Source organism: Prionailurus viverrinus, chromosome A1 (genome assembly GCF_022837055.1).
Source record: "Prionailurus viverrinus isolate Anna chromosome A1, UM_Priviv_1.0, whole genome shotgun sequence".
Lineage (NCBI taxonomy): Eukaryota > Metazoa > Chordata > Mammalia > Carnivora > Felidae > Prionailurus > Prionailurus viverrinus.
In genome coordinates, this window is record NC_062561.1 from 203,353,700 (window position 1) to 203,497,878 (window position 144,179).

Here is a 144,179-nt window from a genome sequence, read left to right on the forward strand (position 1 = left end):
TGACTAATACAGTCACATTTGGTATGGTGTAGACTCTTAGGATGCTTCTTGTCAGTATCTCTTTTAAAAAACAATTTACTTTTGGGGCACTGGATGACTCAGTGGGTTAAGCATCCAACTCTTGGTTTCGGCCCAGGTCATGATCTTGCAGTTCGTGGATCTGAGCCCCACATCAGGCTACATGCTGACAGCTCAGAGCCTGCTTGGGATCCTCTCTCTCTCCTTCTTCTGCCCACCCCCCCACTTGCTCTCTCAAAATAAATAAATAAAACTAAAAAAAAAAATCTCTTAAATCTCCACGCAAAAACAAAAAACAAAGAAAAAACAAACCAAAGAATGAGAGAAAAATTTAATGGGTAGAAGCCCTATTATTAAACTGTACTCTAGGGAGGGACATACATGAGAACTTAAAAAAAAAAACAACTTATCAGGATATTCGATATAAGCACAAATCACAAAATTCTATTTCATTTAAATTTGAGAGAAAGAGGGGCGCCTGGGTGGCTCAGTCGGTTAAGTGTCCGACTTCAGCTCAAGTCATGATCTCAACTCCGTGAGTTCAAGCTCTGCGTGGGGCTCTGTGCTGATGGCTCAGAGCCTGGAGCCTGTTTCAGATTCTGTGTCTCCCCCTCTCTCTGCCCCTCCCATGCTCATGCTCTGTCTCTCTCTGTCTCAAAAGTAAAAATAAAAACATTAAAAAAATTTAAAAAAAAAATTGAGAGAAAGAAATATTTTAGGTCTTTCATTCACAAAACCCAATGAATAAACATTTAGTTATGGTGAGTGTATTGAGGTATGAGTATATACTGTATATTATTTACATTTCTTGGAAGGTACTTGGGATTATGTGCATTAAAAAATGAAATATCACTCACTAGAAATCTTAAAATATAATCATTTCTGTCCCACTATTCTGTAAAGCTTAATATAGATTCTCATCTTGATCTCAAGTATTGCCTCTCTAGTGTCATTTTTGTACCTTGATAGTAATAAAGTTTAAAGCAAAGGTGTACTTTTTGAGGGAAACAATAGATTGCAGTATTATTATTATTATCATTTTCCTTCATCTGTCTATGGCACTGAGGCCTTGGTTTATGTAGCTTCCCATGGCCTTTGGTCTTTCATTCTGTAGCTCCTCCTTATGGTACTGGACTGAACACAAACTCGATAAAGTCAGGGTCCTTTCTGGTTGTACTTGCTTTATATCTTCAGCATTTAAAATAGTGTCCAGCCCAAGGTAAAGGATAAACAATTTATGGATGAATAAATGGCAAAATAGTGCACAAAAACAAGAATTCAGTAGGGTCTATTCAAAGGCAGATTTGTATTAGATGATAAGACTTGCATGAAATCTTAATTTGTGAAGTTTTGCTACACTACCTAAACTTTACAGGTAATATTAGGAATAAGGTAAGGATAAAGCATTTCTAAATATACCCCAAACAATATATATCTTAATTAAGAGAAACTTTCTGGGTTTGTTTTTTTTGTTTTTGTTTTTGTTTTTTTGGTAATATAGAATCTCCTTAAGAACAGAACTGTTAACTTTTAAATCTAAAATATGTTAAACTTAACACCAATAACTTAAGAGGATTTTCAAAAATTAGAATGCCGGTGGCTTCTTTTAGAGAACTTACACACTTTCGTGGTAAGAACAACAAAAAAAAGTTTTTGAAATTGTGTGGTTTCAGAGCATAGAGGAAGAAAGCAACAAACTTTAGAAGTTCCTCATTGCCCATCTTTTGTATAAATTTGCAGGTTTCATAGCATGAATTTTTTACCTGGGTGGAAAAAGCAAAGATTTTTCCTACTTCGGAATTATCACCCATGTAAAATATGTTAAAGTGTAAATGACTGAAACATTCAATTAAAGTACAGAAAAGTGCAATATTTTTAAAAGTTTAAAGTAAAACCTGCATGAGTGTGTCCGGTGGTTAGATTTTTGAGGTCTGGTATTTCCTACTGGTTATATTGCTAAATCTTTTTTTTTTTTAACATAGTTCCTAAAGAATAATAAAAAGAAAAATTCTAATGTCCACTTCTTACCTATTTGAACTTTTATTTTTTAACTTCTCAATTACCCAACTTCTGGGATATGTTTTATCTGCTTTCTTCCTTCATAGAGTGAGAGCCTCTTGTATTTGTTTCTTTGTTTTTATTCCTCTTTTCTACAGTCCCTCCCCCCTTTTTGTCACCTACCTCTTGTATAGAGGAAATGCATTTGCAATCATTGTGTTCTGCGTTTTGATTTACACTTTACCTCCTGTCCTCTGGTAAAGTAATTGACTAAAACCTTGTGTGTAGTTAGATCTTAGTGCGGTGCTTTTTTATTCAACTAAAACAAAGATGACAGTTTCCTCACTTGCACGTTAAGGTGGAGTGTATCTTTAGTCATGGAATACAGCTGCCCCATTATTCTCACAAAACAGCTTTCCTTCCAGTATTTCTTATTTTATTTTATTTACTTTTCTAAGTGATCTGTACGCCCAACGTGGGGCTTGAACTCAAAATTCTGAGATGAAGTGTTGCATCCTCTACTGCCTGAGCCAGCCAGGGGCCCCTTTGTATTTCTTATTTTAGAAACACAACGCAGCACCACTCACTGAACTGCCCAGCCCCAAGTGGGAATTTCAACTTCGGCTTCTTCCCTTCTGTCCCTTCTACCCCACGGCTAAGTACCCCTGAGTTCCTGTATATGGCCTCCTAAATAACTCATGAATAAATCCACTTCTTTCCATCTCTTCTCTTGTTTATTCCAATCCATTTTCCACAAAAAAGCCACATTAGCCCCTATTGGAAGCTCAGACCTCTCTTCCTCCCTATGTGAGGAGTACAAACCAACCCCAGAGGACCTTTTAGACTCTGACTCCAGCTTTCCTCCCTCACCCTGAGTTTTTCCACCATTCTCTTCCCTGGCCTGATAACTACTCTCCAGCCATGATGTGGTTCTTTCAGCTCCTGGAACCTGCTCTTTGTCTTGTGCTTATACATTTGTTTTCTTACTTCCTGGCATTTGCGCATGCTCTCTGCTCTGTCTGAAACACTCTTTTCTCAGCTCTTCCTCTGCCTAACTCCCTCTTATTCTTCAGAATTCATCTGAAATGTTATTTCCACTTGTAAATCTTAATGGACTCTGAAGAACCTTATTTTCGATCCCTTCATAGTACTTACACGTCATTTTCTTTCTAAGTGGGTGGCCCATCACATTGCTGTTTCTTCCTAGGTGAAACCTTTTGTTCACTGTTTTGTCTCCAATACCTAACATTATACCTTACTACGATAAGCACTAATAAACCATGTTTGAATTGGTGAGTTCACATATTTCATTTTAGGTTTATTATTTTGACTAGATTGGGTGCTTTCTGCCTTCTTATTTTTCTGTCTCTTCCACTTCCTTCTGTCAAAGACAAACTGGGCACTCGACAAAGTGGTAAGGACAAATTCTAATCAGTAATACGTTATCACATAAAGAAGAGAGTCCAGTGTGAACTGAACTCAACTTCAATTTGTACAGAAGTGACTGGCTGCTTTAAAAGGAGAATGAGTGAATTGGGGAGGGAGTGATCATGGGCACAGTAGAGTCAGGGAAGTAGAAAATTACAAAATGCAGTGAACGGGTTCTTCCCACATGAAACCCATCTGGGTTTGCTAACTGGCGCACTTATGGAGGTGAAGCTCCTATCCTCCAACAGAGGCTGGGAGACAAGGCCCCATCTTCAGGTATTGGCTGAAACAAACAGTGAATTCTTTTGGCAGCTTTGAGTTTTCTTAGGTGGACTTTAACGGGGCGCTAGAGTCATCCTAGGGATGTGGCCTTGTGTTGTTAGAAACTATACTGATATTTAAGTCTTTGTTATCAGAGAGGAGGGTGTGGGGGGATGGGTTAGACAGGTGTTGAGGTTAAGAAGTGCACTTGGGAAGAGCACACGGTGATATATGTAACTGTTAAATTACTATATTGTACACCCCAAACCAATATAACCCTGTATGTTAACCAATTGGAATTAAAATAAAAACGTAAGGTAAAACAAAAAAAAAAGTCTTTATAGGCCAAGATTGAGGCTTGTCAAGAAGAAGGCTCAGAGGAGCCTGGCTAAAGTTTGGTCAAGGAGGGAACCAATGGCACTTCTTTGAGTACTTCTAAAATCTCCTCTTTTTAATTTTTATTTTGCCTTTCCTTTGCTAATGTTTCTATCCAACAGAATTAAAGCAAATTAAATGTATTAAATAATCCTTGATGCATAATATCAAGGCACCTGGCTGGCTCAGTCTGTAGAGCCTTTGACTCTTGATCTTGGGGTCGTGAGTTCCACCTTGGGTAGAAAGATTACTTAAAAATAAATAAACCGTGATATATGATATAAATTTAACAGAGCTATATCGACTCATACTGATTATGCATGTAGCATTTGAAACTGAGAGCAAATTGATATGAATTGGCACCAAGATACTAATTTCTAACACTGATGCTATTGCCCAATAATAGCTGTTTATATATCAGGTTTATGAATATTCCTGAAAAGTCATTGTTGGCCACTTCTAGAGGGACTCTCCTATCTTCCTTCTGAAGTGAGTAGTCAGGGTCTCCCTTTATTCTGAGTGTATCCTTCTTGGTCTATGGTAATGATTACGACCTTACATCTTATGTTTCTGACATCAGAAGGAGATGTCTTCAACATTTCACTAACTTAGAAAAGGAAGGTAATAAAACGTTCTTTATGGTAAGCATTTTTCCACTCCAAGCTCAAAGAAGGAAGTTTTAGGGAGCATGAAATAAATATTTCCAGTCAAACTGAACAGACTTGTTAAGCCAGGAGTTTCTTTCTTTCTCTTATATTTATGGTCCTATCCTGATCAAGGACAAAATAATGTACAGATAAAATTAAATAGTTCAAGTGCGTTTTTTGAATATTTGATCTACCCACTAAATCATGTGGTTTATAACTCAGTACAGTTCTTCAATTATCCTTCCTAACTTCATTTCCTGGTTTATAAATAAAAATACAAGGTCTTTCAGATAACTCAATTAATTTCTTAGAGTTTAATATATCCCTCTTTGTGATATGTCTATATGCTAAAACTGTTTGGTCCAAGGTGATATTTCTGAGCTCAATATAAAGAGCTATGTTGTAAAAACACCAAAGATCTGTTCTTAAGAATGACAGTTAGGGGGGAAGCCATGCATAGGTGGGGGCAAAGGATATATGAGAAATCTCTTTACCTCCCTCTCAATCTTTCTGTGAACCCCAAACTTCCCTAAAAGTCTTTAAAAGAAGAAAAAGAAGAAAGCCAGTTAGTTGTTGCTCTTATTTATACTATGATACTGAGGAAAAGGGGAAATGGGGAGATGTTGGTCAAAGGGTACAAACTTCCTGTTACAAGATGAATAAGTTCTAGAGATCTAATATACAGCATGACTATAATCAACAGTACTGTATGATATACTTGAAAGTTACTAAGGGAGATCTTAAATGTTCTCACCACAAGTACAAAAATGGTAATTATGTGAGTTGATGGAGATGTTAACTAACTCCTTTGTGGTAATCATTTCACAATATATGTGTGTATACATCTTAAACTTACACATAGTTATATGCCAAGTATATCTCAGTAAAGCTGAGGAAGAAGGAATAATCTGTTTTATCTCTAAATCCAGACTTAGAGTAAGTATATTGGAAAGGAGTTTGTGTTCAAAGGAAGAGAAGAAGGTGACAGAGTTTTCAAGGCAACAAATAGCTTCAAGTAAGTCTTTTTATCATTCTTTGATTAAATATTCCAATAGCTTATGGATGTTACCATTCTATTTTTGGAGCATTGTTATTTTTGGAGTTAAATACTTACTTCTCAGGGAGCAGGGAAGTACTGTAATACCTTTAATATAAAATTGCTCTGTTGCTTTTATAGCGCTCAAAATGGGTGGGATCTCACTGGTAAGGTCAGGTAAAGGAAGAGTTCTTGTTTCTAGAAAAAGGGATTGCTTTTGGACAGAGTTCTCTCAGAGAAATGAATGTAAATAAGCATTGAAGAGAAAATTCTTTTTGTAAAACAATCCCCAAGTTATTTCTTACCAAATTTATTAAAAAAAAAAAGTGGTTGCAAATTGCATGCAATTGTACATATATAAGATTGCACTTAAAATGATTTGAGCCTAATAAGACTAGGGAAACAAAGTGGGTATATATGTATGTATGTGTATATATATATATATATTTTTTTTTTTTTCCAAGAACAAGAATTTCATTTAAAATAAAACACAGAAGTCATATTTGAAATTGCCACTAGAGGGCAGAAAATGGGGGAAAGGATATATAATAATAGTGGATTTCTAGAATCAGAACTTAAAACCTCTTGGAAACTCTGAAAACAACCATCATAATAACAAGAATTAGTATTTATAAAGTGGCTACTATGTACTACTAAATTTTAAAGATTTCCTTTTTTTTGATGTTTATTTTTGAGAGACAGACAGACAGAGTGTGACTGCGGAAGGGTTAGAGTGAGAGGGAGACACAGAAAGTGAAGCAAGCTCCAGGTTCCAAGCTGTCAGCACAGAGCCTGATGCAGGGTTCAAGCCCACAAACTGTGAGATCACGGCTTGAGCTGAAGTTGGACACTTAACCAACTGAGCCACCCAGGTGTCCCTTAAGATTTCCATTTTGTAAATGGGGAAACAGGTTAAATGATAAGTGCAAGGTCATGTAGTAAGCAAAAGGTAGCACTGGATTCAAATCCTACAATTTGACCTCAGTGTCTTTACATAGGATCACAACCTCTCTCCATGGACAACAGTTTCTTTTCTTTGAGTGTACTTTATTGAGAAGAAAAGAGTGTACAAACATCCTCTGAACTGTGAGTAGGAGCAAGAGGTTTTCCCAGCATGATGCATTTTCTAACTTGCTTCTACTGTGTTACCTGACAAACTAGGAATTTTGTGGGTGGTCTCATATACACACCTCGGAAAACCTAAGTCTAAAAATGTGATCCATTATTGCTGCAAAATGCCAACATTATTAAGTTTTCTGAGTAATTTAAACTAATAAGCAGGACCTGTGAAGATATCATTATTAACAGTATGAGGGGGAGGCTGAGCCCAGAATGAAAGAGTCACTGCATTAACGAAACAGAAGACCAGAGAGCACAGCGTGTTCTTCAGCCACATTTGTGAAAGGTGCAAATTAAAATAGAATGGTTGGAGGAGCCAAGATGGCAGAACAGCATGGAAGCTTTTTGTGTGTCTCGCGTCCATGAAATACAGCCAGACCAACACTAAACCATCCTACACACCTAGAAAATCGATCGGAAGATTAACACAACAATCTGCACAACCTAAACCACAGAATTCAGCAGGTACGCAACACGAAGCGCTGAACTTGGGGAGCAAGAAGCCCCAAAAGGTAGAGACCTCCTTTTGTAGGCAGAGAGAGGACGGAGACTTGGGGGGGGGGGGCATACGGGAAAAGCATCCCTCCCCAAAAGCAGCTGGAGAGAAAGTGGAAAGTTTGAAACAGTGCAGGGACTCAACTGAAAAGGGAGAAAGGAGAAAGGAGAGGGTTTAAATTCCATTGAGACTGTAAACAGGGAGAGCGCAGAGTCTGAAACTCCGCAGCTCCATACCTGGTGGTGCTCTGGTGGGAAAGGTGAATCCCCAGGAACAGAGTGGTGTCCGGGAGGTTCTCGGGCCACACGGGGAAAAGCGGTTCCACTGCTGGAAGGACATTTGGTAGAGACTGTTGAAGCCACCTGGTCCCAGCAGACCCCGGAAGGCAGCCACATTCACTGGTGCTGGGGCAAGGTTGTTGAGGGTGAAGCCTGGTGCCAGAAGTGTGTTGCGATTTTCCATGGTCCCTGAAACGCTGAGGCCACACTGTCTCGTGATTTTTGGGGGGGCGGGCTGAAACCTGGCCGCAGTCTCGGGGCACCGGCAACAGCAGGGTCCAGCAGGCGTTCCTGGGTGCAGCCAACATTCGGCCACTCCTCATTCGGCCATTGCTCAGTGAGACCCTCCCGCAGAGGGGCGGAGCGGGTCAAAGCCGCAGTCCTTTGGAAGTAAGGGGCTGGGGAAAACAGCCGCATCTGAGACAAAGCTCGGGAGAGAGGTACTGCCTGGGGCCCGTTCACGGAGAGTGGAAAAGCAGAGAGTGGAAGAGAGCTGAAGACGGAGGACCAGTGCGCGATTGCTGATCCGGGAGAACAGACTGGGTGGCTGGATGGCGCCATTTTTCACCGCTCCCGCGCATACGCATGCTCGCCCACGAGCACCGCAACAATCCACCCCAGTAGGCTAGCAGCGCCATCTAGGGGACAGCAGAGCTATTACACTGAGCCCCGCCCAACTGGGCCAACTTCACTCTTCAAGAACACAAACCTCACCTCCGGCTTAATCTATGGACTATAAAGAGCTACATGGACTGAACTCTAGGGGAAAACGAAGCAATTTCAGTCTGACTTCAATCTGTTAGCAGGTTCATCTATTCCATTTTTTTTCTCCCCCTTTTTCCTTTTTCTCTTTTATAATTCTTTTCTTTTTCTTGAATACAGAAAGAGAAAAACCTCATCTTTATTTTCAATTATTATTAAAAATATCTGTCTTTAATTTTTATTACTATATTTTTTACTTTTTTCAAATTTTTTTGAAAATTTCAATTTTTTTCAAATTCTATTTTACTTCCATCATTTTATTTTAGTCTACTTCAGTGTACTCACCTTTTCAAATTTTCAAAAAATTTCCTTTTTTTCTTTCTTTTTCTTTTATCTCTTTTTCATTTCTTTTTCTTTAATGCAGAAAGAGAAAAACCGTTTTTTCTTTCATTTTCTTTTAAAAATATTTTTATTTAATTTTTATTACTATATTTTTTGCTTTTATGTAAATTTTTTCAAATTCTATCTTACTCCCATCATTTTATTTCAGTCTACTATAGTGTATTCACTTTTTCAAATTTTCAAACGATTTCTTTTTTTGTATTTTCTTTTTTCTTTTTTTTATCTTTTTTCTATTTTTCGTGTTTCTTTTTCTTAAATACAGAAAACGAAAAAATTCATATTTCTTTTTAACTTTTATTAAAAATATTTTTCTATAATTTTTCTGCTATATTCTCTACTTTTGTGTATTTTAGTCTACTTTAGTGTATTCATTTTTTCAAATTCTCAAACGATTTCCTTTTTTTTCTCTCCCCCCACTTTTGTTTGTAGGTTTGTTTGTTTCTCTAATTTGTCAAATCACTTTCTACACCCAGACCAAAACACACCTAGAATCTAGCATCATCTATTCGATTTTTGTGTGGATGTGTTTTTTAATTTTTAATTTTAATATTTTTTTAATTTTAATTTTTTTAATTTCAATTTTTCTACCTGATTAATTTCTTTTCTCCCTTCAAAATGACAAAATGAAGGAATTCACCCCAAAAGAAAGAGCACGAAGAAATGACAGCCAGGGATTTAACCAACACAGACACAAGCAAGATGTCTGAACCAGAATTTAGAATCACGATAATAAGAATACTAGCTGGAGTCAAAAATAGATTAGAATCCCTTCCTGCAGAGATAAAAGAAGTAAAAAATAGCCAGAATGAAATTAAAAATGTTATAACTGAGCTGCAATCATGGATGCAGAGGCGGCAAGGATGGACGAGGCAGAACAGAGAATCAGCGATATAGAGGACACACTTATAGAGAATAATGAAGCAGAAAAAAAAGGGAGATGAGGCAAAAAAGCACGATTTAAGAATTAGAGAAATCAGTGACTCATTAAAAAGGAACAACATCAGAATCATAGGGGTCCCAGAAGAGGAAGAGAGAGAAATAGGGGTAGAAGGGTTATGTGAGCAGATCATAGCAGAAAACTTTCCTAACCTGGGGAAAGACACAGACATCAAAATCCAGGAAGCACAAAGGACTCCCATTAGATTCAACAAAAACCGACCATCAACAAGGCATATCATAGTCAAATTCACAAAGTACTCAGGCAAGGAGAGAATCATGAAAACAGCAAGGGAAAAAAAAGTCCCTAACCTACAAGGAAAGACAGATCAGGTGTGCAGCAGACCTATCCACAGAAACTTGGCAGGCAGAAAGGAGTGGCTGGATATATTTAGTGTGTTGAATGAGAAAAATATGCAGCCAAGAATTCTTTATCCAGCAAGGCTGTCATTCAAAATAGAAGGAGAGATAAAAAGTTTCTCAGACAAACAAAAATTAAAGGAGTTTGTGACCACTAAACCAGCTCTGCAAGAAATTTTAAGGGGGACTCTCTGAGGGGAGAAAAGAATGAATATATATATATATTTTTTTTAATTTGGTATATTTGGTATATTTTTAATTTGGCATATTTTAATTTGGTGTATATATATATATATATATATATATATATATATATATACCAAAAGCAACAAAAGATTAGAAAGGACCAGAGAACACCACCAGAAACTCCAACTCTACAAGCATCATAATGGCAATAAATTCATATCTTTCAGTACTCACTCTAAACGTCAATGGACTCAATGCTCCAATCAAAAGACATAGGGTAACAGAATGGGTAAGAAAACAAGACCCATCTATATACTGTTTACAAGAGACCCACTTTAGACCTAAAGACACCTACAGATTGAAAATAAGGGGATGGAGAACCAGCTATCATGCTAATGGTCAACAAAAGAAAGCTGGAGTTGCCATACTTATATCAGACAATATAGACTTTAAAATAAAGACTGTATCAAGAGATGCAGAAGGGCATTATATCATAATCAAGTGGTCTACAGACCAAGAAGACCTAACAATTGTAAACATTTATGCGCCAAATGTGGCAGCACCCAAATATATAAATCAATTAATCACAAACATAAAGAAACTCATTGATAGTAATACCATAATAGTAGGAGACTTCAACACCCCACTCACAGCAATGGACAGATCATCTAATCAAAAAATCAACAAGAAACAATGGCTTTGAATGACACTTAACAGATGGACTTAACAGATATATTCAGAACATTTCATCCTAAAGCAGCAGAATATACATTCTTCTCCAGTGCACATGGAACGTTCTCCAGAATAGACCATTTGTACTGGGATACAAATCTGCCCTAAGTAAGTACAAAAAAATCGAGATCATACCGTGCATATTTTCAGACCACAATGCTATGAAGCTCGAAATCAATCACAAGAAAAAATTTGGAAAGGTAACAAATACGTGGAGACTGAAGAACATCCTACTAAAGAATGAGTGGGCTAACCAAGCAGTTAAAGAAGAAATTAAAAAGTATATGGAAGTCAATGAAAATGATAGCACCACAACCCAAAACCTCTGGGACGTGGCAAAGGCAGTCATAAGAAGAACGTATATAGAAATCCAGGCCTTCCTAAAGAAGGAAGAAAGATCTCAGATACACAACCTAACATTATGCCTTAAGGAGCTGGAAAAAGAACAGCAAATAAAACCCAAAACCAGCAGAAGACAGGAAATAATAAAGATTAGAGCAGAAATTAATGCTATCAAAACCAAAAAACGGTAGAACAGATCAATGAAACCAGAAGCTGGTTTTTTGAAAGAATTAACAAAATTGATAAACCACTAGCCAGTTTGATCAAGAAGAAAAAGGAAAGGACCCAAATAAGTAAAATCAAGAAGAGGAGAAATCACAACCAACACAACACAAATAAAAACAATGATAAGAGAATATTATGAGCAATTATATGTCAATAAAATGGGCAATCTGGAAGAAATGGACAAATTCCTAGAAACATATACACTACCAAAACTGAAACATGAAGAAATAGAAAATTAAAAAGACCTATAACCAGTAAGGAAATCAAATTAGTAATAAAAAATCTGCCAAAAAACAAGAGTCCAGGACAAGATGGCTTTCCAGGGGAATTCTACCTAACATTTAAGGAAGCATTAACACCTATTCTCTTGAAAATGTTCCAAAAAATAGAAACGGAAGGAAAACTTCCAAACTCTTTCAATGAAGCCAGCATTACCCTGATTCCAAAACCAGACAGAGACCCCACTAAAAAGGAGAACTATAGACCAATTTCCCTGAGGAACATGGATGCAGAAATCCTCAACAAGATATTAGCCAACCAGATCCAACAATACATTAAAAAATTATTCACCACGACCAAGTGGGATTTATACCTGGGATGCAGGGCTGGTTCAATATCTGCAAAACAATTAATGTGATTCATCACATCAATGAAAGAAAGGACAAGAACCATATGATCCTCTCAATAGATGGAGAGAAAGCATTTGACAAAATACAGAATCCTTTCTTGATAAAAACCCTCAAGAAAGTAGGGATAGAAGGATCATACCTCGAGATGATAAAAGCCATATACAAGTGACCCAATGCTAATATCATCCTCAATGGGAAAAAACTGACAGCTTTCCCCCTAAGGTCAGAAACAAGACAGGGATGTCCACTCTCGCCACTGTTAGTCAACATAGTATTGGGAAGTCTTAGCCTCTGCAACCAGAGAACACAAAGAAATAAAAGGCATCCAAATCGGCCAGGAGGAGGTCAAACTTTCACTCTTCGCAGATGACATGATACTCTATATGGAAAACCCAAAAGATTCCACCAAAAAATTGCTAGAACTGTTCCATGAATTCAGCAAAGTTGCAGGATATAAAATCAATGCACAGAAATTAGTTGCATTCCTATACACCAACAATGAAGCGACAGAAAGAGAAATCAAGGAATCAATCCCATTTACAGTTGCACAAAAAACCATAAAATACCTAGAAATAAATCTAACCAAAGAGGTGAAAAATCTATACACTGAAAACTATAGAAAGTTTATGAAAGAAATTGAAGGAGACACAAACAAATGGAAAAAGATTCCATGTTCCTGGATAGGAAGAACAAATATTGTTAAAATGTCAATACTACCCAAAGTAATCTACATATTCAATGCAATCCCTATCAAAATAACACCAGCATTCTTCACAGAGCTAAAACAAACAACCCTAAAGTTTGTATGGAACCAGAAAAGATCCCGAATAGCCAAAGCAATCTTGAAAAAGAAAACCAAAGCAGGAGGGATCACAATCCCAGACTTCAAGCTATACTACAAAGTTGTAATCATCAAGAGAGTATGGTACTGGCACAAGAACAGACCCTCAGATCAATGGAATTGAATAGAGAACCCAGAAATGGACCCACAAATGTATGGGCAACTAATCTTTGACAAAGCAGGAAAGAATATCCGATGGAATAAAACAGTCTCTTCAGCAAGTGGTGCTGGGAAAACTGGACAACAACATGCAGAAGAATGAACCTGGACCACTTTCTTATACCATACACAAAAAATAAACTCAAAGTGGATGAAAGACCTCAATGTAAGACAGGAAGCCATTAAAATCCTTGAGGAGAAAGCAGGCAAAAACCTCTTTGATCTTGCCCTCAGCAATTTCTTATTCAACATTGTCTCCAAAGGCAAGGGAAACAAAAGCAAAAATGAACTACTGGGACCTCATCAAAATAAAAAGCTTCTGCACAGCGAAGGAAACTATCAGCGAAACTAAAAGGCAAGCGACAGAAGGGGAGAAGATATTTGCAAACAACATATCAGATAAAGGGTTAGTATCCAAAATGTATAAACAACTTACCAAACTCAACACCCAAAAAACAAATAATCCAGTGAAAAAATGGGCAAAAGACATGAATAGACACTTCTCCAAAGAAGACATCAAGATGGCCAACCAACATGAAAAAATGCTCAACATCACTCATCATCAGGGAAATACAAATCAAAACCACAATGAGATACTACCTCACACCTGTCAGAATGGCTAACATTAGCAACCCAGGCAACAATGTTGACGAGGATGTTGGCGAGGATGCGGAGAAAGAGGATCTCTTTTGCACCACTGGTGGGGATGCAAACTGGTACAGCCACTCTGGAAAACAGTATGGAGGTTTCTCAAGAAACTAAAAATAGAACTACCCTACGACCCAGCAATTGCACTACTAGGTATTTATCCATGGGACACAGGTGTGCTGTTTCGAAGGGACACATGCACCCCCATGTTTATGGCAGCACTATCAACAATAGCCAAAGTATGGAAAGAGTCCAAATGTCCATTGATGGATGAATGGATAAAGAAGATGTGGTATATTTGTACAATGGAGTATTACTCGGCAATCAAAAAGAAAGAAATCTTGCCATTTGCAACTATGTGGATGGAACTGGAGGGTATTATGCTGAGTGAAATTAGACAGTCAGAGAAAGACAAAAATCATATGACTTCACTCATATGAGGACTTTAAGAGAAAAACAGATGAATATAAGGGAAGGGAAACAAAAATAATATAAAAACAGGGAGGGGGACAAAACAAAAGAAATTGATAAATATAGAGAACAATCTGAGAGTTGCTGGAGGGGTTGTGGGAGGGGGGATGGGCTAAATGGGTAAAGGGCATTGAAGAATCTACTGATATCATTGCTTCACTATATACTAACTAATTTGGATGTAAATTCTAAAAAATAAAAAAATAAAGTTAAATTACAAAGTTTAAACAAAATAGAATAGAATGGTTGAGTCATGGGTTTCCTGGGTGGCTCCATTGATCAATGGAATTGAGTATTGATTTCAACTCAGGTCATGATCTCATGGTTTGTGGGATCAAGCCCTGCATCGGGCTCTGTGCTGACAGTGCAGAGCTTGCTTGGGATTCTCTGTCTCCCCCTCTATCTGTCCCTCCTTGGCTCCTGCTCTCTCTCGCTCGCTCTCTCTCTCTCTCTCTCTCTCTGTCTTTGAAAATAAATAAACTTAAAAAAAATGAAAAAATAAATTACAAAACTTAAAAGATAAAACTCCAGGAACCCAAGGCAGGCTGCCCCAATAGTGTATTAATTATTTTGAGCTGAAGCTACTTGGGAAAGAGCCAGTACAAGGACGTTCAGACCCTCCTCTGTCTCCCTGGAGACAGGAAATAATTTTCTCATGTGAAAGGTACGCTCCATGTACTAAGCAGTAAAATGACATCCTTATCACTGAAGATAGGGAGTTTAAAGCAGAGAAAGCTGTAGAAACAACTTTGTTACTTTTTGCTAATCCACTACCCCAACCCCAATTCCACTTAGAATTTCTTACTAATTAAAACTCCCACACTGTTTTCTTTGTCCTGTCAATTCCTCCCAAATTTATTGTCTCTATGTCTAAAATGTATAAAAACTACCTGACTTGGCCATTTCTTTGGGTCTCATTATTGGACCTCTGTGTACACATAGTAAAACTTTTTCTCCTGCTAATCTGTCTCAGGTCAGTTTAATTACTAAACCAACTGAAAGAATGTTAGAGAGTAAAGGAATTTTCCCCCTCCCGTACAAAGTCAAAAGTAGAAAAAAAGGAAAGGGACTACTCCATAAAACAATGCAAACATTTCAAAATCCTTGGGTTTTATTTTGTTTTTATTTTTTTTATTTTTAAAAAAAAATTTTTTTTCAACGTTTATTTATTTTTGGGACAGAGAGAGACAGAGCATGAACGGGGGAGGGGCAGAGAGAGAGGGAGACACAGAATCGGAAACAGGCTCCAGGCTCTGAGCCATCAGCCCAGAGCCCGACGCGGGGCTCGAACTCCCGGACCGCGAGATCGTGACCTGGCTGAAGTCGGACGCTAAACCGACTGCGCCACCCAGGTGCCCCTAAAATCCTTGGGTTTTAAAGAGAATTGATTGGTATTCTTATTGCACCCGTAGGTCACTGGGAGAGACACAGGCTCCCTGTGATGCAAATATTAGTGAATATATATTCATATATATATTGCTCAAAGGATGCCAGGTATCTATATGCAAAACCATAAACATTCCCAAGTGATCACTATTTTGTCTCCTTGGTGTTTTTATCTGTGAAGTAGAACTAGTCACATTCAAATGATTGGTGACTTCTAAGCCCCTGAAAGTAAATGAAAAATGAAATTGTATTTTTGTCTATTATCGCATATGGAACTAACAGACGTTATTACCAGAGAGAATGGAAACCTTTATTTACCCTCCACCTAGTTTTATAATCCAGTAGACACATTCAAGCTGCCCAAGGAAGTATAAAATATTTTTAGTCATTGTGCTATTTTTATGATTTTACTAAACTGTAATTTCTCAAAGATCTGAGATTTTATGACTCTTTTATGGAGATTGCTTATGTTTCTAAACTTTCCTGTTATTTGATTTTTACAACCTTGAAAGAACATATGCTTATGAAGAGATGGTGTGTTTACTCTGCTGTGGTCAAGTGGGAATTATGTAATATGTACATAGTCCATTTCACAGTTAGCTAGTTCAATTTTATTTGTTAGAAAATTGTCTCCATTGTCCATTAATTAATTGACTAATCCAACAAACATTTTTTTATCACTTTACACATATGCAAATACATACTGAACATTGGAAGTTAAAAGCATATGCGCGCAAACACACAATTTCCTGCTTTCGTAGAATTTGCAGTCTAAAGAGATTTTTAGCCTTGGAGAGTCTGGGTGGCACATTCGGTTATGTGTCCGACTCTTGATCTCGGCTCAGGTCACGATCTCACAGTTTATGAGTTTGAACCCTGCATCGGGCTCTGCACTGATGTCATGGAGCCTGCTTGGGCTCCTGTCTCTCCTTCTCTCTGCCCCTCCCCTACTTGTGTACGTGCGCGTACACTCTGGGTCTGTTAAAATAAATAAATAAACTTAAAATTCGTTTCATTCTTTTAAAAACATATAAATAAATAAATAAATAAATAAATAAATAAATAAATAAATAAATACAGGGATTTTTAGCCTTTAAATTGAACTAAAAGTCTACCTTCCTGTAACATTTTAATTGCTGATTCTCTACATCAAACCAAACAAACTTATTGTCTCTTCCACATGAGCGTTCTTTAAAAGTCTGAAGAATCATCAGAACCTTCCTTCTTTAGATGTTATGAATAAATCTCCAGATTCCATATCATTTTCTATAAGACCCTCTTAAAATGCAATACTCAGAACTGAATTAGATACCGTCTGCCAAATGCAGTTAACAAATGAGATGCCTTCTTTTAAAACAGCCTGGTATGTCAACCTTTCGTCACTATTGTGTAAACCATGCTGAACTACGTTTTCCATTCCCTTTGTCGTATGGTAGGGCGGACCACAGGGGAGGTACTTGGGAGAGTTGGAAGCAGAGGGGAAGCAACAGCTGTTTCCAAGCTCACACATGTCGTTTCCAATCTGCTGAATCACCTCCTTGGGGCGAAGTAGCAGCTGGGTCCGCCAAGCGCCCTAGTTTGCCCTGGATCCAAGTTTGGTTTCTCTTATTCCTCAGTCAGGTATATTTGTTAGCTCTGTGAACAGAGGACCCTGGAAATCTTGCAGAATACCTTTGCCACAAGGTCCAAGGCAAAGAAACTAACATGGTTTCAGTCTGTCCTCTTGGGGTTCCGTCTTGTGACTCTGGCTTCCAATTTCCCCTTGGTCTCCTCCAGTTTCCAGCTATCTTCCCTTCCTGACTGCCTTCCTAGCAGACTTTATGCATCAGCATGAAGAGCAGCAACAACCACATCACCAGGGGTGCTTAACCAGCTCCCACAGTTGCCCAATTCTCTGGAGCAAATTACATATATTTTTCTCCTAGTGATTCTGATTTCCTAGTTGAATGGATACAATTAGAGTAAGTTTTTGTTATTTTCAAATTTAATTTTGAAATAATCCACACACACGCACACACTGATGTACCCCATTTGTGAAGCAAGACACTTCTGATACACCTGATGCTGGTTGCCCTTTGCCAACGCCAGTTGCTGGTGCAACTGCCATCACTGTTGCATTTGTATTTCTCCACCTGTCCCCTCTTTCTTAGGTAACCACTATTCTGGATTTTATGCTTACTGTTCCTTTGCTTTTCTTAAGGTTCTAATGTATACATTATTTAATTTTAAGCATTTTTGAATTTTAAAGAAATATTAGACAGCTGTAGGACAGTGAGGACTTGTAAAAATTATCTTCTTAAATCTGTATATGTTCTGTTAAAAATATCATCCAGATAAGTGCCTCCCATCCCATACTATGTTTTTCCCTTGTTCAGTGCGATTACCTTGATTTTGGACCATCAACCTAGACTGTTGACATTAGTTTGGATCTTGCTTCAACTCTCTAGTATATTAAATCTCCATTCTGCTGTGTTGCTTTCCCTCAAGCCTTGCTGAGAATATTTTCTACGTTTCCATTCAAATGATAAAAATATTAAGAGGAGAGGTTCGAGAACAGGGCACAGACACATGGTACTTTTGCTTCACCTTGGTATGGCCTTCAGTTCAGTTTATATGTTGCTTTGCTGCATTAGCAAAGTGTTCTTAGCATCATTCTTATCATACCTGCTGTAACTGTTTATTTACTTATCACTCTCAATAGCTAGACAGTAATATCCTTGGTGAAGGGACAAAGCCTAATTCCATTTTGTATTTTCTGTGCAATCACAACTCTTAGTACTAAATAGGCACTCAGTCATTAAATTATCTACTGAATGTACCAGTTTCATCTAGAAGGATAAATAAGAATTCAAGAGCTGAATAAGGTGGGAAAGGGTGTTTTAGACAGTGGGAGCAATTAAGGGGCAGGGTAAATTGAACAAAATTAGGGACAAGCTTGGTACTATTGAATTTCCTTTAGGGAACTCATATTATAGGAACCTAAGTAGGCAAATAAGTCAATAGTCAGACTAGGCTTTCAGCTAAACCATCTTAATAACATACTACAGGAAAATGATAGTGGGGACCACTATTGGTATAATTTTTAAATGAACTGGATAAACCATCATGTTTTTCACTTGAAAAAGAATCTCAGAGCTATTTGAATATTTGCTTTTGTAAGGATTTTTTGACACTAATTTATCTTTCTTTATTATTTCTTTCCTTTTCTATATTGCACCTCTGGTTTTTGTTTTTGTAATATGCTTGAAGGGAAGAAGAAGGAGAGAGGGAGGAAGGAAGGATGGGAAAGGAGGAGAGGGATGGACAGAAGGAAAAGATTTATAGGTGTTGCTTCCAAAGATTCTGATTCAGTAGACTGAATTGGATGCTACTATAAAACTGCATTTTGAGACATTTCCAGAATTGATGGTGATGTGCACCTAGGTTTGAGAGCCATCATCTGAGGGATGTGGTCATGTGTTGATAAACAAATGAACACACAACTACAAAAAAATCATCTATGAGTCCAGTGTAAGCTACTGATCTACTAATAGAACATGAGTGACACCTCCAGTTGGAATTGCATCAGCAAATGTCTCTTCTGGTTCTGGATCTGGATCACATTTTACTGCTGTCTCCTTCGATCACCTGTAAATAACACACCAGCAAATTTTCTGAGTTGACCTTTGTTCAGGAAACTGACCATTTCCTTGAAAAGATGTTGACATCTCCATTTTAGAGTTCCTCAACAGTTTTACTAAAAATTAGAAAAATTTTGAGGCATTAAGAGTTTTAAAATTATATTTCTATTGATTAATTTCTCTTCTGTACTAATTAGATTATAAATTCAATGGTACACATGAAAGAACTGTACTAACATGTTGCCTATAAGAAAAAGCAGATTGTGGAGGCTGAATAAATATGGGTGATAGTGGCAGAAAGAATGTTTCCAATGAGGGGAAAAAAAACCCTCATTAGAAGCTCATCTCCATTAAACTTATTCTCACAACAAGAATCACCTGGAATGTCATTCTAAATTATCCCATAACAAAATCTTAAAAATAGAAAAGCCTAAGAAAAATAACTACACAAAATCTGAAGTCATAAAAAAATTTCAAAGTCAATGCTGACATGAATACAATACAGGAATGTTAAAGGAGAACATTGTACATCCAGAGTCCTGGCTTTTAAACCAAATTAACCACAACTGATTACAGTGTTAAAATTGTACTTTCTTGCATTTGCTATACTTTTAGATGTCTTTAAATTCAGTGGTTTGAAATTGTTTTCTAGTAAAATACTTTTAAAAATCAACCAATATTACTGCTTCATTAACATACACTTTTCAAACTGCAGTGCATTTTTGTTTTGCCTTTTTTTTACTGTATAGTTTGATTTGAGAATGAGAGAGATTGAAATAAACTTAGGTTTGATCCTAGACTGGGAAAATTAGACTTAAATGGAGCAGCCACTGCTATTTGACAGGATTATTATGTTGCTATTTTAACAACAGTATTCAGTTCACATTCCAAAATGCTCTGGTAATGTATAAGTTGTATATATGGTTTCATATTTTATATTTTAAATATACATTAAATTTTTCTTTTTTATAAAGAATTTATACTTTCAGTCAGATATTTCTGACTTTTCCAATCACACTTTTGGGGATATAGACTTTAACTGAAAATTTGGTCATATATATGAGTTTGAAATAATATATATGAATATATATATATATGTATATATATATATATATGAACCTATATAGGTTTGTATAACTAGATATCTTATCTAGATATATAGATGTGTGTGCATACATGTGTGTGAGAGCGATTAAGAATGAATTTGTGTATTTTAAGGGCATCTCATATACTTCCATTCCAAGAGAGCACTAGTGTTTTGTTAACTGAGAATTTCTGAATATTCTTTTCTGCAGACATAACAAGCAAAATATTTTTAAAGTGTTTTATATAATTAATTATAATTCAAGCCAATGAAAGGTATTAGAGAACAAGAAATAATACTAAAAGCTGTGTCCCCAAAGCATGAAATTATTATAATATAATGTTGATGAAATTCCCTATTAGTTCGGAATACAGAGAAAAATACCATTTTATATTTCTAGTCCATTTATGTATAACACAGAATGTAGCAGTACAGCTATCTGATAAATATATAAATATATAAATCTGATAAATATATCTGATAAATATATATATACATATTTAAAGTTAAATCATTTAGGTTTGATAAAATTGTTTTGTGTTTACTCTCCTTGAAATTGGTATTAGATATATAAAGTATAGATCCTACCTAATAGAGAATGATCAGGATTCATATGTCACACACACACATACACACACACACACACACACACACACACACACACACACCTGTACATATTTAGGACCAGATTCTATTTGGAACTTTGAGAAGTTCAAATTTTAGAGAAACATTTGTCTATTGCCGTCAAGTAAATAATAACACTGAGAGCAGAGATGCTAACCCAGTCAAGTCCTAATTCTACTGGAAATGTATATAAAGTCACTGGAACAGCTCAACTCATGGAAGAAAGCAAATTCCACCGAGGAGGTTCTGGAGTAAGAAATTGGCAAGAGTTTATCTTCTCTTCTGCCTTTCTCTTCCTCTGTGTATATAAGATGTTACCCTTTCTTCCTGTTTATAAACCTGAGTTGATCAGAAAGGTGAAACTGAACACTGAGTGTCTAAAATTTCACTTCCCTGGGGAACAACAATATCTGATCTCACACTACTCCACTTCAAAGATAAAGGCTTTGTTGAAATAGGAAACATAGGTTGTGTGGGGTCACAGGTGGGCATAACCAGTTATTTGAAAGTACTCCAGAAAGTGCCAAATACTATTGCTTTTAAAGTCAAAATGGGACTGAGGCACCTGGCAGGCTCAGTCAGTGGAACGTGTGACCCTTGATCTTAGGGTTGTGAGTTCGATCCCCACGTTGGGTGGACAAATTACTTAAAAAAATAAAATCTTTAAGTGGGCAAAAGACATGATAGACACTTCTCCAAAGAAGACATCCAGATGGCCAACTGACACATGAAAAAATGCTCAATATCACTCATCGTCAGGGAAATACAAATCAAAACCACAATGAGATACCACCTCACACCTTTCAGAATGGCTAACATTAACAACTCAGGCAACAACAGATGTTGGCGAGGATGCAGAGAAAGAGGATCTCTTTTGCATTATTGGTGGCAATGCAAGCTGGTGCAGCCACTCTGGAAAAGAGTATGGAGGTTTCTCAAGAAACTAAAATAGAACTACCCTACGACCCAGCAATTGCACTACTAGGCATTTATCCATGGGATACAGGTGTGCTGTTTTGGAAGGGACACATGCCCCCCATGTTTATAGCAGCACTATCAACAAGAGCCAAAGTATGCAAAGAGCCCAAATGTCCATCGATGGATGAATGGATAAAGAAGATGTGGTATGTTTGTACAATGGAGTATTAATCGGCAATCAAAAAGAAAGAAATCTTGCCATTTGCAGCTACCTGGATGGAACTGGAGGGTATTATGCTAAGTGAAATTAGTCAGTCAGAGAAAGACAAAAATCATATGACCTCACTCATATGAGGACTTTAAGATACAAAACAGATGAACATAAGGGAAGGGAAGCAAAAATAATATAAAAACTGGGAGGGGGGCAAAATGTAAGAGACCCTTAAATATGGAGAACAAACAGATGGCTACTAGAGGGGTTGTGGGAGGAGGGATGGGCTAAATGGATAAGGGGCATTAGGGGGCATTAAGGCTAAGGGGTATCTACTCCTGAAATCATTGTTGCACTAAATGCTAACTAATTTGGATGTAAATTTTAAAAATTAAAATTAAAAAAATTAAAATAAACAGATAAATAATAAATAATAAATATGTTTAGCCCTAGAAATATATAAATAAATAAATAAAATTTTTAGAGAGAGAAAGAGAAAGAAAGAAAGAAAGGGAAAATGAGATGTGGCTAATTAAAAAGGTTTTTGCTATATATTCATTGAGCTATTTCTGATAATATTCTAAAGTAAAATGCTTGCTTAACTTTAAATATAAGACATTATCTTAACAGTTTCTAAAGTTTGATTGTTATATAATCTTTATTGCAAACAAAATATTTTGTAAACAGATGACAGTATTTTATAGGTAGTAATTATATTCTGTCATTTCAGTGAGTCTGCATCTGAGTTAAATGCTCTTACATTTGCATCTAATCTGGTATTGAACAATATAAATGGCGTTAATTCTTTCGAATAATTACAACTTTTTTCTTCTACTTAGAACAACATTCGATACCAAGTAGAAAAGACAGAAGTCAAGAGAGAGACCGCAGAAGAAAGGTAACAACTTTATGGTTTGGTGTTTGTAACGGGACTTCCTTTTTGAACAGAGGCCCCACGTTTACATTCTGCACTGGGTCCTGCAAAATGCGGAGGTATCTCCGCACAGCTTATTGAGGCCCAGGAGAGGATACCACCAGGGGACAGAGGTCAGTGACGCTCTTCCAGGTGCTGCGGCAGGTGGACTTCCTACCTGACTCCACCATTGTGGCAAACCTCTCCAGACTCTCTTTGCCAGCTTGTGGGGACCAACGGGCTCAGACTCCCACCATTGCTCTACCCTGCCCTGCTTCTTTGCTTGTCTGGCTGTCCGGAGACAGGTCTGGGGCTCGGACTACCCACCCACAGGGCAAGCCTCCCGTCACCCGAAGGCTTACATGTGCTAGGGAGGGCCAGGGCCCCGGGGGTGGGCAAGCAGCTTCTTCCCTGAGTCACTAGGGCCTCAGTGCCACCTTTCCCCGCCCCCGCCCACGAGGAGTGACATGGCGCCCTCCACGTGGCCTGTGGCTGCCATTGCCGCTGCTGCCTGCCGCTGGGGAAGCCCGTGTGCTCCAGCTGCTGTGTCTGCAGAGCGGGGATGGAGGACTTGGGCAGCCATAGGGGGCTTTCGGCACCCTGGGCTGTCCCCCCTCCCGCCCAAGGAGTGAGGGCTGGATCCCCACCTGCAGCATTTGCTCCTCCGGGTCTGCCCATAGTGGGTCCCAGGCCGGGCCCACCTCAGAAGAGCCCTCCCAGGTCTGCTGCACTGTCTCCAGGCCTGGCGGGGGCTGGGCTGAGCCTTCACCGTGGGGCCTGAGGCTAGGGGAGGCCATGTAAGGAGGTCCAGGGGCTGGAGGCCTCCCTCCACCGGGGTGGGTGACGGGCAGCGCCGCCAGGCCACCCGAGGTAAGAAGGAGTCTAAGGGCACCCTGCCCGGGCCCTGCACAAGATGCTCTCTGCAGTGCTTGCAGCCACAGCTCAGAGAGCTTCAGCCACAGGAAAGCGCTGTCTGCATGGACCAGGCCAACAAGGAAGCCACAGAAGAGCTGCAGGAAGGGGGGCTTGTTGTTGAGCATGTAGCCATGGCAGCAGCCACTGTGGCTGTCTAGAATAGTTACCCTGCCCCGCCCAGCTTGACCAGGTGGACAGGCATATGGCCATGGCCACCAGCTGCACTGGGTACCCTGAGGCCTGCCTGCAGCACACCCATTAGGCTAGCAGCCAGAGGCAGCAGGGAAGAGGCGTGCAGGGACCGCAGCCGCCCAGGGAGCGCTCCCTCCACCAGCTCAGAGTGGGTGGGACAGCAGGCTCAGGAGCAGGCCAGATAGGGCTGTGTAGCCCAGGTCAGTAGCGGGAGCTCCTGCGGCAGCTTCGGGGCCAGGGTGAGGATGGAGCCAGTCCCACCGGCCACAGGCTGCTCAGCAACGCCACAGACAGTAGAGGGGTGGGTAAGTGGGGTGCTCTGGAATCCACAGCATGGCTCAAGGTGTCAAGGATGGTTTGGGGGCTGTGTGCTTACTGGGAAGCTGGGAGGACAGAATGAGGACACAAGGACCAGAAAGATTCTTCTAGTGATAGAGAGTCCCAGTGTGGTTTGGACTCAGCTTTGCGACTTTAGGAAAGATACCCAAATTCCTTGGGCCTCAGTTTCCTCCTTTGCAAAGCATAACCCCTGCCCCTGGAATGTTGGGTAGGGCCCCTGGCAGGAAGTCCAGACCCCAGCTTCTTCATGAGCTCAAAGCCCATTCTGCTTGTACTCAGGTGCTATGACCCCAGCCGGCACCTGTGCACCACCCCCTCCTAGGCCACCCTCCATTAGTCAGCCATTTTTCTAGGCTTGGGTCTCTTCCCCCAGCCCTCCCACCAGTCTCTGTGTCCAACCCACTTTTTAAAATTTATAGAAATAACAAAATACAAACATTTGTTTTAAAATACCTTTAAGGGCACCTGGGGGCTCAGTCAGTTGGGCATCTGACTCTTGATCCAGCTCAGGTCTTGATCTCAGGATGGTGAGTTCAAACCCTGCGTTGGGCTCCATGCTGGGCATGAAGCCTACTTAAAAAAAAAACAAACAAAAAAAACCCCAAACCTTAACAATGACAAAAACAAAACAATGCTATGAATTATATACTTAAGAAATATTTAACTAAGATCGTGTAAAATTCACATGAAGGAAAAGTAAACATTTCCTCAGACTACATAAAATGGAGACAACCAAATAAAGAGGAATCAACATTACAAAGTTGTCAACCTTCCCTAAATCAATCAGTAAATTCAGTGCGATTTCTTTTTAAATTCTACTTTTGGGGAGCCGGGGTGGCTCAATTGGTTAAGCATCAGACTCTTAATTTTGGCTCAGGTCATGATCCCAGGTTCAAGGGATTGAGCCTGGCATCAGGCTCTATGCTGAACATGGAGCCTGCTGAGGATTCTCTCTCTTTCTCTCTCTCTCTCTCTCTCTCTCTCTCTCTCTCTCTCTCTCTTATTTTCTCTCTCTGCCCCTCTCCAGCTCATGCATGTATGCATAATAAATAAATAAATAAATAAATAAATAAATAAATAAATTCTCCTTTTAAAAGTAACTGATCATGAGAGATTGATTCAAAAGTATTCATTAAGTACAAAAAACCTTTAGTAATTTAGGAATAAAAGAAAACTTCCTTTGTATAATTATGGGTATTTATCAAAAACCGTATTTTCGGGTATGTACAACCAGCCCAAGATTCCTCAAAAACATTTAAGATAATCTTCAAGTGGGGATGCCTGGCTGGCTCAGTCTATACAGCATGTGATTCTTGATCTTGGGGTTGTGAGTTTGAGCCCCATTTTGGGTGTAAAGATTGCTTAAAAATAAAACCTTTAAAAAAAAAAAAAGAAAAAGAACCTTCAAGTGAAGCTCAAAGTCAGAAAAGTCCCATATATGTGCTCAGAGTGATTAAAATAAACTTTTAATTCCCACAATCTTAAACAAGATTAAACAATTCAACATCACCCAACACGCAAGGAGAAGATTTAATATGAAAAGAGAAACAAAAATTAGCAACAAAAATTCCATTCAACAACAGATTACTATAGGATTCCTAATTAAAGTAAGAAAATAAATCGCACTTTCATTGCTACTATTCAGTATGCTTTGATGAGTATATTTTTTGCAATATTTTCTCATCTTAAGAGCTCCCTTCCTGTTCCCATGTTTTCCCCTTTAATTTGATTGACTCTCTTACTTTTGAGAACTTTCTTCAGTAGCTTGCTGAGAAAAAGTATGCACGGGGGATAATTTTTTTGAGATAGTTCATACTTTAACATACATTTCTTTTGTCCTCATATTTAATTGACATTAATTGACAGGGCCTACAACTGTAGCTTGACAACATTTCCCTGCAGAATTTTGGAGGTGTTTCTGTTCTGTTAAGAATGTTAAAGCCATTCTATTTTTTGACCAGTTCCATATCCCCTTCTATGGAACCTATAGGATTTTCTTCTTACCCACAGTGTTCTGAAATTTCACAGTGATGTGCCTTGGTATTTTCCAGCTATACAGGAGGGGTGTATTTTCATTCAACCAGGAACTTAGTGGAAACCTTCAGCTTGCATTTCCTTCAGTTTTACCCAATTTTTGAATTATTTTGTTGTCGATTGTCTCCATTTTCTCTATTATTTAGCTATTGGACCTCCTGGACTAATTATATAATACTATCTTTTTTCTCTTCTTACAGCCATCTCTTTGTCTTTCTGCTCTACTTTCTGTGAGATTTTCTTCAACTTTGTTTTCCCAAACTCCTTTTGTTTCTTTTATCATGTTTTAAAATCTGATCTTTTTTCCCCTTAAATGTTCTTTTTCATAACAGCTTGTTCTTTTTTCATAGATACAATATCATCTTTTAATCTGAGGATTTTTATTATGATATTTATGAGAATAAAAGGTAGGGCATAAGGAATATAGTCAATGATATTATGATAGCATCCTATGATGACAGATGGTGGCTACACTTGTGACCATACCATATAGTTATAAAATCACTGTTGTATACTTGAAACTAATGTAACATTATGTGTCAACTTTAGTTAAATTAAACAATGTAAATTTTTTTCATGTTTATTTTTGACAGAGAGAGAGGGAGACAAAGCATGAGTGGAGAGGGGCATAGAGAGAGAGGGAGACACAGAATCTGAAGCAGGCTCCAGGCTCTGGGCTGTCAGCAAAGAGCCTGGTGCGTGGCTCAAACAACCGTGAGATCATGACCTGAGCCGAAGTTGGACGCTTGACCGACTGAGCCAGCCAGGTGCCCCAAAATATTTTTTAAAAAGAAAATAAAAGAGGTCTTAGCATCCAGCATTCAGTGTGTGTGTGGACACCGATCTTACTATTTTCAGTAAAGTACCCACGCAGCCAGCTATATAGGAGGCAGAACTAACTTGTAAAGTTACACTGAGTCCTAATAACAGCCCTACACGTGGTTTAATTCTCTATGGTAGTCCTCTCAAAATTAGCGATTTTTGAACATCGGGCCTGCATTTGAGTTTTGCTCTGGGCCCCCAAAATTATGTGTCCAGTCCTGAGTACCCACACCCTCAAGTCTGCAGATCAAGACTAAAGACCAGTTTTACTCTTTTCCGTTTTCTCTGAGGCTGGGAGAGGAGCATTTGCCCAACAACGTACAATTCGGGTGGGGACCTGGAGATCTGCTTCTAAATTCAACGTTACACAATTCTCTTTACTCCAGGGCCGCTTTTCTTCCTTCGGTCCCTCACAAAGCTGCTGTGTCTAAATCTCGCTTTGCATGGGTACCAAGGTCACAGCATGCTGGCAGCTGATATTTCTCTACCGTGCCTGTATGTGTTGGCCACAAACTCCATCAAAAAGGCTGCTCTCTATCAACAGTGAGGTACGGTTCTTCCCCTGAATGCCAAACCTACGTTGTGTGTCTGGTGGAGGACTCTGGCACGAGCGGGCCTCCTCAGCGGTGTTGTGCTAATTAAGAGGAGGTATTGGATGGCTTGTGTCTTTCTTTCTGGTGATCACATCCATTGTAAGGTTTGCCAATAAATTCTTTTTTTTAACGTTTTTATTTATTTTTGAGAGAGAGAGAGAGACACAGCATGAGCAGGGGAGAGTCAGAGAGAGAGAGAGAGAGAGAGAGAGAGAGAGAGAGAGATCTGAAGCAGGCTCCAGGTTCCCAACTATCAGCACAGAGCCCAATGCCCGGCTTGAACTCACAAACCTTGAGATCATGACCTGAGCTGAAGTCAGACGCTCAACCGACCGAGCCACCCAGGCGCCCCTGTCAATAAATTCTGTTCCTTAATCCACTAGAGTGACTTGGTAACATTTATTCTCAGCTACAGTGCACAACAAAACACAGCTCCAAATTGGATGCATTTTTGCACAAAAGATCCTCAAGACAAAAAAATACCATAATTGTGCAATCTATAACAATAATAGTAGTAACAACAAAAATCACTACAACAAATATCCAAATATTCTATTTTATAGTTTGCAATACTTCCAAAACTTTTATCTCAACAACATTTGACAGATGTGTACTATCCCCCTGTTTTAAAGCAAGGGAAACTGAGGGGTAGTTGGAGGGGTAGTTACTTTTAAAAAATTTGGAGGGGTAGTTACTTTTAAATTCACCAAAAGATTAAGTGGTACTGCTGTGACTCAAAACTACTGCCTTCTGGGGCGCCTGGGTGGCGCAGTCCGTTAAGCATCCGACATCAGCCAGGTCACGATCTCGCGATCCGTGAGTTCGAGCCCCGCGTCGGGCTCTGGGCTGATGGCTCAGAGCCTGGAGCCTGTTTCCGATTCTGTGTCTCCCTCTCTCTCTGCCCCTCGCCCGTTCATGCTCTGTCTCTCTCTGTCCCAAAAAATAAATAAACGTTAAAAAAAAAAACAAAACAAAAACTACTGCCTTCAAATATCCTTTTAACCAGTGTGAATATGCAAGGCTGTCTCATCCACACACAGACCTTTCTTTTTTCACATGCTCTCTCCATTTTTGCTGATTCTCTACACTGAGAAAAACTAAACCTTCTTCAAAAGTTCCTTACCAAACAAAACCTACATTTATCAGATAAACACTCTCCTTAGCAACCATTAATCTTCCAGGGTGAATACAAAGCTGCTTTGCATCAGAACACAAACCAGAGTTACTATTTATTGATTATGCCACATCTTCAAAAAGACCTTTATAGAGCACCTCACAGTTTGTTAAAACTAAAATAGAGCACGCTTTCTCTGTAACGGTTTAATGAAAAAGAAACAAGGACATCACTACAAACGGGCAACTATCTAGCTGTAGAGATGAATTCATTTTATCTAACTTTTAATTCTTATTTAAAAAAACTAACAAAACAGTTAAAATGTCATGGGAAGTAATATATATTGGTTCTATTCTGAGATAAGACTCTTTGCATAAAGTCAAACATTTGGATAAAAACTGAAATTGTAGGGGTGCCTGGGGCAGCTCAGTCAATTAAGCTTCCGGCTCTTGATTTTCACTCAGGTCATGATCTCATGGTCATGAGATCAAGCCCCATGTCAGGCTCTGTGCTGAGTACTGAGCATGGACCTTGCTTGGGATTCTCTCTCTCCCTCTCTCTCTCTGCCCCTCCCTCAAGTGCACGCATGTGCGCGCGCACACACACACACTCTCTCTCTCTCCAAATAAATTTTAAAAAATTAAAAATAATTGAAACTGTGAAATCATTTATAGTGAACAATATTCTCCCTCTCCATCTCCCCCCAACATTGTAAAGGTTGAGATAAAAGTTTAGGGATAAAGGCTTTGAGATCTTCGATTTTGCCTTTTATAAATTGCTTTGTCTCTAAAATGTGAACATAAGCTAGATCTCTTGAGACTCAGTCCAGTTACAGAATCTTTTCTACTTTCAGGTATATATTCAGGTGCATATTCAGATATTCAGATTATTTAATTCTCCTTCTTATTCATGTATTTGGTTAGCCTTTCCCCTCACCCATCCTCTTAACTAGACATTGCCACTTCCTTACGGTAACTTGAAATATGAGAAAGAATCAGGAATAGTAAACAAATAACAAACAATTCATTTAAGTGATTGGTTAGTTTATTGCCCAAATGCAGAGATGACATAAAATTCTAAAGTACAAGATTCTGAAAATGACAGGAAGGTAAGTCATAATTATTACCATAAATTTTTATAATAATTTTACATTTATAGAGATTAACATTTACATTAACTTAAATTTCAAACATAAAAAAGAGAAAGCAAAAAATACTAGAAGAAAACATAGGATGTCTTTATTTTTTCCTTAAAGCAATGAAGGCCTTTCTAGGTATGACAGAAACAAAAGCCCTTTTTTATTTTATTTTATTTTTTATTTATTTTTTTTACTTTTATTTTATTTTATTTTTTTCCCAATATATGAAGTTTATTGTCAAATTGGTTTCCATACAACACCCAGTGCTCATCCCTAAAGATGCCCTCTTCAATACCCATCACCCACCCTCCCCTCCCTCCCACCCCCCATCAACCCTCAGTTTGTTCTCAGTTTTTAACAGTCTCTTGCTTTGGCTCTCTCCCACTCTAACCTCTTTTTTTTTTCTTCCCCTCCCCCATGGGTTTCTGTTAAGTTTCTCAGGATCCACATAAGAGTGAAACCATATGGTATCTTTCTCTGTATCAAAAGCCCTTTTTTAAAAAGACTGGTTAATTTGGCTACATAACAAATAATTCGTGGTGGTAATGTCACAAGACAGAAGGCACACTGGGAAAAGTTATTACCAAAAACTAAATAGACAGTGACAAATGATGGAAGCAAACTTGGATTCTCCAGGCCTCTCTCCTTGTCCTGTAGATGACTGCCTTCTCTTTGTGTTCTCACATGGCCTTTTATGAGTGTGTGTGTGTGTGTGTGTGTGTGTGTGTGTGTGTGTGTGCGTGCATGCGTGCTTCCTTTGGTATCTCTTCCTCTTCTTATAAGGATTCAATATTGGATTAGGTCCAAGATTAGTCATATTAGATTCTAGGCCAACCCATATGACCTCATGTAACCTAATTACCTCTTTAAAGGCTTATCTCCAAATACAGTCACATTCTAAGGTACTGAGGATTAGAGCTTCACCATATGAATTTGGTGTGTGGGGGGTTGGGGGGGATACAATTCAGTCCAATACACTTTTGGTTTGGCTATGGCATCCTTTTTCCTCCCTATCAACTTATTTCTGGTGCCAAGTGACAATATGATATCAGGATCTGGTCTTTGATTCTTCACGTTTATGTCAAGATGCCCAGAGAGTTGACTCAGTCACAGTGCTAGTTGGGTCACACAGCAAGAAGTCTGTATACCTTTAAGCCATTTCTAAACTGGGTGGCTAGCAATAACTTGTCTTTATACCAAAGGGACCGCAAAACAGAAAACTATATTATAATAAAGCCCTATGAAATGTATCCTTAACTCAACTTGCTCTTAGGGGGATCCCAGAAACGCGCCCAGCATGCCATCTGACTTGTGGGAAAGTTGGATACAAGAGCAGTTGGAGTAGAAATAAGTGGTCATCTTAAATAATTCCAGTTACAGTGTTTACTTTAGCAAATTTTACAAAAGCATATGTCAAATGCACACACTACAAGCTCCTGTCCCGGGGCCTGAGAATGTGCATCTGTACAAGGCAGGGATCCAGCTTCCTCTTCTAGTGGGGCAGGTTCTCTTTGTGGGTTGGATGGCGTGTCTGCATTTAAGTGGGTACAAGGCATATCAAGTTGGGGAGCATCTGCTGTTGTTTTAAAGAATCAGGATGAAGAAAGTTTGCCTGTCACAGTGAGGAGGACTGGAGTGGATATTTGACATATTCAGGGCCCCTGGTTGTATTTGGGAAATGCTTCTGTATTTAGGGAGAGTTCCACATTAGGAATCCTGCCTTCTCTCAAACACTCAGCGTCTCTGGAAGCTAGCAGTCAGGCTCGTGCTCTGGCCTTACACTCCCAGGTGAGCGACCGATTCGGAGGGGAGCAGAACAGCTCTCCCACTTGGCTGGTGAAGGGGCTGCAGGGATTGCCAAGGACACGCAAGAGGCCTCAGGGATGGAGGCAGAAGTGGACGCAGGGTACCGAGTCCCTGGCCTTCGTGTTTGATGGGGCAGGCATCAGTGCTCTCCACCAATTCTGGTGTTCCTCAAAGTTTACCTTGAGTCTATTTTTTCAACAATCCCAAGAAGTACCTGACAAGTTTAAATGCTTGTTTTTCTGCTTCAATGACTGAGACAGAATTTTGTTGTTTGCAACAATTCTTGTACATTACATTTTCACATATTAAAAATGCTCACCCCAACTTACAATAAAACAAATATAAACTGTAAATGCATGCTGTTTTCAACTGTCAGATTGACAAAGACAGAAATTGTGGTTTGTTGAGTGATACAGGTAAACATATTACATCCTTCCCTCTCGTGTATTACTGTTTGATATAATGTTTTTCTTCAATAAAAATTTTTAAAAATTAAATAGTGCCTTCCAAAAGAGGTAACCCACATTCCCATTCTCACTTCATGTGTTTCTGTATTTATGTATTTATTTATTTTGAAAGGGAGAGAGGGAGAGAGTGTGGGCAAGTGGGGGTGGGGCAGAGAGAGAGAGGGAGGGATAGAATACCAAGCGGGCTCTACACTGTCAGCACAGAGCACAACGCAGGCCTCTAACTCATAAACTGTGAGATCATTACCTGAGCCGAAACCAAGAGTCGGACGCCCAACTGACTGAGCCACCCAGGCCCCTCCCCCTGCCATTCTCATTTTCATACCTTTCTAGGATCCTGTCATATACTTTTCACTCAACAACAGCTTATATCCTAAAAGAAAAAAAAAATAAAGATTTTATAGCATTATTCTACAAACACAAGTTTTAGCAAAAAAAGGAAAAAAGTGTATTTCCTGATTCTCTAAGAAGTAAAAAACAGAGCACACTAGCAGTAACTATTTTTTTTAAGATACTGCAGGAAACACAAAGATGTATAGAACTATTTTGAGGTACTGAGAAGAGTTGTAATATAGTTGGGAAAGAAGACATAATCACATAACCAGTTGAATACTAATAAAATATTTAAATGTAACTTGAAGCCAACAATGAAGGTCAAGTCACAAAGCTATAAATTATTAATTGTCAAATTAATCCTAGGGACAGTATGAGTTCAGAGGAGACTGTTGGATAATTTACTGTGGTGACACAAGCTACCCTAAAATTTAGTGGATTAAAGTGACAGCGCTATCTCCCAATCCTGTGGGCCAAGAGTTCGGGCGGGGCTCAGCTGGCCAATTCTTCTCCACGAAATATCAGCTGGGGTCACTGCATGGTACTCAGCTGGGGACTGACCTTGCCTAAGGCTCCAAGAAGAGACTGTCACAAATGTAGCACCTTCCTGCTCTTTGGCCTCTCTCCACCCGGCATCTCATTGTTCCTGTCCCTCTATGCAGTTTGGGCTTCTCACAGCATGTTGATCTCAAAGTAGTCACACGTCTTTCCTGGCGTCTGTCTTGCAAGAACCAGGAGGAAGGAAGAAGATGCTCTTGTGGTTTGGATTTGGAAACTCACACAATGTTACTTTTGCCATGTTCAATAGACCAGAGAAGTCACAGAGACCAACCGGCCAGCTTGAAGAAGGGAAACACGGGACTCTCCTTTCCCCTCAGTACTCCACATGGTGAGGACTAGTCAAAGTATTTGTGGCCATGTTTAATTCATCATGAAAGAAAAGGTCAATTTGGACTAGAAAGGTCAGAAAAAGCTATACAGGAAAAGTATTACAGACCCTGGTTTAAAAGACTATAGAACGTTTGAAAAAATGAAGTTGAGCTAAGGTCAAAAATATCAACTATCTAAATATAAAGCAGGTAACAATGGGAAAAAGACTGTCAAAAGACTTAGCAAAACAAGGGGTGCCTGGGTGGCTCAGTCGGTTAAGCAGCCAACTTCAGCTCAGGTCATGATCTTGCAGTCCGTGAGTTCAAACCCTGCATCAGGCTCTGTGCTGACAGCTCAGAGCCTAGAGCCTGTTTCAGATTCTGTGTCTCCCTCTCTCTGACCCTCCCCTGTTCATTTTCTGTCTCAAAAATAAATAGAGGCTAAAAAAAATTTAAAAAACGCTTAGCAAAACAAGAATTATATTTCTTTCTCAATTTATCTTGCTGTAACAACAAAAGCAATTGCCTCAGCTTGGGCAAGTCCCTTTTTCCTGTTCACCAACACATTGATTCAACCGAGAAGATAATTTTTCCTTAAACAAGGTCAGCTCATCTGAAATAAAGTGAATTTGGGCCTATTTCCCAGGAACACCTGGGGAAGGTCAGTCAATGTTCAGCTTGTTTGGTAAAGTGCTTGCTGTTCAAACTCTGAAGGTATAGACAAATGATTGTAGTTAATCCTGAGACAGGATTCAGGGCAGCAAGACAGGGGTGTGATTTAGCGACCATTGATCAGGCAATTTGGGTTTAGCAAGTCTGGTCAAGTTCCCAAGAGAGTCCATGATGTAAAATCTTAATCCTACAGGGTCTCTTATAAGGCTTTGTTTAGAAAGGGTTAATCATTATAACCATAATTTTCTCACTGAGAAGAATTTTTCCTGAGATTTGTAGTTCATAAATAAGTAGTTCTCTAGTGTGTGTGTGTGTGTGTGTGTGTGTGTGTGTGCTTTTTTTTTTAATGTTTATTTTTGAGAGAGTGCCAGCGGGGGAGGGACAGAGGGAGGGGGACAGAGGATCTGAAGTGGGCTCTTTGCTGACAGCAGCCAGCAGAAAGTGGGGCTTGAACTCATCATGACCTGAGGGAAGTCTGACCTTCAACTGACTGACCCATCCAGGTGCCCCCCATGCAGCCTATTCTGAACCCAGTGCCTGGCGCTTGGCAGATTTTTTAATATTAATTCGATATTAATATGCTTAATGAATTGTATTACTCATATTCTCTTAACACCAATTTAAATAATCTACACTTCTCTGAAATTTTGCCTATATAATACTGAACCGGAAACAGGCATACTTTATAAGTACACCAATTAAAACGTAACCATTCCTCAGTAAAGTGAGCATCGCTCTCTCTTGTTTAGCGCTTCAGTTTTCAAAATTTGTGTCTCGCATCTTCTTTAACTTTTTTTGACACTGATATAAAATGAACTTATGAGTATCAAATCTGGCATTCCCAAAACAAAGGAAAAGGGAACAAGATTCATGAGAAATACTTAAACTCTTTTCATGTGTTCTAACACCCTGGAGAATCATAAGGTCTTACTGCCTCTTATGTTATAACATAGATTTCTCCTCCCCTCTCTGATAGCTTTCAGTTTGACTTTATTTGGTGGGGAGCACTGAAAATCCCAAGCTACAGTCTTGCCGGGTTATAAGTAGTATTACCTTAAAACTGTGTTCGAGTTTGACGAAGGTCAACAGGCTTGTGCCATTTACCCAGTATCTGCTTTCGGTAGTTTCTGTTTCTTGACCTCTAGGTGGCTCCTTAAAAGCTGTTAGGCAAAGCAAACAAAAGGAAAAGAGAAGCAGACTCAGTGGGGCCTGGAGACTCGGAAACCTTAATCTAGAGAGAACCGGTTAAGCCTTCAGAGACCGGAGGGGAGGGTGTGTGCGATTGGAGAGCAGAGAGTCGTCCGGGATGCAGGGCAGCTGGAGAGCGCCTACCACCTGCGCAAACATAAATCTCCTTAATAACCCAGGGATGTCCCGGGGGGAGCGGGAAAGTGTTCTCCATCCTCTCATGTGTGTCATCAAATAAGTGACCGCTGCTTCAGACGAACTGCACAGAATAGTCTGTAGATGTATATATATGTGTGCACACATTAGGAGTTTCAAGCTCTCCTCCCGGACACGGGCTAGACATCACCTGCCGCGTCTGTAGCAGGCTCCCTCCGACCCCTGCCAGAGCCGGGAGGGCGGAGGCAGGAGAGGCTGCGGCGCGGAGGTGGCTACTGCACAGCCGGACGCGCCTGCCGCGGCCAGCGTGCTGCATAATTGATGGAGGACCGCGCGCAGCCCTGGGTCGGAGGCGGGCGCGGTGAGAGCGTCTCAGGGGAGGAGGGCAGGGCGCCTGGGCCCCTCCCACTCTGCTTTTAGTCGCGCGCCCCGCCCCGGGGACTAGCTGCTGGCGCTGGGGTACGGGCGACTGTGCGCAGGCCCTTCGGCCACCGACGGCGGTGCGCGAGGACCGCGGCTGACCCGCCGGAGCCATGCGCGCCCCGTCCGGCCTGCTGGGGCCCCGGGGGCCGCTGCCGCTGGCCCTCTTGTGTCTCCTTGCCGCGGCGCGCGGGAGCTTGGCGGACGGCCAGCCCTCAGGTGCGATGGCTGCAGGGCCGAGTTGGGAGGAGGGTGCGCTGCAAGGGACGCGCGAGCCTCGGTGCCCGTGGGGAGAGGCGCGGGGATGCTGGAGACCGCGCGCGGGTGCGGAGCGGCGGCCGCCTCCGTCCTTTGGCCAGCTTGGGCTGTCCAAGCTGGACGGGAGGATTGGGGCGGCTCGGGCTCCTCCGCTCCGGGGAGGGAATCTTGGAACCGAGAGCGCCCCGCGAGTCGGGGGCGTTGGTAGCAGGACGGGTCTGGGTGTTCCTGGGACGAGGGCGGCACGGTGTGGGGTTGCGAGCGGGAGCAAAGAACTCGCTCCGCTAAAGTGCCAGGATTTCTGAAAGCCACATTCCCCGAGGCCAACTCCCTTCGCTGGAATCGATAGTAGGTTTAAATATCACCTCCCTGCCTGGCAGGTGGGCTGGACTTGAGGATGTTTTTTAGAGCTGAGTTGAAATAACAACGTAACCACAACCGGTCAACCAAAGCCCCCCGCTCATTGGGTAGTGTGTGTATCTTCTTTTAAACACCCCGGTCTCTGAAAACGAAGGTTTTGCGGGTTTTGTTTTAATTGTTTCAGACACTTTGAAACAGGGATCTGTGTGCAAAACATTACCGAAACCAACACCAGATTTGGCATTGTAGTTTCACCTGTTTATAATCACTTGCCATGTTGAAAGTATTTCATCCAACCTACTTTCTAATGCAGGTTTCTGTGTTACAAATTTCAAAGTGTTAGCAGCTAATTAGGAGAATAGACTGCCTTTTCAGGTTGACAGATACTGCCTATCACCAACTAAAATTAAGATAGTATACACAAGGTTTTCCACCTTTATGAGCTTATAGCATGTAGATTTTTTTTTTGTAACATAAAGATGGAAAGATAATCAAAGGATAAGATTTTTCAGTTTTTTACATGTCCTTTAAAGGGTCTAGTTGTTAACTTGGACAAAGCATTATGGATTGCTTCAGTTCCTAAATTTCCTTGCTCCACTTCCTAGCCACGTACCTCTTTTTCATTCCTACCACTTATAAAGAGTGGTCAAGGACTTTTTACCCCACCCCCCACCCCCGAGCCATTCCTGATTCACCCCTGGTTCACCTGAGACTGTTGCAGCTCTGAGGCCCATTGCATTCTGGGTAAGTCCTATGGTTCTCCACATGGTTGTATGTTAAAATTATCTGGGAGCTTTACAAATACTGGATCCTGCCCTCAAAACTTTTGATTCAGTTGGCCTGGGATTTGGGCTGGACATCAGGTATTTTGAAAGCTCCCGTGTGATTTAATCAAGAGATCCTAAGCTGGTTTTCAACCCACTGCTTTAAAATTGCGGTGGCCTAGAGAGTGCACCATTGGGTGAATATTTATATGCTGTTGGTAGCAGGGAGTCAGGTTTAAGTTGACATTCAGAGCAGCCTTCTAAAGAGAAAAAAGCAGGGAACAAATGAACGTGGGCTAAATTAACAAAGTTGTAAATAATTGGGATGGTGTATGTAGGTATGGCAATTGTCTGTGCATGTATATAGTGTCAGTCCTGGCCTTTCACCTCCGCTAGGCGAAAACTGTGGAATGATGTGCTGTATAAAAGGCATGAAGTTAGCATCTCATTTTAAGGCAGGATTAAAAATCGTGAAGCAACCTCATTTTATTCTATAGAATCTCTTTTGATCTCTGGGAGATTCAGTTTTCTGTTTGCTAAAGGCTATTGTGAAGTTTACTGACTATTTTTTATGTAGGTACTTTGAATTACTTGGAAATAGGTATTCTATAAGCCTAAGAGTTTGGGCAAAATTTTAATAACAAACATGGTTATAATTTATCATATTTACTATATAACAAGTGGGCCAGGCATTACACTGTGCAGTATATAACCCTATGGGTTAGCTTTTATTGTCCCTGACTTTCAGATGAGGACATTGGAATTTAGGGAGATTAAACAACTGCCTAAGTATATATAATTATTTAAGCAGTAGGAGATTAAGCATTGTTCAGTCTGACTCCAATGCCTGTTTTCTTTATTTTTTAATTTTTTAAAGTAAGCTCTAAGCCCAATGTGGGGCATGAATTGTGACCCTGAGATGAAGGGTCGCATGCTCTACCAACTGAGCCAGCCAGGAGCCCCCTCCAATATCTGTTTTCTTAAACACAATATTCACTCATCTCTCTGAGATAACTGGGTATGTCTATGAAAGTTTGGAACCACTGACAGAACACGGTGTATGGATTTAAATGCTTGATTTCAGCTGAAGAGCATGCTAACACACTTTAAGTTCTAGAATAAAGTTAGACAAAGGACTCACTTTAATTCTTTTAAGCTGTTTCAATTAAGAAATGTAAAATCACTTTATTAAAGCAAATATTAGATAAATGGGAATATTTAAACATCATTAATATTACTCTTATGTGAAACAAATTGAGGGGATGGGTCATGTGTATTTTTTTTTAATTTTTTTTTTACATTTATTTATTTTTGATAGAGACAGAACACAAGTGAGGGAGGGGCAGAGAGAGAAGGAGATACAGAATCCAAAGCAGGCTCCAGGCTCTGAGCTGTCAGCACAGAGCCCCACACGGGGCTTGAACCCACAAACTGTGAGATCGTGACCTGAGGTAAAGTCGGACGCTTAACTGACTGAGCCACCCAGGTGCCCCGGGTTGTGTTTATCTTTTGAAAAATATGTTTGCAAGGGAAGCATTTGAAGTGATCATTTTTAACTTCTGGGGGACATTGCTTATATACTTTCTTGATTAACCACCTTCCTAGAGATAGGAAGGGATCAAGATATCTCTTGATAGGAAGAGGTAGGAAGAGATAGGAATAGCTCAACTACCTTTCTAGAGATACTCCCCATCCCACATATACAGCAACCACCTAGTAATAAATATTTTTGAGAACGGGTATTATTGAAGCACCTACATGTGCCTGACATTGTGTTAGTCTAGATCTAAGTAGAAAACTTCAGCAATATTTTTTAGCAGTTTTGAGTCATTTCTTTAAACTGTTTAAAGGAACAGATTAACTATAAGCTTATGTTTAATAGTTATATCTGATGCATCAAACTTTTGAGCCTAAATTATCATCACATTTAAAATTATATAAGCATTTGTTAAGAATTAGTTCTTGGCTCTTCCTCTTCCTGTTCTTTGGTCCCCACCTCTTGCTCCCATCTCCTCCTCTTCCTTCTAGGAATGGGTTCTATAGTCATTAGGTTGGGGAATGCAGGGAGGCAAGCTCCCTTATTAGAGGAAGCCAGAGGGTCCCAGGTCAGGGAATTAGAAATTGGGCCAGGTCAGGATGGCATCCAGGTAGGGGAGTGGCCTCGTGTGGAGTGTTAGAGCCCGAGTACGTTGAGATGTGTCCTCCTGCAAAGGGGTGGCCTAGAGCCAGGTCTCAGAGCTGAACAGCGTGACAGGGGCTTCAAAGCAGGGGCAGCCGGACATTGTGCTGTCTGATCTTGATCAGGGGGGTGTAGGGAAAGCACACAGAAGAGCCAACAGTGCAAGATGTTGGAGCCCAAATGGGTGAGGAAGACATTTCTTTGGGGCCAGGAGTGGCTGTGGCAGTGGGAGATTAGTTACATACAAGAGGATTGAGCAAATAAGTAGAATGAGTAAGAATAATAGGATGTAGGTTTTTCTCTTACAGCAGAAGGAAATAAAGAGGGGAAACTAGAATGAACCTTGCAGCGTTGGGTTGCAATTGACAGCATTAGCGTGAATTCATGACTTTAAATCTATTTGTCTTTTATGTGTGTGTCTATATAAACAGATGCATAGATATAGATGTGTGTATGTAAGTATACATATAACGCATATACATCACATATATTTATATATGTGTGTATGTTATACCTTTCACATATATTTATTTACGGTGTGTGTGTGTGTGTGTGTGTGTGTGTGTGAATATACACATGCATTAGCTCTGCTCACAGAGGTGGGGACCACTGATTTCTCAATTGTGACGACCATACTTAGCAGCCAAATCTTGACTCTATATACGATTCTTTACTAATGGGTAACTAGGACTTCCTGGAAAAATGACTTATTTTACAAAAAGGGAAGAGAAAGTGTAAGATAAACCGTGAACTTCTTGTGCCAGAAAGCAATGAAGTGCTCAAAGAATGATGGGCCGTGTCAAAAAGATACAAGAGCCAGAGAGTTCCCAGTGGACAAACCTGGGACAAATTGAGCATCAAAATAAATGATAATAATAATGGACTAGTATCCATTAGTATCCACTGGAGAATGCCCACTGAATAATATAGGTATTCATGAGTACATACTGATATAAATTAATTAAATGAATCAATTGGAAGTTTGATGAGGCACAAAATATTACATAATTTTAAAGTAACTTCCCACAAAATTGGTGAAGTTGTATTAATGAAAAGGTAAAGAGAACAACTTTACAGTGGAGAAGGCTTTAACCAAATGATCAAAGTGAAAACCATCAGCAAAGAGAGGATTAAAAATTGTGAGCCATGTGATAGGATGCAATGAGAGCACAACATCACCTCTGTGATATATTTGCCAAAGAGGTCTACTCCAAATCTAATCATATTCAACATACCTATCCTGGAGCCATACTGGTCATAGAAGTCAAGAATGACTAACGCTGTTCCAGAGTGAAGGGGAACAGAGGGACATGGCAGCTGAGAGCAACATGTAATTCCGAACTGCAACATTTGGCTAAAAAACACATTTTAAGGACTTTTGTTGAAACTTCAATGAGATGTGGGATGAGATGGTAATAGCATAAATGTTAATTTCCCAATTTTAATGGCATCGTGGGATGGTGTGAGGGTTATGTCCTTTGTAAGGAATGTATAGTAACGTTTCAGAGGGGAATAGGTCATCAGGTCATCAGCTTGTTCTCAGATGGTTCAGGGGAAAAATGTTCTGTGCTTGAAACTATTCTCTTTGAGATCGTTTGAAAAGAAGGAAAAAGAATTTCAACTCTTGAGGCCTGGGTGACTCAGTTAGTTAAGCATCTGACTCTTGATTTCAGCTCAGGTCATGATCTCACAATTTGAGTTTGAGCCCTGAATTGGGCTGTCAGCGCAGAACCTCCCAGGGATTCTCTCTCTCTCCCTCTCGCTATCTCTGCCCCTTCCCCATTCTCTCTCTCTCTCTCTCTCTCTCTCAAAACCAACAAAGAAACAAACTTAAAGAAAAAAGAATTTCAACTCTTTCTGGGAAAGCTTTAGTTAACATAGACATTAAACCACAATGAGAGTTGAGAAACTGTCATTAGTTTATGTAATTAAGTATCATTTTTCAAAGGAGTTTTTGTCCTTAAACAGATTGTAAGTGTGGAGGCTGTTCATCCTACAGTGTATTCTTTTGAAATTACTTTTGTATCACTGGCCTCCATATTTCACAATATAATGTGAACCATAGAAATTAAAAAAAGACACAGTGACATAGAAGGAAAAAAAACCTCAGAGCACCTGGCTGGCTCAGTCGGTAGAGCACGTGACTCCTGAACTCAGAGTTGTAAGTTTGAGTCCTATGCTGGGTGTAGATTACTTGAAATAAAATCTTTAAAAGAAAAGAAAAAAACCTCACAATATTCTATGAAAATAATAAACCCCCTACTCCTGATAAGACACAGTCACTGTTCACATATAATATCTCAAATAATATATTGTTAGAAATAATAGATGTTACCTTTGAAAATAGTGTTTTTCCTTTAATCGGAAATAATGTTTTTCTGCAACTTTTAAAGCTGTGATTATATTGGGGCACCTAGGTGGCTTGGTCAGTTAGCATCTGACTTTGACTCAGGTCATGACCTCACGGTTCGTGGGTTTGAGCCCTGCATCAGGCTCTGTGCTGACAGCTCAGAGCCTGGAGCCTGCTTTGGATTCTGTGTCTCCCTCTCTCTCTGCCCCTCCCCCACTCACACTCTGTCTTTCTCTGTCTCAAAAATAAATAAACATTAAAAAAATTATTTTTAAAAAGTTGTGATTATATTATTACTAATGTATCTTCACTCCAAAGATAGAATCTTTTTTTTTTCAATAGCCTTATAATTACATAGTTCTGACATCCTGAAAGGGAATTTAGATACATCATTCGATTGATCTTGAAGCCCAAGTGCTTTCCTCATGTAGCCAAGAGGCTGGAGCTAGCTAATAGCTATAATAGATTTCCTGGTTTGTGTTTCAAAACTCTTTCCAGCCCTTAGTGCCTGTCTGTGAAAGGTCCTCAAAAGGCCCCTGGCAGGAGGGTGTGGCTGGCAAAAAAGGTGGCAAGAGATGTTCTTGCTTTAAAATATCTGCACCTAAAGTGTATAGAACAGGACCTGAGGGCCATAGGGCCATTTGAAGATTACTAAAAATAATCACATTGAAGAATCAGAAGTAAGGAGGTACCTGTTTTGAAATCAAGGTACTTGATTTGGGGCTTGATAATTCTCTATTGTGGGGGGCTGTCATTTTAGAATGCCCAGCAGCATCGCTGGCCTCTCCTATATCATGAGTTGTGTCTCCAAAAAAGATACGTTCAAGTCCTGGCTGTTGGTACCCATGAATGTGACCGCATTTGAGAGTAGGGTCTTTGTAGATGTAATCGAGTTAAAAGGAGGTCATAGGAGATTAAGATAGACCCTTAACCCAATGACTGTGGTCTTTGTGAAAGAAACGAGAGAGATTTGGATACAGAGATAGACACACACAGAAGAAAGATGGCCCTGTGAAGACAGAGCCAGAGATTGGGCTGATGCAGCTATCAGCCAACAAATGCCAAGGATTACCGGCAACCGCCAACAGCCAGGAAGAGGCAAGGATTCTTCTCTAAAGCCTGCAGAAGGGGCAAAACCCTGCAACTTGATTTCAGCCTTCTAGCCTCTAGAACTGTGAGAGGATAAACTTCTGTTGTGGTAATTTGCTACATTGTGGTAATTTGTGTGGCATTACTAGAAAACTACTGTAACCTATTACATACAAGTGGTACGGCCTCCATTTTGTGACCTCTGGAATGTCGGATGGCCTGTGGAGGCAAAGGTCAGCCCAAGCTGAGAACCACTGAACAGAATGTAAGTCTCATTAAAGAATAATCTAGTGGGTGACACATTCAACAAACCCACAGTCAAACCTTGGGGGTTTTATTTTTTAAGAGTTTTTTTAGGGGGCGCCTGGGTGGCGCAATCGGTTAAGCGACCGACTTCAGCCAGGTCACGATCTCGCGGTCTGTGAGTTCGAGCCCCGCGTCGGGCTCTGGGCTGATGGCTCAGAGCCTGGAGCCTGTTTCCGATTCTGTGTCTCCCTCTCTCTCTGCCCCTCCCCCATTCATGCTCTGTCTCTCTCTGTCCCAAAAATAAATAAACGTTGAAAAAAGAGGTTTTTTGGCCTAAGTTTCACTGTTAAAATATCTTAATGGCCATTTAGAGGTAGTTTGAAACAAGAGTTTTCACACTGCCCTTCAAAATATATTTTATTGTGAAAATCATATTTAAAAGAAATGAAAGGATCAATTTGTTTATATTTCAATGTGGCCACGTTTTAAAAACAGTTTTACAAGTCTCTGTAAAAGAGCACACTGTTCTTGCCATTAGGCTTTTTAATTGTTCTTCAGCTTTTTGTTTGTTTGTTTGTTTTTGCTGGTCTAAAAATGGCCTTTTTGTCCAATGGTTCTCATTCTATGTAGAAAAAATATGAGTTCCCTGTTTGTTTTTTTATCTGTCCCTGACTTAGAAAGTCTGACTTGTAAATGTCCCCATCAGGAATTTATTTTTTGTCAAACCTTCTTTTCTCTTTTGACAAACTCTCTCTGGATTATGTGTCTGGGATCAATATAGTCTTATTCTCCTCTTCTTTCTACTGTTCCTGTTACAGGGGATAGGAATACCATATTCCTTGAATCCAGAAGTAAAATTCTAAAAGCACTGTTTATTAGAAATATTGGTAATTCGATATTTTAATGCTATAGTTTAGTCATATCATGGCTTAAAAGGCTTTTGCAATTTGGCATGGGATCTCATGGTTATATATAGCATTGCTTCCATGAGGAAATATATTCTGAGTTCCAAACCTCTGTTGTATAAATAGTATATATTATCCATTCCTAGGTTATAGTCTTTTTGTAATTGGGCTGCACGTTTATAATGCTGTGTATCAGACAATGCTAAAATTAAGATTTATTAAAAACGTTAGTTATACATATTGATAGCAATCAACACATTATTTGGAGGAGAGAGAAAAAGAGAGAGAATGATATTTATCCTAATAATGGCTTTTACTTACACCTTTCTCTAAATGAAGTCCTTCCAAGATTGTAAAATATAATAAAGAGATGGGGGGGGGGGATTTAGAGAAAATGCTTATTCTTAAACAGAGGTATGGTTGAACTTATTTTCTGATACAGGTGAAAGCAAATCTTAAGACCCAATGCAGTGCTCTAGTGTTACTTACCCTCTTCTTTATCTTCCCAATTTACTTCAATTAAAATGGAGCTCCAGAATTAAATATGTGAAAATGTTACCTTAATATTTTAAGTAGAAATTAGAACATGTTTATTTCATTTAAAAATGTTAATAGTATAAATTATAAACCCATCTAGCAATGTCTATTTTAAAATATAATATGTGAAAGATATTTAAGTAGAGACCATTTTGCTATCTTACATGAACCTAACAATAGTTGAAAATTAGGATGTTATTCAGTTCTTTGATGCAACACCCTCATGTCCCATTGCCCCTGTAGAGGGAGAAAAATCTTTAATCCTTAGAAAAACTATTAGATGTGGGGTGCCTAGGTGGCTCGGTCGGTTGAGCATCTGACTTTGGCTCAGGTCATGATCTCGCGGTCCGTGAGTTCAAGCCCCGCGTCGGGCTCTGTGCTGACAGCTCAGAGCCTGGAGCCTGTTTCAGATTCTGTGTCTCCCTCTCTCTCTCTCTCTCTGCCCACCCCTACTTGTGCTCTGTTTCTGTCTTGCAAAAATGAATAAACATTAAAAAATTAAAAAAAAAGAAAAAACTGTTAGATGTTACTATTTCATGTGGCATTTTGGCCATTACCTATAAAAGAATGTCAAGTGGAAAATCTCCAGCAACGGTTAAGAAAGGGGTGAGCAGGATACATTGAGGAATGTATGCTATGATCTTGGTACCATCACTCAATATTATACAACTTTTCTGATCCCTCCTGTTTCCTCCATGAAATGAAACCCCAGGTAACAAGTCAGAGGCAGCACTTGGATTAGGATACAAAATTCCTGCCTCTCCATTTTGAATTTCTTTCTGCGACTCAGCCTAATCCTTTTGGAAAAGTATTCAAACCAATCTGCCTGACTCTCCTGCCAACTTCCTTTAAACATCAACCTCAGCTGAATCAGCCTCCTGCCAGTGTCCTCCTACTGAAAGCAGTAAGGTTTACATTCCCACTTTTTTGATTAAAAACAAAGGACTTCTCACTGTTACTATTCTCACTCCTTCCGGAGACTTGCCCTGCTTTTTCCACTCAAGAGGTTTGTGTACCTTGCCTCTTAAAGGGACTGTTCCCAAGGCAAAACATCACAAGAGTTACACATTTCCTTTTGCACTTGGGCTTGTTCAGTGGAACCTGGAGCCTGATCAAGATAAATGAATGCTTTAGAAGGGATATAAAGTTAGGATACAGGTGGCAGCTGGTTTACGGATGTCTGTATTTTTAATATATGGACTGGCCATATATTTATATTTTTATATAAATTTCTATCTATCTATCTATATATCTATATCTATATCTATCTATCTATCTATCTATCTATATATATATATATCTCTATATATATATTTCTATTTTTATATATGGACTGGCCGTGGAAAGTGGTCACAACAGTTAGCACATTCTGGAGCTACCCAAACTTCCCTGCTCTTGAAGCTTGGTTTTTCTTTTTCCTCCTATTCCTTCAGCTTCTGTCAGCTTGGATTTTGCCCATGCCACACCTAGACCTCTTTTCTCTTCTTGTTCGAATACTGGTGGGCTCTTCCATCCAGGTCCTGATATCGAGAAATGCAAAATGACCCCAGCCTCCAAGCCCGTCTCCTTGGCGTTATCTCCACCTCTGTTCCATCACCAGAGTCCCTCAGAGATGGAAACCTGGCTTCGTACTCTGCAGCTCATACGCCAATTTGGGAAATACACAAGCTAGTTATAGTCAATACAGCCAGTGGGTGGCATTCTGAAATTTTAATGACTCTCAATCACATTGTGGGCTTAATCGATATTAATATGACCCATGTCACCCTGGAGGGACCAAGTTTACTCAGCCTCATTGTCCTTACCAGCATCAAGCATGTATCAGGGGCTCTACATATTTACTTATTTAAGTGAAATAAGAATTAGAAATAAAACACTTTTTTCAGCTTATGTCACTTTCTTATTGCTGTTGGTGGTACGAATACTACTACTACTAATAAATGATATGGTCTAATAAATATCAGATATTAGACCATCTCATATCATTTATTAGTATTATTAGCGATATTATTTTCAAAGGATTATAGGCTTTTTTAGGGGTAAAGAATGCGGTGGGAACCCTCACAATTGTATTCAGCTCTGCAGCAGACTAGGCCAAGAAAAGAGAACTCCCAGGCAAGGAAGCAAAGATATCCAAGTTGATGTTTTGCAAGTTTCACAGAACAGATGATCTAGAACAGCTCATTCCTTCCCATCCGCACCCTCCTGGCTTCCTATCCACAAGTCAATCACATCCGCCTTCATCTTCCTGAGATATTTCCTCTTAAATACAACCTCTAAGTGAGCTATGCTCAAGAATGGAAAAAACAATACTTTTTTTTTATCAGGAGAAGAATGATGATAAGAGCCTTTTGGCCGTGTGTGTGTGTGTGTGTGTGTGTGTGTGTGTGTGTGTGTGAGGGAGGGAGAGAGAGAGAGAGAGAGAGAGAGAGAGAGAGAGAGAGAGAGACAGGGAAAGAGAGGAGGGGAGACACACACACAGAGAGAAAATGAGAGAGATGAGAGAGAGAGAGAATATAAATGAATGAATATTAGATGTGGGTGGAAGAAATGTTTTGTATTCCTGATAGCCCAGTGAGAAACTCAGGGCGTATTTTCTTTTATAATCATTGTCAGCATGGTATGATTTACATATTAATCTCATTAAAGGATTAAGGAGGAAGTGCATTCTACCTTCCAAAGCTGCGTTGAAGTGATCAAGCCTTTGGAATACAGCTTATTGGAGAGCTAGGTTCTGCTAGGTAGATTTTTTATTAGGCAGTATTGTAAAAGCTATGTATAAGCTGAACCAACAAAGGTGATCACTAATTTTGATAATATTTTTCAGGCACATGAGAAAAGAACTGGAAATCTAATCTTGCACTAGGAGTAAGTTTCTGAGCAGAGTATTAAGAAAGTGAAATAAAAAAAGGCTCAGGTTTAATTTAAATTGAATGAGATGTTGAAAGAATGCAGCCAAGACTACACTCATAAATAAGCTTTTTTCCCTTTTTTGACTTACTTGATAGAGTTGGGGTGGTTTTCATGGGAGGTAAGTTCAGGTGCCTTTAAGTCAAAGAAACTGTAACCAGAATACACTCTCCAGACGAGTGGACCAGGTGGAAATGGAAATTTTCTTCTTCAATAAAGGTTTTCAAAAGATGAAAGAAGTGACAGAGGAAAACCAAAAGTCACTTTGGTAGAGGGTGGCTGGGTCTGTCACTGGAAGACAAACAGAAACCTTCACTGTGTGTTCATTGTATCTTCTCTGTCCTCTTTTAATGCCCCTTTATTATGGTCTCTCTGTCTTTGTTTACTCATTTTCTTTCTGCCTCTTCATGTCTGTCTTTTCTACCACTCTTATCTAATTCCTCAATGTCTTCATTTATGTTTTATAAAGAAACTACAAGTGGTAGGATAAGACAATGAATTTTTTTAAAGCTACTTGGTGTAAATCAGTAGGTCTTTTTCAGTTAAAAAAAAGAATATAGAAAAAGTTGGAAATTTGGTCACATTTGATAGCTCCATATATTTCTGAATCTCTGGGAGCATATGAGACCTAGTTCATTGGAGCTTCCTGAAACATTTTTCATTCAATAGTATACAATATAACATTTTAGCTGTTACATACTAGCTTGTATGTATGATAATACATAGCTTGATAATACTATGTAACCACCTGTTCTTTTTCTTACAGTTTCACCTTTGACAAGTCTACCCATTGAAGAAGAAAGGATAACAAAGTATTCTAACCTTTCCTTGGAGAGTCATAACATACCACCCACAGGTAAATGTATCTCATTTCAAATAATACAGTGCCCCCCAAAGTTTTTGTGTTTGATTAAGTGACTGCATTTTGCTTCATGAACTGTTAATCCCTGCTCATAGTCTGATGGTAGAAACACACCAGTACCTCATCCAATTAGAAGGGAGCATGTAGGAGTCTAAGGCAAAGAGGGCAATGTGCTTGGTGTGCAGGGAGGGGGCAGCTGGTCAGATGTGGGAAGGTTAAGGAAGCCTCTCTAGAAGAGGGACGCCAGAGAAGAAGGGAAGGTTCATTTTGATTGGCAGATGCTCGTACGTTTTCATCAATTCTTGCTGGTACGTCCATTCAAGTGTCTCTGCATTGAGGAGGTCCTGGGAGGCCTTTAGGCAGGGAAATGAAAGATGCTGTCAAATGAGTCAATGACAGTGCTGTGGAAAAATAAGTATTGTTTCATCTTGATAATACTATGTAACCACCTGTTGTTTTTCTTACAGTTTCACCTTTGACAAGTCTACCCATTGAAGAAGAAAGGATAACAAAGTATTCTAACCTTTCCTTGGAGAGTCATAACGTACCAGCCACAGGTAAATGTATCTCATTTTAAATAATACAGTGCCCCCCAAAGTTTTTGTTTTTGATTAAGTGACTGCATTTTGCTTCATGAGGTATTAATCCCTGCTCATGGTCTGATGGGAGAAACATACCAGTACCTCATCCAATTAGAAGGGAGCATGTAGGAGTCTAAGGCAAAGAGGGCAGTGTGCTTGGTGTGCAGGGAGGGGGCAGCTGGTCAGACGTGGGAAGGTTAAGGAAGCCTCTCTAGAAGAGGGACGCCAGAGAAGAAGGGAAGGTTCATTTTGATTGGCAGATGCTTGTACGTTTTCATCAATTCTTGCTGGTACGTCCATTCAAGTGTCTCTGCATTGAGGAGGTCCTGGGAGGCCTTTAGGCAGGGAAATGAAAGATGCTACTAAATGAGTCAATGACAGTCCTGTGGAAAAATAAGTAAAGTATTGCTTCATCTTGGTAATAATATGTAGTCACCTGATCTTTTTCTTACAGCTTCACCTTTGACAAGTCTACCCATCCAAGAAGAAATGTTGACAAAGTATTCTAACCTTTCCTTGGAGAGTCATAACATATCATTGACTGGTAAATGTACCACATTTCAAATAATACAGTGCCCCCCCCCCCAAGTTTTTGTGTTTGATTAAGTGACTGCATTTTGCTTCATGAACTGTTAATCCCTGCTCATGGTCTAATGGGAGAAACACACCAGTACCTCATCCAATTAGAAGGGAGCATGTAGGAGTCTAAGGCAAAGAGGGCAGTGTGCTTGGTGTGCAGGGAGGGGGCAGCTGGTCAGACGTGGGAAGGTTAAGGAAGCCTCTCTAGAAGAGGGACGCCAGAGAAGAAGGGAAGGTTCATTTTGATTGGCAGATGCTCGTACGTTTTCATCAATTCTTGCTGGTACGTCCATTCAAGTGTCTCTGCATTGAGGAGGTCCTGGGAGGCCTTTAGGCAGGGAAATGAAAGATGCTCCTAAATGAGTCAATGACAGTCCTGTGGAAAAATAAGTAAAATATTGTTTCATCTTGATAATAATATGTAGTCACCTGATCTTTTTCTTACAGCTTCACCTTTGACAAGTCTACCCATCCGAGGTGAAATGATGACAAAGTATTCTAACCTTTCCTTGGAGAGTCATAACATATCACTGACCGGTAAATGTACCACATTTCAAATAATACAGTGCCCCCCCCCCCAAAGTTTTTGTGTTTGATTAAGTGACTGCATTTTGCTTCATGAACTGTTAATCCCTGCTCATAGTCTGATGGTAGAAACACACCAGTACCTCATCCAATTAGAAGGGAGCATGTAGGAGTCTAAGGCAAAGAGGGCAGTGTGCTTGGTGTGCAGGGAGGGGGCAGCTGGTCAGACGTGGGAAGGTTAAGGAAGCCTCTCTAGAAGAGGGACGCCAGAGAAGAAGGGAAGGTTCATTTTGATTGGCAGATGCTTGTACGTTTTCATCAATTCTTGCTGGTACGTCCATTCAAATCTCTCTGCATTGAGGAGGTCCTGGGAGGCCTTTAGGCAGGGAAATGAAAGATGCTCCTAAATGAGTCAATGACAGTCCTGTGGAAAAATAAGTAAAGTATTCTGTGCTGAAACTCAGCTCTGCTTTCGTTTTCACAGTTTTGGATTCCAGTATTTCAAAAGTAATCTCAGATTTTTTTAAATGAGTAAGAGTAGTTGTCTGTTTTAGTAACAATGTTAAAAGTATAACTAGAATTTAAAATATTGTAAACCCATTTATTGGGTCAATAGCATGTTTTATCCAATACCTGTCTAGTCTTTAACTGTCCTTTTGTCTTAAGAACTATTTCTCTTTTTCTCATACAAACAGTATGCTTCCCACATCCCTCCTCTGATACTGACCTTTTTGCAGTATGTTTGCACTGACCTTTTTTTGGAGACCATTTCTTATGACTTTGTACGACTGTTTGTTCTCAGTCTCTATTCCAGTATTTGGAATTATCCTTCATTGTAAAACGTAATTGTGTCTTGTGTTGTTACCTAATTTTTTACTTTTTGCATGTTCTACTTGTTGATTTTCTTCGTCAGATGAAATGTTTCTTCAAGACAGACCCATATGAGAACCTAAGCTTGCAAATCCTTTGACAAGCCAGGTGATGTTGGCAACATCATGCCCCTCACTTACCCAGTAAGGACCCTGAGAAAAAAAGGGTCGGTGTCCGGGAAGAGAGAAAAAAGTGGACTTTTCAGTTGGTATTGGGCTGGTTATTTACTTACTTAACCCGTTTGGAGGGTTTAACTCCTAACTACTCTTTTATTCTAATTCTTCTATTAAAACCAGTATTCCTGCCATTCGGAAGAGACCTAGCACTCACAGTGGTCTATTAGTTATCATCTGCCTTGGCTTGATCAAGCTTTAGTCAGGCTTTTTCTTCCTCCCAGGCCCCTGAACTTTGGTTTGCCCCAAGTCTGAGCAAGCATGAGGCCTGAGCACAGCCTGATCATGCTGCCTCCATCTACCAGTTTGTTCTGTTTCCCCTCAAAAGTGCCCACTGACCTGTCCCCCACTCCTCCCCCCACCCCCCCCTGCCCCACACCCCTGCTTCCTATAAAAGGAAAGTGTTTTCTGTTTGGTTCTGAGATACTTGCAGACAGATCCAAAGTCTGGAGCATCTTCCTTACCGCAATAGACTCTTTGAATAAAATCTCTCCTTAGGTAAATCTGGATTCATTTTTATTCGACAAAAGAAAAGATTTGACGTTGATTTTGAAACAGTGGACTTTTGAGCTGGTTGCGTCTTCATGTAGGGTTGTTCTCATGGTTCCTGCCCATCGAAATGCTTGGTGTTAGGGACCGCCTTTACTGAAATACAGAAGTTAAGTCTGAGGATGTGTTCAGGCTCATTAGGAACCATGGGCTTTCTTCTTATTGCTGTCACTAGGATTTTTAATCCACTTTATGAGTGGAATGTTTTCATACTGTGATATTATCGTGTACTTGAACTGCACTTACATTTCTAGGTTGTCCTTATTATTTTCTCTTTCCCTCAGGCCCTTTTAGAAATGGATCTCTCTGTTAGGAGATAAAATGTTTCGTGTAGAGAGATTCAAATATAATACATTAGTTGCACATTTTGGACCATCGTGTCGACACTGGCCCAGCTCCTAGCATGCTTACTTACCAAAGATGCTATAGACTAGGGAAACACAGGATCCTGTGCCTGGAAGAATGGAAAACATGACCTTTGATTCATGGATGCCTGACCATTTACTTATTTTATGTTTTTAAAATGTTGCTAATTATTTACTTAACAGACACATGGGATTGATTGACTACAGACAATGTATATATTTCTAAATATAATGTAGTTCAGTCCTCATAACAACTCTGTGCAGTGGGTACTATTACTATCTGCAATTTGCAGATGAGGAAAAGGAGGCACAACGAAATCAAGTGAATTGACTGAGGTCCCAGATGAGAAGTTGAAGCGTGGTTTTGAATCCAGGAAGTGTGCTGCCAGGGGCCATGCTATTAATCAGTATATATGCTGTCTTTCTTAATGCCCAATTATCCATTTCCCTCAACAGTATTATTAAAACAGTTATACCTATTTTAAGGAAACTTACATTATTTTTGAAAATATATAAAGTTTCAAAAACAATGAAAACAAATATTTTAATTACCTTATTCTTAAATACATTTGTTATAGAAATTACATTTGTGGAGATAATGAGTATATTTGTGAAAGTATAACTGATTAAGAATAAGAGGTTTTCTTTTTTTCCCCTTTTTTTCCCCTTTTCTGATATCATTGGGCTTTTAAAACTGCTCTTTTGATAATGGACTTTTTTTTTTTTTTTTACATCGCTGATTTTTCCATTGTCAGTGTTTGAAATTCATTGTTTGTGTTACAGCAGTTAGAGTGTTTTCTTTATTGTTACTTTATTCTTTTTTCTTTCCCTCTGTATATTATAGTGTTTGGTATCTCAGTCAATGTGTTATAGTTTAACTAAAGAGGTTAAAATCAAAACATCAGCGGGCAGTTTTCTTGACCACCCTGGTAATGTTGGGGTAGGCTCTCCCTGATGACAAATTTTATTTGCCATGTTGAAATGTTAGCAGCTGGCCTGGCAAGGTCCTGGTGAAACGGGGAGTCAGACAAAGCAGTCACTAATGGAATAGATATTTAAATTAAGGTATGGAGTGAAATTTGAGAAGAGTCGTTAAGGTCGGGGAAAGGAGGAAGGTAGGCGTGTTGCCTAGAGCTAGAGGCAAGAAGTCAGGGTTAGGACCTCTCAGACTCTAACCTGGTCCATGAGATTGAGAAAAAGGATTCAGGAAGAGAGAAAAAGAGATGGACTTTTTAGTCGAAAAGGAAAAAGAATAATGAGTCCCTTATATTTGGCTGCTCAGACCCCTTGTGGCAGAGAAGACCTTAGAATGATTCCCAGGAGGTTCAAATGGGTGTGATGTTTCTCAGGGCCGGACTCTCAGTCATCACACCTTCTGCAGACGCTGCTGATGTACAGAGAAAAACGAAGTGAATATTAGCATTCAGAGTGACAGAAAGATATGGAAGAGGGAGCCACCGTAGTGATATAAGTGGCAGTAGCTGCACGCATTCACCATGGTTTCTCATTAGCAGAAATACTCACCTTTTAAACGGGATCATTCTTTGCTGTAGGGGCAGTGGGCCAACCGGGGGGCACTGGAGGATGTTTGGTAGCATCCCTGGCCTCTACCTACTAGATTTGTGTAGCACTCACCAAGTCGTGGCAACCGAAAAGGTCTCCACACGGTGCCACCCACATGTCCCCTGGGGAGGCAAAATCTGCCCAGTTGAGAACCACTGCTCTGGTTCTCAGAGAACAGCTGTGTAACTGTGCCCCATCCCGCCAACATGAGAAGACAAATGATTTAATAATCACGTGCTTGTTAACATTGGGTGAAGAATCTAATGAAAAAGTTAGATGATGCTGGTAAGGAGCAGGGACGGGACATCCTAGCATAAGTGGGACAGGGAACCTGATAGGATATAGTCCCATCTCTTCTCTTGTCTGCTGCTTACATTCAAATCTTCCCAGTCTTTCAGAATTAAGTCAAAAGCTACATCTTCAATAAAGCACATATAGAGAAGTAGTTTCTGTTACTCTGATATGTATTTAGCATTTTAGGTTTTTTTTTTTTTATGTTTATTTATTTTTGACAGAAAGAGACAGAGTGTGAGCGGGAGAGGGGCAGAGAAAGAGGAAGACACAGAATCAGAAGCAGGCTCCTGATAGCACAGAGCCTGACGTGGGACTCACACTCATGAAACGAGAGATCGTGACCTGAGCTGAAGTCGAATGCTTAACTGACTAAGCCACCCAGGCACCCTTGTATTTAGCACTTTAAATTAATTTTTAATTACATAAGTAAAAGTGAGTTGATTTTCAAAAATATTGAAATGTTTTGGGGCACCTGGGTGGCTCAGTTGGTTGAGTGTCCGACTTTGGCTTAGGTCATGATCTCCCGGTTTGTGGGTTCAGGCCCTGCGTCAGGCTCTGTGTTGACAGCTCAGAGCCTGGAGCCTGGTTTGGCTTCTGTGCCTCCTTCAGTTCCTGCCCCTCCCATACTCATGCTCTGTCTCTCTCTGCCTCTCAATAATAAATAAACATTAAAAAAAATATATTGTAACCTTTTATTTCCAGCAATATAGTAAATTAGGGAATCTGAAAATCCTCCTACCATATCTAGAAAATTTAAAATATCTCAAACATTCTTTTAAGTATTTAGTTAAGTACACAAAAAGTAAAAACAATATCTGCCAGCCAAAACTGATGACCAGGCACCAAGGTTGTGAACTGATGTGTTGCTTTTCTTTGTGTTTGTCAACAAGGTATTTGAGTTCCAAGAGCCACAGATCTGAGAATAAGGCCTTGAATCTAAGCAAGGAGGGGAACTCGAACTGAAAATCCCCAGAAAGCCGATCCTTCCAGAAAGGTGGAACTGAAAACCGCCAGAAGGCTATAAATACAGTGAAAAGAGGTTTGGCCTAGGAAGTGAGAAGGGGTGGGGAACAGTGGGTTAGCACCAGGCCATGATTTTAGCCTTGGTTTAGCCTTGTTCTGCATCAAAAACAAAGACCCTGAGTACTCAAAGTCAAGGGCCTGCCCTCAATGAGATTTAGAGTGCACATTTACATTACTTGGATTATACAGGAGCCTGCAAGCTGAAAAATAACACAAACATGACCCTGGCAGGTATTAATTCTGCAGAGAAGCAAATGAAAAAACTTTATGGAAGGACACATCACCTGCTCTGGCTGTGGAATCTCTACTGAGGACTTACAAGTCAGAAATACAAAATACAGTGGAGTAGTCCCCAAGACTGAGAGTCAACTGAGGAACAGCAGGATTAGATTGTCTAGAATTTTTATATCATAGAAATAGTAGGTAGAGGTATAGAAGAAGAAATATTAAAACATGAGAAAATATTACGCTATCAAAAAAAAAAAAAGACAAAGCATGTTTGAAAAATAACCAAATAGAATTTCTGGTGTTGAAAACAACTTGTCAGAGGAAGTCAAAGCCCTTTTGCACAACTCCTGCTTCTGTCTCAAGTCTCTCCTCTCCAGGAGTAACCTCTGTTCAGTGTGTGTGTGTGTGTGTGTGTGTGTGTGTGTGTGTGTGTGTGTTTGTATTCATAGAAACTATAGAGTACTGTGTGCATTGTTTTGTATTCTTTAAAATTAGTGTTTTAAACCCAAATGTATTGTTCTGCATATTGCTTTCTGTTATCATTCAGTATTAATTCTTGGAGATCTAGCCATATTACATGGGCATAGCTTGTTTCTTTTACTTGTGCACACAGTATAAATATACCAGCCTTCTTATACATTTTCCTCTCAATGTACCCCAGTTTGTTGAACTTTTATTCTATTGTAAACCGTTCAATAATGAACACTTCTTTCTACATCTCTCTCTCTGGGCATGACTTCATGTGCTCCTCTAGGGATAATACCACATAGTAGAATTGCTGAATCAGAAATTATGTGCATTTTAATTTTAATACAGACTTGCAATTTGCCCTCTAAAGTGACAGTTTACCTCTCCCTTAGTCCCATATTTGACTATAATTCTCCCTCGATCCTAACCAGCACTTGATATTATTAAACTCTTTGGTTTTTGGCAGCATGAGCGCTAAAAGCTGTATCACTTTTGTTTTAATTTGCATTTTGGAGTTGGACATACTTATATATATGTATATGTGTATTCGTTAACATCCTGTATCCATTTATCTATTGGGCTTATATATTTTTAAATTGATGTCTGGAAGACCGCTATAAATTTTAAGTACTGATTTGTACTTTTTACTGAAATTACAAATACTGTCTCCCAGTTGTCTTTAAACATTTGCATGGTGTTTTTTATTGTGAGGAAGTTTCACTGTTTTTGTTTTCTCCTGTCATTTTTATAGAAGTATTTTCATAGGAGTTTTTCACCTTTCAGTTTTCAATCCATTTGAAATGTACTTTTATTTACTGTGTGTGATAGGGCACTAACTTTATTAAATTATTTTTATGTAGATAGCCATTGTCTCAACCCTCAGTATTGAATAGTTCTCCTTCTTCCTTTAGCTTTGAAACATCACCCTAATCATATTCCAAATTCCCATGTGCTATTCTGTTCCTTTATTGTTTCAATATGTTTTGGACATTTTATAGAGTTGGGCACAGTAAGAAATGAATTTACCTTATAACCTGATTCACCACCCATGCACACGCAGCACACACACATGCACACACACACTAAACAAAATGTTCATTAAGCTATGCCCACACCTAATAGTTGTGTTACACTGATAATTTCTCTTCTCTTCTAATTCATTAAAAAACAAATCTCGTGGTAACTGTTATCTTGACTTCTTGACCACTAATAGTTTCCAAGTTGCAATCCAGAAATTTTATTCCATTAATTTCTTGGTGTTTTCTAGCATCATGAATACATTAATATTAATTTTGTGAAACATTATGATACATCTTTATATCTTTGTTCTTTTCTTTTTAATAGGTTTTCCAATGTCCTGCATTTTTACTCTTTCATGTAGATTTTTTTGGAATCAAATTCCACAACAAATACTGCTTGGTTTTTGACTGATTTTTCACTGAATCTGTAGAATAATTTGGAGGGGAATGAATGATTTTCTGATATTATATTATCACCTGTGATTTAAATCTCATTTGACATAGAATATCTATTACAATTAATTCTTTTCCTTTTTAAAATATATTAAAGAAATATACCCTATGACCCACCAATTGCACTACTACATATTTATCCAAGGGATACAGGTGTGCTGTTTCGAAGGGACACATGCACCCCCCCCCATGTTTATAGCAGCACTATCGACAATAGCCAAACTATGGAAAGAGCCCAAATGTCCATTGGATGGATGAATGGATAAAGAAGATGTGGTATATATACACAATGGATTATTACTTGGCAATCAAAAACAATGAAATCTTGCCATTTGCAACTATGTGGATGGAACTGGAGGGTATTATGCTAAGTGAAATTAGTCAGAGAAAGACAAAAATCATATGACTTCACTCATACGAGGACTTTAAGAGACAAAACAGATGAACATAAGGGAAGGGAAACAAAAATAATATAAAAGCAGGGAGTGGGACAAAACATAAGAGACTCATAAATATGGAAAACAAACAGGGTTATTGTAGGGGGTGTGGGAGGGGGGATGGGCTAAATGGGTAAGGGGCACTAAGGAATCTACTGCTGAAATCCTTGTTGCACTATATGCTGACTAATTTGGATGCAAATTTAAAAAAAAAGAAAAAGAAAAATAAGAAAATAAAAATTGTATGTATTTAGGGTGTGCGGAATACTGATTTGTTATACATATATAGTGCAATGTTGCTATAGTCAATGAATTAACATAGCATCTCACAAAGTTGGTTTTTTTGCATGATGGGCACACCTGAAATTTACTGTCTTAGCATATTTGCAGTGTTCAGTACGGTGTTACTAAGTGTAGTCTTTATGCTGTACATTAGCTCTCTAGTCTTACCCTGCAGAATTGCAGCTTTGTACCTTTTGACCAGCATCTCCTCATTTCCCCCACTCCTCCAATCCCTGGTAACCATCCTTCTACTCTCTCTGCTTCTACAAGTTCAACTTTTTTCTTTCTATTTTTAGGTTCCACATAAAAGTGAAACTATACAGTATTTGTCTCTTCCTGTCTGGCTTATTTCACTTAGCATAATGTCCTCCAGGTTCATCCCTGTTATCGTCAAAGGCAGAGTTTCCTTCTTTCTCACAGCTGAATAATGTTCCATCCTTTTTATCCATCCTTCTTTCTGTGGGCACTTGGGTTGTTTCCACGTCTTAGCTCTCGTGAACAATGCTGCAGTGAGCATGGCAGTGCTGATATCTCTTTGAAATCCTGATTTCATTTCCTTTAGGTATTTACCCAGAAATGGGATTGCTGGATCATATGGCAGTTCTGTTTTTAATTTTTTGAGGAATCTCCATACTGTTTTCCATACTGGCTAAACCAATTTACATTCCCACTCACAGTGTACAGGAGTTCCCTTTTCTTAAGTATCTGTTGGCCGTTTGTATCTCTTCTTTCGAGAAATGTTTATTCAGCTCCTTTGCCTGTTTTTATTTTATTTTATTTTATTTCATTTCATTTCATTTCATTTATTTATTTATTTATTTATTTATTTATTTATTTATTTATTTATTTATTTATTTATTTATTTTAGAGAGAGAGATTGAGAGTGAGCAGTGGAGAGGGGCAGGGGGGAGAGAGAGTCTTGAGCAGGCTCCACACTCAGTGTGGAACCCAACACGGGGCTCTATCTCATGACCTTGAGATCATTACCTAAGCCTAAATAAATCAAGAGTCAGATGCTTAACCAACTGAGCCACCTGCGTAGCCCTACTATACAGAAACCTATTAGTTTGCTATAGTTCCACATGTTTATATTTGTTTTTGTTGCTCATATCCATGAAATCATTGCCCACACTAATGTCAAAAAGCTTGTCCCCCAGGCCTTCTATTTCTCCAGGTTTATGATTCAGATGGAAACCAAAGTCTAGAATATGCCAAAGACCTAAGGAGGGCAGACAGCAAGAAACCCTGAAATCATCTGGTTAAGATATTGTTGCTAGTACTGTACTCTTGATATCAATGCTCAGAGTAAAGGCACCTAGTAGATTTTTAGTACAATTGTGAATGAATGGATGAATGAAAGGCACGTAGTAGGTGTTCAGTAAATAAGTTTTGAATGAATGACTATATGAACACATACCCTATCATTGCTAGACGTTTGCCATTGCTGTGTGATTAATTTCTCAATTCTGTGTAGGGCCTTTAGTCATTCTCTCTAATTTTAAAGTCCTGGATGGGAGAATATGATTTGTCAAGTGGCCATGCCCTTACCCTCAGAGAGGTAGAAGAAATATCTGGTTTTTTGGCTTACATAGTGACTGAGGGGGCTTTGCCTCTCATTAAAACTTACACGTATGGGAATGGTATTCAGATTCTGGTTATCAAAAATATGATAATCTACTACTACAGTGTTGGATTAATTTTGTGTTAGTTATCTGGAAATAATAGTAACCTGTTTTATTACTAAAACAGTTTAACTATTGTATTTTCTCTCTAACTGATATGAACAGTTATTACAGTACCTCCTATTCCTTATGTTGTATAAAAAGGTATTTAGTTGATGGATTATTACTCAATGCTATACCCTCAAATTAAAGGCTACATTGTTGAAAACAAGAAGAAATGTGCCTTTCTAAAATTCAAATGGAACCATGTCCCTTTTAAATGGTTATTTGAAATGATTTCAAGTCCGTTTAGAAAGTAGAGAAATAACCATTATACCTGGTACTAAGTGACCAGCAGGAACTTCGTTTAATTAAGTTTAACTAACATCTTTTCTTGGCTAATTTTATAACATTTTCCATCATATTGCTGAATCTTTGAATTATGGTTGGTAAACCCGGCTTCATTTGTGTAGAAGCCATCTACATTTTCTAGTATTTCCCTGACTTTTGATGCTGCCTGCATAAAATTCCAAAAATTTTGAGACTAAGCTGTGCTTATATAACACCAGTCACATAGTTCCTAGAGCTTGAGGGATTCCAAAGGGAAGACTTGGAGACTTTGTGTGTGTGTGTGTGTGTGTGTGTGTGTGTGTGTGTGTGTGTGTGTATACAGACACACGTATACATACACATACATACTTTTCTTACACACATTAAAAAAAATTTTTTTAACATTTATTTATTTTTTGAGAGGCCGAGAGAGACAGAGCATGAGCAGGGGAGGGGCAGAGGGAGAGGGAGGCACAGAATCTGAAGCAGGCTCCAGGCTCTGAGCTGTCAGCACAAAGCCCGACATGGGGCTCAAACCCACAAGCTGTGAGATTATGACCTGAGCCAAAGTCACATACCCAACCGACTAAGCCACCCAGGTGCCCCTTATTATATACTTTTTAAATATACATTTTATACTCAGGTTAGGCTTATACCCATTTAGGTTTCTTGTGCATGTTGGTGAGTTTCTGTTCTAAGGTTATGGAACTCAGGAGCCACATGTATTTTACTATTTATTTATTTATTTAATTTTATTTTTTAATTTACATCCAAGTTAGCATATAGTGCAATAATGTTTTCAGGAGTAGATTCCAGTGATTCATCCCCAATCTATAACACCCAATGCTCATCCCAAGTGTCTTCCTTAATGCCCCTTACCATTTAGCCCATCCCCCCACCCACAGCCCCTCCAGCAACCCTCAGTTTGTCCTCTGTATTTAAGATTCTCTTATATTTTGTCCCCCTCCCTGTTTTTATATTATTTTTGCTTTCCTTCCTTTATGTTCATCTGTTTTGTATCTTAAATTCCACATATGAATGAAGTCATATGATATTTGTCTTTCTCTGACTAATTTCACTTACCATAATATCCTCTAGTTCCATCCACGTAGTTACAAATGGCAAGATTTCATTCTTTTTGATTGCCAAGTAATACTCCATTGTGTGTGTGTGTGTGTGTGTATATATATATGCCACATCTTCTTTATCCTTTCATCCATCGATGGACATTTGGGGTCTGTCCATACTTTGGCTATTGTTGATAGTGCTGCTATAAACATGGGGTGCATGTGTCCCTTCGAAACAGCACACCTGTATCCCTTGGATAAATGCCTAGTAGTGTAGTTGCTGGGTCATAGGGTAGTTCTGTTTTTAACTTTTGAGGAACCTCCATACTGTTTTCCAGAGTGGCTGCACCAGCTTGCTTTCCCACCAGCAGTGCAAAAGAGATCCTCTTCCTCCGCATCCTTGCCGACATCTGTAGTTGCCAGAGTTGCTAATGTTAGCCACTCTGACTAGTGTGAGGTAGTATCTTACTGACAAACCATGTGTATTTTAGACTCTATCACATCAGTATTGTGCTGATCAGATGGCATCTAAATAACAGATGCAGAGAAAAAAAAATGATCATGATTCTTTACTTCAATATGAAATTTAATTTGGGAGGAGCTGAAAATTACAAGAAGCAAGGAGCAATTTTCTTGTGTTATTGTACAAATTTTGAATATGAAGTTTAAGATACCATATTTTATTCTTATTCAGAGGAATTGTTTCATAAAGTCAGTTAAACTCCGTACAGTAAGAAGCATCGTATAAATGGAGCTACAAAATGTTAAAAATAGGAATCCGTTTTGTGTACAGATGTTGGCCTCATGTTAGAGTGGCCTTCTGACAATTTCTGTCAGGATTCTAAATGTTCCATCTATATTTTAGGATGTAACATGGGACCTCATTGACATCTACGGTAAAATAAAGAAGAGCCCTATATTTCCTATCTCTGCCCCAGTCAGAATTGTCCCATTTTACCAGTTTTTTTATGTTGTGGTACATTTAACTCTTGCAAATAAAAGTTACTGCTTTTCAAGCATGTTTGGAAACACTGTCTTATGCAAGAAATTTCAATTTGCCTTTTCCACTTTTTTTTCTATAGAAGAACAAAGTAGACTTTTATTTTGAGTGATATGATTCCTAAATAGACCCATTAAGGTCCTACTGTTGTCATTTCTCTGAAGATTTCAAATTGCTTAAATGTCCATATACTTAAAAACTTTTAATTATGAAAATAAAAGAGAATTAGGAAAATAAGAGACAGATGTAAATTACCATTTGACTTTAAGAACAGCCTTTTAAAAATATAGTTCAGAAATTGAGCAATTGGGTATAGTCTTAGAAATGCTGATTTCATGGATGTTTTTGCAACACTCCAAAATAGCAGAAATACATTGCAGTTGTGGTTTTGGGGAAGTTGAAACATTGTCCATTGAGTTCAATGGACATATTAGTTTGTTGGCTAACTACAAAATAGAGGCAAAACTTTTTACATATTTTTGATCTTCTGATAGGAAAGCAAGGTGCAGAAGCTTCTGCGAAGTATTACAAGAAGCAGGGAGGTGACAAGGAAGGCTGAGAAACTGGCCTGACACAAAGAAAGGCTACACGCATTCAGTTGAAAGTGTGAATGTTTAAAGTATGTTGATCACACCATCTGTCATCACATTGCTATGTTGCTGCATTATAAGTTTATTTCAACTTTTATTCATATTTTCTTTCATTTAAGATCGCAGTTTAATAGTTTGAAAGTGATGAGGAAGCGCATTCCATTATCATAAGAATTTCGTATCTTTGAGAGTCAGTACACATCATTGGTTGTAAGAATCCGAACCTGGCCACACCTAATTTTGTATTAACATCTGTCATTGTCTTGATATGTGATCTAGGGAAAGATGGGTAACCTTCCTTTGCCTCAGCTTCCTCATCTATGAAGTAGGAATGATAAAAATGGTACTTATGTCATAGAACTGCTATAAAGATGGAATGATGTGAAAAATACATAACTTTAGGTAACACATAGCTTTTGTTATATTCCCCAGTGAGATAAATGGTGAGAGGAAGTTAAGTGGGGGAATTATTCAGCAATTAATATATTACTAACATTTACCCCATGATAGCTCATTTAATTCTTTCTGCAGTCTCAGGAAATATGAATTGTGCCATTTTACAGATGCGGAAACTGAGGTGTCCAACATGAAGATACTTTGTATTGCCCTGTCAGCAACGTCAGGCAAGGAACCTGACACTGGGCTGCTGCCTTGTGAAATGGGGGTGAAAATTCATATTCTAACTTCCTAATGTTGGAAGGCTCCAATGAGCCACATCACTGAAAAGAGCGTGGTGTCCCGGAGTCACCTTCTGGAATGTAAAGGCCTCCTGCTAGGAGTGATAGTGCTGCCATGTCTTCTCACTAGTCCTCCCGCAAGATAGTCTGTCGTCAGCCCCACGAGGTGCCAGGGAAATAATGCAAGGGTCAAAATAGCCTTCTCTGGGTGCTCCGGCCTCTCGGGCCTCTGACAGCTCAATGGCCTGCAGCTCCAAGGCCTGGGACTCCTCATTCTGAGCAAGGGTGCCTTGCCAGCATAAACTCTGCTGAGCAGAGGCCAGCAGTAATGACTGACACTCAGCTTAGCCCTGGGGAAAAGACTCACAGAAATCTCCAAAGACTTTGTCCCTGAAGCAACAAGTGAGCAGTTTTGCAGGATGTGAAAGAATTTTCAGTAGACATGCCTTGGACATTTTGACCTCCTGTGGCCCCTTCCTTCTCTGTAAGTTAAGATTTCCTGTCACTCAGCAGCAAGGAGATAAAGCAAACTGGCTCAGCTTTCTAAGGATCCCTGAAGGACCAGCAAAGACCATAACTGCTATGAGCAAATGCTGAAGAAATGCAGACCCCTCCAGATGGTAGCAGTCATTCAGTATTTGTCCTTCCATGGCTAGCTTAGTTCACTTGTGGTTGGTGTCCTTGGGGTCCATCCATGTTGTTGCATGTTGCCAATTTCCATCTCTTTGGGTGGAAATTGATTCCATCCATGACATATTTTGAGGGGAGTGTGTCCTGAATCACCTCAAAGGCATAAATTAAAAGTGGCTGGAGACAACTGGGCAACTATGATTTGCATTTCAGAGGTGGAATCAACTGAACTCTCCCATATGTGATTCAGTGTTGTGGGTCAGGGGAAGAGAAGGCTAATGCATCTCCCTTGGATATATTGAGTTTGAAGCACCTGCGGGATATCTAGGTTTAGATGCTCAGTAGACACCCAGAGCTATGGACATGGGGATCCAGAAGCAAGTCTGGAATGGAGCTAAGAGTTTTGTGAATAAAGGATATTAGAGATAATAGTTGAATCCAACATGGGAGTGTCAAATTGAAAAGGAAAGGGGCCAGAGAGCAAAGTCCCAAGGGATACCACATTTATGGGTAGTTGGAGGAGTTTGTGTGGCCAGCAAAGTATTAAAATCCTGAAATAGAAGCAAGGGAAAGAGAATTTCAAGGCGTATGTAGTCCCTGGCAATGGCTGATACTTGGGAGACATTAAATAAAACATGAGCTGTGAAAAGAGGTAGTCAGGTTAAACAACACCATTTTTAACCTATGGTAAAGCACTTTTTGTAATGTGGTAATAAGATACCAGAATATGCTATATTGGGTGAAGGCAGAGACTGTGTAGAGAACTCTTTTATGAAATTGACCAGTGAAGTAAATTTCTTCATTTGACAGAGACGGGACTAACTTTTAAGGGTACCCCAGAGCTAAAGGCGAATGAGGGACAGAAGACAGAAGCTTAGGACCGAATATAAAAAATCTTAAAACATTGTCTCATGCTTACTAGTACCTAGTCTTATTTTTGGTGTACTCAGAAAATGAGCCAAAACGTGTAAATTCCTTCAGTTTGTCTGACTCAGTTTTTTTCCCTGTATAACTGAATGTTGTTAAGATCTGTTTATACCTAGGTATTTTTGTTTTTGTTTTTGTTTTTTACTCAGCACTCTTGTAATTCCGAGAGCAGTTATTTCAAGCTTGTGCTCACCAAGCACCTCACACTACCTGTGCTAACTTTGCACCTGGTCATTGCTTAAGGAAGCATTTCTGTAAAGTTTTAAGTGGAATTAAAAGTTATGTTACGCTACTTAGGTTCTCTTTTTTCCTTTCCACATTTTTGGCTCTGCGTTCTGCTTTTAGTGATACCACGCTACTGAGCATGAGATTGAGAAACATGTTTATATAAGGCAGTGCCCTCCCACAAACACAACACTTTACTTCCCTTTAAGAGTAACCAGCACTACTCTGATTTTTATACAGTCACAGCCTTGGTTTTTAAAATTGTTTTATTACGCAGGTGTACATCCCTAAATATTATAGGTTGGTTTTAGTTCCTTTTCTAAAGGCGTGTTTTTAAAGTATCTTTTTATTTTTAGGTTCGTTTCTTTCCCTTTTCTAATTTATCAGTTGACAAAACCAGATCATTCGTCATGTAGAGCTTTCTCACACTCCAGATTTTGTTGATCATTTTCACGGGGTGCAGTGTAACATGTTTTTCCCATCCTCTATATTTCCTGTAAACTGGTAGATGGATCTAGAGACTTCGTTTCAGGACCCTCTCCCCCTTTATTTTATTTTATATTTTGGGACAAAAGTAGGTAGTGGGGTGTTTCTCCCCAAGGGACACACAATTGTGTGTTGGGGAGGGTTGCAGCAATTCATGCAAAATGCCCAGATCTGCGACATCATTGTGTCAGATTTCTAGAGTTTCTTCATTCATTTGCTGGATACCGATACATTCTTGTCAGAACTACAAAGAACATGATTCCTGAAAGGAGTCTCAACAGTTACTTCATTCTCTCCCTTAGGTTTCCTTTGTTTTTGCAGTTGGACTGTTTCTGTGCTATCAGCATAAAACACTCCTTTATACAGTGCTCATTCCCTATATCCTTGTCAGCTAGAGATTTTAAAATTAACATCATAGCCTTAGGCTTTTGCTATTCTGTCAATGTAACAAACCCTTTCTTCATCTGTGACAATGAAAAAGATTAATATAGGGAACCTAATCTATGTTGACAGAGGAATAATTCTTCAAAGGAATGTTACATTAAGAAACTATTGAGGCACCCGGGTGGCTCAGTCGGTCTGCGTCTGACTTTGGCTCATTTCATGGTCTCACAGTTCATGGGTTTGAGCCCCACATTGGGCTCTGTGCTGACAGTTCAGAACCTGGAGCCTGCTTCAGATTCTGTGTCTCCCTCTTTTTCTGCTCCTCCCCCACTCATTCTCTCTCTCTCTCTCTCTCTCTCTCTCTCTCTCTCTTTCTCTCTCTCTCTCAAAACTAAGTAAACATTAAAAAAAAAGGTTGATAGAGCATTGTTATTGATTACTTAAAACTGCTATATATATATATACATATACATATATATGTATATGTATATATATATATTGGGTCTATATGTATACATATATATGTATATATATGTATATGTATATATATATATTGGGTCTCCCCTAAGTGTAACTTTACAACTCTTTTTTCTTGGTTTTCTTTTGTGGCTAATAGAACATTCCAATGTACCGGTGGAAAAAAATATCACTTTAGAAAGACCTTCTAATATAGAACTCACATGCCAAATCACAATATCTAGGGGTGTGAATTCAGTAAATGTGACTTGGAAAAAAGGTGATGAACTACTTGAGAATTATCTCACCAATGCAACAGGATGCATCCTGTATGCCCAGTACATGTAAGTATATAAAATTTTAACCTGCATGGCTAGATGAAATTTGTTAACTTCTTAACATTTTTGCTGACTGGGCATTCTTTCCTTTGCTGTCTCTTGAAAGTTATGCTAATGTTCTATTTTGCATATTTACGGGACTGTTTCTATTTTAGAATTTTGACTGAATGCTAAGTCTTTTTCAGTTTGATCAAGAAGTGTTTTGAGAACTAAGTCTATATTAATAAATTCTCTTTAGGTTTACCATCATTAATAGCAAACAAATGGGAAGCTATTCTTGTTTCTTTGGAGGAGAAAAGGAACAAAGAGGTACATTTAACTTCAAAGGTCAGTACTAATAATTTATAGAGTGCTAATTTCAGCATTACATTTTTAAAATTCTAAATATCCAAATATTTAACTTATCATTAAAGCACTAAACATAATGAGCTGAGAGAAAATCATATGCTTTTCACTGAATCCTAAGTTGTGACCTTAAAAATGGAGCTTCCCAGTCTTCCCAGTGGTAGACTTTGTGTTTCCCAATCGACTTGCCATCCAGCCTCCCTCCCCTAGATTAAAGCACAAATTTTAGTTTGAAAGATTGGGGTGCCAGGTTATTTGCAAGTCATAACAGTCTCTTGAGTTCATTTATTTTTTCATTTGCTTAGCCCACTAAACTCAGAGCTTTTATACTATCCCTCTAGGTATCTGTTATTGCACCCCTGGACTGTGAGAATGCGATCTGGTGTTACGTATCTATCAGTGGCTCCAGGACTTAGGGGTTTCAGGGATCCATAACATTTAAAAATAATATGGAGATGCACAAAGGGTTGCCTGTTTTTGCTCTCCTCAAATAAGGACACACTCCAGAATACAATCCATAGTACTCTCCTGTGGTACAAACAAAGGAAAATCAGAGTATTGTACTTTTACTGTCATTAAACCAAAACCTTAAAGGTCTCAATCTCATAATAAAGACTGATCTTTGAGTTGGGTAATTATCTTCATGAAAAACCCCTATTTTGTGATGGATTCGTGAACCACAATGTCCATGCTGGTATTTGGGAAATGTGGTCTGTTGCCATATTCACTATTTTGGGCTTTGCTTTACATTAATTTCCCAGGGTACATGGGAAATTGTTCTCTACTTTTCCTGAAAATTTTGAAGTCTGGCTAGCTGCTCTGACAAAATATGGATAACATCTCCAAAGCCCCATCAATAGCAGAATGGCCTTCTTCAGTTATTGTCCTGATTTAAGATGGTTTGCTCCTACAGCCCTCCCTATATTCCCTCTATACTCACAGATTCGTTTCCTTCATGTGGTTTTGTAAATGTTCCTACTCGGTAAATGTAATAAATCCTTGTGTTCGTGCAATTTGGTCTCTGCAAAGGCAGAAACTATTACCATCCTTTGATTATTTGATCATGGACATTCTCTCTTAACCTCTTTTCCTCTGTTTGCTTAATTTAATTTAGTAAAGGATAGATACACTGTACATTTCCTTCTCTTATTCCCTTCCTTCCCTTGTCTTTGTCTTTCCTTCCTCTTCCCCCTACCCAGTCCCCTCTTCCCTTCCTTCCTTCCTTCCTAATGAGCTAAAAGAATATTAAACACATACGCATACACACAATCCTAGTAAACATTTTATTGAGTCTCCCTTCAAGGTGTAAAGAAATCCTATAGTTTTGAGGAAATACTCATCAAATCTTCAGGCTTAAAATGATTCCAGGAGATTCAGTTTTAAAAATTGCTTTTCCCCCCCTCCTAAATAGTACTGTTTTCTAAAAATATATACTAGTGGGGCGCCTGGGTGGCTCAGTTGGTTAAGCGTTGGACTTCAGCTCAGGTAGTGATCTCATGGTTTGTGAGTTTGAGCCCCGCATCAGGCTTTGTGCTCAGAGCCTGGAACCTGCTTCAGATTCTGTGTCTCCCTCTCTCTCTGTCTCTCCCCCACTCTCACTCTGTCTCTTTCTTTCTCTCTCAAAAATAAATAAACATTAAAAAAATAAAATAAAATAAATAAAAATATGTACTAGTAATGCCTGTTCAGAATTTAAATATTGAATATATTATACTTTTTCCTATCAGCTCTCTTATAATAAATTACTTAAATTATTATTTAGTAGTGATTTCTCCTGCCTCTAATGTGAAGATGAACAGAAGCATTTTACTTTTCAATGTGCCAATACACTTAATGCTGGGTATTCTTGGAGAAGGCCTCTGGATTCCATATCTGTTTTGTGATATCTAGGCTAATTCTGGCTGGTCTCCGGAGCACCAACACAAGGCCTAGGTTTGAAATCAAATGCTTGAGGAATGCATAAAGCCACTGAATATTTACTGTTTTTTTTCTTTTTATAGTATTCTTAAAGTAGTTTAGTTCAGTTTATTAGTCTTTAATGCCCACTTATCATTAATGTAACTTTTAAGTATCTACTGTATCCTGAAGTTATTTAGAAAATTAATAAGTTCGGGCTTTCCAGATCTTCTTTGGTAAAATAATAATTTCCTTTAATTCATCTAGATTGAATATTGCTTGGAGGAGAAATTGCATTTGATTACAATTTCAAGGCATCTGCAGAATAATTCATTCATATTAGTTATTATGTAGTTAGATCTGTAAGATACATATTTTTATAAATATCCTACTATATTATGTCTCCACATGGCTTGTTTGTGGTTCTTCCTAAGAAGAAGGGTTATTTTTCCTTAGCAATGCTACAGCTGAGTGTGGTTGAAAAGACTTTTTTATCCTCTATTTTAAATCCAGCCAAAAACGCATTCTGCTATTGACTATATGAGTCAACTATAGGGTATGTGCCTGAGTCCTCAGAACAGTTCATCCGCAAAATCCCTGCTTTGGCCTTTATGGGAGCAGGTTGGTTTATTACCACAAGACTGTAAAAAGGCTTCAACATCACTGATTAGTATAAAGCAAACTTTGTGTGTTTGGCTGTTGATGCCGGTACAGGCGAGAGAGCAAAGTCATCCTGGAAGCTTGCAAGTGCTAATATGTCAGTGATTACTTTTCCCTCAAGAAAGATGAATGAATGCTGGGCTATGGTGTTCCTCGGCAGTGGGTCAAGTATTCCGACATAGTTGCTGAAAACTTCTACGATATTCATTAATGTTAAAATCTCGTGGTAGAAAGATGCAGAAATTTGGTTGGTGAAGGACAAGTAATAGCACATAGAACTTTTTAGAAGTCATGGTGAGATTTTAATGGTACCAAATACTGCAAAACCTGTCTTGGAGTGGCCATCTGCCTTTGCTAGGAAGTTTCCAAGGAGTCAAAGTATGGAAGAGTAGCATAATAGAGTCAGTTGGAACTTCAGCTTCAAACCCTGGTGTTGAAGTCTAGTTAGCTATCTTCAACTATGGGAAAGGATCTTTTTCCTAGTTTGATAATATCTTAATGTCTTTGAGCCCAAAATGACACAAGCTGATTTTTTTCTAGTCCATGAATATGCAAATATAAATCTCTCACCTTACAACTCCATTGGGCTTTTACTGTCACCAGGTACATCCCAGACTGCATCTTATTAGACATGAGTTTGAATTAGCAATTTTGCCATCTTCAAACTTGGGATTCTTCCATTCCCAAGACTCTCACCTGTCCTGCTTTATCCAAAGTTTCAGAAGGTCAACAGAACACATTCGACTACTGTATCACTGTCCTTTGCATAAATATTTCCAAACATAAGTAGCAGCCCACAACCAACTGTGACCTCTGGAGAAGTTCAAACAAATTCATGTTTCCTGACCATAGTGCATTTTATTATTTAGATCCATACTGCTGTTATCAGCCATATAAAGCATAGCAGAGCAGTGGTTCATGTCCTCTTGGTCATGAGTCTAGGGGATAGTCAAGAAAACGAGGAGATGAAAAGAAAATAGAATTTTGCTTTTGTTTCCCTGTAGCATCACTAAGTCACTGCACAGTTAGTTGTCTGCTGTCTGTACCCTGATCTTAGCATTTCATTGGAATGATTTAGCAGCAGAGCTGTATGTTCCTCACCCAAACCTCATAAAATATCCCAGATTTTCTTGAAAATCCCCTTTGAGCTACCAGTCATGCTTTCCAACCCTGTGCCTCTTAGAGGCCTACTGAAAAACAGTGTTTTTCTGCCATGTTTCTTCCCCCAAATGTTGCCTTTCTTCTACTTTTGATTCTTAGCTTACAGGTAGATTTCAATATTTTGATATTATTTCAACACGGATTTTCCCAATAAAGCATGCCCTAATGAATTTCCAGAAAGAATCATGCTGAGGTTGAGAACCAGGAAAGGTATCTGGGATAGGAGATCAACAAACAAGGAAAGCAGAAACTGCCCTTGACTAGTGGCCAACACAACTGGTTTCAAAGTCTGCCTTCAAAGCAGTGTTTGTTTTGAGGCGAGCCTAGCCTAGCTCTAGAAGTAACTATAACAGAGCTGCACTACTGAAAAACAGTGCCAGATATATACATGTTGTACCTTTTCATGTGGAACTCAAGAAGTGTGGCTCTGCTTCATCTGAGATTTGGAAGGAGCCTCGTGGCTTCCGAAAAGAATCCTTATTTTAGCCAAGCTCAAATCTCTGCTTCATTTATAAGTCTTTAGTTGAGGCCTCACCTGAAGTAGGGTTGATCTTTCCAAGAGCTTCTGTGTTCTCATACTTCATTTAAGAATAAAGCCACACCAGGTGTTGGACATACTGGGATGAAGTATGATTAGGAAGTGATCTTGAATTGATAGATCGTGTTTTGTCAGAAGGCCCACAAATAACTTCATTCTCACTTGGTCCAGTCATTCCTTCTCACAGCAAAATCTCAAATAAGAAAATATACACAAAAAAGGGATGGTCAAGCAAAGTAACAGTTTGTTATTGGCCAGTCTTGGCCACAAATCTTGCTGAAATTCTTGGAAGCCTATGCCACATGGAAGGCTTCTCTTTTCTCAATTAGATTGTACTGACCTTGAACTAAAGCAGAGCCATATATTCCTTCTCAGCCCAAGGTCCATTTGGTCTTTACTACCAAGACAAGAGTATATAGCCTCCTGAGCCGGAAAAAAACATGCTGAGCATGAGGCTATGGTATTTATACCTCCAAATTTCTATCCCTGAAGAACAGGGCCTGATCAGTGCCCTGGACCATGACCAATACAGGATAATCCTCCTCTTTAGGACTGGGAAGCTGGAGGGCTGGATGGGAGAAGGGAACTTCTATTGAGGTCACCAGGGGCTTCAGTCCAGGCTTCTATAGCCACCAACTCCAGTGTCTAGTGAGGAAGCTGGATCTACCATAAGAAAAACAAAACAGAACAAAATGTCCTATGGTTCAGCATAATGTAGTCCTGTAACATCTTGACACTGAAAAGTATGGTCTTCTCAAGAATTAAAATATAGGTATATTACTATCAGGACAGATGGTCAATCTATTCTCTTAGATCCTAGAGTTGATTCAGTTTTCTTATATTGGTTATTTTCCTGCATTAGAGTGGGCTCTCCAGGTCTACGAATGAGCCTGGGGGGGTAGCCACAGACTTAGGACACTGAACAAAAGTGGTTTGACTTAATAGGACAGAACACTTATGCAAGGGACACACTCTACTTTTGTTTTTAAAAAGGCACATGGACAGCAATTATTCTGTGATTTAAAAATTTAGGTCATAGATTATGTTAAAGTATTTGTTGCTTTATTCTGCTTTTTCTTGTGAAAACTAGTGTGTGGTAGATGGGCCCTTTTCTTTTTGTTCTTAGATTATATGTAGTATGCAAAATTATTCCATATATTCTTCCTGCTCCGTATACTACATAGGTTTGGAAACAAATTTTCTTTCTTTCTTTTTCTTTTTTTAATGTTTATTTATTTTTGAGAGAGAGAGAGAGAGACAGAGTGTGGGGGGAGGGGGAGTGGAGAGAGAGGGAGACACAGAATCCGAAGCAGGCTTCAGGCTCTGAGCTGTCAGCACAGAGCCCGATGTGGGACTCGAACCCATGAACCGTGAGATCATGACCTGAGCTGAAGTCAGACGCTTAACTGACTGAGCCACCCAGGCACCCTGACAAGATTTTCTTTTTAACTTTTTAACCTTTGAACTAATTTCATTCAAAGGAACAGTAATGAGGCACTCTGATTTAATTGTTTTAATTTATACTGAAATTGTAATCTTTATACAAACAAAATCTTATTTAATTGCTTTCACCAAGTACTTGAATGTGTGTGTCAAGCAGTAGAATTTGTTTTACAGCTTCACTCAGTTGTTTAATGTATGTTATTAAAGGATGGATTGGTGCCATCACCCACATCTCAAAGCTACTGTTTCTACATTCTTTTGGGTCTTGTTTCCTGTGAATTCATCCCTTGAATTTTTCATTATTTTACTTTGCTAATCTCCTTTCTCACATGGGCTGGGTGGTCCATCAAGGACTCAGCTTGGAGGCTTTCCCCCATTTTGGAGTGTTTTTACAGGTCCCTACAGTTCTGAGATATATTCAGATGAATTTCCAGTTTTCTTTTTTTATTCTAAGTCTTATTCCTTCTCTGTCCAAAATGACTACATGACCTAGAAATCATCCTCGTACATAATGATAATCTATCCTAGTAAGCTGGCTAATGACCACTATGTAGTAAGGCCATGGGCATTACAACTTGTATGAAGGATCGGTTAAGAAAAGCAGAACTAGTCCACGATCAAAAGTTTGTGGTGTTTACTCTGTACCAAGGACTTTATGTGTTATGATCCCATACTTAATCCTTTACAACAACACTGCAGGATAGGTATGTCCTACCTATGTCCGCAACAGGAGTAACACTGAAACTGTAATTTTAATGTATGTATTTCCTGCACCCAAATCAATTCTTTGTCACATCATTGTCACATTGGGCTGACTTCCTTCAAACACTTAATGACTTGACCTTTGAAATGCACACATACTAACCACATATTAACTAAATATCCCTCAGCCTAATGGTGACCAATAAGGAGTGTGGGACACTAGTGGTCTCAGTCAAAGGAATGCACAGAGTATCTTCTCTGGCTAGGATGTCTTCAATCAAGATAGTCATATATACTCACCTCTCTCCTCTCTCAGGAGCACCCTAGTGGAACCTTACTAGGTTTTCATATACTATTAGTGGGTGATTATAAATTCAGATAGGCAGTTCACATCTTTGTTTAATGTAAAATTGTAGACCATTCAGTTTCATAAAAACATGTTTCCTTAGTTATGAGGAGCATGAGAACCATTGACTTATAGATTGCTCAGTTATCTTTCTTATGATTACTTAAAGCATTTATACTGTCATGGGTGACATATGTTCCTCTTATTTGCATCTCTTTTTTATTAGCAGTGCCTCATTCAACACTCTGCTGGTCAGCAGTCTTGATGAAGGAGAGGGTGATATGCACAATTGTATTTAGGCACAATTTAAACAATGAGGAATAAAGTAGACTCCCCACACCCATCATTGTAACATTAATCACCTAAGGACAGATTCTATAAAGAAAACCTATTCTCCAACCTATTTTTACCATTTCCCTGGCGATTATACAAGTTAGAATTTCTTTCCTAGTCATTACTAATTATTTTCCCCTTCCTCATCTTTACAATTCATACATCCAGCAAGTGCCCAGTTATCTTTTATACTTCCTGTTGCCAAACAAAAAAGGGAAGAACAACACAAAACCAAAAATCTGCTCAAATGAGTAAAAGAAAAAATAAATAAATAAAATTAATCTTTGTTGATCAGTCTACATCTCTAGTGTAAGTATATTCCATAATATATCCTTTGAGGTCAATAAGAAGAAACTGATTCCACCATGGAGCTGGTGGCTGTCTTTTTATTGCTTTGCTTATGTTCTTTTGTTTTAATTTTCTTTACCAAGTCATTCACGTCCTTAAAACTTAACATTTCTAAATTCAGTGTTCACTTTGATTCTGTTACCGGTGAGTAGTAAATTTCTTAGGAAATTTGTCCTACAAAACAGACAAAAACAGAAAAAGAGTCATAAATAGGGACATCAAACTGGTGGTTGCCAGAGGGGTGGGGCGTGGTGGGGAAAATGGGCAAAATGGGTAAAGGGAAGTAGGAGGTACAGGATTCCAGTTTCGGCGTGGAATGAAAGGTCCAGCATAGGGAATATAGTCTATGATACTGTAATAGTGTCGCATGGTGTTAGATGGTAACTACACATGTGGTAAGCATAACATATAGACTTATCTGATTGCTGTGTGATGTACACCTGAAGCTAATGTAATATTGTGTGTCATCTGTGCTCCAATTAAAAAATAAATGGTTTCACGTTGTATGAAGCTAAAATTACATAAAGCAAATTATATTAATGAGAAAATGAAAGAAAGGAGAATTTGTCCTCAACTTGAATGAGTTTTCTTATTCAAACTCTTTCAGTAACATGTTTTTCTAAATATTTCTTAGTCCCTGAGATTCATGGAAAAAACAAACCATTGATCACTTATGTGGGGGATTCAACTGTCTTGATGTGTAAATGTCAACATTGCTCTCCTTTACATTGGACCTGGTACCATAGTAATGGGAGTGTGCAGGTAAGATCGTATTTCTTTGATCTGAAGAAAACAAAATGGAAACTTTTATTTCATAAATAATAAGATTACCAGCAGAATCAGAATTTCCAGGACCATTTGTACTTCTATTATCTTACTATTCAATATGTATTCATGAAGAAGAACAGTGATAAATGCCGTTGTCATTGAATGTTTTTAGCATATTACGTTTTACATCTGAAGATACTCTTAATGTTTCATTAACTGGTACTTTGTTTCTTAGATTTAGCGACTTAATTTAAATTTTTTGAAAGGAAGTTATAATTCGCTTTTAGTTGATGAGTTTAGAAATGACCCTAACAAAAAGATTCTCTTCTCTTATCATCCCATGAAAGTATGCAGAAAAAGTAGACAGTTTTCTTTTTCAGCTTCTGTCTCTGGAAACATTTGTGATAGAATACAACACAGTGGCACCATTTGAGAAAAGAATAAAAATTTGGAAACTTAAACTTAGGTCTTGGGAGTGTCATTGGCCTTTCTTGGCCTTCTGGAATCCTAAGGGAAGCCAAAGACTTTACATTCCTGTTAAAGAATTAATGGCTGTTCAAAGAGCTGATAATAAGGAAAACATGAGCATTCAAAAAATCATTTCTCACTCTTTTTCTTCCTCCCAAATAGCCTCTAAGAGCAAGGAAATTTAGCACATTGTCCTCCAGGGGAACACCGTCTATTACTCTGCTACTAGTGAACAGTGAAATTAAAACAAGCTGTAATTCTAGGAGGGACAGCATGAGACAGTGTAGACCTTACAATGAAATACTAAATTCCTTCTTAGACAAAATTAATACTGCCATAGACTGTTGAAGAGAACCAGAGGAAGGACTTAAAAGGGAGAGTGTCTGATTCTGTGGTGGGTTTGATTTTTCAGAGAAAGCTCCAAGTCATTTAGGAGTAAATTTAAACCAGTCACATTTCTGCTTATCTTCTCAGTGGTGATTAGGAAAGGCAATCATTTTTTGTGTGTAAATATTTTTTTAAGTATGTAAATTTATAAAGATAAGTATCAATTGTAGTACTTGAAATATATAGCCTGATTTATTTATGTATATGGGATACTAGGCAAAAACTAACCTAAATCTGATGATATTAAACTCTCAGGATGTAGTCTGTGTCTCTCTTCATTTGCTATCGTAATTTTCTCTCAATTTGTCCTCAGCTAGGGTCATATTAGGATGTGAGGAAAGTGTAAGGAAGAGGGTGCAGGTCAAAACTTTAAGTCAAGTGTTCTTTTTCAAAGTGTAGACAAACCATCTGCATCAGGGTCATCCGGGGTGCCTGTTAAACATGGATTACTGTGATTCATCAGTCCTGAGTTAGAGAGGGTTTTGTTTGAACGTCACAGGCAGCTCTGTGCACAGGGAGCCAGGTTGCTAAAATTTTGGTGGGGTGGGGGGTGCGAATAATAAACTCACAGACGATTCTTTATCAGATAACCTCTAAGAATATTTGTATGCAGATTAGCACTTATCAAGCAGGGCAGTTGAGTGATAGTGCAGTGAAGGCATCAAAGGGCCTGAGAATAGATTTTAATTTAAACGGATTAAATAAATCAGCTCCACAGCAGTTTCGTATGGCTCTTTAGAGGCTGGGGAAAATCCAGTGAATCCCAGAAGCCGCCTTGCCTGATAAAGAAAGAAATTCAGATATGAGAAGACAGAACGTGTGCAGACAAGCACATTTACCAGACTCACAGAGGATTTCTACCCTTCCCTCTGTGTCAGCTTCAAAGGCCTGAAGATTTCACCCTCAGTTCCAGTCTGAGGACCTCCCGGTGCCAGGGGCCAGTAATCTTCCTTTATACAAATGATCAGATTTAATAGCTTCATTAATTCATTAAGTTCAATAGTTGATTTGATGTATGCCTGCTCTTGGGAGGGAGGAAGTACTTTAAACAGCTAGTTAGGGCTTAGAACATGTAACCCAGGTGGCTGGAATTTTTGTGTAATTTTAATTCTGATATTTACCCACGAGCACCTATACACTAGCTTCAAAGACTGAGTGCTTAGCACTTAAAATATCCCTTTCCTTTGCTACCTTTGGGAGAGAAAAATCTTGGACTCTGTTACTATGCCTTATACCTTTTGCTCAAACTAGATAATTGAGGATGTGTATCTTTTATGCAATATGATAGGAATGGCTTTTAATGTCTTCTCATGTTAGGTTCCTATTGATGTTCAAATGAGCGAGAAGTATGCGATCAATAGAACAAATGCTAATGAAACAAGGCTGAAGATAATGCAACTTACAGAGGACAATCAGGGATCTTACTGGTGCCATGCAGTATTCCAATTAGGCGAGAGTGAAGAGCGCATTCAACTTGTGGTGCTGAGTTACTTGGTGCCGCTCAAACCATTTCTTGGAATAGTTGTTGAGGTTGCTATTTTAGTGGCTGTTATTCTGCTTTGTGAAACATACACCCAAAAGAAAAAGAAGCACATAGGTAAGATTTCTTTTTTTTAGGTAATGTTCTCGCGTTATGACTTAATACATTATAGTGGCTTTAGAGTTTGGGGGAAATGTCTAACTTTTGTTATTTGGAGTGGTATTTATGCTAATATTAATGGTGAAAGTACTATGAATTTATACTGATAGACTTTCTGTTTCAACTTCCTAAAATATTTTAGTATGAAAATATACTTTTTTCCCCCTTTTTCTTTGGTGTTACTGGTACCTAAACACCAATTAGGTGATATGTGGTTTGGTACTAGAATATTAGAAAGTCCCATTGTAGCTTAACATAGAAGATCTCAAAGACTGTCTTTCAGTTAGATGACACATTTCAAAAATATTTTATCAAACATTCTGGAGTTCTTATAAAAGAGACATTTTCTGGTCAGTTTTCTATTTTTGCAGCATGTATCTTACAGATTACAGGTTGAGAAGCCAATGGTCCCCTAAGAAAATGTATCTTACATTCTATATACTTTTCTGATTTTGTACTAAATTTTTATTAACTTAAATAATTACAAATTAGTCAGCCTATTTTGAAAATCCCAGACACTAGACTATGCCTGATCAGAGATTGGAGGAGGAGCGCCTGGATGGCTCAGTCAGTTGAGCATCTGACTTCGGCTCATGTCATGATCTCACGGCTCGTGAGTTCGAGCCCCACATCCAGCTCTGTGTTGACAGCTCAGAGCCTGGAGTCTGCTTCAGATTCTGTGTCCCTCTCTCTCTCTGCCCCTCCCTCACTCATGCTCTGTCTCTCTCTGTCTCTCTCTCAAGAATAAATAAAACATTAAAAAAAATAAATTAAAAATTTTTTAAAATTGCAGTTGAGGTCTAGAGAGCAGGGAAAGGGGAGAACATGATCGATGTGCAAGTGTTTTGTGTGGTATATCTCTTTCATTCCAAAGAGAGAAAACTGCACAAATGTATTTTTAACTTGGGGAAAGTTGAATTCAACATACGTGATCCGTAAGAATAACAAACCAATCTTAATAAATTCTTCTTTTGCTACACAGATGATGGGAAAGAATTTGAACAAGTTGAACAGCTGTAAGTATTATTTTTTACAGATTAATTTTCACTTGAGTAAAATACAGACAAGTATGAAATTGAATATAAAAGTTTGCAGGTGAAAACAAAACCCACAAGTGTAACATTATGCAGGTGTTATTTTCTGTACACATCTGTGTTGTGGGGAGGCTTGCCTGCAAGGGAGCCTCCCCTCCTCCCTCCACCACTCACTTTTACCTCTCTGTGCTTCGGTTTTCTCCTCAACAAAATGGCTTTAATGATAGCATTTGTCATACAAGGCTTTTGGACCAAATGCTTAGCCTGGGCTTTGATGCACAGGGGTGTTCAATAACCATAAGGAAAGTAGTATTTCTCAAACTTGGCTATATCTTTGGTTACTTAGGATGCTCCTTAAAAATACAGTTGCTCAGGGGGCGCCTGGGTGGCTCAGTCAGTTAAGCGTCCGACTTCAGCTTGGGTCATGATCTCACAGTTTGTGAGTTGGAGCCCCGCATCGGGCTGTGTGCTGACAGCTCAGAGCCTGGAGCCTGCTTCCGATTCTGTGTCTCCCTCTCTCTCTGCCTCCCCCACTCACACCTGTCTCTCTCTCTGTCTCAAAAATAAACAAACATTAAAAAATTTTTTTAAAAATACCGTTGCTCAGACTTGAGCAGTTTGCTCCTAGATCAAAACCTCTGGGATTGGTGCCTGGGCATCTCCATTTGTCTAAAATGTCGATCACTGATTCTGATTCTCTGTCATGTTGAAAATCACTGGCCTAGAATTTTATTAGTCACTACTTTTTGAGAGAACACCTATTGTGCCACAGGTTCTCTTACAGCCCCTTTGTTGAGAGTCAAGCCTGAAGAGGGCAGAGAAGATTATCAGGAAAGTAGCTTAGTATGGCGAAGATGGGAGTTACTAGGTCCTCTAAACTGGAGGAGTGAACATGGAGTCCAGTGATAGATAGAGGTGCCCAAGTCTGGGATTCAAGATCTGAGTAACATAGCCAAGGGCTGGACCAGGAAAACGAGACCAGGTTAAAGCAGCTGATAGAAACCTAGGAAATGGAAGGCCTGAGCAAATGTGACCAATACAGAATGGCACTGAAGTTTATCTTTGTCAGCCGACACAAGTTCTGAGGTGTGGTCTATAGCCATGGTTAGAGATTGGGAGCGAGGTAGACCGCTGTCATTTAGATATTCGCAGACGTTATTCAGATAGTTCTTTTTACTCTGTTCACATATGGTCAGTAAAATAAATATGAACTTCTAAAGGATATGAAATAATTATATCAGGAGCTCTGTGCTCTATAACCACAGATAGGAAGAAAACAAAACAAAATAGTGTTGTCTTAGCATAAACACTTACAGTTGGAAGGAAGTTGCACCTCTTTCTGGAGAACTTGGATACCTTGTTTATACGGCTTTGAATGTTTTATCTTTTTGGTTCCCGTGTATTGATTCCCATTGTTATACTTGCAGTCATATAAAAACAAGACCATCATTCAGATACTTGAAACAGTTATAGACTTGCCTGAATTAAGTTCTTCCAGCTCAGCTGCCCCAGTGTTTCTAGCCATTCCCTTGTACTCACATTTGGAGGCTTTGTGGTTTGTGTAACACACACTCTGAAAGGATGACATCAGAAAAGCATGGAATAGACATCAATTCTCAATTTACTTTTCATTTATCTAGCTTACCCTGTTTAAAAAATATTCTTACAGTATTTTTGTCTAGAATACCCTAAGAATAATGTCAAACTGACTCAATCTATAGTATAATGATTAACTTTCTTTTCTTTTATGGATAATTGGGATAGTGTACATAATTTTCTCTACCCTGTCCTGCTCATCTCCAGTTTATTTCAGTATCTTTAATTTTAATACAAGGGTCAAGGGCACTTGAATTCATTTGCAGTAACTTTTACCAATGTTCTTTTAGAATTTTTAGTTTAGAATTATCATTACATTTTATATATAATGTTTATATGTTTAGATGCCAGGGAGAGTCATAGAGTTCCTTGATGAAAATAAATCTTAAAAACAGTACTAAGTGCGTAACATCAAAACAAGCTAATCACTTCATGTATTTCAATGAGGAGCTCATTCATTTATCTGATCCACTCATATGTTTAATGCATACACTCTCATCTACTCACCCCTCCCCCAAATTTTGCTTAGGTGGTTGAATTTATTGTCTGGTGGTAACAGCTTAATGAGCTCAGGCCTGCCCAAAAGACCTAGAAGGGTATTCTTATGCACTCTTGTTACCTTGTTTAGTCATTCTTGCCTTTAAGAATCTAAGCCTATATTTGTGGTCTTGCCCTGATGCACATCGGGTAGACAGAGAACCGTGTGTGACGTCTAATTGTAATAAACATGTTAGATTACAGCACCTGTCTCTTATGTGTTGGCTGAATTTCTGATTGGCTGTTATCTTGCAGGCCTCAAAACAGCACACAAGTTATAGTCATATACCCAAGTCCTCACTCATGTTGGGCGAGAAGCAGTTCTCCCTCTACATAAAATAAACGGGACTTGGTTACGGTCATCTATGGCAATAGTTCTTCTCTAAGCAATGGTATAAAAACAAAATCAACATTATGAGTAAAATGTTTTTAGGAAAAATGAATTGTCTGTATTGACCTTTTACATTTTAACCTGATGGCCACGGTATAGATGATGTACTGACTTGATTTTATGTAATGTAAATATCTAGTGGTTTTCTTTTTTGTTTTCTATACAGGAAATCAGACGATACCAATGGTGTAGAAAATAATGCCCCCAGGCACAGAAAAAATGTAAGTTACTTCCAAAGGATATTCCAAATAAAAGGAAAAACTCATATACACAGACTCTTATTCCAGCTACACTTTTTAGTTTCATACAAGACCTAATCATTTACTATGTGCTTGAATATGCTTGTTTACAATATTTTAGAAGAAAATTTATAGTTCTGCAAGAATAAATGACATCTTTTTTCTACCATAGAACATGCAGCAACAAACCTAAAAGTAAATCTGTTGCACTGTGTGTATATATATATATCACCACGGGCTAGCTAGTTCCTTTTACTACTTTTCATATAGTCTTATTTTTTTTTTTCTATCATAGTTTTCTGGATCTTCCTCTTTTATTCTCATATACTGCCATATATTTGGTGCTATGAACAAATCCATATTAGCTTATTTTCTTTACTGATTAGAATCCAAATTTTCATAGTTCATCAACATTTTTTCCACAGTATTTAGGATGGACACTGTTGGTTTTGGCAGTGGTTTGGATCACTCCTTGCTAGCACTTTTTGCTTTGCTAGAGTGATAAGTAGTTCTAGAATGATTAGGACATGCTAATTATGTTTCATTATGCTTTCTTTAACTCAGGAATCCGTGAGCCAATGAGAGCGAAATATCGTGTCAAGAGTCATGGGAACATGTGCAGTTTGTATTTCAGCTTTATTTATGCTTCCTATTAAGAACATCTGAATTTTTATTTTTGAAAGGCTGAAAAGTTTATGCAATATATTGCTCAGCAGTAGCTTTGTAATAATATATGTATGTGGGATCTAAAGATATATTTTCAGTCTGCAGTTATTTTTACATTAAAGCAAGGTAAATTATATTAAATATGTTCTATGAGCTATAACCTAGGATAATTAATTTCATCCTGGTCATCAAGGGATGCACAGAACAGATACCAGCAAAACCAGTTAATACTACACAGAACTAATGTCATTCAAGACCTGTTTATAACCAAAGAATTCATTAAAGAGAAAATCTTTGCCATTTGCCTTAAAAAGTTGTTTTTTTCGGGGCGCCTGGGTGGCGCAGTCGGTTAAGCGTCCGACTTCAGCCAGGTCACGATCTCGCGGTCCGTGAGTTCGAGCCCCGCGTCGGGCTCTGGGCTGATGGCTCAGAGCCTGGAGCCTGTTTCCGATTCTGTGTCTCCCTCTCTCTCTGCCCCTCCCCCGTTCATGCTCTGTCTCTCTCTGTCCCAAAAATAAATAAACGTTGAAAAAAAAATTTAAAAAAAAAAAAAAAAAAAAAAAAAAAAAAAAAAAAAAAAGTTGTTTTTTTCTAATCATGCTTACTACGTATAGAAATATTTGTAATAATTTTCATGTAAGGTTCATCCTCTGTCACACTGGAAAAAAACCATCTTCACTAGGAAATGAATACTTTCTGCCTTCGCTAACAATTCACAATCGCCACAAGAAAAACATACTTTTCCTCCACAAATAGCAGTTTAAGGCAAGGAAATATAACCATATACTTGCCCCAAATCTCCCTTCACCACAAAAAAAGCCCATTTCCCAACCTTTGTTTCACTCCTCTCCACTGCTTTCAGACACCAGGCAAAAGTGACTCTTAGTCTTTATGTGGAGCATTTTTTAAATGCCATGGGTTTGGGATTTCGTAAGTTACACCTGGGCTGATGCTGTAGGATATAGGTCCATATAGTCATAATATAGCACTGCTACAGGGTTCTGTAGAAGCACTGCTTCTGTGGTTCATGGTTTCCTGGTATCTTTGACTTGGTACCTGGTGCCCTGATACTCATGGGTAGCTAAATATCTAAAAAGGCTTTGCTAGTGCTTTCTAGTCATGATTCCTTTGTTTGAAACCCAGAGGTACTAAAGTATCTCTTCTCTGTTGTTGTAAATGCCGTAGACTTTTCTTCAAAATTAGAATGGTTCCGATGGTGTGTATAACTGAAATATTTCATAAAATCACTTTAACTAAATCAAATGAAATAGATCATGAAAAATTGTCAGTGGCTTTGAGTGGACTATTAAAATCATACTGCAGAATACTAGACTGTGTTGAAGACGATGGTGTGAAGCCTCAGTGTCCCTAGTGCTGGTGGGTCCAGTATAGCAGCCATCAGAACAAGCAGAAGCCAAGAGGGAAGAGTTGGGATGGTGACAAGAAACCCATGATTTTTGGTGACTAGGAGACTCACATTTGGAGAAGAGGAGTACAGTGATTTGTAATAATAATAATAATAATAATAATAATAATAATAACAACTTCTAGAAATTTACATTGTGTCCTGGCTGAGAAAATAATAAAATTGTGTTAATGAAAATTGGAGTTTATATGGCATCTTAACTAATGTTAAAAGTATGACTAATAGGAGTAATACACATAAAGTCGTGACTTAGAAGCTGCTCATTGTTTTGTTGCAGAGTATTTTGTGTAAAGAATGTTAACTACACATACACATTTTATTGAACTAGATATCCCTTAAGTAATGGCAGATTTTATTTCGTTCTTAGTCTCAGAGCCATAAGCCTTGCATTGTTTTGGTTTAATTCAGTATTTGATAAAATTCTCTTGGATGGTATCTATATGATGGCAGACAACCAATCAGGTCACTTAATTAATATAAACAATTTGAATTCAGTGAAAAATGAGACCTATTATTTGACTAAGTACAATTCAAAATGGTGTATTTATGATTGGCATATACAAAACATTTTGTAGCTCGTAGGCAGTACGCATCCTTACATTTTGCAACACTATTTAGGCTAAGATATTTTTCATGCGAGAAAAATTGCTGCCCCTTGGTAATCTGAAATATTTAAATAGTAAGTTGAATTTTTAAGGGTCAATGCTTGCTATTTTTCCTAGCAAAGGCAATTCATTTCAGTGACTTTAAGCAGAAAAAGTACTCAGAAAATTAAAGTTGAGTTTTGGCTTTTTAGATCCTCTCTGGAAGAACTTCTGGAAAATTACCTCAGACTCTTAGATTAAAAATGGAATGCTTCCATTAACTAACCTCATGTGGAAGATAGATGGATTAACTCATAATAACCAATTGTAAATTGGCTGAAAATTCTAAGTAAGCAGAAAAGCTGAAGTAGGAAAACTGCTCTATGTTTATATATTAGACATGTTGGGAAGTTCTATTAATCTTTCCAGCTAACAGGGTTTTGCAGAATAAGATTTAATGATGTCTTAAAATTCCCAGATACTTTCATATTCAGTTTATGCTCTAATGTAAATCTTCTCCCCCATTGTATCTGTCTCTTTTTTCTCAGCCTTTAGGTACTCAGGCCAAAACCCAGAGCTCATTATGACATTTTCTTCTCCTCTATTAACTAATACTCATTATTAATGAATCTGTTTCTTTACCCTTCTCAGTAGTTCACTCATCCACCCATTGCCTTCCCCACCCCACTCTCACCACTGCAGTAGCAAGGGCTTGGCTTTCCTTCTTCTGTCTCATCTTCTGTTAGTCCATTTTTTGTACTGCTGCCCGACTCATCTTTCTAAAACACAGATCTCGCTGTGCTAACTTAATATGGCAGCTTCCATTCGGCAGACTCACCTTTGATATTCCTTTTATTTTTTTTTTAAGTTTATTTGGAGAGAAACAGAGCATGTGCTCACGCACCTGTGTGTGCGGGGGAGTGGCAGAGAGGAAGGGAGAGAGAGAATCCCAGCGCAGAGCCCTACACAGGGCTTGAACTCACAAACTGTGGGATCATGACCTGAGCCGAAATCCAGAGCCGGAGATTCCACCGACTGAGCACCCAGGTGCCCATTTCTTAATACTGCCGTTTTCCAAGTTGCTAATCTCTCCCCAGTGTCTTGATTTAGCCTTTATATACAGAGATCCGGTGCAGAATGCTGTCCCCCACCCTGTGCTCCTTCCATGGACTGGCTCGAGTTTAGCTTTCAAAATTTTAATCTGATGTTATTTCCTGGTAGATCTTTCACACCCAGTGGAATATATACCATGTTATTTCATCAAATAACTCCACATTTCTTTGTGTTTATTACCCTGTAACATCTGTCTTCTTCCTGTGTCCTGTACCTAACCTACCACAGAGAGGGTGCATTAGAGATGTCACAAAATGTGTGTTGAATAGGTAAATGTATCAGTAAAAATCAATCAAATTTCATAAATTTGTAGTTATTTTTAGAACAGTCTAAATTGTAACATCAGAATTAAAACACATTATTTTGACAGAGATAAACAATGTTTTGAGTCAATGTTTGCTTCTATTACTTTGAAAACTACACAGTAATAGAGTCAAAAGCATCATCAGATTTTCATAATGTATTAATATCTAGTGAGTGAAGAGAGCTCTGATTCCTAAACTGCTATACAAGGTATGCCCCCTTCAATTTATTTAAAATTCCTATTGTCCTCTATTTTTCATGGACAGTTGGAATATTAACCCTATTTTTATCTTTTATTTTAATGAGATAATGTATTGAATTTAAATATAAACAACTTTAGCAATTATAGCCTTTGCATGGTGCTGTAGTGTCCCCTGCCCCCCCCCCCAACTCATTTCTCATTTCTCATTTCTCTTCCCCACCAATACCTTATAGTACTTTAGAGTATCTCGGAATCCCATTCAAAATTTTATCTTAAATAAAAATTTTTAAAGAAAGGTTTCGTTGTTTAGTTTTGATCACTGAAGATTTGTCTTTAATCAAATTCATGAAAGAAAAAAATGTCAGTTCCGCTCACTTATTCCCTAGGTCTTCATCTTTGAGGCATTTAAATAGATTTATACAAGATGGTTACTGAATATTTACTATACTTCCTTACAGAAAATGCACTTTTCTAATTGAAAAAGGCTATGCAGTCAGTGAATTAGGGGACTTATCCCTATTACCCTTGTTCATCTTCAGGTGGGAGTGAGTTCAAGTATGTGTTGCAGTATTAGTTAAAAGGCACAGGAGTGCCTGGGTGGCTCAATTGGTTAAGTGTCCAACTTCGGCTCAGGTCATGATCTCACAGTTCTGCATCAGGCTCTGTGCTGACAGCTCAGAGCCTGGAGCCTGCTTCGGATTCTGTGTCTCCCTCTCTCTCTGCCCCTCCCCCACTCAGGTTCGCTCTCTCTCTCTCTCAAAAATAAATAATAAACATTTAAAAAAAAGGCACAGTGACCTACTTAAAGCATGCTCTGAGTTAATATTTATTGGATGAATGAAAAATAGATGAATGACTCAATTATGTTGGAATCTTAAATTATACATATTTACATAATATCTACTTTGATTCTGATTAATTAACTTTGACTTTATCCTATCCAGAGAAAAAGAAAACTGAAACTGCCTATGTTCAATTCTGTGGTCCTTAGGAATGTATTTGCACTGAATCTAGATGGTCAATTACATGCCAAATTGAGTTCCTCATTAAGAATACATAAATTTCATTAAATAATAAAACCTGACATTTGTCGAGTGCTTAGCATGTGACAGGCACTGTGCTGAATGCTTTGACATGTGTTGCCTCCTTGAATCCCTACATCACATCCTTATGCTACAGGAAATATTACCATTTGCTGTATTAGAGATGAGAAACCCAAAACCTGGGGAGACGGTGTTTGGAGCTGGGATGGAAATTCAAGGAGTCCTTCTCAGGAGTCTTCGTTTAACAACCATGTTGAACATCTTTAGCCCCTACTTACATGCATCTTAGAAAATGAGGCTTTTATCTATATCAAGTATCTTTTAAAAAAATTTTTATTTTCTCAGATGGTCAGTTAAAGAAGTTCCACAATCTTATCCTCAAGGCTTATAGGATCTGTACTTGTGTCCCTGTGAGTAGTGCTGGGGGATCATGACCCTTCTGTTCCTTTGGAGAGTCCTTCTTCCCACCTCCCCCTATTTTTACTCCTCAGTAGTTAGTGTGAACATTAGCTTTATCATCCAAACACTGAGAATGAAAGAAAGCATATGTATCATTTCACCAGGACAACAGACAGAAAATGGACCTGTATGGTCACATTTTTCGTCTGCAGGGAAGAACTAAGTACTTTATGGATATTCTAGCCTAGGCATAGCAGTAACACATATAGCGAGTTTGAGTGATAAATTCAAGGTCAGGGAAAGAACTATCTTTAGAAAATGCCAGGTGAGAGTCACTATAGACAAATACCTATTATGAGACAATTTAGTAAGTTTAAAGATTTATTACTTTCCAAAAGTAATGTGATTAAAATTTATTATAATTCAAAAGTATGATTCACAGTTGTGAGAGATGTTGGAAAAGAAAGTCATGTTTTTGATAACCTGTGAAATGAATTGGGCAATTCTTTGGATCTGCTTATCTTCGTGATTAATGTATCATAATAGTATCTGTGATTGTCAGTGAATCAGGAATGCCTCATTATGCTTTTATAATAAAATTTACTTACAAAATTGGTGAAGATTACTCATGAATAGCATTGTCAAAATTACTTTTAATCACGTGATTAACTTGGAACATCTATGTTTCTTACTCTCTCATTTTCCAAATAAGAAAATGCTAGGGAAACTTGTTTACAGGATATTGGTTAAAATCTTATATTATTTTGGTGTGTTATCTATTATGGTTCAGAACTTTTGCTCACAAAAATTGATTTTGCTATTTAACTTGTATTGTACTTCAGGGAAAGCACAAATTCTCATTTTTCTATGTTTTATTTGATAAATGGAAATATTAGACATATTACATATGTAATTAACTATAATGTTATTTAATGGCACAAAAATATCACAAAATATGATTATATTAACAGCTTTTGTATCTCTTAAGATAAAAATTTGACCATAAACTTTACTTTTTTTTTTAAATCAAGGACCATGGATTTATGATGGCATATTTCCTAATAATTTTAATATTTTCTCCTTTTTTAGCATACGTGTCTAAATTTCCATTAATGCCTTTCTGACTTATGTAAATAGCACAGAAAATGTCTGTATTGGAATGTTTAAAGAAAGCTTTTTGTTGCACATAACTCAAAGAGTGTACTTAATATGCAATTAAATTCAATAAAATTTCCTCCGAATTAAGGATTTAAGTGAGTATTAGAAAATATATTTTTGGGCGCCTGGGTGGCTCAGTTGGTTAAGTTCCACAACCAACTGGTCATGATCTCACAGTTTCTGTGATGGAGCTCCTCATTGGCATGGAGCCTTCTTGGAATTCTCTCCACCTCTGTCTCTCTCTCTCTCTCTGTCTTTCTCTCTCTCTCCTCCCTCTCTCTCTGCCCCGCTCCTGCTCTCTCTCTCTCTCTCTCTCTCTCTCAAAGTAAATAAACATTTTTAAAAAAGAAAATATATTTTCAAATTTCAATAGAAAAACTGATTTTTTTCCCTTTCATTATACTCATGGGAAGTTTGGTAAAACAATTCATCCTTCTCAAGAGAGCCCAACAAAAAAGTGTGCCTTGAGCTGGTTAGCTCCTGCTGGGAGAGGGAAAGGGGGAGCTGTTTAGTGGGTATAGAGTTTCAGTCCTACAAGATGAAAACTTCTGGAGATCTGTTTTACAACAATGTTAATATACTTAATGCTACTGAACTGTACATTTAAACATGGTTAAGATGGCAAATATTCTTTATGGTAATTTTATTACAATTTTTTAAGAGTTTTATTTATTTTGGAAAAGAGTGCACACATGAGTGGGGGAGGGCAGATAGGGAGTGAGAGAGAGAGAGAATCCCAAGCAAGGCTCTGCACTGTCAGCACAGAGCCTGACATGAGGCTTGAACTCATGAATTGCGAGATCATGTCCTGAGCTGAAACCAAGACTCAGACACTTAACGGCTGAGCCACCTAGGCGCCCCTTATTACAATTTAAAACAACAACAAAAAAGAGTGATAGAATGAAAAAAAATAACCTATAAATCCTTTAGCAGAAAAAGTAAAATAATATCTTTGAACCTAGGGCTTGGTATAAGCGAGTAGAGGCATGACATCAAAAAAACAATCCATGAAAGAAAAAAATTATACTTCATCAAAATTTAAAAGTTTTGCTCTGCAAAATATCCCCTTAGGATAAAAAGACAAATGTATCCAGGGGCACCTGGGTGGCTCAGTCGGTTGGACGTCCGACTTAGGCTCAGGTCATGATCTCGCGGTCCGTGAGTTCGAGCCCCGCATCGGGCTCTGGGCTGACAGCTCAGAGCCTGGAGCCTGTTTCGGATTCTGTGTCTCCCTCTCTCTCTGACCCTCCCCTGCTCATGCTCTCTCTCTGTCTCAAAAATAAGTAAATGTTAAAAAAAATTTTTAAAAAAAGACATGTATCCTGACAAAGGATTCATATTTGGAATATATAAAGAACTCATAAAACTCAGTAGTAGAAACAAAAAGAAACAATCCAATCAGAAAATGAGCAAAAACCACAAAGATATTTCAGCAAAGAGGATATATAGAGGGCAAATAAGCACATACAAACATGCTCGACATCACTAGTCATTAAGGAAATGCAAATGAAGAGCTATTGCTATATACATATGAGAATAGTGGAAATAAAGAATTTTGACAATACCAAATGCTGGCAAGGATGCACAGAAATGAGATCTCACCTACATTGCTTGTGGAGATGTATAGACATTTTGGTGTAGCAGATTCTTAACGATAGTAAACACTCCTTATCTGAACAATCACATTCGTAGGCACTTATGTCCGATAAATGAAAACGTATGTTGACACAAAATACTGTACATGACTGTACATAGCAGCTTTAATTATAATAGCCTCAAATTTCGAGCAACCAAAATGACTAAACAAATTGTATTACATTCAAACCACGGAATATTACTCAGCAATAAAAAGAAACAAACTAGTAATACATGTAAACCAGTTGGATTTCAAGACTTTATGCTAAGTGAAAAAAAGGCCATCTCAAAAAGTATGATTCCATTTACATGACATTCTCAAAATAGCAAGATTATAGAGATGGAGAATGAACTCATGTTTCTTAAGGGTTAGCCATGCTGGAAGAGGGCACAGATGTAATTACAAAGAGATAGCATTCGGGAGACCTTTGTGATGATCCGTTAGTTGTGTATGTTGGTGGTTGTGTGAATCTACATATGTAAAAAAGGCATTGAACTTTACATACATGTTATACCAATGCCATTTTTTTTCTTTTGATATTATACTACAATTACCTAAGGTATTACCTTTGGGGGAAATAGGATTAAGGGTAAATGGGACCTCTCTGAACTATCTTTGCAATTTCCTATGAATCTATAATTTTTTCAAACTAAAATGTTTAAGAAAATGTTTGAAATGGTTGAGTAGGCTAGGCATTAAATGATTAGATTCTGAAAAGAATATGGTAGAAATTTTTACTTTTTAATTATAGGTTCAGGTAGAAAATCAATCTAAAAGGTCAGCTCAAAGCTGGTAAAAAAGTAAAGAGTAGGGATGGTTACAAACTGATGAGCTAAGATTGCAATTTCTTATCTGATGGTCCTGGCCAGGAAAAAAGAAATCCATTTCTTATTCTTGTTTAAATGTCAATACATGTTTATAAGTTTCTTCCCATCATTGATTGGTTGACAATATTTATGTACAAACTTGAGAAAGATCATCTGAGCATAAGAACCTTTATTCTGAGCTATTGTATCTATGTAAGAAATGGAAATTATATTAAATCTCTCGTTGTACCTAACCATATGTGAGCAATTTAGCTTTATGCTGACTAACAACAACAACAAAAAAGTTGCATTATTTTGGAAATAAATCCATAATCAAGGAGGTTGAATCGAAACCTTTTACATTTATAAAATATATCTGCACATGCAAAATAATAGTAAATATTCATATTCACGTCCCCTCCCTATCATAACTATATTAACTCATATTTGTTTCTTTAAATGGGGGTGTGGAGCCATTATTGTTGCTGCCATGGGGAGCAGGAGATAAGGGTGATCAGTCAGGGTTCCCAGTGATTTGTAGTGGCAGGGGACAGTTTGTGCATAGAGATCGCATTTGGCAGTATGTGTTTACAAGGGAGGCAGACATCTGCCTCTCATGACACCTTGAGCCAGCCTATTTACTCTTCTAGATTAGGTAGCTCAGGAAGCATTAAAACTCTATGCTTTTGGAAACATTCTATGTTTTCAAAACTTCTCCTGAAATTCTGAAACTCATAATCAAATTACATTTTAATTTTGCTCCTAGTAAAGCCCTGAAGTTTCCTGAGTTGGGGCAAAGAAAACCTTTAGTTAAATACAAAATAAGTCAGTGTAATGCATTATAACAAATAAGTATATTTCATCTAAACAGAAGCCAAGGGTGCTTTTTATTTTTATTTAATTTATTTTTTTAATATACATCCAAGTTAGCATATAGTGCAACAATGATTTCAGGAGTAGATTCCTTAATGCCCCTTACCCATTTAGCTCATACCCCCTCCCACAACCCCTCCAGTAACCCACTGTTTGTTCTCAATATTTAAGAGTCTCTTATGTTTTTGTTCCCCTCCCTGTTTTTATATTATTTTTGCTTCCCTTCCCTTCTGTTTTTCCTTTCTGTTTTGTATCTTAAAGTCCTCATATGAGTGAAGTCGTATGATATTTGTCTTTGACTGACTAATTTCGCTTAGCATAATACCTTCTAGTTCCATCCACATGGTTGCAAATGGCAAGATTTCATTCTTTTTGGTTGCTGAGTAATACTCCATTGTATGTATATACCACATCTTATCCATTCACCCATCAATGGACATTTGGGCTCTTTCTATACTTTGCCTATTGTTGATAGTGCTGCTATAAACACTGGGGTGCATGTGTCCCTTTGAAACAGCACACCTGTATCCCTCGGATAAATACCTTGTGGTGCAATTGCTGAGTCATAGGGTAGTTCTATGTTTAATTTTTTGAGGAACTTCCATACTATTTTCCAGAGTGGCAGCACCAGTTTGTATTCCCAGGTTTTGTTTTGTTTTTAAATGTTATAAAAGTACATGAAGAGATGATAGAAATGATGTAAATCTATTTATATAGGGGAAACCCACAATTAAGAAAATGAATCCTTAGCCATGAAAATTAGTCTTCTGATCTCACAACTATTAAGTAGTGTCTTGCTATTTTCTATCATATCATTTAGAGCTTAACAATTCATCATGAAAGTACACTTTGAGTTCATGACCCAAAAACGCGTCCATTAAAGTCAGTTGTAGAAAGAAATGGTAATGTTCTCTTGTGAAATAGCAGGAGACATCATCTCATTTTGGGCTCTTGGTCTGACTTTCCACCATGTGAAATTTATCTGTCATTCTTACTTTTCTGTTTTAATCATAGGGATTTGCCAAAAGTACTAATTCCTTTGTATCTGTGTCCCTGCCATTGTGCACGCAGACTAAATGGGCTCTGATTACTTGTGATAATATGTTTCACAAAAGCAATCAGTGTCCATAGGATTGAGCTTAGACTGGAAGCTTCTCAGCCCAAAAGAGAGCTATTAGAAGACAGTAGCTGAAAGGTCTTGTGTTGGGCTGACTTAAGAAAGAATGTGGCCAAAGGAATGAACTAGGACAGTTGAATTTTTGCAAAATCCCGGGAGCCATGGCAAAATGTTTTACTTTCAGGAGCTTTGAGCCATTGAGATCATTAATAGGAACTTACATGTTCATCTTCTATCAATTTCCCCTTCATACCACACATAATAGAATGCAGTGGAGTTTACTAAGTGTTATCTGGCAAAACCGTTGCCTACCCATATCTAGTGAGGAACAAAGTTAGGTTATTAGCCAGCACTTTCCTTTGCCTTAGCCTCAGAAATCCAAGAAGTTGCATTTTGGGGAAAGAAGTGAAGGTATTTAGAGAGATCATAATTTGAAGCTAGTTTATTTTCTCAGAATTAGGTCACAGTTGGGCTGAGAGGAAAGGGCACGAATTATCCCCAAGTCTCTTTCCAGGTTCTTTACCCTCAATCCTAGTTTTATGTGTCTTGAAAGATGGAATAGGAATTGCAAAAATGTGGGAAAGAACTTCAATGGAAGTTGTACAGAACATTCTTGTCACTTCCTTTCATCTCCTAGTTTGCAATACAGGCCTACTGAAATTCTTCTTGCTCATTTTTTTAGCCTTCACTTGTCAAAGGCCCATAGCACCACATAAGATTCAATTAAATTTGTTATGACAGAAATTGTATGTATGTTATTTCATTCAAGTCATAGGAATGGCTGTAAATGCTGTTAGAAAGACTTGTTTATGCCTACCACAAGCCATTACTGAGGGCTTACTTTGCTCAGTAGTGTGCTTGCCACTGGGAATTCATGGGTGAAAGGAGCAGTTCCTAAAGAATTTATAGACTAGTGCTGGGTCAAAAAATAAGAGCCAATTTTCGATACAATGTGAAAAATGCTTTCTTCTCTGCTAAATAATTTCTAGGATATCAATAGAAAAGAGCACATAAAGGAGATTTTTATCTAGGTGGCCTTTGTTAAAGTGGGATGATGGCTTTAGTGCAGTAGTAAATAAATTCCTCACGACATAGAGAACATTTACCAAGATGTTACTATAAGCTTCACTACACTATAAGGAAATGTAGCATAGAAAATATAATTCTTTCTCTTCAGTAATTTTTAAAGTTTAGTTATTTTGAGAGAGAGAGAGAGCATGAGCAGGGGAGGGGCAGAGAGAGAGGGAGGGAGAGAAAATCCCAAGCAGGCTCCACACTGTCAGCACAGAGCCCAATGCAGGGCTTGAACTCCTGAACCATGAGGTCATGTGAGCCGACACCAAGAGTCGGATGCTCAACCGACAGAGACACCCAGGCGTCCTGAAAATAATTTATAATTCTTACAGGGTTGCAGCCCTGTACTGCAGAATGGTTACCAGACTCCTTTCCTGTGTGAATCCAGGCTGCCTCCACCAGTGGGAGAATTTCCACTGTCTCACCTTCTCAGAGTCCTGGCCACATGTCTAAAAAACGCTTAGAGAAAATGAAAGCTTTTGCACTTCTCAGCCTCCAGTGTACCTCTGGAGGCTCATTTTCTTCCTCAAGATTGACATCTTTCCAGTATGACTGATGATAGAAATATCCACTGAGGGAAAATCCTACTCTTGTCCATAAAACAATCCCATAATAGTGTGAGAAGGGTATATTTGCTGAATTTTGAATTGTATAATAGTAGATAATACTTGTGTTGAAACCAGTTCAGTTAACAACAGGGCACACCAAATTCATTGCATTTCCTTTTTGGTTTCTTCCCATCAAATAAAAAAAAATTACAACTAATCTTATGGCCTAATCTCACCAAACTTCTTATTTCTTGTGTGTCAAATGAAACCAACAACATAGTAATTCACCACGTAAGATTTTGAAGGCTCTTCAGGAAAACTTTAACAAACTCACCATCAAACAAAAAGTGCCCAGTGTCATATCAGCTTATGAGCCTAACTCTCTGGGTATAATAGATAGGATATATACTTCATGACAATATAAGAATAGCAGATGGATGCCTAGACGTATAGCCCGTCACTCATGCATTCATGTACATATTATACAACTGTGCCTGTAAGGGTTCTTGGTCTGGGAGATGGAGTGGCAAACAGAGTGAGGTGCTTACCTCATGGAACTTACCTTCTAATGGAGAAGACAGATAAATGAAAAGGCAAATAAAATATATATTAACTGGGATTAATAAATGCTATAAAAAAATAAAGCAAAGAAAGACTAATTTGTGCTTTTGTTTAAGGACAGTAGTTGGGAGGCTTTTCTGGAGGAGGTCTAAGCAGAGACCAGACTAAAGTTACATATATATCTGGGGAGAGCATGACAGGCTGAGGGACGGAAAGTACGCAGACCGAAAGATAATAATGTGCTTGATGTGTCAAAGGATCAGCAGGAAGTCCAGTATAGCTGAATGAGGATGAAGGGTAGGAAATGAGGGATAAAATTAGCCAAGCAATATGGAGGCCACAGAAAGGATTTTAATTTTAATCTCAGTCATATGAAACGTTAGAATTAGGTACAGCTGCAAGTGATGAAAAATTTATATTTAGAATAGCTTAAGAAAGACAGATGATTACTTCTCTTTCATATAAAGACATTAAGATATAGGCATCCCAATTCAGCTTCAAAAAATTGTCAGGGGCATAGCTCCTTCTATCCTTAGGGGTCAGTCCTTCTCAGAATGTGGCTTTAGCCTGGGACCCAGATGGCTGAATGAGCCCCAGCCATCAACTCTGCATTTCAATGATCAGAAAGTACAAAGGAGCAAAGCAAATGCTTCTATTTATAAACTTATTTACTGAAAAGTGTATCTTAAGGCCACACCTAGCTCTGAGAGAAAGTAGGAAGTGTAGTTTTCATTCTAGACATTTGTGAATATATTGGGGGTTAAATTCTCAAAGAAGAATGGTAAACAGGTATTGGGGAAAATGAGTTGGTTCTGACACCAGGAGCCATTGGGTGGTGTTGAGCAGAAGCATGATACAATCTGATTTTCATTATTAAAAAATCACCTTGCCATGTAGAGAATGGAGGACGTAAGAAATGAAGCACAGAGACCAGCTAAAAGTCTACAGTAGTAAACTAAAAATTATTAAGGTCACCTTAGTAATGGCTTTTAGATTTGTAGAGGTAGGGTTTACTTTGGAACAAGCCAAATACTAGTTGTTGGTGTTACTTCCCCAAGTTTCTCTTTGCTTGATTATTCACTTAATATTTGTTTCAAAATAATAGAAAGGTCAAGTGACAATATAGAAGCCTTCTTCTGTAACCTCAAATCTCCATGACAGGAAATGCTATCTGTATATTAAATATATAAACTTGTGCAAAACTTATGACAAGACAAATTAATATATGTTTAGTGAAACATAAGTTTAGAGAAATAATTGAAATCAACGTTATTCACTGCCGAGCATAATCTCAGGACAAAGCATTTTGCCATCATTTTCTTGCCATGGTTTAGATGGACCAGATTTTGCAATATAATTTCTTCTTAGTATAAATCTCCTTCCAATGAGAAGCCAAACTCTAGCTGAAAGATTGAAAGAAAGACGAGAGAAAGAAAAAAAAAAGTAACAGCCATCTTAATGGGAGGTCCTGGCCTGAAACCCAGCAAAGAAAGATAATCTGGTAAAGTTACTTACAGTTTTTACTGTTTTCCTGTAATTTTTCACATTAACCCTTCCTACCAAATATTTTTTTTTTAACAATGTATGATTTTCTCCAAGGAGAGAAAAAGCATGCTTTGTTTCTGAACAAACACATCTTCCAACTTGGCTGTGGAAATGCAGTTTGTGTTGTGCATGCTTGAAGCAAGGTGGAGAGAGAGAAAAATATGAAAAGGAAAAGAAGCCAGGAAAGAAGTGATTATTTTTTTCATCAGCTAAAGAGCATTAAATTGCATTTCCTAAATGACTTGATGTGTTTGGTATCTTGCTGTCAAGGGCAGGTTTCTCTGTTGTGGTCTGATATGAGCAGTGGTAAAAAATTCCACCAATTACAGATATTTACTACACCCCTTCAGTGCAATCGTTGATTTGGGAAAGCACTACTTGGAAAAGCAGGCACACATAAAGAGGACACCAAAAGTCAGTTTTCCGGGGGGCAGCATGATGGATGGTACAGTGTCTTCCTATATAGAATAGGAATAAGAATGTTTCAGTATTTTCATGCTTCATTTTAGTATGCTTGGGAGCTTAACAGAATTATTTCAAGAAGTTATTCCATAAATAAATGTGCCAAATCAGCAACAAACTTACACTATCAAGTTGGATTTATAAGGGCCATGGCCATATAAATCTACTTTAACTGGACTAGAACAATCCCCACATCTAAAAAGGGTTAGGAACTAAAACGCAGAAGTTTTCAAATAGAGTCATCATAGATTGTTAGTGAATTAGACTTCCCCAGAATTTTATTTACTTCTTATTCTGCTGTAGATGTTTGGATATCGCTGAGAGATCACCTTGGTTCATGAGTCCAAATGAAGGTGGAGGTCAATCTCCACAGTTATGACCTGGAAATTATCCAAGTGTCTTATTAAAAAAAAAAAAACTTTTTTTTTTTTGGAAAAAGAGAGTGTGAGTGAGGGAGAGGTACAGAGGGAGAGAGAGAGAGAGAGAGGGAGAATATTAAGCAGACCCCACACTTAGTACCAAACACAATGTGGGGCTTGATCCCACAACCCTGGATCATGACTTGAGCCAAAATCAAGAGTTGGATGCTCAACAAACTGAGCCACCTTAGAAAAACGCATGACTTTGAAAAAAAATTTGAAATGGGTATCCAAGGTCCTGATTTATGCCTCATGTAATAGTTAATCAAGATTAGAAAATACTAAATCTGTGAAAAAAAGAAAATCAGGACTTAACTAATGTAAAACTTCCTGTACCTTTAAAATATCTCTTTGGAAGAATATGAAACGTTGCAGAAACCGGAACTTGATCATCAATGTTTATCAAGGGAAAGGTCACCATATGTTATTAAAACACTAAGTGGGAGTTCAATCTTAATGAATCATAGGTGATTGATTTAGTTGAATTTATTCCTTCCATAATAATTATCTTTTGAAAAAAGAGAAAAATATTCTCTTGCTTATATGTTGCTTGTAGTCATTCCACTAAGAGGGTTCGAGTCTCAAGACTGGGAAAGTTCTCCTGATTTGGTATCTTTCCATATAACCATAGAGTGAGTATTTATTGAAGAGAAAGGTAAAAATTCAATGGACAAATAATATTCTCAACTACTGAATAATTAATGGAGAGGGCTTTTCAGGTTAGGGAGAGCACAGGCAAAGGCATAAAGATGGGAATAAGAAAGCAAAATCAATGAATGCTAAAAATTGTGGCACCAGTTATTATAACAGAGGATAGATGTGGGAAGTTGGGAGTTAAGTGGGTTGATGAATCTGCAAAAGTAAATTGGATTTATATGGTGAAAATTTTTGAATTAAATTTTGAAAAGTTTAGGGGCTCCTGGGTGACTCAGTTGGTTAGGCTTCTGACTCTTGATTTCTGCTCAGGTAAGGATCTCAGTGTGGTGAGATTGAGTCCTGAGTTGGGCTCTGTGCTGGGATTCTCTCTCTCCTTCTCCCTCTGCTCCTCCCCAGCTTGCATGCCCTGTGCGTGCCCTGTGCTCTTTCTCTCTCTCTCAAAAAAAAATAAAATAAAAATAAAAATAAAACTCAAAAAGTTTATATTTTCTTCTATACATAATGAAGACTTTATAGATGAAACACAACAATCATTCTCTAAATGCCATACATTGATTCTGGATAGCCAAGGTAGCAGTGGCCATCTAAATTTAAATCTCACAACATGTCCTTCAAACCTACACAGATCAGGAAGAACAACAAAGAAAACCACACAAATCTCAAGCCTTTACTATAAGTAGAAAACAGAGAACAGTACAACTTCAAATGACTTGTTAGGTAGAAAAACAAACATCATGTTTTTGTGGAGCTATTTCTTGCGTTCTGACCAAACCATTGCAGAAAATAGAAGGTAGACATTTTGAAAAACTCTCCAGAAGACAGGAGGAGATGGAGGGCCTAAGATTGAACTAAATCATGACCAGAAAGAAGAAAGTCTACCCTAGGTGCTAAAATACTGAAAAAAGAGGTCTTGTATAGCAGAGCACTGGTCACAGATAAGGGACTTAAAAGTATGCAGTTTGGAAGGTTATTGCTTCTGGAGGCAACAGGGTAAAAAGGAAGAGAGAAGTGTTCTCTGGAAATTATGCAATGAAGAGTACAAGAGCAAGTAAGGAGAAATTTTGAAAGAAAAAGAAAACAAATTATAGAACTAAAAACACAAAAACTGTCCTCCAAGTGCCACTGATTTAAAAACTGCATTTTCCTACACTGACTAAGGGAAAGGAGTCATTCATTCTTCAACTAAGAATATTCTGAGCCACCCTACACCAGAAGCCTTGTTCATGAAATGCAAGGCAACAGGTGTTTTGATGTCCAGAAAGCTGTTAGAAGAACACCATAAATAAGAATAAAACTATTTTAGCTAACCGCAAGCTCCCAACACACACACATTTATGCATATGCACACATGTGTGCATACGTGCACAGCAGAAGGAATCCAATATTCTGAAATAAATTCTCAAACATTTGGTGATATAAAAATATCACAATAACCTTGAATTAGAAATTTAAAAAAGGAAAGAAACTACCAAAGCCATAAAAAAAAATAATAAAAGGGTAGTTGACTTACTTCAGGAAAGAAATAGAAGAAAAAAAAAGAAAATCATATAATAAATGAAGACTAAATTAAAAGATGCCTGAGAAACAAAAGTAGGAAAACATCAAAGAGAATCAAAGTTGAGATAATGAAGTAAAATTGGTCAGAGAGGCAGCAATTGAAAAAGACAAACAAACAAGGCCCACATAAATATAAATGAAGTTACTGGAGAAGAAACAACACTGGAATAATGTTAATATTGGTATTTATTAGACAGAACACTTTTCAGAAATAAAATACAGATCTATAGGACTTCCTAGTTATCTATGAAAAGTGATCCAGAATAATCAAGCCACAGACATATTTTAGTAAAACTATTCAAATTTAAATGTAAAGAAAAAAGTTATCAGGACCTCCAGCCGTAAATGATGAGGGAGTGTGGGGCAGGCTGAGACAAAGTGCAAGTTGGCAGCACGCCTCCCCATCCTCCACAACCCCCCTAGCCCCCCACGGCCAGCTCTGCACCCCCACCATTCCAAAACCCCATCAAGGGTGTAAAAGATCAATATCTAACGGTAACTATATTCCTAGTTGATTTTGTTTTTCAGATCTTCTATATTGGACTGTATAAAAGTCTCTTCGTTTTTTAAATTTTTTTAATGTTTTATTTATTTTTGAGAGAGAGGGAGAGAGAGACAGAATACGAGTAGGGGAGGGGCAGAGAGCGAGGGAGACAGAATCTGAGACAAGCTCCAGGCTCTGAACTGTCAGCACAGAGCCTGACGCAGGGCTCGGAACTCAGGAACTGTGAGATCATGTCCTGAGCCGAAGTCGGACTCAACCAGCTGAGCCACCCAGGCGCCCCAAGTTTTTTTCTATCAGTGTTTTCTTACATTACCTATGGTGTCTGCTGTATAGTTATTTGGTGCATAGACATTCATAAGTATTATATTTTCATTTTCAATTGTAGCTTTGAGATAAAATGTGCCTTTCTTTGTCATGTTTAATACATATGATGTAAACTTGACTTGTCTGATATCAGAATTACAACCTATGCTTTCTTATTATTTCCCTTTGCCTGGTATACCTTTGTCCATCTCTTTGTTTTTAACCTTTCTAGATCCCTTTGTTTGGGTGTGCTCTCATATAGTGTTGCTTTGTGAGCTAAATTGAGAATCTTAAGCCTATGCATATTTATTGAAAAGACTGATATTGTTTAGTCTCCACTCTGCCCAAGTGATGAGGTTTTGGGATGATGGGGGCGGGGGGTGGTCCGGAGCTGATGGCCAAGAAAGAATTCTTGAGAAGTCTCTGGTGCAACGAGGTGATTTTTTTAAACACAGGGACAGGACCCATGAGCAGAAAGAGCTGCACTGGGGTTGTGAAGAATGAGGGTTGTATACTATGGAATGGGAGAGGTAAAGTTAAAAGGGAGGCCTCCAGAAGGACTTTGATATGCTAAAGAGGACTCCTAAGATACCTGAGGCCTTGCTATTGTACAGCTAAGGTTGTTTTTCCCTCTAGCAAAGCAGCAGGGGCAGTAGGGGGTTCCTGGAGAAATGTCATATTCCTTATTTGCGTCAAGTATTTGTCAATGGGCTGCAGGTTATAAGGAAATTTAATTTTACCTGCCATTTATTTCTTGTCTTTGTTCCCCACATCACTATGGAGGGGTGATGTTGGAGCTCCAGGAAGCTGAGTCTAAAGGTGTCTGGAGATTAAGGCTATTAATAAGATTGCCTTTTTCTTGTAATTTACTAAGATATTTGTAAACTGATGGAGACCCATGTCCTATATGACTGTGATCTCTATCAGTCAGCCATTTGTTTTCTTTCCTTTCCTTTGTTCTTGGGCAGCCAGGAGTGCCTGAAGAATGTCACACATAGCCCACCTTGGTTGGGGGTGGAAGGATATGCTAGCTTGTACTTTGCCCTCAAGGTTGCCTTATGCTCCCACATCACCCTGATAAAAAGAGGGTGCTGATAACATTTTGTAACAACACAATAAAACTAGAAATTAGTTATAAGATATAAAACAAAGGGTCTTTCTACCAGGAATAAAAACCTTTTGTTAGCAGCTCTTTATTTTAAAATATAGGTTTTATCATTAGTTAGGTATGGCAAGGCCAAAAGATCAGAAGACAACTGCCATTGAAATGATACTCTGTTATGCTCACAGATCCCAAGAGGAACGGTCATGCCTTACTATGGGGACTACACAGTGAACCACACTCGTTGGCTTGCACTGCTTTCTTAGAGGGTTGGTGGAGTCATTGCAGTTTCTACTTTTGTAGGAAAAAAGAATAAAGTTTTACACCAAAGGGCCAAAGGGACTAAAACAAGCTCTGATCTCTAGCTTACAGACCCCTTTTCCGGGTTCCTCTTGCCCTGTTTGCCAAGTGCGCAAAAACCCACCACAGATAAGGAAGCTGACAACTATAAATTACCCTCCCCCCCCCCCCCCCCCCGCCTTTATTCAGAGCTCAGATCTTTGGAGAAAGAGTCTCCTCTGAGCCTGCTGGTGTTAAATCAATCTCTGATCCACCAAGATCTCCGAGTGCCGCTTGGTTTTTCTGCCAGCGTTCCAGCCTGGTGTCGAAACACTTTTACAGTTACTTACTCAGTCACCATTGGTTAATACACAGGCTTCACCTTTCTGCTATGTGCTGTGCTATTACTAATTCCAGCAATCAGTCTGTGTATTGTTAAATGCATCAGCTGGAATCATGGACGATATCTACTTATACAAGAAAAATCTAGTGAAGACACTTTAGACAGATGATTTAGACTGAAAACAAAAACTGAATGCACGTGTCATATACTCAAACTTAGGAAAATATGAACTACTCCATTAAAAAAAAAAGCACAATAGTGCTTCTGTGTATGGAAGAAAGCATAAGAGGCGAATAGTGGCCAAGAATGTGAGAGCCTGATAAAGGAGGTGTTTGGGAGTCTGGGCTCTGGGTTGGTTGGTTTGCATACAAAAGACATACCCTAGGTGAGTTGTTTGCTATCTCTAGGAATTAGCTAGCCTTGGGGAGGGCACTCTTTCCAGCGGGACCCCAAAATGTGAAAGCATCAAAAATACAGAATAAAAATAAATGATTTGTATATTGGTAATCTTACAGTAAATACTCGGTGCCCAGGAAGAGACAAGCCACAAACAGGGAATCAGTAAAAGACTGTTTATTGCGCACTGGTGCCAGCCCAGCAGAGTCACCTCCAAAGGCTGAGCCCCAAACCTTGGCATCTGCCTCCTTTCATGGCTGGGATGGTAGAGGGTTGAGAGACAAAAGAAAAAGGGGAGGGGGCACTTATCAGTGATGCTATCCGGGCAGTTGGTGGACAGTGGAGGCCAGAAGATTACAGAAGCCAGAAGTATGCAAGGGGAGTATTCAGCCTCAGACACCTGGCTGGCCCCTTTTATCTTGCTTTTACTAGCTTTTCTCCTCAGGAAAAGGATAAATACAAACTAAAACAAAAAATTTTTAAAATAATGGCAAAAACACTACAGCCAGTGCAAAAGGTAAGATGAAGAATATAAATGCTTACAGGTAGAAAGGAAGAAATAAAATCATTTCTATTTATAGATTATATTATCATATTATTGTTTATGTTATTGCAAGAATCTATCAAAAGAAATTCCTAGAACTAACAAGTCGTCTCAGGTTACAAGATATGAGGCTAACAGACAGATATTAATTCACATGCTAAGAATGAATTTTGACTTAAAAACACAGTATCACAATTGCTCCAAAGAAAGTACAATTCTTAGATATACATTAAAAAATGGACAATATATGTAAGGTTAAAATTATAAAATGCTGACAAAAGAAATAGAAAAGATCTAAATAAATGAAGAGGCATACTGTGTTCATTGATTAGAGCCTTAATATAGTAAAAAAAATCGATTCTCCTCAAATCGACCTATGGGTATAATGCAATTCTTATAAAAATAAAATCTCAGCAAGGTTTTTTGTAAACATAGATAAGCATATTCTAAAATTTACATGGAAAGTCACTGGACCTGGAATAGTCAAAATAATTTTGAAAAAAAAAACAAGGAATAAAGTGGGAGGAATTATTGTGGCTGATATTAAGGCTTTCCAAATAGCTAAAGTAATCAAGACTGTGGTATTATTGGAGGAATACACTTTTATTTTTGAAAATTTTGACAAAGACATAAAAGCAATTCATAAGAGAAAATATTCCGGATGTAGGGCTAAGTGAAAAGTTCTTGAACTTGACACCAAAAGGCCAATCCATAGAAGTAAAAATTGATAAAATGGACCTCATCAGAGTTAGAAATCTTTGCCCTATAAAAAAGTTTTGCTTTACAAAGCCATTGTTCTATCCTGTGAAGAGGAGAAAACAACAAGCTACAGGTTGGGAGAAAATATTTGCAAACCACATATTTGGAAAAGGACTTGTATTTAGAATATATAAAACTCTCAAACCAAACTCTAAAAAAATGAAAAATCCTGTTAGAAAATTGGCAAAAGACATGAACACACATTTCACCAAAGAGGACATATAGATGGCAAATAAGCAGTGAAAAGATGTTCAACATCATTTGCCAGTAGGGAAATGCAAATTAAAACCATACTGAGATAGAGGTGCCTGGGTGGCTCAGTCGATTAAGCAACTAACTCTTAGAGTCCTGAGTTCAAGCTCTATGTTGGGCTTCACGCCCAAAAACAAAAACAAAAAAACCCCCACCATATTGAGATAGCCCTGTACATGTATCAAAATAGTTAAAATAAAAAAAATTATAACACTAAATGCTGATGAGGATGTAGAGAAACTGCACTACTCATCTATTGCTGGTGGGAATGTAAAATGGTACAATCATTCTGGGTAAGAGTATAGAAGCTTAATACAAAGCTCAATTTGTAATGACTGTACAATCGGGCAATTGAACTCTCAGATATGTATCCAAGGGAAATGAAAAGTTATGTTCATGCAAAATCTTGCACATGAATATTCATAGGTAGGATGCCTCATTCATAACAGCCGAAACCTAGACCCTATCCAGATGTCCTCCAACAAGCCCGTAGTTAAACACAGTGTGGTATATCTGTACCATGGATACTAATCTGCAATGGAAAGGAATGAGCTCTGGATACATACAACGACTAAGATAGGTCTCAAAGTATCAGGCTGAGGAAAAAAAGCCAATCTCAAAAGGCTACATATTGTATGATTCCATTTATATAGCATTCTTGCAATTACAACATTATAGAGATGGGGAACAGATCTATTTGTTACCAGGAGTTAGGGATAGGGAAGACAGCTAGTTTGTTGTGCTATAAAAGGACAGCATGAGGGATCTTTTTATTTATTTATTTATTTATTTATTTATTTATTTATTTATATTTTTAATGTTTATTTCTTTTTGAGAGAGAAAGACAGAGAATGGGTGGAGGAAGGACAGAGAGGGAGACACAGAATCCAAAGCAAGCTCCAGGCTCTGAGCCATCAGCCCAGGCCCCGATGTGGGTCTCAAACTCATGAACGTTGAGATCATGACCTGAGCTGAAGTCAGATGCTTAACCAACTGAGCCACCCAGGCACCCACTTTGGGATCTTTTGTGAAGGAACTGTTCTGTATATGGATTGTGGTGAGGGTTACACAAATCTATATATGTGATAAAATTGTTAAGAAGTAAATAAACACATACAAATACAGGAAAACTGGTGAAATCTGAAGAAGGCTCACAGATCTGAAAATTATTACCATTGTGGAAGCTAAACGAAGGATATACTGGATCTCCACGTTATTTCTTAACATTCTGCTCTCTTAGTGCAGAGCCTGATGCAGAGCTCCAACTCATGAATTGCGGGATCACATGAGCTGAAGTCGGATGCTTAACTGACTGAGCCACCCGGGTGCCCCTGAAATGCATTTAAAGCACATTAGTGGGAAATCTATAACCTTAAACATTTGCATTAATAAAAATGAAAGAATGAAAAATAATGTAATCCCCAACTCAAAACCTGGAAAAAGAAGAACAAATAAAGCAATATACATACACACATACACAGAAATGATGAATATAAAAATAGAAATTAAATGAAGTAGGAAATTGAAAACATTATATTTAATTAATAACTCAAAATCATATCTTAAAAAATAAAATAAACCACTAACAGACTTCTTTAGAAAAATTAAGGAAAACACCAATATTCATGTAATAGTTGACAAGGGATAAAATAAACATTTAAAGAGAATAACTTTAAAACATATGAAACTGCTGACATTTCCAACAAATAAATATGAAAACCTATTTTAAATGTATATTGTTTCTAGAAGATACAGAAAGTTTTGTAGAAGAAATAGAGAAAATTATCTAGGAAATACTGACAAAAAAGCACTAATATCAGATATTTTCACAGAAACTTCTACAAAACCTTCAAAAACAAGACGGTCCCAAATCTACATGAATTATTTCCAAGATATGGCACAAAAACAGACACATAGACCAATGGAATAGAATAGAAACCCCAGAACTAGACCCACAAACGTATGGCCAACTCATCTTTGACAAAGCAGGAAAGAACATCCAATGGAAAAAAGACAGCCTCTTTAACAAATGGTGCTGGGAGAACTGGACAGCAACATGCAGAAGGTTGAAACTAGACCACTTTCTCACACCATTCACAAAAATAAACTCAAAATGGATAAAGGACCTAAATGTGAGACAGGAAACCATCAAAACCTTAGAGGAGAAAGCAGGAAAAGACCTCTCTGACCTCAGCCGTAGCAATCTCTTACTCAACACATCCCCAAAGGCAAGGGAATTAAAAGCAAAAGTGAATTACTGGGACCTTATGAAGATAAAAAGCTTCTGCACAGCCAAGGAAACAACCAACAAAACTAAAAGGCAACCAACGGAATGGGAAAAGATATTCGCAAATGACATATCAGACAAAGGGCTAGTATCCAAAATCTATAAAGAGCTCACCAAACTCCACACCCGAAAAACAAATAACCCAGTGAAGAAATGGGCAGAAAACATGAATAGACACTTCTCTAAAGAAGACATCCGGATGGCCAACAGGCACATGAAAAGATGTTCAGCGTCGCTCCTTATCAGGGAAATACAAATCAAAACCACACTCAGGTATCACCTCACGCCAGTCAGAGTGGCCAAAATGAACAAATCAGGAGACTATAGATGCTGGAGAGGATGTGGAGAAACGGGAACCCTCTTGCACTGTTGGTGGGAATGCAAATTGGTGCAGCCACTCTGGAAAGCAGTGTGGAGGTTCCTCAGAAAATTAAAAATAGACCTACCCTATGACCCAGCAATAGCACTGCTAGGAATTTATCCAAGGGATACAGGAGTACTGATGCATAGGGCCACTTGTACCCCAATGTTCATAGCAGCACTCTCAACAATAGCCAAATTATGGAAAGAGCCTAAATGTCCATCAACTGATGAATGGATAAAGAAATTGTGGTTTATATACACAATGGAATATTACGTGGCAATGAGAAAAAATGAAATATGGCCTTTTGTAGCAACATGGATGGAACTGGAGAGTGTGATGCTAAGTGAAATAAGCCATACAGAGAAAGACAGATACCATATGGTTTCACTCTTATGTGGATCCTGAGAAACTTAACAGGAACCCATGGGGGAGGGGAAGGAAAAAAAAAAAGAGGTTAGAATGGGAGAGAGCCAAAGCATAAGAGACTGTTAAAAACTGAGAACAAACTGAGGGTTGATGGGGGGTGGGAGGGAGGAGAGGGTGGGTGATGGGTATTGAGGAGGGCACCTTTTGGGATGAGCACTGGGTGTTGTATGGAAACCAATTTGTCAATAAATTTCTTAAAAAAAAAAAAAAAGAATTATTTCCAAGATAAAATAAAAGACAATTTTTAAATTCTTGTTTTAGGCAGAAGTATAACAATGGCACCTAAATCTGATGGAGTACAATAAGAAGAAATCACAGATTAGTGTCACTTATGAATATTATTGTAAAAATACTAAATAAAGCATTGATGATCAGAATTTAACACCACATTAATAAAATCATATATTATATACAAATGGGATTTGTTTCAGGAATTCAAGGTAGGTTCAATATTTTTTAAAAAAGAGAATCTATTGGGGCGCCTGGGTGGCGCAGTCGGTTAAGCGTCGGACTTCAGCCAGGTCACGATCTCGCGGTCGGTGAGTTCGAGCCCCGCGTCAGGCTCTGGGCTGATGGCTCAGAGCCTGGAGCCTGTTTCAGATCTGTGTCTCCCTCTCTCTTTGCCCCTCCCCCGTTCATGCTCTGTCTCTCTCTGTCCCAAAAATAAATAAACGTTGAAAAAAAAAAAGAGAGAATCTATTAACATAAAACACCTAGTAATCCTACTTCTAGGAATTAACTCTGAAGATAAAGTTCCAAAAAACACAAAAATGTATATGCTTAAATTTGAATTGATACATTGTTTACAACTGCAAAACATTGGAACAATCTAAAATATTCCAACATAAATGACTAGTTGAATAAACTATAGTATTCCCACACATTGGGGAACCAGGAAGCTCTATAAAAGAATGAACAAGTTTCCTAGGAATTGAAATGGAGGGATTTACAAAACACATAAAGTTAAAAAAGTGAAGAAAAAAAGGTTAATAGTACTATTCTACTTTTATATAAGAATATGGAGAAATAAGAAAATCTAAATATATGTGTTTAACATTATAAAAAGGAACGCCAGAAGAAATACCAAAAACTAGTGGGATTGGTTATTTACAGAGAATGGGTGGGATCAGGATGGGAGAACTGAGGGTGTAGGAATAGAAGAAAGGGGTGGGGAGAGGAATGATAGTTCTCTGGGTATGTATTTTATATAGCCTTGACTTTTGGAACCATGTTAATGTTTTCCAATCTAAAATGAATGAATGAATGAATGAATAAAATCAACAGAGATTAAAGAAAAAAAATCTTAAAAAAGTACAAACAGCAACAAGTCTCAAATGAATACCATAAGCATGCTAACAAGACGAGAAAAGAAGGAATACTAGTAACCTTTGAACACAGTATTTTAAATATGTCCATTAGGATGAAAAAGACTGCTAACCAATATCGAAATCTAGTTCCTAGCTTTCTTCTCCAAATCCCTAGTGGGATGGGTTGGCAAATTTGAAAGTATTTCTGGCGTATTCTAGCATTAAGCAAATAAGTAAATATACTGATAGTAATCTGATTCAGGTATCTGTGTTGAAGAGAGGGTCATAGCGAATACTGTGTTATGTCCCCAATTCCTATTTTAGGACTGAAGAATATTTCTCTTGGCTGCTAGCAATGCTGCCTCGCTCAGTCCTGAGCTGTCACCGATCCATGGGAATCACCCATAGCCAAATAGAGTTGTCTAGCCTTTTACAGAGTGGATGATCCCCAAACTCAGCATACCATATCCTTTATAGAACTATTTGGTTCTTAGTTTAAATGATATACATGAAAAATAATGTTAGCCAGGGATTTTCAGTCTGTGGCCCATAGGCCAAATTCAGACAGCCATCGAATTCAGAAGCTGCTTCCCTCTGGATCTTCAGAGTGAGTAGTTGCTACAGATACCATACGGCTCACAAAACCTAAAGTATTTACTTTCAGGCTCTTGTCAGGGAGGAAGACCTTCTCCCCTTCAAGGTCCTTCTAGCTAGACTTAGAATCAAATTGACATAAGAAGATTAACAGGAGAAAATCAAATTTAATAGTGTACATATGAGGAATCTAGTTAGGTTCTAAAAGGAGGCCTGAAGGCCAGCAAAAAGAAAGCCATGGCTGCTATGGGGCAAGTCAGAGGCCTGTCCAAAGCATGTTTTGGCACACTCCAAAACAAAGCCAACAGAAGCCAGATCAACCCAGACAGGCCCAAGATGGCAGGTGCCATGACAGGAAACACTTGACTAAATAAGGAAGAAAAAGTGTGAAACCCTGCTTCCAAGAAATTCCTGCCCCAAGTAATGAATATTTCACCCCCTTGTTAACCACTGTCAATAAAAGAGAAACTCAAATTCTGGTGTATGCAATCTCTTGGGCTTGAGCTTGCCTGCTCTTATATCTCCACAGTGTACTTTTGCTTTAGTAAACTTTCCTGCTTGTTCTGCTTATCCACTGTGTTGTGTCTGCCCTTGAATTCTTTCTCCTGAAGAGACCAAGAGCCTTCAGTGACATCTTTGGGAGCGATTGGGTTGAGGCCTCAGGTTCCAGGCTCTCTCCAGTTCACCTGGCAATGAGGCTGCTGGAAACTCTATAGGCAAGGTATCTGGCCAACATCTCCAAGGGGCCCTATTGGCTCCCTAAAGTCAGCCTTAGTTCCTTAAATCTGTCTGGTCATATCTGAGTTTATGCATGTCTCAAATATGACATTCCAGTCGAAGTCTTGATAATACAACTAAAGTTTCCAATGGTGTCCTCTTACAAGAAAGATTCTGGGGGCAGCTGGGTGGCTGGGTGGGTTGAACTTCAGACTTCGGCTCAGGTCATGATCTCATGGTTTGTGAGTTCGAGCCCCACATCAGGCTTACTGCTGTCAGCACAGAGCCTGTTTCGGATCCTCTCCCCCCCACCCCCCACCCCTCCTCTGCTCGTGTGCTGTCTCTCAAAAATAAGCATAAAAAAAAAAAGAAAAACAAGTAAAACAGATTCTTATTGAACTTATGCAAATAAATATATTGCCATAAAAATATAAGAATACTCACTGGGTTTTTGAATTCTGGAGGGTTCAGTAGGGAGGAAAGGGAAAATTTTCAATTCTACTTATAATGGTATAATTTATCAAATTGCTATGGGTCAGTTAGCTTAAGAAAAGATTTCCTTAGATCTGGAAAAACAAAACATTTTTAAAAAGTGGCTGAGTTTTAAACAGAAAGCCATAGAAATTATGATTATCTTCCTCAGTTCATTCAGTCCACGTTAATTTTTGTTTTGTTAGAATCCAGTTCTTCCACTAGTTTTGGAAATTCTAATTTGTGATCTTAATGTTAATCAGAAACTTATACTCAAGAGTTCTTTTTATGAGTCACTGAAGAGGAAACACATTTGCAATAGCATCAGTGTAAAACAGTAACTTAAAAATGGCCATGGTTAAAAAGCTGGTTAGAGTTCATTTTGATGCAATGGACCTTTTGTTATTTCTGTGACACACACCACAAGGTGATAACATACCCCAATATCATAAATAGGGTTTTATACAATTTTTAGAACACTTATTTTAATTACAAGCTACACAAATATAATCTAACAAATAGTATTGCTTATTTGACAATGTTTTCCGTGTAATTTAACACACCAAATAAGTCTAATTAGTCTAATTTCTTACAAAATCTTTGAAATGTTCCAGCTCTCTGGAACATCTCAGTTAGATTGTGGTCAGAAGATTTCATTTTAGAATTTGACTTTGGGAAGTACGTCAGAAAATATCAAAAGATTTGAACATTTGATTAAATAGGATCATAGATTATTATGAAATAATATTTAATTATCCATTTAACCTAAGTGACAATAAAAGATATCAAAAACAAATACATAAGGTTACACAGATGTGAGAAAAATTTGCCTTTTTAATCCTTGTTTTCTAGGCAGAACTTGAAAGATAAAAACATTTACAATGTCTTATTAAGAGTAGATCAATTGTCTAAGACAACTTTTTTTTTTTAACAAAGAACTTGGTTATTTGAATTTTTATATTGAAACTCATTTACTTACATTTATTCCAATCTTAGCCAGCACTGCATACACAAAATTCCCTTCTACACCATTCCCTCCCCATAAACCTTCTATAACTTTACTTTTAACAAGTTTTTTCTTCTTTAAATAACCAGTCATAGGACAAAATTATTTTCTTTTCCCTTAAGAAAAATGTATTTCCATTCCTCACTGGTTTTTTTCCCCTAAAATTTCAACTCTTACTTTTTCTGCTTACAGCATTGTTTCTCATATTTCTAGGAGTCTTAATTACATTTTTTCGAATTCTTAACTCCAGGGCACGTAGGTGGCTCAGCCAGTTAAGCATCTGACTTTGGCTCAGGTCATGATCTCACGGTTTGTGAGTTAGCACATCGCATGGGGCTCTGTGCTGTCCGGGCAGAGCCTGCTTTAGATCCTCTGTCCCCCTCTCTCTCTGCCCCTCCCCCATTCTCTCTCGCTCTCTCTCTCTCTCTCTCTCTTAAAAAAAACATTAAAAAGAAGAATTCTTAATTCTTAGAAACCTTAGTTTCTAGTGAAAACTAAGTAGTAAGGAATTGTGAACAGTTTGCTATACCAGTATTTTTTAGATTAGCCAATTTATGAATACATTTTATAGTTTCTAGAAATGTGTTTTTTTATTTTATTAAAAAGAATTTCATGTTTATTTTTGCGAGACAGAGCATGATTGAGGGAGGGGCAGAGAGAGACAAAGACAGAGACAGAGACAGAGAATCTGAAGCTGGTTCCAGGCTCTGAGCTGTCAGCACAGGGCCTGATGCAGGGCTCAAACCCGCGAGCTGCAAGATCATGACCTGAGCTAAGTTGGACCGCTTAACTGACTGAGCCACTCAGGCGCCCCTAGAAATGTGTGTTTTTAATGTGCAATGTTATTAAACCATAAATCAGGTTTACTAACAGACCTATACGTATCTTTAGTTTATTGAAATAAGACAAAAGTAGACAAATCTATATTTAGTGCTTAACATTTCATTATTTTATCTTATTTAGACAAGCTAGATATGCAACAAATTCAACTTTTCATCTAACTCAGCAAAACTCTGAACTTTCAGGTTACCAAACATTTTGGAGGCCACCCAGTAGTTTACATATAAACCTTTCAATCTTATTTACATGTATTTAACCTACTTATTCTTAACAATAATGTTTAGACTACCCGCAAACATCATGGGCATTGGACAAAGTTAACCATTATTTTAATTTTTCTTTTTGACAAATAAGCAACAGAGACAACACGAACCTATTCGACCTTCATTAAACACAGATAAATTAAAAGTCTTCCAACTAACGCATAAACAGAAGGCAATTTTATTTTAATTAAACCAACAACCTTAAATTCACTTTAGTACTGAATATTTTCCCAGATTACGTAAACATGAAAAAAACGCATTTTGATTTGTTTCTATCTTTCAGGATTTTGGAATGCCCAATTTTTACAAGTGCTTGCTTTAGAACCACCTAAAAAGAGCTCTTTTGCAAATTAATTTTAGCAATACCATCCAGAGGTGGAAAAAATGTCTTATGTTTATAGCATATATGAACACATACACAGACAAAATTCATGGAAACACACACAGACAAAATGCAAAGTCTTCTGGCTTTTATTCTATTTGTGGAAAGGACATTAAAGGCCCAATTCCCAAATACATTCTTTTTTTTCTTCTTGTGAAAAACTTTCCTGAAAGTCCTCCATAATTTTTTGTATTTCAAAGAATGGCTCTTAAGTCCTAGAAAGGTGGGGGTAGAAATTTTACATCATAAAGACAGAGGAAGTATTAATGTTTTCTCCAAGGTAGAGATTTGGTGGCTATCTGTCTGTTATGAGAGGTGCAAGAGTCTGGACACAAAAGCCATTTAAGCAGTTTGTATTAAAACAAAAAACAAAAAAACTCGAGGCATGGGTGGCTCAGTTGGTTGAGCGTCTGACCTCAGCGCAGGTCACGATCTCCCTGTTGAGGAGTTCAAGTCCCACGTCTGGCTCTGTGCTGACAGCTCAGATCCTGGAGCCTGTTTCAGGTTCTGTCTGTCTGTCTGTCTGTCTCTCTCTCTCTCTCCCACCCCGCCCCCCCCACTCATGCTCTTTCTCTCAAAAATAAATAAACATTAAAAAAAAAATTAAAGTCCTTTTCCCTTTTATTTCCTCAATTTCAGGCAATTGTGTGCTGTGTTTATGTTTTAAAGACATGTGGCTTATAATTTGAAGGGACAGAAAGAATGAATTTGTTGTTTGTTTACAAAGTGTCAGGGTAATTGTGGTTTAAAACTTACCTTTTTTTTTCTTAAGTACAGGACACTTGTTTTAAAGTCTTGATCTTTCATAATATCTACAAACATTTTGGAATAGGTGAGGTTTGGGGATTGGTAAAGACTGGTGAGCTCTGTCTTGTTTCTAGAGTTGCATTTCTGGTTCTGTAAAGATTTGAAGGACAAAAAGTTGTTTATAATTCTGCAGAGAACTAGATTACAACTTGAATCTCAAGCAATTGGACTGCCTTTTAAACAAAATTTGCTTCTTTTATATTGGGAGATTTTTAACTAAAATTGGAATCAAAAGATTTTCATCTTTGTAAAACCTGTATAAAGCATTTTAACAAAAGCCTTCTTTCCGGGTATGTAATTCAACCTTGGCTTCTATTGGCCCTGAAGAACATTGGCCTTTCACAGATCATTTGTAGGAGAGCCCAGGAGAAATTTTTGGTCTTGTTTTCCTGTAAAGGGGGTTTGCCATTAATCTTTTTAATCTCTAAATTTGGTAGGAACTTTTCAATGTGGAAGTACAGGGCTTTATCATTTAAAACTTTTTGCTATGGAGGAGACAGGAATTCTTTTGCAGTGGGGATCCAGAATACACCTGTAAAGGGCATTGCATAGGAATGCCTGAGGCTGGCAGGGCTGGATTATCAGTCCCTGGAAGGTAGGATCAAAGCAAGCCTTACAGCCATTCTCAGGTGCTTTTATTAGATGTATTTCCTGGCTTTAGTATTTACGTAACACGTACACTTTGAACTTTGAGATTAGGCTTGAGTGCTCCCTGGATATCTTATAAGAAAGGTAAGTTAAAATAGGTAGATGAGGCCAGATTTTAAGAAAAATGTACATTGGAGGTGGAGATTTATTTTTAAATCTTAAGTCTAATTTCTTTGATTTCATTTTTGTCAAGGGAATCCCTAAGGTTGGCCATTATTATCAACAAGACAAATGAGAGTTTTCTATAAAGATAATTGTTCTTTCACAGGTAGCCAGATTAAAGGATCTTCATCTGGCCAATGACAATTAGGAGCTAATAGTGACTCAAACAACTAAGCCTTAATGGCTTAGCCAAAGATGCAAGATGCCTCCAGAGAAGGCAAAGGAGATACAGCCCCTTGATCCAAAAGTTTACTCCCAAAACTAGTCTAAGAAAGGAAGGACCTTTGCTGCACAAACAGTAGGGATGGTATGTGGTGAAAATAATGTCTCTGGTCTCCCACAAAATTATGAGATGCCTCTAGTCACAGACCCATTAATGTGTGACACCAAGTAAGTGATACTGGTTTGGGACTTTTCAGCACTAATAAGCAGCAAAGGTTGAGACAACAAAGGTTCCAATGGGCTGGAACCTCTCATGACAAACACCCCTGACAGCTGGCACAGTCAGAGAGAGACAGAGAGGGAGAGAGAGAGAGGAAGCAAGTTAGAGTTGGATCCCTAGTCTATTTGGTCATCAAGGTGAGCCTTGGTAGGTACATCTCCAAATGGTGGAGAACAAAGACCAAAAAGAATGTTCTCACTGGTCACAAAGCCAAGCTCTTAAGATACAGAACAAGACAGCAGGGAAATATATGCACATCGACAAACTTGGCTAAGCCCTGGGTCTCTTGGAGCTACACTAATACCTAAGAGGGATCCGCTGTGGGGTTAGAGACCATATGTTGGTTTAGACTGTACCTCATTGCATGGAATTTTCTTGAGGTCGGCAGGTGACTGCGTGTCAATCTAATTTGTTCTTTGACCAATTTATCCTATCACAGGAGTCTTTTTGAGGTGGGAAGCACTGTAACAGCTTTTAAGTGCTTGACTTGTGCCCACCAGTTTTGTGACTTTGACTTCTGAGGTATCCCTTAGCAACAGTTTTACCTTATGTGCACCTCAAACAAAAGAGACAATAAAACAAAGACCATCTCTGGGAGGAAATGGATCAGTATCCGAAAGAGTACTCTACCAAATTTAACCAAAGAGTTGCTAAGCCCAAGGAACTAGTTCTACAAATATTTTCTCCTGCTAATCTAAATCTAGAAAGAGAGAAAGAGGACTGTCACCACTCTTGCTCCATAGGACTCCACGGAGATTCTGGGAGTCTGACTTAAGACATCTCAACTTCTGCTGGCTGCTTGTCAGGTGTCCCAAGGATCTCTCAGCTGTAGCAGAGTCTGCGGCCAGCAGCGTCCAGCAAGTGAAAGTATCCTCCCAAATCTGCCAAAAGTCAGGGAGAAAGACTTTCCCCTCCTCTTCAAAGTCCTTCTAGTTGGACTTAGAATCAAATTGACGTTAGACAGATTAACAAAAGAAGATCAAATTTAACAATGTATACACAGGGAATCCACACAGACGTGAAATTCCAAAGACAGTGAGGCAACATGAAGCTTATATGAGCTAAGGAGAGGAGTAGGGTCCGAGGATATAAAGGGGAGGAAAGCCATTAGCAAGAAGGTGAAAGAAAATGTTTTGAAACAAACAAACACACAAAGATTGCCCTATCATGCAGATAAATCTCTTAGGTAAAGGGGAGTTTTTGTTAACAGCTCTCTTCCTGGTACAGGCTCTTCCTTCCAATGTCAATTTAGGCAATTGAGGACTTGGAAGAGAGCTTTTCTTTCATTTGCTGAATTTTGATTAGTATTAACTCAAAATAATGTTCAGGCCAAAGTGGCTTATCTTGGCGTAGCCTGCCCTTGGTCCCTACACTCTTTACAGAAAAAGGTGACGCCTGCTCTACAAAAGTATAAATTTAATTGTTATAAAATATGCACCAAGGGGTGCCTGGCTGGCTCAGTCAGAAGAGCATGAGACCCTTAATCTTGGGATTGTGAGTTAGAGCCTCATATTGGGTGTTGAGATTACAAAAAATAAATAAATAAACTTAAAAAATATGCATCGTGGCGCCTGGGTGGCTCAGTCGGTTGGGCGGCCGACTTCGGCTCAAGTCATGATCTCACGGTCGGTGAGTTCGAGCCCCGCGTCGGGCTCTGTGCTGACAGCTCAGAGCCTGGAGCCTGTTTCAGATTCTGTGTCTCCCTCTCTCTCTGCCCCTCCCCTGTTCATGCTCTGTCTGTCTCTGTCTCAAAAATAAATAAATGTTAAAAAAAATTAAAATTAAAAAAAATATGCATCAAGGTAAAAATACTCATAGGACTTAAGTCAACTGCTTTGTATAATCTCTTTCATTAACAGCAAGAAGGAACCCATTCAATGGATCTTTTATTGATCGGTGAAGTCAGTTGTTTTTTTTTAACATTTCCTGCATGGAATATTGAAGTCTGTGGATATTATTTTTTAAAAAGTTCTGCAGTGAAATACTTTTTGAGACATGTTGCATACCCTCTTCCTGTCCTGGAAAGTCCTCATATTCATATTAAAGCCCTAAGTAGCCAGACTTCCTATTTTCATTGTGTATGGAAAATAAAACATGTATGTATGACTTGTGACTTTTTTTTCAAGCACATAGTAGTTCAAAAAGGAAAACAATTATAGCCTCTAACCTCACTGCACAGATACAAATAAAACTAAAAACAATTTAAAACAATAGTAAAAACTGCACATATATAAGAATAGAAAACTCAGCAGTATGGAAAGTTATAGGACTAAAAATAAAAACCTCCTCAAAGCGCCTGGGTGGCTAAGTCAGTTAAGCATCTGACTCTTGATTTCAGCTTGGGTCATGATCTCACAGTTCCTGGGTTCGAGTCTCCCATTGGGCTCTCTGCTGATGGCCTGGAGCCTGCTTGGAATTCTCTCTCTCTCCCTATCTGCCCCTTCCCAAACTCGAGCTCCCTCTCTCTCTCTCAAAGTAAATAAATTGATTTTAAAAATTGTGTAAAAACATAAAAATAAATAAAAACCTCCTTCGTCCATTTTCCTTCATTCCACTTCTCAAAGATAATGACTGATTTTTTTCCCCAAAATTTTCCAGTTTCTCAAAAGGAAGAAAAAAAGAAAATTCAGGTATGTCTATTTGTATATTCTTTTTGTTGTTGCTTTCCAGGAAAGAAATCACATGATATATAGTGTTTTGCATCTTGAATTTTACACTGAACATGTACTTTAAAGAGTGTGAACGACTGGTATTCACTTTTCTTTTCTACGGTAGCCATTTTTCTTGGTAGGTATCCTGAAACTTATTTAACCAGTCCCCTGCAGATGAGATAGTTGCCTTTGTATTTGCTGTTTTGTTGTTGCTGTTTATTTATTTTTGCACTCACAAAAATGCTGAAATGAAATATTTGTACCTATATTTTGATGCAATTTCTATACTTATCTATCTATAAGTAAAATTCTGGCCGTGGGATTTCTAGGTAAAAATTTAAAATATAATTAAAATGTCTCCTGTAAAAGTTAAATTGTTATATATACTCAACAATGAATGGAGTGTTCTTTCTCTATAGTCCTATTAGCAATAAAATCCGTTTATTTGAAAACTACTTTTAAATGTCTCATACTTAAAGGTAGATGTTGAGGAAATATTGTACTCTGTTACAATTGCTCTTCTGTTTATGAAATGAAGCACACAGATAATGAAGTGAAAAACTAAAACTAAGAAATAAGCATATATTTATATTTTATTATTTGTAAAGCTATTATTTATCCTTTATAGGATATTTGTGAGGTCAAAATTTATAAAAATGTATCATGGGGTTTAAGAAACTGAACTGAGTTGCATTAAAGAAAGACTTAAGCTGATTACCAAACAAAGTTATCATTGTGTGATTACTAAACTCATCAGAAATAACTCCAAAGAATTCCCTTGCTAAAATTAGATGGAAAGGATATCAGAGAAAAGATACTGGTATCCTGTAGATGTTATTTTGATAGTTGCTTACATTTGTTTGCTGGATTCAAATGGCTAGGGATTTGAAACATATCCAAATGACCTCCATCTGCTTTCCTGTTTGTCCTTATTGTTAGGTAATAATCTTGCTGGGTATTTTAGATTTCTCTCAGGGATATCACGTTTACATTAAGCACGAGCTAACAATGTGATGTTGCCGCAAAGAAAAGAATCAGGTGTCCAGTTAAGACTACAGTTGTTTTCACAAAGAACCTCTCTCTGGTTAGCTCTTCTGTAGTCTTAGGTTTGAGAGACTATTAGTTCCTTCCAAAGTTAAGGCTTTGGGGATTCAGGGCCAACTAAATGCATTTATATGTGTATGAGGCTGCATATAGTCACACAATAAGAATTTACATCAAAAGGAGACTGTTTTAAAAGCTCCTTGTAGCCTTTGAAAAGTTGGCTTCTTGTCTGATTCAGAAAGTTGGCATATCTCTTAATTAAAGGAACCAGATACCTTCTTACTGTTCCTTCCCTTTCTGTGATTCTGTGATTTTTGTGGTATAAGTGGTTTGACTGGCAATAGCTGCTTTTATTTTCCTAAAGGAACTCCTGATATTTCACAGAGCCAGAGTTAGGGATTAGCTGAAAATGCTGGAAAATTCCGGATTCCCCACTGTCAAAAGAGTAATAGCAAAAGGCTTCTTTTTTTCAATTTCACTCGAAAAGGATGAGTGTTGGTTAGGGTGGTTTTCTAGGATTCAGGGAAAAGGCTATGTTCATTCCTAAACTTCTGCCCTGCTCTCCTTCCCCCAGCAGGTGTACTTTCTTTTCTCCTGCTCCTTATTTAAAGGATATTCACATTTACAAGCTCAGCTACATTGTCCTCCTGGAAGTGTTCCCTAAAAGGTCAGAATTCTTTGCCAGATTCTCCTCTGAATTTCTTTGTAAGCGTCCTTTTTTTTTTAAATAACTTCATTTCAATCGATGAGATAGGCACAGCATATAGACAGCTGCCTGTTTTGTAGATGTCATAGTGAGGCTTCTCGGTTAAATACTTTATGCAAAATTGGCCACGGGTATAAGATAGAGCTGAAACTAAAGCTGTATTTCTCACTTCAGTGTTCTTTTGCCTCAATGTGCTGCCTGTTTCATTATAAAAGGGTTTATTCTGCAATTGTTTATTGTGTGCAGACTATGTGCCTGATAATCTACTTGGTATTGAAGAAGGATATAAACAATGTAAAAATATCTTGATCTTCTAATGTACTTATAACCTAGTTGGATAGAAAGAGACATATAAAATAATTGAAGAATAATATAAACTAAAAGAATATTGCTGGGTATTGAATATTGAATGTGATTCAAAAAGGTCAAAGGTCAATTGTGAGGTAAGATCCAAAAGATGGGTAGGGTGCGAATTTTTAGAGTGAATGGCAAGGAGAAGAAATTTGAGATGAGAGGTGTTTTTTGAAGAATATCTTACCTAGAGTTGTGGGCAATGTTAGGCAATATGGTAAAACTGACTGTTTGAGATAGGGATCTAGAACTGATTGCAGGGGACCTTTGTCCATTTGCTCCTTGATGCTCTTTCCTCCTTTCTGCTGCCCAAAGTATTCTTTCCCATTTTCACCTATGGGGTTTGGGTAGTATTATTAACTTCACCCAAATTCTTTAAGCTAAATTTGTACCACCTCAATGATTAGTACAGTGTTGGGCAAATTAGAGTCAGTGAGATGTGAAAAGATGTTTAGTGGGACTCTGGGGAATGGGAAATACCTCTTTCTTTCATAGGAAATGAGGCTGCAAACTTTGATAATCATTTTCCTAACACAAAGGAAGAAACTGGATATTCCGGAGATAAGTAGGTCAAGTCTGAGGATCAAGACAGCACCTCAAAGACAGGCAGAAGCAAAGAAATATGTTAGAGTTGAGCTTGATCAAGACTTGCTTGAAGATATCATTGCTCCTTTTTACAAAATAGTAGATCTCCTTTTTGCTTAAATCACTCTGAGTGTTCTCTTTACACACACACACACACACACACACACACATCTGAAAATCAAATGTGTGGCAGTTTTAATTAAAGTCATAAATGGGATCTGTTTATAAAGGATCCCCAAACTGAACTTTGTAGAATATCTACTTTTAGAAGGCCAAAGATATGTGTATGATGAGCAATTAAAGGAGTTAGGGTGGTGGGAGGAAAAAAAAACCATAGTTCAATATAATAAAAGTGAAGAGGGGACAAAAATCCTACAAGAGTTAGATACCAATGCCATGTCTGCAGTGTTTGAGCTCTGCATCACTCAGGATGAGAAGCTTCTGGAGGCTGCAGATGTGAGATCTACTGTCATCCCACTCAAATGAGAGAACTCCCCTGACCATTGATTAGTGCCTGCTGTGTTCTAAGACTTTTCTCTGCATACTGTAGTTCATGGACCAGCACAGGTCATCTCAGACATATAGAGCCTTGGTTCCTGTTCTCTACCTTCAGATTCAGAATTTCCATCTTAATGAGTTGCCCAGGTGAATGAATGTGGAGCCTAAATTTGTTCTTTTTTAAAACCTATATCAGAGAGTGATAGAATCCCCCCAAACAATGATCTTTTACTACCTAATTGTCCCTGTAATGTTTTCTTCTCTTCTTTCTAAACCAGTCTATCTATCCAATACTGATTTTCCCATTTTGAAAACCATACCCCCCTCTACCTCTTTATTATAACTAACCCCCCTACTCTTTCCTCCAAATCAATCATTTATTCCTGTATGCTATGTTGAATCTAAATGGAATGGTAAATTTAACTTGTTCACGTATTCATTCATTCACGTATTCAGACATGCATGTATTCAGACATGCATGTATTCATTCATCCCTCTACGCCTGAGGAAGAATCAACATAGAGTACAGCTCAATAATGGTGAGTGAGAATGTCGATAACAGCCACGTGTGCTATGTCTTCCTTTGGTGACTACATTCTGAAGTCACCATCCTCTTTCTCTTTCTCTATCTCTCCTCTTCCATGTTCTCATTGAAGAATATAGAAATGAAGGGGGGACACAGAAGCATCAGTGGAGGAAGGAGAAAAGGAAAGAGAGAAGATAGAGTCATTGTCTATTAAGGCCATGTATTTATGGAATTGGTGCTGTTGTAGTCAACGAGATGAGATATCTGGAGGATAAACTTACAGAATGACAGAATGCTACCTAGATTTTCTTCCAGAGACATTCTCTTCTCATGTATCCTGAGTTCTAAAGTGGCCATTTTGGATTCTGTCCTTTTGGTGATTTTCTCCCTCAGTCTGTGGGAAATTCAAGTATCACCCACACGTGATGAGCTTGAAATGATTCACACTTCTGTGGGGTGTTAGTTTGAAAGACCCGGGGAGTGTCATGGAGCACAGACTCCCAAACAACTGTGAGCATCCTATGATCACTTTGCAATTTCTTGAAAAAAAATGAGAAAAAAAGTCAATATAATGAGTTGTTTAAAAAATTAGTCTTTCTTATATTTTGCTGTTGCAGTATCTTTTATTTTATAAAATAATATTTAGAAAAGGTAGTTGCTTTAAATGAATCATCCTTGGCAAAATAAAAAGTTGGAAACCATAAGTATGATTACCTACATGGAAATTTGAAAATTTTTTTTTTTACATTTTTTTTTCAACGTTTTTTATTTATTTTTGGGACAGAGAGAGACAGAGCATGAACGGGGGAGGGGCAGAGAGAGAGGGAGACACAGAATCAGAAACAGGCTCCAGGCTCTGAGCCATCAGCCCAGAGCCGGACGCGGGGCTCGAACTCACCGACCGCGAGATCGTGACCTGGCTGAAGTCGGACGCCCAACCGACTGCGCCACCCAGGCGCCCCTGGAAATTTGAAAATTTTTATGTTGTCTGCAGGATGTAGGGAATCCTTTCCTTGGTTCCTTGTCTAGAGAACTGTTTTCTTCCTGTCAAGGCCCTGTGTAGCCTAAGAGCCTTCCTACAGCAAGGGTGTAAATCAATTAGCAAACACTGGAGACAATGACAAGACAGAGCCCAGGAGAAGGAAGGTATTCGTGAGGCGATCAACAGTAGGTATTTCAGATGACAAGAAAATCTCCCCAATTGTATATTTTGTAGATCTAAGTAGTAATTGTAAGACGTAAGGATAACTAAGTTATAAAAATACCGTTGTTAGGATAGTATGTTATATAGTTGTAAAAAAAAGCCTGTTTTCCAAAAGGCCACCAAGGTTATAACAGGATTAGCAAATATACACCTCTGGGACAAGGAAGAAAAAGTTTCTACAGTCTCTTCCCTACAACTTCCCAAGTATACGTGTGTGTATACACGCATGTGTATTTTAATTCCTTGGGAAGGATGAATTAAAAGTTAACATACATTTAAGATGACTCCGGAGGAAATTTAGGATGTTAGAATGCCTTGAAGTTATCATTATGGACATTTATGATTATGGCAGTTACCTTGCCTAGCTGTAAAACATCATCTTTTACAACTCTGCATTTGGACAGGTGATTTGTTGCAACAGATTCCCAGAACATTAGACTTGGAAAGGACTTGGAGGACTTACAGTTACTGTCCTCATTTAAGAATAAGAAAATTGAAAAAAAAAATGAATAAGAAAGCTGACAGAAAATTTAAGAGATTTTCCTTGGTCACAGATCTAGAAAGTGGCAAACCTAGGTCCTGAATTTAGGTCTTCTGATTGTAATATAATTTTTTTTAAGTTTATTTATTTATTTTCAGAGATAGAGCACGTGAGAAGGGGAGAGGAGCAGAGGGAGAGCGAGAGAATTCCAAGCAGGCTTCGTGCTGCCAGTGCACAGCCCTATGTGGGGTTCCAACTCATGACCCGTGATATCATGCCCTGAGCTGGAACCAAGAGTCAGACGCTCAACCTGCAGAGCCACCCAGGTGCCCCATAATTTTTTTATTATACTACACCAATTATAATATTTTTATTTTTTTTAATTTTTTAATGTTTCTTATTTATTTTTGAGATAGAGAGAGACAGAGAATGAGTGAGGGAGTGGCAGGGAGGAAGGGAGACACAGAATCCGAAGCAGGCTCCAGGCTCCAAGCTGTCAGCACAGAGACCGACGCGGGGCTCGAACTCACAAACCAGGAGATCATGACCTGAGTTGAAGTCAGACACTTAACCGACTGAGCCACCCAGGCACCCCTATAATATTTTTAAAATAGGGTGATTGTTCTCTCCCTCTCTCTCTGCCCCCCCCCACTCGTGCTCTCTCTCAAAATAAACTTTAAAAGATTTTTTAAAAATAGTTTTAAAATGACAAAAGAACATTTCAGTCAAAATTATTAATAATGAATAAAAAATTATTAATGGCAAATGCCCTAGAAATTAAATTACCAGTGAATTAGGATTCTGCTAAATTTGTCAACTAAATTATCACATTAACATGTGGTCTTCCTTTAAGTATATAATAAAGAATTTACCATTCATTCATTCCATAAATATTTATTAAGGGTTTATTAATTGCCAGGAAGACAGATAAAATTAAGGCTCTTGTAGAATAAAATAAATCCCAATCCAAACCAACACTTATTTTAAATATTATCTTCTTAAAAAAATTTTTTTAAATGTTTGTTTATATTTGAGAGAGAGAGAGAGAGAGAGCATGAGCAGGGTAGGGGCAGAGAGTGAGAGAGGCACAGAACCAGAAGCTAGCTCCAGGCTCCGCACTGTCAGCACAGCGCCCCATTCGGGGCTTGAACTCATGAACTGTGAGATCATGACCTGAGATGAAGTCAGAGGCTTAACCGACTGAGCCACCCAGGCACCCATTAAATATTATTTTCAAGTTAAGCTGCTAATTTGGTCTTCATTTGTTCAATAATTAATTCTCCTCATAAACATTTTCTGACAACACACCATTTCAGGTATCATTCTAGGTACTAGGTATACAACACAGAACAAAACAGACGTTTCCGGCTTTCCTATGGCTTCCAGTTCAGTTGGGAGGACAGAATAAAAATGTATTAATTGTGTTATGGAATTACATCGGTGATAAGAAGTGTGGTATGGAAGTGTAGGAGATTTTATATGGCATGATCACAGGAGGCATCACTCAAAGAGTTCTATTTGAGCAAAAACTTGAAGGAGTTGAAGAGCAGTATAGAGATCTTTTGAGGCATAGAAAACAGTACAAGGTTCTGAGGTGGAAGTATATTTGGAATATTCAAGAACAGCCAATAAACCAGTGTGGCTACGTGATAGTGAGTAAGAAGGAGCAGACAGACATGAGAGCCAACAGGTCACAGAACAAAATTAATAAAACTCACTGATAAAGAGAAAAGTCTTAGAAGTTCTTCGCTTCTCTGGGGTATATTGGAGAAAAAATTACATAGGAAAAAATAAAAATAAAAATGCTGGCAGATTTCTCACAGGAAATAACACAATGAGAATATCAAATATTTCGGGAAGAAAAAAACACAGGAAATAGAAAAGGAGATGTTTCTCAACTCATTTAATGAGGCCAGCATTACCCTAATACCCAAACTAGACAAAATATATCACAGAAAAAAAAAACCTATAGACCAATATCTCTCACGAATATACATACAAAAATTCTTAACAAAATTTTAACAAATTTAACTATATGTTAAAAAAATAACAAACACATCAGGACCAAATACAATTCACCTCAAGAATGCAAGGTTTGTTTTAACACTCAAAAATCCATCAATATAACTTACCTTAGTAACATTTAAAAAGTGGATTAATATCTCAATAGATGTAGGAAAAAGAATTAGAAAAAACCCAATAACTATTCCTAATTCAAATACTCTTTAAACTAAGAGGGTACCGTTAAAACCTACAACTAACACCATACATAATAGTGAGAAACCGAATACTTTCCCTCTAAGATCAGCATCAAGGATTTCTACTCTCAACGCTCCTATTCAACATCTAGTCAGTGTAATCAAAGAAATAAAAGGTGCTCAGATTGAAAAGAAAAAAAGTAAAACTGTATTTGTGGACATGACGGTCAATATAGAAAATCGTATGCAATTGGCAAAAGCAAACAAATAAAAATTATTTAACAAGTTTAGCAAGTTTGCAGGATACAAGATTAACATATAAGAATTAATTGCTTGCATACCATCAAAGACTACCACTAACACACTTGGAATTGAACACACTGGAAGAACATACACTGTACAAGGTATGAGTTTTAGGCGATTTGGGAAGGATCCAAGTAAGCAGGGATTCTAAATAAGGTGCTGCAAGAAAGTGGGGACAATACAATTGTGCATCTTGGTTAACCTTACCTAAAAGGAGGGCGGAACAGAGCTAGGGTAAAGTCATACTTGGTAAAGAAGGAGCAGATAAAGTATATTACTGTAGAGTACCGTACTATAAAGAAGTAATATACTTAATATAGTCATATTGGCCCAGGGAGGAAGCTATTAGACATTCTGTTGTTTGCCCACTGACCTTGTTTTCTTCTCTGCTTAGACAAAATTATCAAGCAGTCTTGATTTGTCACACAGCTTCTTGGTTGCAGAGTGACCTTGTTGTTCTGGGAGATTCTTTATGTCCAACAAGATAACAACATGGGCACCAGGATAGCTTCTAAAAGCGCCATGGCCTGTTTGTGTCAGGTTGGCTCTCAGATGTCAGGGATTCCCTTTTCCTTTCTAACATATCTCTTCTAAGAAGGTCAAGTTTCTGAGAGATGAAGCAAGAGTGGAGGAAGGAGCTGAGAAAATCCGTCAGGCTCTCACAGGCTCCTGCCCCTGAAATTTTAGCTGCTTTGTATGTTGAACGTCTTTATAAAATTCCTTCTATTACTTAAACAATCTTGAAAGCCACTCTGTGCGTGCGTGTGCGCTTTATTAATATATCATGAACTGAGGCAGAGATATGCAATGTGTGGGTTGAACTGCTTTTGGATATGATCTTGCAAAGAGATGAATTCAGGAGCACTTGAGGGCTCAGTCAGTTAAGCTCCGACTTCGGCTCAGGTCATAATCTCATGGTTTGGCAGTTTGACGCAGAGCCTGGAGCTGCTTTGGATTCTGTCTCCTCTCTCTCTGCCCCTCCCCCACTCATGCTCTCTCTCTCTCTCTCTCTCTCTGTCTCTCTCTTTCTCTTTCTGAATCTCTCTCTCTCTCTGAAAAATAAATAAACATTAAGAAAAAAAGAATAGATGAATCCAGAAATTAGATCAGCAGAAACTCAGCCCTATCAGTATTCTTTCCACTACATTGTGCTATATATTTTTTTTAATTAGTAGGAATTTGTTTAGTAAATCCCAGATAATACCACTTCAATGTGCCATATCACCTCATAGGTTTCCCATATTAGTGAGCCAGATCATGAGCCAGCATGGAACACATCTGACATAAATTATGTCGGAAAAGTATGTCTTACTTTCATTAAGATGTAGAAACTAAATAAGTGGAAGAAAAGAATGGAATTCATATCTCCATTTTAAATTTAATTTTTATTAATAGAGCCTTCCTTGAATATTCCTCTGGAAATCATATTTTCATTTGTTTGTCTACATCTCATCTCTACAAATGGTATTTTCCAGGGTAAGAATTGACACAACTCTCATTCCTTCTTATACTAAGTCAGTGGTTCACACGAATGAGGACTCAATGAATAGTTGCCTGTTGCTAACATTTGGAGTCACAACATAGATCTCTGTCATACCTCATTTTGCTGTAGAATTCGAATAGATTTAATGTTAGTTTTAAATGCCTAAAAGAATATTCATCTTGGGCAGTGGCCTTCAGTTTTTGATGTGTAAGAATATCTCACTTATTTTAGTAAAGAAAAGTTTCAATGAAGATATTCATTTCAGTACAACTTTAAGTAAAATTGGAAACAGTGAGGACTTTAACAAAAAGTGAATGATTAAGTAAATCAGCATATACTCAAAGCATCCATGAAAAATGAAGATGCTAATGATTACGTGAAAAAAAAATCTTAAATAGGTAGTGATAAGTATAAAGACCGAAATATTAATATGCAAGTCATTCTGATTACAACTCTGGTAAGCTGAACATAGCATATAGAAACTGGTGGAAACTGGTTAAACTCCTGAATGGGAATATAGTTTGTATTTGCATGGCGGGGCGATATATCTTCATTTTACTTAATGTTTTAAAAATAATCAATTTGGTAAGGTTATTACATTATTTCACAATAAAAGTTATAAGGATATTTATAACTTAACTCAGTTCAAAATTTTATCATATGATAGTTTTAAAATAAAATTTAAATAATATTGAAATTTAAATCTTTCTGAAAACTTCTGTTTAAAATATCGACCCACGTTTCAAGAGCACAAAAATATAAAATTATATACAGATTTATTAAGAAAAGTAGAACCTGAAATTCCTATCAGAAAGAAAAAAACACTGATGATTTTTGCTTCACAGGGAAGCAGTGAGTTTTATAAACTGAATTTAAATTTTAATTCCAATTTGTGACAATTGTGTAACTTCACAGATAGCCAGCAGGTGTCAGACTCACACTACCTTATACGATACAAAAATTCACGTTGGGCAAAGAGTTGGAGTTTTGTGACTTTTTCGAGATACTCATTAAGTAAATTGAATATAAGGTGGGGGAAATACATAATTCTATTTTACAAGTTGGGAGAAGAACCTTTAAGACATGCTTTTAGATAAGAACTTGATATTAATGCACTGATTGGGAAATGGCAAGATCTGGAAAGTTATTTGGCATTATTTATTCATAGTTGAAATTTAAAAATTCATATTGCTTGAATTAAAAAATGAGGGACGCATTTTATGCATGTATATGAAAATGATTTCATAATATTATTAACTGAGAACCAGCAGTATCCAGTTATCATTACATTTGTGTGTGTGTGTGTGTGTATTTGTAAAAATTTTTTTTTTCAGCGTTTATTTATTTTTGGGACAGAGAGAGACAGAGCATGAACGGGGGAGGGGCAGAGAGAGAGGGAGACACAGAATCGGAAACAGGCTCCAGGCTCTGAGCCATCAGCCCAGAGCCCGATGCGGGGCTCGAACTCACGGACCGGGAGATCGAGACCTGGCTGAAGTCGGACGCTTAACCGACTGCGCCACCCAGGCGTCCCTGTGTGTGTGTATTTGTAACAGGTATATTGATATATTAAAGGGTCATAATTTTAAAAAGTGTATATACCGACTTTTGACTCATGTCATGATCTCATGGTTCATATTTTCGAGCCCCGCATCGGTCTCTGTCCTGACAAAGAGATCCTGGATCCTGCTTCAGATTCTGTGTCTCCCTTTCTCTCTCTGCCTCTCCCCTGCTCATGTTCTCTCTCTCTCTCTCTCTCTCTCTCTCTCTCTCTTTCAAAAATAAATGAAAAAAACATTAAAAATGTTTTAAAAATAAAAAAATGTATATACATTAAAGGGCATCGCATTATTAACAGTGATCATTTATGGATGGTGATACTGTGCTTAAATGTTTTCTTTTTAAATTTTTTAAATGTTTTTATTTGTTTTTTGAGAGAGAGAGAGAGACAGAGCATGAGCAGGGGAAGGGCAGAGAGAGAGGGAGACATAGAATCTGAAGCAGACTCCAGGCTCTGAGCTGTCAGCACAGAGCTCGATGTGGGGCTCGAACCCATGAACCGTGAGATCATGACCTGAGCCGAAGTTGGCTGCCTAACTGACTAAGCCACACAGGCACCCCTTTAATACAATACTTTTAACATTAAAAGGAAGGTAGTTTTGTAGTTTCCCTCACCCTGCTGTCTGCAATGTTTTGTTTAGCCTTTGTTTGACCCTTGAATATAATGGCTCCATTTCTGCTTTTGTTATGTCACTTGCTTATTTCTTGTTTTATTTATCAAACACCTAAAAAGCACAAATATTAACGTATTAATCCCATAACAACCTTATAAGGTAGGTGCTATCGTTAGTACATTAGAAAACTGAGACACAAAGCAGATAAGTGACTTGCTGAGCTCATCATTTAAAATCAAGTAACCAGATTCCATGTTCTAAACTCCTCTGGTAAACCTAGAAATGCCATATGGATGGATGATAACATTTTTAAAGTGACAAGTATTTTGAAAATTAGCTAAACACAAGTCTCAGTCAGCAAAAGTTAGATGATGTATAGAAATACAACTTTATGTTGTTTCTGCCTTTAACACTACTTTAGATCTAGTGGGTTTTTCTGCTGTTTGTATGTCGTTCTTGTGGAAGGAACTGCTCGGCTGCCTCCAGGGCTGACCAGCTGAGGGAGCTCTCTCCAAGGATTTAATTTACAGCCCTGTCTGTCCATGCATGATAGAGATCTATTCTTACCCTGGAATATTGCTGTTTCTGGGCTATTATACTTCTGAAGCAGCATACATACTTGCCTATTCTCAGATCCCACCAATTTATGTGTGGTGTTCATTCTTTTTCAGGCCTCTCTGGGCTGTTCGGCGTCTGTCCCCTCTTTCTCAGATCCTCTAATCACTCTCAACTAGCATCTCCCTTTCTTTCTTTCTTTCTTTCTTTCTTTCTTTCTTTCTTCTCCTCCTTCTCCTTCTTCTTCTTCTTCTTCTTCTTCTTCTTCTCTTCTTCTTCTTCTTTTTTTAAATTTTAATGTTTATTTTTGAGAGAGAGAAACACACAGAGTGTGAGAAGGGGAGGGGCAGAGAGAGAGGGAGACACAGAATCTGAAGCAGGCTCCAGGTTCTGAGCTGTCAGCACAGAGCCTGATGTGGGGTTCAAACTCAGGAACTATGAGACCATGACCTGAGGTGAAGTCAGATGCTTAAACGACTGAGCCACCCAGGTACCCCTAACATTTCCCTTTCTTGAGGAAATGAGCATTAGAAAAACCCAGGGAGCTTGAACATGGCAAAAGGCAAATGAGAGTATGGGAGAGAAAATACCAGTAAAACAATTAATATTTCACAAATATTTTCCAACACATCATGAACTATTAAAAGGAGAGAAGCAAATTTTGAAAGTCAAAGGTGTACCTATTACATCATGCAATTTTTATAGATTTCATATTACACACAGAGCCTGATGTAGGGTTTGAACTCACGAACCGAGAGATCATGACCTGAGCCAAAGTCGGACCCTTAACCGACTGAGCCACCCAGGCATCCCTCCCTTCTCTTTTTTAAAAACCTTCCATAGAAAAGAGAGAGACAGGGAGACAGAACCAGTGACAGAGATTGAGAGAGAGATTCATAATTACTGTAGGGCAAATTAATCTTTTTCTTGCTGCTATTTCCCAGCTCTCCACTGTTTGGAGCCCTTGTTTCATACTTCAGCGGGTCTCTTTACTGAGTTTTGTTTAGTTTTTGTATGCTTCTTACAATCTTTTATTTACCTCTTCTTAGCAGTGTCTCATATACGCTATTTCTAGCTTCCAATAGCATGTGCCTTTTCTGCAGAATTACCATTTGGTATACTGCTGCTGGTCTGATTAAAAGGATGAACTCCGTCAGCTAGTGCGGACGGCTTTGCTTACTGATACTAAGTTGCACAGGGCACTCACTACTGAAACTATTTTCGAAGCTTCCCTCTGTGAAATATTATGCATTCTGAAGCTTCTGTAGTAGTTTTCAACTATCTGTTGAATTGCATTACTGTACTTTGGCTGGAAATCAAAATATGCATGTATAGTTGAGGTTTTGTTGTTGGTTTTGTTCATTTCTTTGCTTGCTTTTTGATGTGAGCTGACCAGAGATGGACGGTGCACTCTAGAATGAAAGGTAAAGGCATTGTATGTTACTATAGATGTGCCAGACTATTGTGTCCACTCATTTCTTGCTAGGGTAGACTTTCATATCTGTTCAGATGAGGATACATGCTTATGTATAACACAGCATTCCAGAATAGATTTCCCAAACTTTATGTAGGAAGAGTGTTCACTTGGGAAATAACAAGCTAGATTATTTATGGGTAAAAGTATTATCTATTCTTTGTACCTTCCAGAAATGTTTGTCCAATAGAGGATAATTTGCATATTCCCTAAAATAAAAATTCTGACGGAAGTTACAATTGCTGCCATCAATGACTGAAAAGCTTTTAGAATATTTTACCTTCTAAATAAAGTTCTGAATAGAGCTACCCCTTTATCAAAAGTGCTTTTTAAAAGTCCCTTAATTGCGAAATCACATAGAAAAGCTTCTAATTGAATATCTTTAGTTCTGAGTACTAAAAACTACTAAGCCATTCAAGCAGGCATCAGCTGTCAAGACATAGGGTTTTTAGTCTCCTGTGAACACATGTAATCAGTGCAACCTTTATGGAAAGAATTCCATTAAATGTTAGAAGTACATTTGAGTGCAGTTTCCATTTTCTAGTGAAATGGCTGGTTTTTTTTTTTGTAAGATTTGTTGGTTTTTATAAGGATTAAATGTTCTTTTTTTAAAAATTTTAATCATGGACATGAACTAATTTGAGAATAACACAAAAGTTTTCTGAATGAGTTAACCATTATTTCAAATATTTAAAATTTACCTAAAATTATGATACTAAAAATGCTTTGTAAATTTTTTTGTTACATTTTGTCCAAGTGCTTCTGATGACAAATATTTCTACATGAAAAGAAAGTCTTAATAATAGTCACTAGTAAAGAGAAAAAAAAGAAAGAAAATAAAAATTCATGTATTAGGAGTTGAAAGTTAGCTAGTAATAAAAGAAGGGAAAAAAAAGAGAGAGAAAGGAAATATTCATTTCATGAAGGATGACCCAACTTTTTGAGACATGTTTTAAGCTTCTTATGAAATCGGACAGAGAAAATTGACCTTTGGGTATCTAAGCCCATAAAAAAGGCAGTTTAAGTGAAGAATTATCTGTGGTTGAATACACATGTATATGTGTGTGACAACAGGCCAAGCCTATTGTGTTGTTACCCAGGGAGGGCAGATTCAATGAAGATTTTGATACAGCCCATAGAAAATTTCTCCTTTCTTTTGAAAATCTATGGCTGAATTCTCCTTCTTCTTCCTCTTCTTCTCCCTCCTCCTCCTTCTTTTTTTTAAGTAGGTTTCTCTCCCAGCACAGAGCCCAACATGGGGCTTGAGATCTAGACCTGAGCTAAGATCATGAGTCCAATGCTTAACCAAGTGAGCCCAGGTGCCTCCTATGGCTGGATTCTTAAAACCTCCTATGAAGATAGATGACAGTCTTTATTAGCTGTTTTTCTACACACAATATTGTTTTTCTTTTTCTTTCTTCCTACCTCCCCCCCCCCGCCCCACCCACTGAGGGGCAGGATTATGGAATATCATTGTTAGAAATAATATTTATTTTTTTTGAGAAAAAACTTACCAAAAAATCAATAGTTCCCAAACATGCAAAATGTCTGTTCTTTCTCCAGGAAGGCCATCTTATTGATTCCCCTTAATTTCCACTTCCACAAGCTTTTCTTCAATTGCTGAATAAATATAAAATATTTTTGTACAACTCCTCGTCATCAGAGGATATCTAAATGGTCTTGATCTCCATAAAATAACATAATGATTTGTGTTACTGTAAGTGTCCCTCCCCCCCCTTTTTTATGTAACCACTCAGGTGCCCCTTCTTTCTTTAAATGTTCCTTAAAACATTTAAATAATTCTATATTTAAAAAATCCCTACTGAATTCACAGTATGATCAACCAAACAACTGATAGAAATCTCTTTTCTATAGCATCCAAAGAGAGCTCTTCACTGGACAGATGATAACTCAGCTTTGAAACTTGAAAATAAATAGTTTGGCATTGCTGTGTGAATTAAAAGATCTGTTTTTCATTAGCATGTCATTTTTTAAAGTTTATTAGAATTGTCAGCGCAGAGCCCAATGTAGGGCTCAAACCCACAAACCATAAGATCATGACCTGGGGCAAAACCAGGAGTCAGATGCTTAACTGACTCAGCCACCCAGGTGCTCCTAGCATGTATTTAGAATGGTCTGATCCTGCCCTTCTCTCTTCTTTAACTCTACTCAAGAGACCATTTCTGCAATGTTACAGAGACTTCTGTCACATAAACAAGTCATCTTAACCAACTGATGAGGTGCTTTTCTCCAAGGTCTGTGAATCTTGAATCCAATTTTGCCTTTTGTTCTCTGTATTCTCTAACTTCCTGCAATAGAGCCATCATGCTTCATGCTATTACCCTCTATTGCTGTGGACTGGATGTTGGCTTATAAAAGCAGTATCTGCTGAGATGAGTAAGCTCTCATTTATATACAAAAATGATTCCTCCATAGGTTAGTGTCCAAAAATGATGATATATTTTTACTTGTTTCTCTATGCTTTCTTCCTTTGATTTTTCTCACATTTACAGTTTGGCCAGATGGAATTGGGGGCACAGTCACTGGAACACGCTCTTTGATTACTAACGCTAGCCCTGACTAAGCACTGATTTGTTCTTAGAATGTGGCCCGGGCCTACCCAGTACCAAGCACTTAATAAATGGTTGAATGAATGACTACGTAGAATTTATGGAGGAAGAACAAAAGAAACTAATTGGTCCATGAGGGAATTGAACTTATAATCTTAGCTTCATCAGTAGAAGTGTTTATGTCCAAACGTAATTGTATGGATTCCACATATTTATTTCATAAAGAAGCTTTGAGCAATAGTTTGGCTGGAATCCTCCCCAAATACCATTTTTCTTTCTTTCTTTCTTTTCTCTCTTTTTACCATTTAGTATATCAAAGTGTGGAAACACTTTAAAATAAAAATTGAGCTCAGACAAGAAAACTAACCATGCTTGTCAGGTTGCTGAATCAAGTCTGTGCATGAAATCTGACAGAACAAGTGCTCTCTGGGGCCCTAAGGTTGTTCAAGTACATGAATTGCAGCTTAAGCATACAGGCTTCTGGGGAGAAAGCCAGCTACAGGCAGTGTCACACTATGCAGGGACATCCCTTGTCATTGGCGGGTGGGGGGGGTCAGAGTGTGCTCAATTGCTGAAAACCTGTTTATTTGCTCTTAATTTTAAGCCACAAAGTATTAGAGTCTACTCGTCTATACTGTCTTATCTTTACCTTATTCAAAGTCCCCTCTTTTTTTATGTATATATATTTTTTCTTTTTTGATGTTTATTTATTTTGGGGAGGGTGGGAGGGAGGGACAGAGAGAGTAGGAGACACAGAATCCAAAGCAGGCTCCAGGCTCCGAGCTGTCAACAGAGCCGGATGCAGGGCTCCAGCTTATGAACAGTGAGGTCATGACCTGAGCCCAAGTCAGACACTTAACTGACTGAGCCACCCAGGCACCCCAATGTTTATTTATTTTGAGAGAGAGAGAGAGAGAGAGAGAGAGAGAGAGAGATGTGCATGTGAGTGGGGGAAGGGCAGAGACAGGGAAAGAGAGAGAGAGAACCCCAAGCAGGCTCCACAGCACAGAGCCTGATGCGGGGCTTGAACCCAAAGGACTGTGAGATCATGACCTGAGCCAAAATCAAGAGTCAGTTGCTTAATCGACTGAGCTACCCAGGCACCCCCAAAGTCCCTTCTTTCACAACAGCACCAACAGTGAAAAAATCCTGTGTCACATATAAAAGGTTCCTAGCACCTGAATTTATCACATTGTTTAGAAAAAAACATTCCAAATATAGGATTGCTGTTCTTACTACAGATAAATCTCAACTTTCTTAATAACTCCTCCTTTCCAGGAAAGAAATGATGCTGAGAAAATGTGACATTGGACAACAACGTCTTATTCATTATTTATGGCACCAAGAAAGAATAAATTACCACATGCATTTAAAATTTTTTAAGTCAGTGTGAAGGTTTCTTCCAGTTCTAATGTCTTGTGATTCTAAGAATAGGGGATATATTTTAATGGTTGAAATCATAAGAGTCATCAATGTTTACTGAGCATTTTCTACGTACTCGACACTGTTAAGTAATTGCCTTGTCACATTTCATTCTCAGAAAATGTCTACCAGAAAGGCAATGCTATTACAGCCCATGACAAGGTGGGGAAATGAGGATTAATGAGGTTGAGACGGGCCTAAGTTTCCAGAGGAAAAAAAGTAGAACTGACTTTTGAATGCAGGCAGTTTGATTAAAGGGCCCAAGTTTTAGGCACTCTATACTAGAAACAAAACATTGCAAGCTTTTGTTTGCTACTCTAAGATTTTACCTAAAATGGTTTTATTCACCAAGTATATGGAGTCAATAGAAATTCTGAAGGTAGTATTTATGAGCTAAGAGGGAAGATTAAAGCTTTTTAAAAAAATTCTTTTTAAGTTTATTCATTTTTGAGAGAGAGAGAGAGAGAGAGAGAGAGAGAGAGAGAGAATGTAAGCAGGGGAGGGGCAGAGAGAGAGAGGGAGGCACGGAATCTGAAGGAGGTTCCAGGCTCTGAGCTGTCAGCACAGAGCCTGATGCGGGGCTCAAACTCACAAACCTGTGAGATCATGACCCGAGCTGAAGTCGGACACTTAACTGACTGAGCCACCCAGGTGTCCCGAAGATTATAACTTCTTTATAGACTCCAGTCTCCCTGTCAAATTTCCCATAAATGAACAAAAAATGTAAAGGAAAAAAAAAGAAACTGACAATAAATTTACCATCACCACATAGGGTAAATAGCATCATTCAATTCTAAAACCAGAGCAAACATACAAACAAAAACCAATGTCTCAGTAAAGAATGAGACATACATTTCTGACCAGAATAGAAAAGCATAGCCTGGGGGCGCCTGGGTAGCTCAGTCGGTTAAGCGTCCGACATTGGCACAGGTCATGATCTCGCGGTCTGTGAGTTCAAGCCCTGCGTCGGGCTCTGGGCTGATGGCTCAGAGCCTGTAGCCTGCTTCCGATTCTGTGTCTCCCTCTCTCTCTGCCCCTCCCCCGTTTATGTTCTGTCTCTCTCTGTCCCAAAAATAAATAAACTTAAAAAAAAAAAAAGAACAGAAAAGCATAGCCTTGTATTGTTCCTTATAGTAACCACAAACCCCAAACGTCTCTTAGTGAGTGGAGAATTTTTACTAATAACCCCAAACCTGGAGAAAAATAGAATGTTGATACACTTTCCCCCTAACTTCTAAGGAAGCACAGTGGAGATCCTTTCTGGTAAAGATGAAGTGAAAGAAAATAATAGGCCTTGGGAATTAAAGTTCTAACACTATGTTCTGAACTGGGAAAATGATTCAAAGTTCAAAGGTATTTCTCCTATAGGAATGGCCTGCTCCAGTCTCTAATCCCACTCCAAACTCAATGCAATATGGGCTGCTAGATTAAACGTTTATAATGAGGGGTGCCTGGGTGGCTCAGTTGCCTGTTTCCAACTTCAGCTCTGGTAATGATCTTGCAGTCTGTGTTCAAGGCCGGCATCGGACCCTGTGCTGACAGCTCAGAGCTCAGAGCCTGGAACCTGCTTCAGGTTCTGTGTCTCCCTCTCTCCCTCTACTCTCCCCGACCCAAGCTCTCTTTCTCTCTTTCCCTCCAAAAATAAATAAACAGTAAAACATTTAAAAAAATCATATAACAAACAATTACTTATTGTTTATCCAGAACTCAAATTTAATTGAGTGTCATGTTTTTATTTGCTATAGGATGTGTAGGTAAATTTGGATTTCAGATAAACAATGAATATTATTTTAGAATAAGTATATAGAAAATATTGCAAGGGACATACTTATACTAATAAAAATATTGCTGATCTTAATCTGTTTTTCTTCATTTCAACATTGATGAGATTCTTTAGGAAATAATATTTCTTGTAGTGAAGATATATTCAAAGTTTTAGTTTTATTTTTTCCTTATTAAATTAAGTACAGGGGCTCCTGGATGGCTCAGTTGGTTAAGTGTCCGACTTCAGCTCAGGTCATGATCTCATGGCTCGTGAGTTTGAGCCCCACATCGGGCTCTGTGTTGACAGCTCAGAGCCTGGAGCCTGCTTCATATTCTGTCTCTCTTTCTCTTGGCCCCTTCCCTGCTTATGCTCTCTCTCTCTCTCTCTCTCTCTCTCTCTCAAATAGAAATAAACATTAAAAACATTTAAATTAAGTACAAATAAATGAAATGTTTTAAATTAAAAAAAAAACCCTCTTTATTCTGATTTTGTTTTAATAAAAATAGTCCTGACATCTATCTACTATCTTCTTAGTGATTTATGTACTGGTCTACCTTGTACATTTCCACTTTCCTATCTGCGTATTCCAAAAAATTAGGATGATATTACCTAATAGCAACGATGATAATTTTTTCAGTGGTTGTTTCAGGGTAAGTTTAAGGTTTTTTTGTACTTTCTGTACTGTTTGATTCTGTATGAGTATATATAATGTTCATAGAAACAAGAGAGCAAATAAAAGAGATAACTGTGATTCAAAAGAATAAGATGTTAAGAGTGGAAAATCTGGGTCATGAGTAATTATTTTCTTCCGTATTGTTCTATTTTCTTTTTTCTTTTTAAAAAATTTTAATGTTTATTTATTTTTGAGAGAGAGAGAGAGAGAGAGAGAGAGGCAGATAGAGGAAGACACAGAATCTGAAGCAGAATCCAGACACTGAGCTGTCAGTACAGATCCCGATGTGGGGCTTGAACTCATGAACCATGAGATCAAGACCTGAGCTGAAGTCAGAAACTTAATCAACTGAGCCACCCAGGTGCCCTGAGTCTATTTTCTTTTCTTTTCTTTTTTTCCTTTAATTTATTTTTTTAATTTACATCCAAGTTAGTTACCATATAGTACAACAATGATTTCAGTAGATTCCTTAATGCCCTTTACCCATTTATCCCATCCCCCCTCCCACAACCCCACCAGTAACCCTCTGTTTGTTCTCCATATTTAAGAATCTCGTATGTTTTTGTCCTCCTCCTTGTTTTTATATTATTTTTGCTTCTCTTCCCTTATATTCATCTGTTTTGTATCTTGAAGTCCTTATATGAGTGAAGTCATATGATATTTGTCTTTCTCTAATTTCGCTTAGCATAATACCCTCTAGTTCCATCCACATAGTTGCAAATGGCAAGATTTAATTCTTTTTGATTGCTGAGTAATATTCCATTATATATATACCACACCTTCTTTATCCATTCATCCATCGTTGGACATTTGGGCTCTTTCCATACTTTGGCTATTGTTGATAGTGCTGCTATAATCATGGGGGTGCATGTGTCCCTTCGAAACAGCACACCTGTATCCCATGGATAAATGCCTAGTAGTGCAATTGCTGGGTCGTAGGGTAGTTCTATATTTAATTTTTTGAGGAACCTCCATACTGTTTTCCAGAGTGGCTGCACCAGCTTGCATTACCACCAGCAGTGCAAAAGAGATCCTCTTTCTCCGCATCCTTGGCAACATCTGTTGTTGCCTGAGTTGTTAATGTTAGCCATTCTGACAGGTGTAAGGTGGTATCTCATTATGGTTTTGATTTGTATTTCCCTGATGATGAGTGATGTTGAGCATTTTTTCATGTGTCGGTTGGCCATCTGGTTGTCTTCTTTGGAGAGGTGTCTATTCATGTCTTTTGCCAATTTTTCACTGGATTATTTGTGTTTTGGGTGTTGAGTTTGATAAGCTCTTTATAGATTTTGGATACTAACCCTTTATTTGATATGTCGTTTGCAAATATCTTCTATTCCATCAGTTGCCTTTTAGTTTTGCTGATTGTTTCATTCACTGTGCAGAAGCTTTTTATTTTGATGAGGTCCTAATAGTTCATTTTTGCTTTTGTTTTCCTTGCCTCTGGAGACGTGTTGAGTAAGAAGTTCCTGTGGCTGAGATCAAAGATGCTTTGGACTCCTTTTTCCTCCAGGATTTTTATGGCTTCCTGCCTTATATGTAGGTCTTTCATCCATTTTGAGTTTATTTTTTGTGTATGGTTTAAGAAAGTGGTCCAGGTTCACTTTTGAGCATGTCATTGTCCAGGTTTCCCAGCAGCACTTGCTGAAGAGACTGTCTTTATTCCATTGGATATTCTTTCCTACTTTGTCAAAGATTAGTTGGCCATACATTTGTGGGTCCATTTCTGGGTTCTCTATTCTGTTCCATTGATCTGAGTGTCTGTTCTTGTGCCAGTACCACACTGTCTTGATGATTACAGCTTTGTAATATAGCTTGAAGTCCAGGATTGTGATGCCTCCTGCTTTGGTTTTCTTTTTCAAGATTGCTTTGGCCATTCATGGTCTTTTCTGGTTCCATACAAATTTTAGGATTGTTTGTTCTAGCTCTGTGAAGAATGCTGGTGTTATTTTGATAGGAATTGCATTGAATATGTAGATTGATTTGGGTAGTATTGACATTTTAACAATATTTGTTCTTCCTATCCAGGAGCATGGAATCTTTTTCCCATTTTTTTGTGTGTGTCTTCTTCCATTTCTTTCATAAGCTTTCTGAAGTTTTCAGTGTATAGATTTTTCACCTTTTTGGTCAGATTTATTCCTAGGTATTTTATGGTTTTTGGTGCGATTGTAAATGGGATTGATTCTTTGATTTCTCTTTCTGTTGCTTCATTATTGGCATATAGGAATGCAACCAATTTCTGTGCATTGATTTTATATCCTGCCACTTTGCTGAACTCATGGATCAGTTCTAACAGTTTTTTGGTAGAACATTTTGGGTTTTCCATATAAAGTATCATGTCATCTGCGAAGAGTGAAAGTTTGACCTCCTCCTGGCCGATTTGGATGCCTTTTATTTCTTTGTGTTGTCTGATTGCTGAGGCTAAGACTTTCAATACTATGTTGAATAACAGTGGTGAGAATGGACATCCCTGTCATGTTCCTGACCTAAGGGGGAAAGCTCTCAGTTTTTCCCCATTGAGGTAGATATTAGCATTGGGTCTTTCATATATGGCTTTTATGATCTCGAGGTATGATCCTTCTATCCCTACTTTCTTGAGGGTTTTTATCAAGAAAGGATGCTATATTTTGTCAAATGCTTTCTCTGCATCTGTTGAGAGGACCATGTGGTTCTTGTCCTTTTATCAAAGTGATGTATTACATTGTCTGTTTTGCAGATATTGAGCCAGCCCTGCATTCCAGGTATAAATCCCACTTGGTCATGGGAATAATTTTTTTAATGTATTGTTGGATCCAGTTGGTTAATATCTTGTTGAGGATCTGAGTCTATTTTCTTAAAAAAATTAAAGAAATTCTAAGCATATACATAATCTCTGTATCATTTAGAACTAAAAAGCTAGAAGAAATGGGAAGGCAGCTTATAAAATACTAGAAATTTCCCACCTGCAAGAAATGAATCCACCTGTAAGAAAAACAGTTTTATATATATATATATATATATATATATATATATATATATATGTATATGTGGAAAACAGGCAAGAATAGGGAATAAAAAAAGACAAAGTAAGATTAAAAAATCTTCTGTTGAGAGCTAATTTTAGACATTTTATAGAAAGCCAGCCTTGCATTATGAAATCACTTCATGGCACAATTCTCATTTACTACCTGGTATGTGGACTGGTTTTACACTAGGTGAAGACTGTTTAATTTCCATTGTCTTCTATCATGGAATTTCCTTGCTGATTACAGAGAAGCAGAAAGAGTTAGGGCTTTCCCATCCCATTTTTCCACTTTCCTTAACATCTGGTGACTGACTGTTTTACTTACTGTGAGAAAACACAGACTTGCGTCCAGGACTAATAGTGATAATTGATGACCTGATCTCTCCAGGCAACCCTTTCTCCACTGTCAGGATATGTTTCATAACTACCTTTCCCAGATCTTGAACTAAGCTCAAATATCTCATTCTGAACTATTGGTTATGTTACCCAAGATACAATTAATCTAAAACGGCTAACTAGAATATTAAGTAAATTTAGATAAACCAGGGGATTCTTTTCCTTAAACTTTATTTATTTTGAGAAAGAGAGAGAGACAGAGTGCGTGCACATGCAAGTGTGAGTAGGGGGAGGGGCAGAGAGAGAGAAGAAGAGAGAGAATCCCAGGCAGGTTCCTCACTGTTGGCACCCAGCCCCAGGCAGGGGGTGGGGATGGTGAAGAGGGGAACCCTCACACCATGAGATCATGACCTGAGTGAAAATCAAGGGTGAGAAGGCTAACTGATTGATCCACCCAGGTGCCACAATTGGGAGTTTTTTTAATAGAAAAACTTTACAGGGGTGTTTTGTTGCTGCTCCTACAATTATGAAACCTGAAGAAATAATAATAATAATAATAATAATAATAATAAAGGTAATAATTACAATGGTGAATCAAGAAATTATAATTGTTTACATGTTTGTTTATTGTTTATGCAGATGTATAACTTAATGATAGTCTTTTTTAATATTTAAAGTTACCTAATTTACATGCATAAACAAACATTTACAATAATCATAATTACAATAATTGCTATTTTGGCCGTAAAACTCAGCCCCTCCTCCATCCCACTCTAATAATGAATCTCATCACATTAGATGCTCACTTGCCCATTTGTGTCATCTCCTAACAGGTTCCACCACCCTCCCACCCTTGCTCGAATCTGATTGATCAGGAGACTATGTCGGAGGTGTTTGGCCACAACTACCTCAAAGAGACAACCTCTCCGCCTGCCATCTCCAAGCAAAAAGATAAGTATGGACACAGCCAACAACAAATTGGGGGACTAGGCGTTTCAAGCAACTCTACCCAGACTCATCATTCTGGAGTCTGGCTCACACCATCTCTCAAGCAACCCTGAGTCCTCTGAAACTTCCCTGGAAACAATGGTCAAAGTTCCATCTGGATGTCGATGTTTCCCAGGAGGTGGGCAAGGACTGAAGGTCTGGATTCTGTCTCAACAGAGGTGCGAAGGGAAGAGGGCCAAATGAGCCGTGTTTGGGGAGGGAACTCCACATGCACCTACCAGGAGTCTATGACCTTCCAGGATGCCCAGGGCCCTGAGACCCAAGACTCAGGATACAGGGGCAGGCTCCTGAGGCAGTAGGTCTATGTCTGTCTGGCAAGGTCAAAGGTCGTAGCATCCCCACTTCACGGTTCCATTATCCTTGAGGCCAGCTGTTCCTCCCTGAAGCTGGGTCAGGTCTAGAACTTTCCCCAGGAGTCTATTGCTCCAACTCCTCAAGCTTTTCCCCTGAAGGACAACCCCAGGGATTTGATCTCTTTCAGACCCAGCCAACTAGCCAGCACCCTGCACTTGGGGACCTGACCCCTTCACCTAAGCTCCTCTATAAGAAAGTGTTTTCCTCCAGGTGCCTGGGTGACTCAGACTGTGAAATGCTGGACTTCCGGTCAGGTCATGGTCTCACAGCTCTCCAGGCTCACAACTGGCTCTCTGCTGACAGCGCAGAGCCTGGAGCCTGCTTTGGATTCTGTGTCCCTCCCGCCCCCCCCCCCCCACCTCTCTGTCCCTCACCCCGCTTGCAATCTGTCTCTCTCAAAAATAAACATAAAAAAAAAAAAGAAAAAGAAAAAAAAGGAAGTGTTTCCCTCGTTTGAATACCATGGGGGAAGCCTGCGGGCGAGGACCGGGAGCTGGTGGTGCGGGTGTGTGTGGGGATGGAGGGTGGGGTTCCCCAGGAAGGTAAACAGGAACCCTGATATCTCGCAGGGTGCACTATGTGCCTTTAGGTGGGTGGGGGGAAGAAGCGCAGGTCCTGGTGGAAGGGCAGGGAGAGAAGGGGCTGGGATGCGCTCAGCATCAGGAAAGGCTCAGAAAAAGGCTGGATCAGGTGTGCGGCACCGCTTCTGCAGCCACTCTTCCAGGAAAAAGCCCGATATCTGATATCTCGAGATCTTGGAGATCTACGGGTGCCGGCAGGGGAGTCAACAAGGGATGTCAGGTGCAGATGTTCTTCTCCCAGACTCCTTTGGCTTATCAGGAAAACTCCAATTCCTTCCCTTCCATCCCCCTGAGAGACAGTGCTACGGGCGCTTGGCTCCAGGGGCCAGGCCAGGTGTGGGGAGAATGGGCTGCGGCCCAAAGGCTGTGCAAGGGCGCACCCGCCGAGCGCAGACTGAGGCGGTGAACTGCGCAGGCGTGGACCGTGGGCCGCAAAACTGTTGTTTCCCTGAGGACCGAAGGCTGCGGGTGGCCCTCCGGATTCTGGTGCGGAGCTCTGGGATGCAGCCTGAAGTCAGCCAGGGTCCCAGGCCTCAGCAACCCCAACTCTCTGTTCCCTTAGCCTCAGGGCACTTGACCCTCCCGCGGCTGCGAGGTGTATAGAGTTCGTCCCAGGAGACCAGCTACTGGTAAATAAAAAGTACACTTAAATAAGTTGTTTTTAATGATAATTGTGCCATTCACACCAAAATAGCAGGAGAGGCAGATAATGGGCTGTGAGCTAGCTATGTATTTTGGAAAGCCTCTCCTATTCATTATACTGTACAATTGTACAACTATATTTTACAAAGTATCTTGAATGTTATTTTTAAATAGCCTTTATTTGTAGGCTACTAAGTATTTGGGTATTTAAGAAATTTTGTGTAGGTATTTGTCATACAAATAGAGTGAAAAAGATCTTTTCTGTTGAATAATGTCAGTGGAGGGCAAATATGGTATATGGTGATATATCTTTCCTGCGATTGGTATAGAATATTTTAGCACATAGGAAATTGAAAAGTATGGTCAAAATAGAGCAGTTTTCTGGAAAGCACAAGTAGGATTTTCTTTTTAATTTGCTGCTAACTACCTGTAGGACTCTGAAGGAGTTCCATCAGCATATTTTCTGAACAAGATTCAGTTTCAGGTAGAGAGATAACCCAAATTTTATTGACCAAACTGAGGTCATCTGTCCACCCATTGGTCAGAGAAGAATTGAGCCCCTTGATTTACAGTCTTATCAAGGACATGCCCTAAAGGGAAAGGTTCTTTTGTTGAAGAAAAATTGATACATTTTTTATGAGAGGGGGGAATAGATTCCTGTAAGACAAT

The 144,179-nt window shown here is 38.4% G+C and overlaps 1 protein-coding gene and 1 pseudogene across 1 annotated transcript; one reads left to right on the forward strand and one right to left on the reverse strand.

Moving 5' to 3' along the window:
• Positions 1-23,472: 23,472 nt before the first annotated feature.
• LOC125164741 (rhomboid domain-containing protein 3-like) lies at positions 23,473-35,741 on the reverse strand (annotated as a pseudogene).
• Positions 35,742-36,131: 390 nt separating this feature from the next.
• Positions 36,132-82,553, forward strand: EMB (embigin). Its single transcript, XM_047865103.1, has 12 exons — positions 36,132-36,322; positions 48,468-48,557; positions 49,031-49,120; positions 49,599-49,688; positions 50,171-50,260; positions 66,566-66,749; positions 66,982-67,070; positions 75,150-75,277; positions 77,456-77,735; positions 78,760-78,793; positions 81,502-81,556; positions 82,139-82,553. Exons 1-12 carry the CDS (start codon positions 36,217-36,219, stop codon positions 82,154-82,156), a joined length of 1,254 nt encoding a protein of 417 aa, XP_047721059.1. The 5' UTR covers positions 36,132-36,216; the 3' UTR covers positions 82,157-82,553.
• The last annotated feature ends 61,626 nt before the right edge of the window (positions 82,554-144,179 follow it).

Coding starts and splice junctions, on each gene's coding strand:
- EMB (XM_047865103.1), top strand. CDS start 36,217: ATGCGCGCCCCGTCCGGCCTGCTGGGGCCCCGGGGGCCGCTGCCGCTG. Junction 66,750..66,981: donor ATCCTGTATGCCCAGTACAT/GTAAGTATATAA, acceptor AATTCTCTTTAG/GTTTACCATCATTAATAGCA. Junction 75,278..77,455: donor ATAGTAATGGGAGTGTGCAG/GTAAGATCGTAT, acceptor TTCTCATGTTAG/GTTCCTATTGATGTTCAAAT.